Genomic DNA, 143,265 nt, shown 5'->3' with positions numbered 1-143,265 from the left:
TTGTGTTGTCCTTCCTCTCGCAGGCCAAGGGCCAGTCCATGTGAGAGTGAATAGTCCTGTCAGGCTCATTTGCCTTTCTTAGTTTCAGTAAACCAGTCTGGGGGTTTCAGTTTAGCCTCCCACAGCACAATTCTGCTCACAAAGAGACCTTCCAGTTTGTCCAATGACCATATCCCAACACACACAAACATTCTCATGTCTCACAGGGTCAGGGTCTTTTTATTTTAACTCTTACTTACCTGTATGAGCAAAGTTATTACCTTATGATGCCTCTTATATAACCACACCTCTCCTCTTTTTTTTTGGCTAGGTATCTTACAAAACATATATTATTAAATATATTGTGGTTTTTGAAAATCGGAGTTGTTCTGAACACGTCATTCAGTAACTCAATAGAAAATTGAAACAAATAACAGCACATTCAAAAGGGCAAAGTCTTGTGTACATTCTTTCTACTTTTGTGCACTGTTTTCTTGAATTGAATCACTAAATTAGTAAATTAGTAAGGGTGTTTGCCTCTGTTATTTGAATTATGCAATACTGAACAAAAAAGAAAAAAAATACCACATACATTTTAGTGCCATTTATTTAGAGTAGCCTACCCAGTCAAAGGTGACTGGTAATGGTATTGTACAAGCTAAAGTTAAGGAAAAGCAAGCGCTAAAATGCTGATTGTACTTCAATGACTCAGAATTTAAAAGCTATAACAAAGAGCTCTGGAGCAAGGTTGCTTATCTGTGTCTGTAAAGTCTATAACTGCATTTTCATTTTCACCACAGTTGTAGCGAGGCTATGCTTACAGGAAGGTTGGGATGTTTGTTTTGGTTAAGAAGGTAGCCTGAAGATAACCAGACAAACACCCTCAACAGGTCAAGTTCCACAGTAGAATACAGGACATTCTGTCTACTCATTTTAATGTGATTAAAAATTCTGTTACCTAAAGAGATTATGCAGGGCCCCAGATAAAAGACTAAGGCAAAGGAAGCTTGTTCCCCATTTTAATATAATTGAAATTATATAATTAAATTCACCTGAGTTTCAGATTTGAATAGTTCATGAAAATGTCGTCTGATAGTAATCGGTTGAGTTGGCCTTCCCAGAGAGGCACACCCTTTGGAGTTTGAATGAAGTTATTTGGAGACTGTTGCCAGAAGGGAGCTTTGCAGAGCAGAGCAGAGCGGAGCCATGCAGGTGTCCAGACCTCCCTTGGATGTGTGTAGATTAAGATGGACTTCTAAAGAGATGATGTAAAAAACTGTGGTAGTGCACCAGTCCCTACAGGTATGGGAAGCTTTTCTGAATCTTGGGGTTCTAAGTTAGGGGCTGAAGAGTTTGTAACTCTAACTATGCTACAGTAGATATGTGGCTAGCTGCACTCTTACAGACTGTTATACCTGTAAACTTTCTCTCCCTTCTCCCCAGTCATTGGAGAGAAGTCACTGTCCAGTGCTTGAGTTTCTCTTCTCTCAGCAAGAGAAATGATATGGATTTGAAGGTGGACAGGTTTTGTACTTTGCATTCATGGAATTTCACCTTTAAATCAAGAAAAATTGGGTCTCTCATTGTTCTGCTTTTCTGCTTCTTGTTGGTTAGGTAAGAACAGAACTTCGAAAGAGGAAAAGAAATGCTTCAAATTTCCATATGCTTTTTAATTGAAAAAGACTTATGAATATGTAATTCATGGCTTAAATAATAGCCAACAACTCTAAAAATGTTCTGAATAGTTGCTTCAGAAGAAAAGAAACAATTGTTTATGAAGATTATTAACCACCTTTTGAACACTTAAAATTGTTTAATTGTTTAAACACTGGGTGTATAGGCTATTCCTAGCAGTAACTATTTGGGTTAACAAAAACACAGGGTTTTAGAGGCAAGGAGAAAACGCACTCTGGGGAGCAACAGTATTGTGCAGAGTGAGTCTGACCAGAAGAAGTAAGAGCACTAGGGAGCAGCTGGGCTCTTCGTATACTGCATATTCGCCAATACGTCACCACTGTGACTTATATTTACTTTTCAGATGTCAGTCAAGTAGTTTCTGCACAGGTGCTTACAGGATGTCATCTGGTGCTGTGAAGCAATCTGGGGTCTTTGGACCAGAGAATTGTTTTAATCTCACACTAAGCACCTTTACCACATTCTGTTTCAGTTTACAGACAGAAGCTGTTCTTGGATTGCATGCTCAGCTTATGTTCACCTAATGTTGGCTGGCATCTGTAAAGGGGGTTTCATTATGGCAAATCCAAACAAATTTTTGTTTTCAGGTCAGCCATTCTGTTTTCAGTGCTTTAAAACCAGCAGTGTTTATTCCAAAGCTTTTGGTCGTGCAGTGAAGAGACTATTTTTTTTTCCAGGCATCAGTAGTCTTAGCGTTTGACTTCGTGTAACTGCAGTTGCTCCAATACTAATGTGTAGATTCACCCACCCAGCAGGTCTGTCATTTTGAAAAATGGTATCAAGTTTGGAAAATTTGAGAAACTGATGTTTTAAGAATTTTATATTACAATGCTTTTTTTTCCTTCCGTACTTTTAAGTGCTGAATTTCTGAGTTCATCAGTGAACCTGTGGTATCCTGTCAGGTGGCAGTCCCGTCTTTCAGTATTAGATTATAGGTCTTGAAAGCGTCACAGTCTGATTTAGAAGATATTTGCTGCATCCAGACTATGTTTGTGTCTGATACATTCTTGTTTAAAAGGGAACTGCTCCCGTTTTTAGGAAATGATTGCTTTTCCATTTTAATTTTGTGTTTTTTCATGAACTCACCCCTCAGAGAGAAGAACATCTGTACTTCTGTATGTGTGAGGTCTTCCGATTTGATCATTCTTTTATTTGCTATACTCTACCGAAATAACACTCCTCAAGTGGGTGAAATGAGACCTGAAATAAGCAGCTCGGGTAGAGTTAGATATTAAAGATGTTTTGTGGTTTTTAAAAAGTTACTGTGCTAGGAGATTTTTATCTTTCTGGGGATATTTGGTCTTCACATTGATAGTACTGTACTAGCTATACACTGTATACACACATAGCACACCAGAGAGGCTAGGGTTAAACACTCACAGCGATGAATCCACCAAGCTTCCTGTTACAGAAGGCAACTGTTAATATTCCTTTAAAAACATTAACTTCCATGTTTGGCACAGCAAATAATTCAGCACCAATTCTAGCACGTAAAGTTTATCGTGGAATAGAATTGAATTTCTGTTGACTCTGAAGAGCAGTGGAGTATTTTAGAGTTTGGTCAGTAACAGTCCAGAGTCTTAAATTATTAATGCTTTGGTAGTAGAAACCTCTGAAGGCAGGCTTAGATTGCTGTCTCTTCTAACATGTCTTTATCATGATCATTTGTCACCAAGGTAATGTTAGCTTTATCTCCCTTCCTCAAATCCCACTGTCACAAAAGGGTCACACACCCTTTTATAACTGGTTATAATTTCCTTTCATCTCATGAACCGTATTCTGCCTGTAACAGTGCCACACAGTTGCTGTAACACGCTAATAAAGCATCCTACAAACTGCAGAAATTCAAAGAGATGCTGTTTTTAATGCAGATTTAACTGATTTATACACTGTATTACATTTTTGGAATGCTACTGCATTTTTTTAACTTCACTGTCTAAATAAATTAAAAATGGCAAGACAGATTAAAAGGTGGGTATGAATTACATGGGTGAAATGCCAAATTCAGAAATAACCTTTTGTTCTGCACTGTGTCAAAAGCCTAAGGAGCTTATTGGCCTTCAAAAACTTAAAAGCATTCTGGTTACACCTTCAAATAATGCTTTCGAAAGTCCTGTTTTAGGGATGGGTTGATGGTTATTGTGTGAATGAAAACTCCAATAAACTCCAATTCTGTGATTTCCTAAAACCTTGAAAGAAGGGAAAATTGGAAACCGGGTGTATTAAACCAATAGCTGACTCAAACACTTTTCTGACTTGTGCAAATTTAAGGCAGCTAGAACTGTGGAGATTATATAAACTAAAAAAGAGCTGGTATCTTTTTAACCGTTTGAACCAGAATTACTGTATAACATCCATCCTTAATAGCAAGAGTATTGTAAAACCAAATCCACTGACAAAAAGAAACTGCAATTGTACAGTAAGCTTTTCTACTATTCATCCCTACAAAAGCTCATACCAGTGATCAATTGGATACCCAGGCTCGATCAGATAAAACCACTGCCGTATTTTATTGTAAACCAAATAATCTATCCCAGAGTTCCGCAGAATAATCTCACAGGGAGCTGCCTCAAATCCGCAGGTGACCTTTAAATATGGAGGTTTGCTTATTGGACAAAATGCTTGTTTTCATTTAGTTGCCATATCCATGGTTCAAAAGAAAACAAAGGCCTGTGTGTAAAAGGGCAGTTTCCTGGACTCACGGTTGGATTAATGAAAAGATGACTTCTTTTCCTGAACACCTGGATTAAGCCATTTGTGCCCACACCCCTTTTGCGTATAACTTAGCCCAAGGGATGTGGATCAAAATCCTTTTAAAAGGGCCAGTTGTTCAATGCATTTGCTCGGTGTTCCCTCTGGTGATCCACTGACATACAATATACAGTAGCTTAATGAACTGAAAAAGCGCACAGTTCACTTTGCTGAGATATCAAACATCCAACATTTTTCTCTTGCTCTGTAGACTGAAACCAGAGCCAGTGAGGCCTAGCAAAGCATTCACGTTGTATTTTCAACACAGTGCACCTTAGATGCGTGTTCATGCATTGTGGCCACACCAACATGCTCCAGTGACTCTTTCTTGGTATTCCTTTATAAAAAACCTGTCTTCCATTAAAATCGAGGCAGCTGCGGCCCCACTGCCAGTTTATCTGTGGCCACTGCAAGAGGGAGATTTTCTGCAGATTAAAAAAAAAAAAAGACGATTAAAAGTCATAGGTACTGTTCAATTAGAGCCAGCCCTGGAGTAGACAGCTGCCAGCAGAACAATATCCCTGGAGGGGGGAGGCAGCGTCACCTGATAGGTCGCCTATTCTTAAACAAAGGGCTCCCACAGGGAGATCTCCAACACACGACACATTAAGGACTGCACTCAATGTCCTTTCTTCCTGTATGCTTGTGAACGTTCCACACATCCAATTAATTTGTATAGTGCAGATCCGTATTCACGTTGGGTGAACCTGTCTGGTGTGTGGAGAAATCGGAGAAAGAATTCCACTTCACATTTTTGGGGGGGAGAGCTGCCGATCTAGAGGCAGACTTGAAGGGTCTTACCTACATTTCAGCAGTTTGACTTGTAACCTGAAGAATGGGAGTTTGGCTGCGTTGGAAGATGAGGGTTTTGATTTCTTTGTGCAGTGAAGGCAGAAACATATCACAGTGACAGGACTGAGCAGTTTGTCTATATTCTTTTTCAAGAGCTCTTTTTTTCCCCACCAGGATGACATTAAATTTAATATCCTTGCTTTGTAAGGACATTACCAAGATGTGGTTGGAGCTGAAGAGAAAGACAGGTGTGTGTCCTTTTCATTACTTGCTATGATTTGATCTGGATTTTGCTTTCATTTATCATTGTGATCGAGCTGTTTTGACAAAGTTACTGTTGCTGAAGGTGTCAATTTATATGTTTTGGAAAGAGGGCAGTTTTAAATGCATGAGACAAAACTGTGTTGAAGTCAGGGTTTGATTTCTTTTCAGGAGCAGAAACAGCTATGGCCTGCTTTTTATAAAGTGGTTTATTTCTTCAGTCAAAACATTGTTAACCATGCCTTATGTGTATAGATAATATGATATGATTGGTGAAAAAACATGTATGCTGCTTTGTTTTAGTCTATAAAAAGAAATGTAATTGAGATTTGAAATATACCATGGTTTACAGTACCTGTACACACAAAATAAGTCTTTCCTTTCATAATGACAGAAAGTAGATAAACAGTTAACATCATATTTGTTAAATGAAGCCAGCATAAGGGTATTGACAAAGAATATCAATCTGTAAACAAAGGTATTTGAGAGGTATTTTACAGAGGCTAGAAAGTGCTCCTTTGAATTGGCAGATTTTCAGGTAGTAGCATAAAGAAACTCAAACAATTTTCCTGCCTAAAGAATAACTTTCTTCCTGTGGTTCCATCAGAGGTAACACCTATATGTACTTACTGTACATACATCAGAAGTCATTGTCATTAAGAAGATATGGGCATTTAGTATTTCCTTGTGGTACCATATGCTGTGTGTTTGCTTTCTTCCAGCGAACTGGTTTCCATAATAGTGCCCTTTGCCTGTAGAAATGTATTCTAACATTCTATTATAAGGTCAGGTAGGATTATTTCTGAAAGGTTTCTGGTTTCACATTTGTCTTTTAGGAGCTTCCCCTGTACAGTGTGTGGTGAAATGCTACATTGTTTTTCTGTTCCTGTTTTTTAAGCATGTTCATTAGACCTCTTCAGTGCATTGTATGTCCTACAATGTTTGTGATGTTTTAGATTTTCTTTTCCAATTTAAGAATAATGCAAAAAAGGTGCATTCAAATACAGTAAAAAAGATATACCATATTAGACATAATCCAAAGTGGTCATTTCTTTTAACATTGAAAGTATCTGTTAGAAGTTTCTGATTGGCTTTCTTAGACTCTGTAGTCTGTAAAACTAGACTTTTATATTGTAAGCTGAAATGTGGTGCACACTGTGTTTTAGCAGTGTAGGCTGTACTGTCCTGCACGTCAAATCATGCACAATTTTCACATGTCCTAAACCAGGTGGTATATTAACATCTTAAGACAGAAAGCTCTCTTAATCTCTAAGCATCCTCTCAGTTCCAGCTTTATACCAGATACAATATAATTTCATGTTTTAAGGTTCATTTAAAAAAATGTTAAAACACTTAAAACACTTCTTAAGAGCTGTTTTTATTCAGTTATTTAGCATGAGAGATATTACAAACCAGATCACTAGGATAACACAGAATAGGAAATCCAATATAAATATATTGCAATACACAGAATGTAAAGTGAGATTTAAATGGAATGACAGGGATCATCCATGCAGTCAATACATTGCTGATTTGAGATTCAGAAACAGAGTTATTGTTTTGGACTAGAATCCACGTGGAATATGATAGTGATTTTCATTTTTTAACGGAAGTTTTAAGTGAATTCACTGTGCTTAAAGGATTGAGAAAGTATGCGCAGAGCCCAGGTGGAAATAACTTGATTTGCTCCAGGGAAGCATAGCTCTGCAGCTTTCACTACTGAACAGCAAATGTAGGAAGTTTCAAATGGCAATTGCAAATCTTTGACTATGATGGATCATTTCCTTACAACATCAAATGAACAGCTATATGGTATTTCAAGCTTCACATTATAGAAGCTAATCAGCGTTGGTGGATGAGAGTATTCCCTGTGGCAGTGCTCACATTGCAGATGGTGCCACCGTGAAACCTTTTGGTAATATCTATTTGTATCCTGCCGACTCAATGCAGTGCTGTGGCACTGGCAACGTCAGTCACTGCTGAGCAAGTTCCATCTCAGTACTCCTCACTCCTGCTGCCTCTGTGTGTTGCCATTCCTCTCAGGTTTTTTACCCAAATGACTGAGGGACAAGGATAAACGTTCTAGCAGTATTGATTATTTGGATTAAAACAACAGAGAAAGCAGCGTGCTGATTTATGAAACAGTTAAGCCCTGCCATAACCCTGAAACTCTAACCATTACTATACTGTAACTTATTTTTTTATTAATTTAACTTTAATCCCAACACAAAGTCTAACTGTAATCCAAATGTTAGTCTTAGCGTGAACTGTAACTATAACCCTCATTCCTTTATTTCCTACAGATTTGATCTGTTTTAAGATTTTTTTATTAAGTAGGTTTATCAGCTATCTAAATGTATAGATTATGAGGTCCTTACATTTATTTCTTTTAACTTATCTTGTTTTATCTTGCTTCTTTTAGGCACTCCTTAAACAATTGCTGTTTAATAAAGACTGTTCAAGCAATTTTATTTCATAATAAACACCTGGAATAAAGAATACAAAATGTTTGCTTTTGTGTTTTGTTTTATGACAAAAATTGTAACCCTCTTTCTTTTCAGTATACTGTACATCTTCCAGACTATATTGTTTCAGAAACACTGCAAAATCTGAGTGAACAAAATATATTGATTAGAGACTGTACAAACACAGTATTACAGCAAATAGCATCTGCATTACAAGTTCTGAAGTTCACGCATGTGGAGGCAGGCAGAACTGTGAAAAGGATCTTAAATTGCCAGTCAGAGTTCAGCTCTGGACTTGTGGTTACTTGACAAAAATGTACTTTTGAAGAAATGGTATCGCAGTGTGCAAACAGAAAAGTATCAGAAGAACACAGAGTAGTTCTCAAACCTACAGTCCATATGATGCACAAGTAATTGAGACTTTTCCCATAGGTTGTGTGGTTGTGTTACTATACTGTATGTATGTTGCAGTACTTTGTGGCACAAAGTGTTTTTTTTCCATTTTTGTAGCATTATATACTATTGTGAGGTTGAGCTGGTACTAATTATTGGTGATTGGTAGTGGAAAATTATTATAGTACAGTATTTACAAGCTTCTATACAATGGGATAAATTGATGTATTCTTTTTAAAAATGACAAAAGCAGTAAACAATGTTCAGGATTCTGGCAGCTGTCTCATGCAATTAACTTTCCCTTTGTATATCATAATGCTTGTCATGGAATAAAGTCTCAGGCAAAATTGGGTGTACATTAAATATTAAATATAAGTGCATTTGTCACATGTAGTTTTCTCAACTAGATAAGATAAAAGGCAAAGCTGTTTGTCCTTCCCATCTTTTGAACAAATGTTCTGAATTTGAATGGGCTTCCAACATGGCTCACTTCACAACAACATACTGTAAGCGTCTGTCCTTGAAGACTAATGTTTTTTTGGGGTAGGATGAAATGATGTACAATAGTGCAGTGCTCATCTAAACTGCATTATGTGGATCCAAACAAATTTCCAAATTAGTGGCAGAGGAGCCTGAGCCACATATGGAGAAAGTAACAGAGGACTTTTTAATCTTTGTTAAATCCCCAACTTTCATCTGCTCAGTAGTAGGACTTCTCTGGATTTAAGGTCTTAAATAACAGAACGTGTTCTTTGGATTTACAGTTCCGTAGATCTGAACCTAATGAAATAATTAATTTGAGTGTAGATGATGTTCTTGTTTGTTAGCGTCTTTAATATTGGGCTGTTAGGGATTCTGAAACACTCAAGACTTTTGAAAAGGGTCTTACCGGGAGCCCTTGGAACATTTGAGTTACAATGATAATCTGTCAGATGACCTCCTATGTCTTGTGCCATTTCTGTATTCTAGCATCACGTTGGTGAAATGGTTCTTTCCATTTTTTTTCTAATACATTTTCTAGTGGATTGTGAAATATTGTGAAATTTAGAGGAGTTCGCTGCAATTGGGAATATTTTGGTGCTGAGTGCCACATTGACGTGGCAGTTAGCACTGCTGCCTTGTGGCTCCAGAATTCAGGGTTCAGTCCTGACGTTGGACCACTATATTCTCAAGGTTTTATTTTTTTCTTCTCAAGCGTCTTGAGTGCGCTGGAGTTCTTTAGGAAGTTGGAATATATTTTTTCCAAAGGAATATATTCCCGGGGCCTGAAGAAGTTTGTATTCCAGCTATGGAGTAGAGTTGTTTTCTAGCCTAATTAAGTGGTGCTTACTTGGTACATGACCTTGGACTACATGCCAAGCGGAATCCCAGCTTAGTCTTAACTAGTGGCTTATTGTGAGACTATGAGGCCAATTTGCTATTGACATGTGCCTTGGATGCACACGCTACTGTGAAAATGGCACTTTCATTAATTTTCATTTTTCTAAAATAAAACATCAAGTTTTCTTTTATTTTAAAAGTTGGAGGACCTAACTCCTATCTAAAATGCGCATCTAGCTGTAGATTGGGTTATAAATTTAATTGCTCTGTTAAAATGTCTGTTTTACACCTCTTACTGCTTAAAACAATACTAGATGTCCTGTAACAGTTCTTTAGATATTTCGGTAATAAAAGCCTGGGTTTCATGGGTAAAGAAGTGTTCTGATCTCACGAATGTCAGATGTAACCATTCAGCATCAAGTTTTTATCAGCATTTTATTAATTGTTGGATTATCTAATGGATTTTATATGTTCTTCTATTCTCTATGATTAAAAATCCTATATATTCTATTTTTTGTGCAAATTATTCATGGTGAATAATTGTAGTCATGCAATATACCGAAGTGCCTATCAAGGTCAGTGAAATTATACAGTATATATCCCAGTGAGGAATAATTCAAAGACTGTACAACATGTTTAAGACTTTAGATGAAATACAGGCAATAATGTACCCCAATTTTGAACTCTAACCAGCACCATGGGCTAGAGTGCAGAGATATGATGTTCATATTGATATTTAAGATACTGAACACCCTGGGATGTTAATGACTTGTCGTTGAAGATGTTTTGTGGCAGGAGATGATTCGGAGTTTGAAAGTCTGTAATTTTATTAGACTGATAATTGGTCCCTGAACAGAGTCTGATATTTGTTCTCTCACTCGTCATCTATAAAGTTGCATTGGGAAGTCATGAATGGAAAGGAGTGCAGTTGCTGTCTGTTCAAATCAGATTGTCTCTGGATTTAACTGTCTCCCTGTACAAGCCATGGCAATCTCATAGACAAACCATGAGATGGAGGTACTGTACTATTCGGTACCACTGTACTAAATCAATGCAGTGGGGTCTCCAAGCTCTTGAAAAGAGTTATTGATCTGCAGTGTTCTGTCTTGACCTTTCCAGGTTATGCAAAACTGTCACAGGTGTTCTATATATATAAAACATACAGTGCATACACAGGCTATAACATATCGTTTGTAATAAACTAATGTACAACATGAAAATGTTACTTGTACAGACTCAAATATTTATACTGCAATCCAAAACATATTTAACATTCATTAAAGCTTGAGACATGCACTTGTGAAACAAGAAGTGCAGCTCATCTAAGCTTAATATTTCAGTATTATGATACTTTCCTCCCCTTTTCATTGTGGTTCCTTGAGTGTGCTGCAAATATAAATAGAACTGGTTGGGTATGCTGAAGTTACTGTACATACATTAAGGGAACAGACAGATCACAGATTTGGAGCATATTCTGGTACAGCATTGTAATGAACTGACCTCCTCCGTTCAGTTACTTACTTTTAACTTAAGAGAAAATGTATAGTGTCATTGTGCTGGTGTTCCTATGAGGAAAAGCCTAGGAATTAACAGCTGCATTTGTTATAGGTTACCATAGCCAGCATTATTTTGCATTTCTAGGGACAGATTTTGTATGACTCTTAGACTACACTCAAATCCAAATCTGTGCAAGGTGCCAACAGGGAGAACTCTGTCTGCCTTTTTACTAGCTTTACATACAGTAAGCACAAAGGCTGGGATATTTTCCTTTTGATTGTTGAAATGCACAAGCAGTTTAGAGTTAGAAAAGCTTTAATGTCACATGTAGTGAGAAACAGTTTTTTTTTAGCAATATGGCTGAGCAACGCCCATGGACTTTCTAAAGTGTTAATAGAACAATTCTGCATTTAGAACATTTATTATTTATTATTGTTATTCTTGCTGTTGGAATTTTTAATTACTTACAGAATATTGGCGCCAGGCCACAGACTTTTTTAATATGTTATTCATTATGCAAAGTTTTCATTATACTGAATATCTGCATTCGTGTCTCATCCAAGCTGTGTTTCTGGAAATCATCATCCCTCTTCATGTTAAACTCGAAAAGGTAGCTTATCTGACTGTTTCATTTCTAAAACTATATTTTGTTCTTGCAATTGCATGTATTAAGAAGAGAAAGATCACTTCATTAGCCATATACAATTTCTTGCATTAGGAATTTGTCTTTTCGCATACCCCAGCTTGCTCTCCATGAGACACACAGGCACACGGACGGGGAGAGAGAAGCTTGGGGTCAGAGCGCAGGGTCAGCCATTTATACAGCGCCCCTGGAGGAGTTGGGGTTAAGGGCCTTGCTCAAGGGCCTAACGGAGTAGGATTCCTCTGCCAGCTGCGGGATTTGAACCGGCAACCTTCCACAACCCTTAGCCACAGTGCCACCGTTCCGCCCTGTATAGAGATCATTGTATAGAGATTATTAAAACAGCAGAGTTGTAAAGCAGCAGCTGAATTCAGCTAGATTTTTATGATGAAATTGTATAAGCATGACTGAGTCAGTGCTGATGCACTTTGCAGTCCTGCTCACATTCCACACGTGTGGCAGGCAAGCATTAGAGCTACTCTTAGACCGTGAATTGACAGCAGTTTTAAGGAATTTTAGTGTACTTTAGAATAGCACTCATTTCCCTGTACTTTCAAAATGAATGTACAGTATTTATAATACTCTACCATTGAAGGTTCCTAAAGGAAGGTCAGCAAAGCCCCCTTTGTCAGTGTCTATAAAGATCTGCTTGTCTAAATTCAATGAATATGAGCACAGATGTTTTATTCCACTGCATCATCCAATAATAAAACCATAAACCACATCCTTAAAAGAGGAGGACATTACAATTAAATTGTATTTGAACACTGAAGGAAAGCTGTACACGTTATATAATTTGTATACGTATGATAATACCAGTGTGCCTGTCCTTCTGTTACTGTACGTTGACCGAATTATGGAACAGTTTTAGATAACAAGGCAGTGTAAGGTTGTCTGTAACTCTGGCTGTGCGTACAGTCACTACATTGTTATATTTTCCAGTTTACTTCTGAATCTCTGGTGTACCAGTCTGTTGGCGTAGCAGGTTGAGTGTAGATTTGAACTGTGTGGTATGGGCACTGAAAGGTTTACTTGTAGCAGCTGTTTGAACCTGGGGCCCAATCATATGTGTTGTGTATTTCTACTGTGTTGTTAGACGTCTATCTGTGGGAGAAGAAATAAACAGGAAAATAGGAAAGGTTACACACAATAAGACTTATTTAATGTGTTTGGTTTCTAACAGGGAATTGATTTGAGGATCTCATCTAGCCATTTCTTGAAAGAAGCCAGTGTATCAACTTTAATTTCATCACTGGGCAGCTGATTCAAGATTCCTACAACCCATTGTGTAAACAAGTGCCTCCCTTTGTCAGCATTAAATGCACTTAATTTACACTTGTGTTCTCTAGTTTCACTGTTAATCTTCAAAGATTCCATTGTGTTGGATTTGTCAGTGCCTTTGAGGACTTTGTATACTTAATTCAGATTCCTTCATAATCTTCTCTTCTTAAGACCAAAAATAAATGGTAATAAAGTGTAGATTGTATGGAGAACTTTTATATTATATACTACCATTAGTTTTAATGTAATCAAAATATTCTGGGATAATGTTTCTTAATTGCTTTTGCTACTTTTGTGTTCTAAAAAGTGCTGGATTCATACTGTAGATCTGGTAGCAGCTGATGTATGACTGATATTTTGGCTTGAATAGAAACAAATTCAACATGCAGAAGTTCAGCTAGCATGGTGGACCTTTCTGGGAATGTCTCTTGAACACTTCAGTTTAAATTGTCTTCATGATGGAATTGCATTTGATAGAAACATGCAAGAAGCTTTTATTGAGTTCTGCAGTTTGTAATAGACAGATCAAATAACGGATTTAATATTTATTTTAATCTAGGTTAACAATTGGCAACAAAATATTTGTGGGAGTGGGAAAATACTGTAAATGCAGGCTTACGGTTGGTGCCAAATGAAGTAATTAACACCTATCTTGAATCATTTGAAACTGAAACTGCTGCTCCCCTTGGCTGCAGGCTGCAGGAATAATGGCCATTATCCTATCCCACTGATGTACACTAATAAGACATCAGAATCCTCCAGTACGAGCTACTTCTTTGCTGAAAACAGAGGACTACAATCCTCTTTATGGAGGCACCAAATTGCAAACTAAAGAGCATAGATTTTGGATATTAACTAAAGATTTTATAATGACTAATCAAAGTTCTAAGTATGTAATTCTGATTAATTGATCAGGACTGTCTGTGATGCACTTAAGGGACTCTATTGATTGCATGAGCACAAAATCTCCTAATTCATGACATAGTAGATGGGGCAAAGATGATAATGTGATTTAATCTTGTGAACATCAGGCCGGGTGAAAATCGAGAAACACAGTAAGGAGCCAATGTGCCCTTATCAAGATAAAACCTTCATTGCCATCAGTGGGTTGAAAGCTGGACTGAATCACTCTTAGTTACTGTCTGGGGTGTTTTTTCTAAAAGGCAAAAGGTGAAACATTATAGCCATACCACAAGTCATGAAGCCTTGCAGAGGATCAGTGGGGTGGTTCTAATGGGATTGTCTGGGCACGAGCACTTGTACGCGTTACACAACTCTACTTGATGGCAAGATGACTGCGCGGTGCTACATTCATCAAGTCCGGGGACTTCTCTTATCCCCTTTCCTGCGGGACCTTCCCGATGTGACAGTGCGCTTCCACATGCAGCTCATGTAACAACCAATGTCTTGCGAGACAAGAAGGGGACAGTTAGGCCACAGACGCCGAACATGAGTCCCTTTAAATCCGGGAGATAAGCTGGGTTGGCTTGTGGCATCTAGAACTCGGAGATCAATGAAAAGGCACGTGCTTGTACAGACTTTTCAAGACTAATGGGACAGAATCCCACAAGACATCATCTGCAAGGCATGCGTCACAGATGTACAGCTTTTATTGGCCAATACAAATACACTACTTGCTTGTGACGTACACAGTAGATCCTCTGTTGATGACAGATGTTAGTCGGTATAATGACTTTACCTATGTCAGGTTTTTCAATAAAATGTCATATTCTGCTACATGAGAGAAGGTCATGTTTTACAATAACTTTGTGATGTTCAGTTTATACTCTTTATTTCCTTTTAAGATGAAATCATGCAGCAAGAGAGCAGCCCCCTGTGTGCTGTGGATATTGAGGATGACCTGAAAAAACAGTTTGCCTTCTTGTCAGGTAAGAAGTCATTTTATTCTATTATTTTTAGTTTCTTAATCCACAGTAAAATGGGCCACCTAATTATATTGCACCAATTCCTTTGTTTCTAATGAATTTTAAATTAAGAGGAGATAAATTAATTAGGGCTTCTGTTTGCTGCACTCAAAAGTCCTTCAAGTTTTGGATTAGTTCAAGACCAAGTTGTTAATGTTGTCCGCCTGTCAAAATAAATGTTGGAAATTCTTGTTTTAACATCAGGGTGTGACTAAAAGAAACCACCATGTTTACTGAAATAAAGAATCACGTCTCGCAAGTGTGATGTAAGAATGTGAATGTCGGCATCAAACGTCTGCTCTCTTAAGAGCAGAACTCTGACTTTCCCCCTTTCAATGGCTAAACACGTCAGTGTGGTGAAATTTAAGTAGCCCCGGGCTCAGCATTCCTGAGCAGCATGGCATAAACGTTTAGATACAGGTTGAAGCTGGGTTGCCATGGACAATAGAGGGAAAACAGGAATGAATAATTTAGCAGCTGTGTATTCTACTTGCAATGAAATACATGTGGGTGGTCATAGCAAAAATGAGGGGTAACGTAAAGCAAGATATTTTTGTTTGTAACATTTTTTTCCAGGGGTTCTTGCATTAGTCATTAAATACAGACACTGATGATAGATTGCCTTATTTTAATGTCCACTTGAACCATTTTGCCTGCTCCTGGGCCTTGGTCTGAGAATTACAATCTTCTTGTGTCCATTTTTTTTACTTTTTCACAATTTATGAAGATTGTTAAACATGGAATCTTGAACAAGACTAACAGTGGCACAGTGGCGCGGTTGCTAGCATTGCAACCTCATAGCTCTGGGGCCCAGGGGCCCTGGGTTCAATTCTGGACCTTCAGCGCTATTTGCGTGGAGTTTCTGTGTTCTCCTCATGTTTGTGTGGGTTTCCTCCCACAGTCCAAAATCACACTGGTAAGTTAACTGGCTTCTGGGGAAATTGGCCCTGGTGTCTGTGTCTGTCTTCCCTGCGATAGACTGGCGTCATGCCCAGGTTGTACCCTGTCTTACACCCGGTGTTTGAAGGCATAGGCTCCAGCTCCCCCATGATCCTGAGCTGGGAGAAGCGGTTAGTTAATGAATGGAAGGATGAATAAGATTATGGCTGCTTCTCTGTCCAGCAGTTAAAAAAAGAGGATTTTTAAACATATTTTAAAATAATCATATCTGATTAGATTTATGTGCACTCTACAGATAGGTACAATATATTTACAATAAATACTGCCTTAGTGTTTATATTGATAATGGCAAAAAAAGATGTTTTCCGAAAATGAATTCTTTAAACAGGCTGGAGTTCAATTTCAAAGGCTGTTTCCTTGACAACTGACAAAAATGACAAATCTCCCATTTAGTGCATCAACAGTGTTGTTCATTGTACAGTAGGTATCACTTTACACTTGGTCAGTTGCTGCATTTTAAAGTCTCTCTGCACAGTAATGGGTTTATTTTCCCATAGCATTAGAATTTCCATCAGATCTCCGCCTTAGGTAAATAATTATCTATTCATTAATCATTTGCTATCAGACATGACTGTACACATCACTTACATGCAGCTAAATTTTGACAGCCACGCAGAAGTTGTTTTTCCCTTGCTCAGAGTGTATAGTTAAATTATTTTTGTGCAACTTAACTTTCACTTAATCTGTGCTTGGGATATGTTGGCAAACAAACAGGTCAAATATCTACGGTAAACTGATGACACACTCAGTATTCTTTCCTTTGCCAGAGGATCATCTTTTGAACGGTATAGCTGAGTGCTCTTTATTGATGAGGAATGGAATGAATGACAGCTCTTTAATCTGGCGTTGAAGGTCTAACCTAGGAAAAGCGTGAAGTAAAATGGCCCAGTGCACTGGCACATGGCTTCCCCCTTTATAATGAAGTGATTTAAAGGATGGAGAGGTCCTGTGTGCGTTGTTCAAGGTTACCTTGAAACGAGCTCTGAATTTGAATTGGGCTTCTTTAGCTAGCAGCATATCAGACAGCAAAGCTACTGAGTGCATAATTACCACTGAGCAAAAATCCTCATCTGTGATGGAAAGAACCAAACAGGCAGGCAAATTAATTTTGTGCCTTATGTTCTCATTTTTTTTTAGTTCCTTCTCTTTGTCATCATACGATCATGCATGAAAAATGTGTTCTCCCTTTATGTATTTGTATTTCCGTATGGTATGTACCATTTGTATTGTGGATTCTACATTTTATATTTGTATATATAATTAAAATTAAAACATCACAAACCCCAGCATATATATATATATAAATATGGATTCTTTTCTGAACCTTTGAAATCCAAATGCCAATGTTTTGCAATTGTTTATCTAAATTACATTTTCTTCAGATATTTCTTTGGGCTTGTTTTGGACTAAGATAGCAGATATTAAGAACCATACTAAAAGGTGTTGTATTTAATCCATCTGAATGTTCCCACACTGAAGTATGATCTCATAAATTGGGTTTACCACATCCTAAAAGGTAAGCCACAGTTCCTAGCAGCTTCTTAGATACTGAGATAGTACACCACCATTCAGTTCTGTTTATTAACAAGCAGTGAGAGAAAGTCCAAGATTCTGTTTCGCCAACAAGTTTGATTAAAATGGTGAGAGCCCATGCTTCTCACATTAACTGAGCATTGTGGCCACTAACCACACTACCTTAATGATCTGCTTTAGAATTGGACTGTATTGTAGAACCCAGCCTGAGGTAGATTCAAGGGTTTCAAGTACATGATTATATTTTCTATGGTATAGATGGTACTGTATTTAGTGGTTATAGTTTGGTTAAAAAGCAAGTAATTAAGTTTCACTCATAGTGTAGACAGTGCCTTAGAGTTAGTATAAAGGTGTATATAAATAGATCATCCATTTCAATTAATGTATGCACAGTATTATCATTTATAATTTATAATACTCATTAATTACAATAACTAGTCACCAGTTAAATAAAAACTTTATTCCGCACCCCGATTCATGTTTTATTGTCTCAGACGCATACAGGTATGTGCTACAGACATGTTGCCTGTGAAAATTTCCAAGATTCAATATCTTTGTTTTGTCTTATTGGTTTATCATGTATTTATTGTATTAGCATTTCCAATCTATAATTTTATTTTTTTTAAATAAATGTGGAAAACAATTTTCAGTAGGGTCTTTCTTCTTTTTGAATTCAGGTGCCCCCTTGTGGTGTTATTTTTCTGTCAAACCAAACCATTTCCAAACGTTATGTTATGTTTATAACCAAGGGTAGAGCAATACTTAAACCGGCTTTCTTGTTGCAATTACTATTGGTTATAATCGTCCTGAAAATGGTCTTAACTTTTTAGGTTTAATTGCACACCAGTGCAACACATTTCAGTTTTATCTGCACAATTTATCAGTTTTATCTCAAAAACTCAAGTGTGCTGTTTGCACAGGAAAATTCACTTCCAATCATTTGTACCTTGGCTGCTGATTTTGGTCCTTGATTAAAACCCCATGTTGAATTAAAGAAACAGCATAATGCTCTGTGCATCCGAGTTCTAGCTTTCCAATTCAAGCCATATCCTACTTCACTGCTACAAAGATGTTGCTTTTGAACTGTTTTTTCCTCAGATTTAGCTGTCTTTAAAGAAAATTTTCAATATTAAAAATCAATATTTATTACAGCAGTTGAGACTATATTGCACTACAGAGCGGTCAAATAAGTAAGCATTTAGTAACCTTGTTAAAATATCAATCCCCTTCTAATTAAAATAGAAGTTTTATATTATATTAAATATATTTTTTCAAATAGATATTTTGGTCTTTTAGGAGGCAGGGGGGAGAACAACAGTCCTATCATCACTTTTCCTGAATACCCGACCTTCAATGAAATCCAGGAGAAGGAATTCCACAATGTCCTGACTTACCTCACCAGCATTCCCAGGTCAGAGCTCCTTTTTCCTCAATGTGTTATTTGTGCATTCTGACTGTATCTGGGCATTTGAATTTGTGTTGAAGTTTGTAATAAAAATAATAAGTATTTTTAGTCTTCAGTATTAAAACCGTAAACTTTTTGGAACAATCTTTTAATCTTATGTCTTCATAAAAAATTGTCATATGTACCGGACTTCAGATTGTATGAGAAAGTGGAGATTAGAATGTATGATTATAGTTGATTTGGAAAACTGAGATTTGAGTCGGGGTCTGGAGACTCACACCAGGATGCATCTGGCAGTGAACATATTCGAGCAATGCATTAATTTAATTGAAAATTAGGCAAAGATGATAATGAGTAATATGATAATTGCTCTTAGAGAGTCATGTTTTTAAAAAAATATAACTAGTCTCTGCTGTCTATTTAAGGCTAGTTATAGCTTGTAGTTGGGCATGTTTTTTTTTCAGAAACAGGAGAGACTTTTATAACTGAGAAAAAACGGTGTTGGTTAATAATTATAAGTGTTTTCTAGCTAATAATAGCTTACACTGTGTATTTTTAATTAAACATTTTTAATGTTTAGCATATTATCCTCATCTGAATATTGCTGTAATATAAGAATTTTAGAAATAATTATGGAATTGGTATCTGGTAAGTGTACCACTAGGTGTCAGTATTATGCTGTAATTTCTCCTTTTTAAAATCGTTTGATAAAATATAATATTATTTGACAGTATAAGGGCAGTGTGGTGGAGCAGTAGTTAAAATTGCTGCCTCACAGCGCTGGGGCCCTGGGTTCAATTCCAGACATTGGGTGCTATCTGTGTGGAGTGTGAATGTTCTCTTTGTGTTTGTGTAGTTTTCCTCACACAGTCCAGAGAGAGACGTAGTGGTAGATGAATTGGCTTCTGGGAAAACTGGCCCTGGTGTGAGTGAGTGTGTGTGTGTATGTGTCTGTGTCTGTGCATGCCCTGTGATGGACTGTATATCTGCTATGTCCTTTCGTACCATGAGGTATGAAGGTCATTACTCACTAGAAACTTTTTTCAAAGAATCATTTACTGCTTGATCTACAGCTGGAGCCGAACTGGTCTATGTTGCAACTCTGGTAGCAGAGTGGAGTGTCAGCCTCTTTACGCCAGTTAGTGTCTGATGTACAGTACCACCGTTAATGGAATCATCCCTTAATCCCTACATGACTGTAAAATCAGGTAGTGCCTGTGCTAAGACCTGCAAATAATGGCATAAACCTGTTGTTGAACAGCAGGAGCTGGCCAGCTAATGCTTAGCAGGGAGTGTGGGAACCTTTCCTTCGCAGTCTTCCTTAATAGCACTTAATTCCTGGCACATGTCTTTGTGTTCACCTCCAAAGACATACAGTAGGTGTGGAAGGTACAGTAAAGGGCTGACCCCATTGTGCTGTGTTTTTGGATTTGGAGTTTGGAGATGGAGAAAACGTGCAAGAATACAGCTGTAGTTTCTAACCCCTGCTTCAAGCTATCACATATTTCCCAGATCAGTGTTAAGTCACAAACACATGGGTCCTTAAAAAACTCAGATTGCTTCATATGGGTCTCAGCATGAATCTCCACCATTCCCAGACACATAGATTAGAGGCAAGAATTAACATGCTTTTCTTTTTCAAGTAAGCACATAATTAAGGCTACAGAAGAGAGGAGGCATTTTGGGCCATCAAGCCTGTTTGGTCGTTATTATTTAATTGATCCAAGGATTCTTGAAAGAAGCTATTGGTAGCAGCTCAGTAACATGGCTGGGTAGCTTGTCCCACAACACTCTGGATAAAGAAATTACTCGTGTTCTCAATTTTAAATGCACTTCCACATAGTTTCCACTTGTGCTCTCCAATTCCTGTTTCACTGTTCATTCTGAAGAAATCAGCTACAGTAGGTTGGTTTTGTCAGTGTTTTAGAGGATTTTGAAGACCTGTGTATGAGGGTGCCTTCAGTCTTCTCTATTCAAAACTAAAAAGGTTCAGTTCCTTCAGGCTATCAATGTACAACATTCACTGAAGCTCTGACATGTATCTAGTTACTCTTCTCTGAACTGATTCCAGAAGCAGCAATTTATCTTCTGTAACATGGCGATCAAAAATGAAAACACCATTTTCTAAATAAAGCCCTACTCGTGCATTACACAATTTTTAATAGTCCCTTGATTTAAATTCTAAGCTTTTAAAAAATGTTCCAGCTTCTTGCTTGTTCTTGTAATTGCCCCCCCTCGTTGTGTGGAAGGGTTTTATCCTGGCACCTGCACCATTATCAAGAGAGTGTGGAAGAACTGCTGTGTCACATGTGTGAGTCTGTTCCCTGGAAGGACGGATCATTGGAAGGCAATGAGCCATTACTTTGGGTTCCTTGCCAAAAACAATCAATAATCCTTGTGCTGGCTTGTGTCTATTTTCAGAGGATTCTAAATATAAAGGAATGCTTTTCCTGCTGGATTTATTGCCATAATTTATGTACTTTGATAATAAAGTGGCCATTTTCTTCAGTGCTGATTTAGTTGTTCAGCTGGGAATATGTTTATGTTGTTCATGAAGTTTATGTTGCAGTGGTCGATCAATTGCAGCAGAATATGGGTGATAATTGCAGTGGAATGTTTAAGGAATGTTTATCCATAATTTATTAAATCTACCTTGCAGCTGAGAAGTCTAAAGATGTTTTAAATTGAGATTAACTTAACGTATGCAAGTTAAAAACAGACTTGCTTGCTTAAAAATGCTAGTGCTACAGTAAATGGTTGTTTTTAAATACGATTGTTATGAACAGGCTTTCTAAGAATTAGCATGATTTAACCCATTTTATTATTATTTTGAATTTAACAACTAGTGCAATTCTGAATGCCCTCACCTGGTGTTCAGCTTTAATGTTTAAAGATTTAGCCTTATATTCTCTGCAGTCTATAAAATGGCATTCTGAAGATCAGCATATTCCAAAATAAAGATTCATCGATCAGTTGCTAGTATCATTCCATTCCAGTACATATGAAGACATATGGTACAACATAACTCCTAAATTCAAGATATCGGTACAAAAACATGACGGTAACTCTCCATCCATGCGTTTTCAATTAACGTTTAGTCAAATACAGGGTTGTGCTGGGCCAGAGGGCAGTAGTAACATGATCTATAAAATTTCAAATGTAATCTCATGTACTGTAGGCAATTTAATCAAAGGCCATCGTAAAGGAAAATTCTTATTTTAAGGGATTGTAATTCACTGTTATAATCCAGTATTTTCGAATAAACCTGCACCTATCTGATTCTTAAAATCAGTAGTATGTATTACCAATCCTTTGTTACTGTCATCAAGCAGTGTTATTTTCCTGATGAATCCTTATTTACTCATTAATCCGTTTTGCAAGACCATAAAATGAGCCATTTTGCGCTCCCTGCGTTTGTCTTCTCAGACACCAAAGGATTCCTCTTGTAGACCAGGATCTGTGCAGTGAATCCAGAAAATAATCATGCTGTGTGGGAAGTGGGGGAAAAAAAAATAGCTGTCAGGGCTGGCTGCCGATTTGTGAAGAGGAATGCAGCTTCGCGCTTAACGGCGGAGCGGCGGTTTGTTTTGCAACAGTACGGATCCACGGGCTTGTCCCTCCACATGAGCAATTGGAGCAAGTCGCTGGCGAGGCTGTCGCTCACCTCGCTCCCGGCCGAGATTGGCTGTCCGACAGCTGCTGGCGGAGCGCAATTGGCTTGGCGATTGAAATGACTGGAGCAGCAGCAGCGGCTGACTGCTTTCATGCTCCCTGCCCACGACACTTACATGAATAAAGCAAAAAAAAAACAACGAAGGTCATCTCTCGTCGTTTTTTTTTTCTCGGTTCTCACATTAGAGTTTGGAGCCAACCTCTTTGCTTCACATGAATCGAGGGGATGTATCTAAGGACAGAAATCACCGGGTTCTCCTGCGTGTTTAAGCGTTTGGTGTGAATATCCCATCTTGTGCTCATCGCATTTTCAGCGTGCACATGGTTTACAAGCACCTCTGCACCTGCAGGCTGGTTTTGTTTTCAGTGGCAAAGCATGTGGATCAGTAACTGATGAGGCTTTTAAGGCTGGATGAAATAGCTGAACAGGATCTCGATAACTCTCGCCAACGCCTTCACCTCAAACTCCACATGAGCCGTGCGCGCCTGAGGATGCTTTGCACCTGGGAGTGCGTTTGCGCTGGTCCTGCGGTTTCTTCTAATCCTCCTTCCTCCTCAAATCTGTTACATTAGGGAGAGGCAGGAGCGGCGCCTGAGGAGACATGACTGGCAGCCTTTATTTTGCCGTCTTTGCTGTAGCGGAAAGCAGCTGTTCAGAATTTGCCGTCATGAATGTTAACTTCTGCCGTTTAGCCTCCAGGCTGCTGGGGTCGGGTTTATCCTCGTCATTGATCGCCGGCAGGACAAATGGACCTCTGTGAAGGGCACCCTGCTGCGAATCGCGGTAAGTCACCTTTCGTCCACGGAAAAGCTTTAATTTATTTCCAACACACACGGGATTCACAACGATCTTGGTCTGGCTACTGCCCTCCTCCTCGCCAGCACGCCCTCCCTTGTGGAAAGCCTGCAGGTGTCTTTGTGGAGGGATCGTGAATCCGTTGTGCCAGCTGCAGGCTGCTCTGGTGTGAAGGAGTTAAGTCTGGAAAACCATGAAGGCACTCGGCAAGAGGTAATGCGAACTGGCAGCTTGATGGGATGAGACAGTTGGGGTGGCTCGGTAAATAGCCTCAGAAAAAACATTGACCTGCTTAGGAGAGCGCTTTCGAGCTGGCATCCGAAGTAGGAGAAAGTGATTTGTTTTATCTCTATGGGTTTTTCACCTAATATGTTTTGCCTTGTAGTGTGCTCCTAGAAAATGCCACCGAAGTATTTTGTTCATTGAAACATTTCTAGTGTGCTCCTCCCCCTTCTCCCCTGTCTTTCTAATGCTCTTCAAATCCGCGACTGATTAAAATCTGAAATTAGAGATAAAATCATAGGGAGTTTAGCTGCAGTGTTTAATAGGAACAGAAGAGTTCAGTGTGGGAAAGACTGGAGTTTTTCAGAAAATACTGTAGTAGCTGGTATTTCACTCATAGTTGGAATCTGCATTACACTTTATAGACACCTCAGTTATCTTATCTCAGTAGTTAATCCTTATTTATAAAATTCTTTCAAAAAGATTGTGATAAAAAGCAAGGCTCTCAGGGTAAGATTTATTTGGATTATCACTCTCATTGAAGGCCCCCTGACAATTGATATGTTCCAACTCAGCTGCATTGTGTTGTGCATTAATAGACAATAATAACCTTTAAGAGCCATCAAATCCATGATTTAAACCATCAAATGTCATAAATGGCATTTTAAAAATATGTAATCGTCTGAAAAAGAACAGTGCATTTCAACACCTTAAAACAGTCTATGAGATAATCAGGAGAGAGGCCGATTTCATTTTTCACAAAATATTAGAGCTTTTCAGCACCGAGGGCAGGTGGACAGCACCTTTCCAGTTTTGTAGTGTTGGAGGAAATTCACTAATACATGACTAGCTTTATCTAACTAATATTGCCAATGACTTTGCCATATCTTGATTTTTTGTTTGAACCCCAAAAATCTGATTTTGCAAAGATAATTAATACTGTAGACTAATTGTTAATACTTTTTATATTTGAAAAATCCCCACACTGTATAGTGCAGACATGAATATGGTGCTTTTCTCTTACTGTATACTGCTGTATTTCTCAAAAATGTCTCAAGAGTACATATACAGTATGACGAGTTTTTTTGTGTAGTAGGGCAGCAACCTCTGCTATTGCTGTAATCATGGCATGTTCCGGGCCATTTGGTAGCAGAATCTCCTATATAGCAGTTTCTAGAGAGGTGGATTGATGAACTATGAATACTCCTGCACAGCAGTCCAGAGAGATTCTTCATGTGACTGAGAGAGAAGTTCCCGCCAGCAGCAGTAGCTTTTGTGTAATACACGTGTATTAGTTTAATGCTAATGTATTAAACAAGTTTATTTACCCACTTAATGCCCTAAAAGCACAGTGTATAAATCTCTGTCTCTTTTAGATGTTGAATAGGTTGTTGTATCTTTTGAAGAATGTTAAGAGATGACAAAATGGTACTGGCTCAGGAATTCACCTTGTCATGTATGTAGTGGGAAATCTAGTCAGTTCTTCTGAAATCAGCATGGAAAGTATTTCCACTGTGATCACAACACAGTACCTGGTAAACCATGGACAGAGAAAATTGGTTATTTATTCAAAAATATGCAATTGGACCTCCATAAACTATATTATTCAATTTTATTTAACAGACTCAACAGACTGTTATTTAGCCTATCCAAGAGCTACTCTCCTGCTTGAAGTAAATTGTCTTAAATTGTGTTAATTAGACATTCGACTTTCAATCATTCCTACATGTTTTACTGCTGATCCAGCTCTAGATCTATCAAGCCAATAACCAGTGCAATCTTTCCATCACTCATTTAACACTTAACTTAATCTGTAACTAGAAAATGTGCGATTTCCCTTTTTAAATGTAAATATACACATCTCCATTGCTGTTAGTCACAACATATAAAGTGTTTTGATTGAACTGCTAAGCTGAAATTGTTTTTTTACAAAACACACAGTGTTAAATTCTATTTCACTGGATTTTTCAAGGCAGTCATTGCATCCCTAATCCTCGCAAACCTATGCGAGTATTTACATTTCTGTACTTGAAGGTCAGCTGAAGCTTGCATTGTTTGCAAGTGCTCTGCTGATTCCTGTATTTTTTTATTTTGAAGTGATCACTATTGATAGGCACGTTGGCATGCCTTATCATTACCTAACGCTCACCTTTCAAGAAAATAGTGCTTAATTATAAAACATATAGTCAAGTAAATTTAGTGTATTTTAGTGTATATACATAGTGTAGATTTAGTGTATATTAGATTCTTAATACAATTTGTGTCTTTCCTATTAGAAATTAAATGTTAAACAACAGTCGGCAGGCAAATATATATATTCATATTTATATGTGAAATGGAAATAGAAGCCTAGTATTTTCTCAAAAGGTCAGTGTATTATTTGAATACCCCTTTAATCGGGACAAGATTCTTGCTGTATGAGAGTATTTAAAATGTACTTATACAAGGAGTTCTTTTAAAGAATATCAGTATTCTTTTTAGTTGTATTCCAGGTAAGTGTTGTGCTTTTGACTTTCCTTGTTTTCCTCTTTAACTTTTCTCTGTGACTGTCTTTTTTTCCCTTTTTCTTCAATGACATAGAATGGCCACTAATCCATCTCGATGAGAATTTACATTTAATTTTTTTAAACCTACGACTTAAATTCTCCTTGTGATGGAGTAGTGGCCTTTTTAGATTTATTAAAATGTTCAAGGTAAAAAATACAGTATGTCCTTTAATTCATAATCATCCATCCATCTTCTAATCTCTTTATCCAGTACAGTGGCATGGGGCAGTGGGAGTCTGTCCCAGTAAGCAACAGGAGCAAGGCAGGGTACACCTTGGCTGGGACACCAGTCAGTCTCAGGGCACACACAGCCAAGCACACACTCGCACATGGGCCACATTTCCCAGAAGCTAAATAACCTCCCCGCACAGTAAGTCTTTGGGCTGTGGGAGGAAATGGGAGCACCTAGAGGATACCCACTGGAAAAGTGGAGAACGCCAAAAACCCTTGAACGATTGCACCCCTGGGCCACAGTGCTGCGAGGCAGCAATGCTAAGCACTGTGCCACCACCGAGACCCTAATTCACAGCCATTAATTCCTTCAGAAACTGTAATTTAGTAGTTAAGCATATATGGTTTTTGTTCATTTGAAATGTAATGATTAATCGAAACTTTGAATTATAGAAATAACCACTCAGAACCACTAAGCCCAAGTACTTCCCGCTTCTAAAATGAATATTTCATTATTTTTGATGGCGCAAATGAAGGAGGTTTTAAAACACTTTGTTTGCAAAAGTTCTTTCTTAGCTTTAAGAAGAACCCGTTAATTTATTTTTTTGCTTGGTGTAGTGAGTCCATAATTATCCAGTAGTTCTAATTTAAAATGGCCATGCATATATGTCAACCTTTCAGTTTCACAAGCCTACAAGCACAATGGACCATAACTAATAGCTTTGACTAGCAGTTCCTGGCCTCTGAATACTGTCTTTATGTCTTTATGCTTCTGATAAAGAATACAGTTATCATGAACACATTTGACTAGCTATCATTTCATTGTACCAATGCATGTCTTTAGCAGTTTAACCTAGGACTAGCAGTACAGGAGCTTTTTCTATGATGATAAACAGGACCTGAAACAAATTATTTTGCTTAAATAGTGTCAAGAATAACATGGGCATGAAAGCCACCTCCTAAAATTAATACTGCTTTGTCAGGAACATTTTGTAATTTTCCATAGTCCTAGACTGTGGGTAAAATGATTTAGAAACCATTTACAGCATACTATCTCAGTATTGAGAAATTGCACATGTTGAGGAAAACAACACTTTTATGATGATTAATATATTTATTTCATCATAAGGGTTAGTGCTGTGAAAATATACAGAATATCAGGCCTAAAATATTGTTTATTTCAGCAGGGAAAACTCAGACCACCTACAGCTGGTATCTGTTGAATTAACAGGTACTTTTCCCCACATGGCTTCTGTTATAGATGAAGCAACATAGGGACTATGGCCTTGAAGGAATTTTGGCAGGGTGCCCAATCAGGAGGGGCTAAGATTTATGATGTGGAGGTCCACAGTATTGATTCAGGTTATCCCAAAGGGGTGTTTTACATCAACCACATTTTAAATTACACACTTTCTCCTGTGCTGCATTCTACATACATACATTTCTTTACTGTAATGCCACTGATTACTTCATATTTGATGTGATGAATGTGAATTTATTCAGTAAAGGAGGTATTTCTGAAACACAAGGAACCTTTTCTTATGTTTTTGGAATACAGTACAAGCTTTGTGTTATGACTTATGGCTTCAGAGTTTAAAACTAATATTTGAAAGTAGATTTTGACATCCGCAGTCAATCGTCAGCACTGAAAATAATTACAGATAGACTGTAACATAATTTTGTTTTGGATTTTTCGTAGTTTTACTGCAAGTTTTGAATAATAATATATATGTTTGATAGATTTTTGTGCCCTTCACTAATACTAATGTACTGTTTAGACCTTTTTTAAAAACAAATTCTGGAGCTGTCATATTTTAATTTACCCCCCAAAAAAACAGATCTTAGAAACCATCTTTTGGAACTTTTTTATTTTAAAAAATCTGCCTAGCATTTATTTTGCCATGTTATACGTTTTTGGTGCTCCACTTTAATATGATTTAGCTCAGCTTGAGCTTTCAGTACATCCATGAAACATTTATATTCCTTAATATAAGAAGACTAAATGAAATGTCAGGCCATCAAAATAATATGAAATGAATTAAATGAAATTGCTGAAACAAGAAACACTGTCCAGTTCCATGACTTTTTAGGAAATTATTCTGATCAAAGTGATATTGAGAATTGCTTTTGATTGCCTGGAACATCGGTTATAGAAGACTTCTGTTATTAACTGCAGAAGGCATATTTTGGTTACTGAACCGTTCAGGGGATCTTAATAATTCTAGTGATTATAATGATAAACTGTTATCATATCGCTTTTTTTAGCATTGCAAGTACCTTTATGCATGTACTTATGAGGCACACAAGCACAGACATGAAATCTAGATGCTCCTCCACAGGGGAAATAAATCTTTGTTTCTTTATCATTTAAGCATAGGAATCCCCTGCCAGACAGCACATGGGAACTAAGAATCATCCTTATTGTTTGAATTGTGTTCCCGTAGTCATTGTGTTGCTGTCTTACAGTGTAGAATGAATTTCCCCAATTTCTGACTGGCTACCTTTTGCTTTTCAGTGTTATGTAAAGATAAGCTAAAATGAAACAGTATTGTTAAATGTATTGATGTCTTTTTGATCGCTCCTTCACTGTTTTAGTTTACTAATTTACTGGTCATGTGCAATATTCTCTTGAGAAATAATCTCCTTGTTAATAGAAAAACTAATTTCAGTAACAAAAACCTAAGATACCCAAGTACTGTGGTGACACTGTTATAGAATACTTATTTTTTTATATATTTGTGGGTTGCTTAGCCCATGAAATAGCATCATTTTTGACTAACATAGATGAAACTGTCTTCAGTCTCTTCATGTAATGTCACAGAGTCCAAGTTCAAAGAAAGCTGAATATGAACAAGCATAGATGTTTACCGTTCTGCAAATTTTACTGTGGTTTTGAGATTATTATCCCTACTTCGTCTGGATCATTCCAGATCTGTACGGGTGTAAAAGAGAGGTGAATACAGTCCTGAGCAACGTGAGGGGTTCCTGTCAGCCCCAGTGTTGCGTGTAGGAGCTGTGTGTTCTGACTTCCTGCGTCCTTGTGTCCCACAGGGCTCATTCCCAGGAAACCTGCAGCTCGTTCTGGTTCTCCGTCCCACCACACTGCTCCAGCGAACACTCTCCGACATCTTTTTCAAATTCAGCAAAGATGAGTTTAAAATGAAGGTTCCAGTAAGTTGTACTAAAGTGATATGTGCCGTCACCACACTCCTGAAGATTACTGTGTGTGCTGTCAGTGGCTCTAAATCTGGTTCGAAAGAAAAAGAGCACCAGAACATACTGAGCCAGTTTGCTTGACTGAAGTTGTGTAGTGTTGCATTTGTTTCAGAAGTATGTGGCTGTGGTGGGGATGGAGGTGTTGATTAAAGTGAACTGCTGGGTAGAGAGGTAGAAAGTATTTTAGGAGTAGGCCTCCTACTAAGAATAGCTGTATTCCTGTGTAAGGTCATCATGCTGAGCTCAATAACGGAACTGCACAGCTACATGGACAGAGCCCAGCTGACCCAGGAGCTCGGAGGCACTCTGGACTACAGTCACGAGAAGTGGATTTCCCATCGCACAGTGAGTCCAGGCAGAACTTTGGCATGCACTATTCCTCTGGAGGGTGGATATCATTGGAAGAACTTCCTCATAACTTCTTCTACCGAGTTCACTGGAAGGTCCAACCCAGATTCTCAGTCAAATTAAAAATCGGCTAAAAGAACTGGTCTACGACAGAGGATTTTTCAAACTGTTTTGAACCTTGTTCTTAAAGAATATCAAATTTGGATTCATCTTGTTTGCATGTTTATACGCAACTGTGACAAGGCTTGAATGCTAGTGGCTGAGACTGCTGTACCATATTCAATTAGAAAAATCATGTTGTTTAATTCCCATAGTCTGCTTTCATACTGCCCTCAAGGTAGATATAAAATGACTGTGTTAGCATGTTGCATTTATATGACTACAGTTGCAAAATGCTGGGTGAGGCTTACAGTAACTCCAGGTGCTGAAGTGCATAGTCATAAAGTTCATCAAATGCACTGTGCCTAAAATGATCCCCTACAAAGGGGAATGTATACACTTTGAGAATGCAGGACAGTGATAACACAACTGTCCTTTTTCCATTTGGTGCCTCTTTGAAAGCACAGAAATTGGCACAGATTAACCTCCTGATGGTTTTATGTAATGTATAGGGATTATTGATCAAGTATAGGGATTAATTCATCACATTGTACCATTGTGGGAAACAGGCTATCGAAGGTTTTGCTCTGATGGTGAAGAAGACGGCTCAGACACTTCAGTCTTTTGGGACAGAATTGGCAGAGACAGAACTACCGAATGATGTCCAGGCCACTACAAACCTTCTTGCAACACACACAGGAAAGAAAGATAAGATGAAAGTAAGTGCAATAGACTTTAGAACAGTCAATAGTCAAACAAGGAAGTGTTTGAACAGCAAATATGGGGTTGCCAGCACCTCCTTCAGCAAACAGAGCCCTCATATCCCTGAAACAACTAATATTATAATATTTAAGTCTCCCATGTACTTCCAGTAGTTTTATATAGTGGTTTATTTGAGATTTAATACCTTACTTGGCTCTATGAGGCAGTCACATGTTATAGAGTACTGTACGCATGAATGTCAAAAAGTTCAATGTGATAGTGAAAATTATGTTCACAAAATTTCCTTTTCCAGGAGGATTTACAGATAGCCCTAAATCAAGGAAACAGGCTTCTGGAAAGCATTAATGAACCAGTTACAAAGGATCCTGACTATAAGATGAACCAAGATGAGCTGGAGAACCTAACTACGGTGCAGAGGTGAGATGAATAGATTAAAGCACATCCCAGATGTTCCCTGCACTGGATTGTAAGGAGAGAGAGATGAGCAAACAAAGCAAAAGAAGTGACACAAATGATCATGCCAGTTTTTCACCCATTCTGCATCTGAATGGTTGTATTATGTTGGCTATATTATATATATATTATAGATTTGTCATGCACCAGCAAACATTTCAGCTCACTTCTCATAAAAAAAGCACATCAGGTCTAACAAATACTTGTTACATTGTATGACATTGTCACATGTATCACATAAAAATACTTGGATACATTGCATTTCATATCATCCTGCATGCATACATATCATTCATTCATACTAGCATAGCACTGTGTTGTTGAGCAATACTAATGACATACATTAAAATGAAAAATGGTTGATCTCACAAGCTTCAAAGTGGTGAACACCACTAAGAACTACTGAGGATCTGAAATATAAAATACCTGTAATAATTCTGCATCCCTTGAGACCATGTGCTCTATCGCTACTCAGAAAAGACCAGTAAGAGTGTCACAGAAAACGAAACTTCATGTCTCACCCTCTTTCATCGGTTTTGTCAATAACAACAAAAAGAAACTTTTGTACTGTGTTACCAGAAACACAAAGCACTCAACACAGAAGTATTTACACTGATTCCAATGGATGGTCTTGCCTCAGTTTGAAAGAGCTTTGACTTAATGAGACGTGAGGATATCGAGGAAAACGGGCATGATTAACGGCAACAGAAATGTGTAAAGTACTGTACCGTCACCGAGCTCCAAATTTCATAGGCTGCGTTGTGCTCATGTCAGCGTTCTATGTGTCAAGAAGAGAGAATTTTGTTAGTTTGTTTTCCTTTATTTTCCCCAGTTGAAAATCTATGGCTCCTTGGAATCAACGACGACCACCTATTCATCTGCCCGAGACTTGTGTAGCGCAGATGTTTCCTTAACGATTAATCTGTCTTTATCGGTGTGATGTGTCTGGGCTTCTTTCAGGATGGCTCTCTTTGTGGCAGTCAAGTCCGAACGGGACGGAATTTGGAAGGTGTTGCGTGAATACAGGGTGTGTTTCAGGGGGTTAACTCTCTCGTCTGCTCTCTCCCTCTCCCCGCCCCCCCAGGCTGCTCTCCCAGCTGGATGAGACGGAGACGGCGTTTGATGAGTTCTGGGAAAAGCACCACACCAAGCTGGAGCAGTGTCGACAGCTCCGGCACTTCGAGCACAGTTTCCGGGAGGTGAGTGCACGTCTGGCAGGGGGAGAGAGGTGGAGAGCGAGCTCCCTAACCGACGGCCACCTCACTGCCTTAGCCTCCTGGTGTGTGGCAAGATGCAATATGTTAGATTCAGTGTACGTAATTGGAAATAAAAGGTTTTTAAAAGTATTGCAGTTCAATTAAACTGTACTGTACATGCCTGAAAAAAAATAATGTGGTTTTCCGGCAATACCTTTTCAATTACCCTACTGTGATTTATAATTCTAAGTAGTAAATGTTAGATACACAATGTAATTGACATTCAGATGTCTCCAAATGTTTTATTGAGTTTTTTTTTTACCACAGGAACCCTTTTCTGAACACTGAATCTTTTTCGGTTTGAAAAAGCAGTTTCTGTTTCCATTGTCTTACAAATGCAGTGCTGTCTCCTAGGTCTTGGGTGTTGAGTAGATAATAACAGTGTCATGCAGTGAAAGGATGTTTTGCCTGTATAGAACGAGCGTGATAGTGAAAAGGCTGTTCTTGTGCTCTGTCAGGTGAAGGCACAGCTAGACTTCCTGTCGGAACGCCTGGCGACGATCTCGGATGTTGGAAACAGCCCTGTGCACGTGGAGCATGTTCTTCGAGACCTGGGCAGCTACGAGGAGAAAGCATGTGTAAGAAAATTCACGCCTCTTCTGGGGGCATAGTGCTGTTCAGAAAGTTGTTGATTTTCAGTGCATTTTTGAAGAAAAAAACAGGTATGTAGATTACACAGGCTTATTTAATGTAAATCCTTCCTGAGTACCTTGGCCTGTGAGGAGATTCTGTGAATTTAAATTTCTTTACACAGGTAGAGAAAGATAATATTAAATAATTTAATGGCCCTGTTGGGAAGTCTTATTAAGCAGACGTGTCTTGTAACAGGGCTTTTGCGTCCTGTTGTAATGGTGTTCCTTCAGACAGTTCCAGAACCAGGTGGGGTACTGCTGTTTAGATAGCAGTAGGGAGGAGAAGTCTTATTGCTGCTTGACAACCATTTGGTTTCCTCTAATAAGACACAACTGGGACGAATGTGTTAAGGAAGAACCTTCTTTGCAATATTTGTTACTAAAATAGTTTTAGTGTTCTTCTGAAAACATTTTCAAAAGCCTCATGTTCATGTTTGACTTTAGTATTTAGAAATCTTTGCTGGTCATTTCCCCTCTCATTTTGGGTCAGTTGAATCACTCCTCTGGTATTTGACATACTGGAATTGCCTACCGTTATTAAACGCTCACATGGACACTGATGGGGCAAGGGGATACACTTTGTAACAGCTCACTGGGGTAAGCCCACCCCTTACAGAAAATCAGTCCTGGTACCAGTTTGTTTTCATCTTGTTGCCAATAGGAGATTCTGGATTTGGCAAAGGATCTGGCGAGTCAGGGCGACCTGCTAATCCAGAGCAATCACTATGCTGTGGACTCAATCCTGCCCAAGTGCAGTGAGCTGAGGAGTGTGACCGAAGAGCTGGCCGCCGAGATGAAGATGAAGAAAATCCGGCTTCACAAGTCAATGGAGCTGCACCAGACTCTTGAAAAGGTTATGCAGAAACTAGCAGAACTACCTACCTTTGCCGTTAATGCATTAAATGTGCTTCCGAAAGTTCGTTGCAACATAAAAAAGACACAAGTGGTACAGGTACAGTAAGTAGAATAACTGTACCTAGAAAAATGCGAAGCCTTTTATAGGCCATTTACAAGTCTGTTTCAGCAGTCATTCAAGACAGGGGTTACTGCTGGGAAATAACTAATGTTGCACCTGTCCATAAAAAAGGTGACAAAACCAAACTAAAAGTACTTATAGACCAATAAGTCTTAATTCTATTACATACAAAGTTGTGGCAATGATTATTAAAAGTAAACTAAGAATGTCATCGGTATGGTAATAAGAGTCTGAGGGATTATTAGCACAGAATGAGAAAAGGTAGGTATTAATAATAATAATAAGCTTTATTTTATATAGTACCTTTAAAGGTGGCTTCTTAATGCACTTTACAGAATGACAACAACAAAAAAAAAAACACACAAAATAAGCCAAAATAAAAATACACAATGAGAGGAGACAGTAGATGGGGATACTGAATATGGTAGGCACAAAGGGGTATATAACAGAACCAGTTAAGTAAAGGCCCTTCTGAAGAAGAAGGTTTCGAGTCTAAAACCTTGTTAACATTAAATGTTAACTTATGCTTTTTAAATAGGCAACAGTAGAAATGGATACAAAACATCCTTTTGAAATATCAATTCTCAAACTTTAGGCAGCAGGTATTCAAGGTAATGCATGAACTTTATTTAAGATTTGATTAATGGGCAGGGAACAGCATACAGATAATCCGTAAAGGCTCGAATTGAGATCATGCAAGAAGCAGAGTACCTCACTGTTCTGTATTAGGATAACTGCTCATCCTAATTGCCCTGGTGTAGTAAACAAACTGATTGATTTCACAGTTTATTCCAAACAAGGAGAACTGCCAAGTGCTGAAATAAAATGCATTGAAAAAAGCTGTACCAAATTCAGGACCGAGTGAACACCTGGCAGGTAATTTTGAATGTAGGCATGTGCAGGGTATTAAATGCAGATAGTTAAAACATAAGTACAAGTATAAAATGGAAATGCTAAGTTTGAGAAGGTCACATAAACGAAAGAAGTAGGAGATTACGTGGATAACTCATGGTATGAAATGGTGATGGTTTAAATTTAAAACCTAAGAACAGGTGTCAGTTATTTGTGCAAAGAGTTGTGTACAGCTCATACAAATTGCTCAGGCGTATTGTTAGAGGTTCAATATTACTACTGTTAGATACCCTGGATTCTTTGAAGAAAGAGCAGGATGAAACCTTAACTATTGAAATGAAAGTATGCTTAATGTGTTAAATAACCTCCTGTCGTTTGTAACTTTTATATTCATAAGATTAAAAGCAGTAGAAATAACATACTGTATGTTGCTTTTGTGTGCTGTCCTGTGGTTTCCTGAATGTTTTGGTACACAGCTACAGAATCCTGAATGACTTCACAGTTCAGAGATTTAACAAAACACTATGACTACAGTGCAAGAGTTGTTAGACCAGTTTTAAAATAACTTTCTCCACTTTAGAGTGACATTGAATTGTAAAATACAGTTTACTCTGCAGCTGATGCATTTCTTTAGCTTTGGAATAGCTCTAATCATGTGCCTTTATCAAACAAGGATCTATGACACTAATTGAAATTGAAACTGTGAGCAATTCTATTTACAATAAAGCTGTTTAATCTTTATGAGTGCTTACACTGAACATAGCTTAATTGCCCTGCTAGTTCTATAGAGCACCACTGAGGTGGGTCTTTTAGTTCTGCTTTTAATTCCACTAAGATCTCTTTTAATTCTAAATTCGTAGAATCCTCATTGCATTGTAAAATGTCAAACTTTAAATTAGATTTAATAAGATAGAACATGAATATTTTATGAAATTACTTTGCACAGAATGTTTTCTGACCATGAATTAAACTGGTCGGCAAGTTCCTTACTGCTGGAGTGGCCAGTGTCTTACGTTTGTGTCTCTAGCAAAACCAATGTTTGTCTCTCTCAGTGTCTGGTTTGTCTTTTATTTCTCTGATGGAGCATCTCTTTTTTTGACCTCTAGAATACGTTTTTCTTTGGACTGCTTTATGCCCTTACCCTCCTCCCAGTTCGACTGAAACCTCCCTCTTAAATGTCCAGGCTGCAAAGTGGTGTGATGATGGCATCTACCTGCTGGCCTCGCAGCCTGTGGACAAGTGCCAGTCCCAGGATGGAGCCGAGTCCGCGCTACAGGAGATCGAGCGGTTCCTCGAGTCCGCTGCGCAGCACAGGCTCCCAGACCTCGGCGCAGTCTGGAGAGAGTACGAGTCTGTCCTCAACCAGGAATTTCGGGTGAGCCCCTTTTCCGTTGTGCTGGAGGCTAGATTCATTACCACGCATGAAAGCTGGCTTGTCTTTAATCCCCCTACCCTAACTCTATGCAGAGTCCTGTAACGTCAGGGCCTGATGACTGGTTAGCCGGCATCTTTGCTCTGAAATCCTGTGGAATCTGTGATTCTCTGTGACCTTTGGCTTTGACAAACCCATTTCTAGAGTTTTCCCTGCTGAAATCCTGTAATGTGATTACAGCAGTTCTCAGAAATAGAACTGACATGGGAAAGTGTGTCAGTTTAGTCCAGAATCAATGTCATTTTATCATTCGTACGGCATGTGCTTGAACTTTTTGTAAATCATTTGCTCTTTATGGGGATGGCATGTTTTGTTATAGACTTACCTCAGGAAATAATTTGTTTATTCTTTGCAAGTGCTGGAGTACGTGTTGTGTTCATTTTATCTTACAAGTATTTTGTTGGCCTCACTCTCATCAGTTTGTGGAAGGAGTACTCTCTCTGTAAGTACTTTAATAAGGCTCTGTATAGGCACACACACACAGAACAAGCCCACCACTGAATGACTGCCTTGTGCTGCGTGCTTGAACATGCAAGCGTGTTCCCCGCTTCTGGTGAGTGGAGGTATTGAGAGCCTCTGTCTTGCTCTTGCTTTGCCCCGCAGGACCATGTCCAGAGAGTGTTCCAGAAACAGGAGGGGATGCAGGAGATGTTTGAGAAGCGCCGGGTGAGCCTGAAGAAACTGGCAGCAAAGCAGACCCGCCCTGTCCAGCCAGTGGCTCCCCGGCCTGAGGCCTTCCTGAAGTCTCCTCACACGTCCCCAGGTTAGGCCTGCACTGACCAGCCTCTCCACTACCGAGTCTCTCTCTATTAGGTGCCTTAAGGAGGGGATCTATCTCCCTCTAGTGGCAGCTTTGCAGTAATTACAAAATTGTGTGTATTCTATATGGGTGTTTGAAGTTTCAATTTAATAATAATAATAATTACACTTATATAGCGCTTTTCTGGACACTCCATTCAAAGTACATTATAGGTAATGGGGACTCCCCTCCACCAGCACCAAAGTGTAGCCCCACTTGGATGATGCGACAGTACTCTCCCCACACACCGGCTCTCAGTGGGGAGGAGAACAGAGTGATGAAGCCAGTTCAGAGATGGGGATTATTAGGTGGCCATGATTGGTAAACGCCAGGGGGAAATTTGGCCAGGATGCTGGGGTAACACCCCTACTCTTTTCGCAAAACACCCTGACCACAGAGAGTCAGGAGTTTGGTTTTATGTCTTATCCAAAGGACGATGCCTTTTTAAAGTATAGTATCCCCGTCCCTATACTGGGGGCATTAGGACCCACAAGGACCGCAGGGTGAGCGCCCCCTACTGGCCCCACTAACACCTCTTCCAGCAGCAGCCTTAGTTTTTCCCAGGAGGTCTCCCATCCAGGTACTGACCAGGCTCACACCTGCTGAGCTTCAGGGGGTTTCCACTTGTGAGATGCAGGGTGAAATGGCTGCTGGCTGCTTCAAATTTATTTATCTTATGTACCTGTGTACAATGAAATGCTTACTTTCCTAATGTAACAGATGTAAGTATGTATAGATATGAGGCTGCACTCATTACGTTTTTCCACCACACACCAACTCCTTTCCCATGCACAAAGGTTTAATTGCGTAATTATAATCGTTAATATTCTAGGATGATTATTGGTTCGGTAAACTCACAGAAATAGTATTGTTAATTTACCTTTGGTAGTTTATTTGATTTTGAAAAGTATATTCTCTCTCAGTCTTTGTTACTGTGTCTCTTTTTTAGGATATTCCAGAGGCACTGAAAAGAACTTCTCTTTAGACAGTGATGCCCTACAAAGACTCAACAGTAGAACGGTAAGCAGGGTTTCCTCTCCTACTTGTTTCTGTGATTACAGCCAGATATCTATGATTGCTAGAGAGAATTATGCCTTGTCTCAGCTTTTTGAGAGTCCTCATAAAACATCAACACTAAACATGGAGAATTTATCTGTGATGAAAAAACAGTTCCGCTATATTTCAGCTTTTATTAATTTAGAAGTCTTTAAGTATCTTAGCTATTACTAATTTTCATACCTCTCTTTCTAAAGAGGGTGTATCTTTCTGTTTTGGTATCTTGATGCGAGGTAGACTTCTTATTCACAGTGACAGTACTGTGGACTGTGAAAGAATCTCAGCAGATTAATGTATTTTTGGAAATGGGATTTCTGAATTTGGACAGCTTAAGACCAGTACTGATTTTTGTATATCTGTATATCTCATAGTGCAGCTAAATTGTGATTTGAGGGGTATCTGTATTGTTCTTCAGGGCAGCAGTCAAATAAACAGTGGGGGCCGGCATGACTCTCTTTCCGAAGAAGAGGAGAATCTGGCAGTGCTGAGGAGGTGCGAACCTACAGTGGTACAGGGACAATACCATACAGAGCCTTGCAGAAGTGTTCCGTCACTTCCTGTAGTGCCCCGTTTCATGAAATGACAAAATGATGCATGCACATCTTTTAAACTAAATATTTCATTCAAAAACTGAATTCAAGACTTCTAAGGGAGAAATAGGTTACAGTAGATATCGGCAAAAACTGAAGAGAACAAACTTCAATACAAGTATTCAGACCCAGAAACTCAATAATTTGGCGGAAGCACTCAAGGCTTTTACGTCTTTTTGTGTACCTCTCTATGAACTTTCAGTGCATAGTTTTGCCTTTCCTTTAGATATTCAAAAAGTATATTGCTATTGCTATTTTTATTCATTTCTCTCATGTTTTGAGTTACAAATCCCCTAATTACGGGACGCTTAATAAGAATTTGTGAACAGTGTTTTTTAAATGAACTGTAAAATGAAAATAAATCTCTGAGCTCCACATCAGAAAGCTTACAGGAGTGATTTTGTTTTGCAGGCACGTGATGAATGAGCTGCTGGAAACTGAGAGGGCATATGTAGAAGAGCTACTGTGTGTGCTGGAGGTATGTATCACTGTATACTACTGCTTATTCATCTCATTCAGCTCATTCATTGTACATAACAGCTCAGACAGAGTCTTACTCTTCACTGTTGAACATATTGAGAAAGCTTTTCCTGTTAACTTTTGGTGAAGCAAAGAGAGGAGACTGGTTTTGTCATTTACAATGAAAAAATAAACCATTTCACATGGGGGGGACAGCACAGTACGCTCACCACACACCAGCTATCAGTGGGGAGGAGGCCATGATTGGTAAAGGCCAATGGGAAATTTGGCCAGGACGCCAGGGTAACACCCCTACTCTTTTCAAGAAATACCCTGGGATTTTTAATGACCTCAGAGAGTCAGGACCTCAGTTTTATGTCTCATCGGAAGGACAGCGCCTTTTTATTGTTTAGTGTCTCCGTCACTATACTGGCGCATTAGGACCCACAGAGACGGGGGGGGGGGGGTGAGCGCCCCCTACTGGCCTCACTTACACCACTTCCAGGAGCAACCTTAGCTTTCCCAGGTCTCTCATCCAGGTACTGGCCAGGCTCACACCTGCTGAGCTTCAGTGGGCTGCCAGGTGTGATTTGCAGGGTGAGGGTCATATAGCTGTTGGCATTGTGAAGTCATTTTCACAGCTGATGGGAATACTGTCCTCATCCTTGCTGCAGGGGTACGCGGCCGAGATGGACAACCCACTGATGATGCATCTGATGCCAGCGGCACTGCTGAACAAGAAAGATGTTCTCTTTGGAAACATGACCGAAATCTACGAGTTTCACAAACGGTGAGCTCAGCGCCATCATGTCCTGTATTGCCATGCTTTACTGCAGAGTGCTCGTGGAGCCTCATGGGGCGTTGCCCTGTGTTTTCCAGGATATTTCTCAGAGAACTGGAGAATTACACGGACTATCCCGAACTTGTAGGGAGGTGTTTCATCAAGAGGGTAGGTAAATCTGCCAAGTACTGGTACTCTTAATTCAGATGTAACGTTCAGTTCAGTTTATTGTCATATGCACAAGTGCAATGAAATGCTTATAACTAAATTAAATCATTCATTATTAAAAATGTATCCTATAAATTATAAATAATGTCAGTTCAGGCAGTATTATGTGTTGAGTCCATGCTTGTGATCAACATCATATTCCAGACCGTATTTAGAAATCAGAGGAAGGGTCAGGGATATTCAGCTGTTATTCTAACCAGAATTCTGTAGAAGTTTGTTGTCATCATTTTAAAGCATTATGCCAGAGTTAGACAATATAAAAACTCTTAATACACAACCAGTTTCATGACCTGCTCCTCGCTCTTTATGTAAATGAAATTAGAACAAAGGTGAATATGAGCACAAGAACAAACCCAAATATTAAGGACAAGCAGTTCTTAAATAATCCTTAGTCTCTCTTTTGTTATTGTCTTGGTTTATTCCTTGTATTTGACTGTTAATAATTTGACATTTTGCATTTAGATGAAAGATTTGCAGATTTACGAGAAGTACTGTCAGAACAAGCCCCGGTCTGAAAGCTTGTGGAGACAGTGCTCCGATTGTGCCTTCTTTCAGGTATCTTGCTTTCTGTCTGCATAAAGATCCCAAGACACCAGAGAAAAAGAACAAGCGCAGCTCAAACTCTCAGATGTGATTTAATTAATCCGTTGGTTGATTTTGCAGTCAGTCAATATTGTAGAAAATATGTACAATTAGTACATAATAGCGAGGAGTATCAATTGTGTATTTCAATAAAACAAAAAAAGAAGAGGAAATCTCCCCAAAAATTATAAAATAATATAAATTCACACAGAACAAGACTTTGTAACTCAAGATAATTTTATTGTGGTCTTAGTGTTGTCTCAAACTGATATCTGATAGAAATGTGAAGCCATAAGAAAACCAGTTGTATTAGTTATTTTCTTCGTGTACAAAGATGTCAATTCTGTCTAATTTTTGTTTTGTTTTTCAATAAAGTGGGCCTGTCTCATCTTCTGCTTTTTTGTTCTTGCAAAAAGGAGTGCCAGAAAAAATTGGAACATAAATTAGGTTTGGATTCATACTTACTGAAACCTGTTCAAAGGATAACAAAATATCAGCTGTTATTAAAGGTTAGTTGTTTTATTGATTGTGTTATTGCAAGGAACTCTGGTAATATGCATGATATTCATAGTGGAAAAACACATTTTCAAATAAAATTGAAAGTGTTTTTAATTTGATGCCAATTTTTGTAAGGAGACTAGGTCTTATCCATGTTGCTTAGGACAAGAACAAAAAGTATATTAATCATGTTTTTTATAATTTTTAATATTTTTTGTCATTTTTTATATTTCACACCATAAAACGTTTGTTATATGTAAGTAACAATAGAAACCGTCTTAATTTTTTAAAATACTGTGGGAATTTTCTAATCACATTAAGTAGGTAGTTTCTAGACTTGTCATCCTTACACCTCAGTAACTATACAGTGTGTATACAGTAAAATAGGTACTGTATATACAGTATAATACTAGATGGATCTAGTTACTTAGACACGAAAAATTAACTTCACCACTGAAGGTTACTTTTGAATCTCGCAGACGTCTGGGCCAGAATTTTGTTCTTCTCATTGTGTTGTCCTTCTCAATTCAGGAACTTTTGAAGTACAGCAAGAACTGTGAGGGAGCAGAAGATCTGCAGGATGCCCTGGCAGCCATACTGGGCATCTTGAAGGCCGTCAATGACTCTATGCACCTCATCGCCATCACGGGATATGAGGTCAGGCTTCGCTTGTCTGCCTCATCTTAGAATCAGGAATGAGACCATCAGTGAAATGACTTGACTCAGAGACTGTTTGAAAAGAAAACCAACCCCTGCCTCCTGATACAAGTTTTTCTTGTTGCGGGATGTCCATGCCTCTAACGGACTGGACTGTTGGTGTGCGGACCGTAATTTTAAATGTTTTAAGACAACTGTGAGAACTTTATTCTTCACAGAAAACTTTACAAACATCCCAGGAAGGTATGACCTCTCTCTCAGGAAGGTGGACGTATTTCTTGAGCTGAAAGCATGTATGCTGTTTTTGATAGTTAACTGTCATGCCGTTATTATTTATGGGTGCTGATAGATATAATACCTGGACGACTAACATGTTTTTAATCAACATCCGATCAGCTTCTTGAGTGTTCTTGTGGAGTACAGAATCTCACGGGCTCAAAACGGATGGAAAGAGGTGGCTGACGTGCGGGTTGGGGTTTTCACCGGCTGCTTTGCTTCTGGCGGCAGGGTAACCTTGGTGAGCTTGGCAAGCTGCTGATGCAGGGATCCTTCAACGTGTGGACGGAGCACAAGAAGGGCCACTCGAAAGTGAAGGACCTGGCGCGCTTCAAGCCCATGCAGAGGCACCTCTTCCTGCACGAGAAGGCCTTGCTGTTCTGTAAGAAGAGGGAGGAGAACGGGGAGGGCTACGAGAAAGCTCCTTCCTACAGCTTCAAGCATTCCTTAAACGTACGTGAGGAACTGAGCTGCAGTTAAAGGGTTGAAAATCCTCTTTTGTGTTTTTTCCTGTTTCCATGTAATGTGTGCATGTGTACCATGTACTGTACATGTACAGTACCAGCAGCCCTATCACCCTGCAACTCACAACTGGCAGCCCACTGAAGCTCAGCAGGTGTGAGCCTGGTCAGTACCTGGATGGGAGACCTCCTGGGAAAACTAAGGTTGCTGCTGGAAGAGGTGTTAGTGGGGCCAGTAGGGGATGCTGACCCTGTGGTCTATATGGGTCCTAATGCCCCAGTATAGTGACGGGGACACTATACTGTTAAATGTCGCCGTCCTTCAGATGAGACATAAAACCGAGGTCCTGACTCTCTGTGGTTATTAAAATCCCAGGGTGTTTCTTGAAAATAGTATGGGTGTTAAACTGGCATCCTGGCCAAATTCCCCCTGGCCTTTACCAGTCATGGCCTCCTAATAATCCCAATATATGAACTGGCTTCATCACTCTGCTCTTCTCCCCACTGACAGCTGGTGTGTAGTGAGTGTACTGGCACACTCTGGCGGCTGTCACATCGTCCAGGTGGGGCTGCACACTGGTGGTGGTGGAGGGGAGCCCCCATTACCTGTAAAGCACTATATAAGTGCAAGGAATAAGTATTAATTAATTACTGTAGGGTGCCATTTCTCATCACTACCCAGCACCTTCTGCATTCTGGCCAGTTCAGACTACACTTCTTGATTGCTGACATTTTGGTCTTGTATGTTTCTGATTTCACTACGATATACGATTCTGCTTGAGTGGCGCAGTGGTTAGCTGGGGCCCTGGGTTCAATTCTGTCTGTGAAGGGTTTGTGTGTTCTCCTGATGTTCCTGTGGGTTTCCTCCAGGTGCTCTAGCTTCCTCCTATAGTCCAAAGGCATGTTGATAGGTTATTTAGCTTCTGGGAGAATTGACCCCGAGTGTGAGTGTGTTTTTGTGTCTACAGTATGTGATGGACTGATGTCCCGTCCAGGGTATTTCCCTGGTTTAGTGTCCGTTTTGTTTTACCAGATGAGTGCCGTAGGAATCACAGAAAATGCGAAGGGAGACAATAAAAAATTTGAAATCTGGTGCAACGCGAGGGAAGAAGTTTACATTGTGCAGGTGGGTAAACATATTAAAACAGGCCTGGTTTATACTCCGAAAGCTTTGAGGTCTGGGGTACAGTCTGTACTTCAGAACGTTACAGGTTCCCATATGGTTCCAGCACTCATTCCTACCCGGGACGAGAAACATTATCTGTCACTGAGAGTGGCTGTACCAGAGCCAACCACAGACTCTTCTGGGAGTCCTGTTCGCAGTGGGGTGTATGAGGGTCTGAACTGTGTGTCACTGAGTGTTGTTATACCAGAGCCAACCACAGACTCCTCTGGGAGTCCTGTTCGCAGTGGGGTGTATGAGGGTCTGAACTGTGTGTCACTGAGTGTTGTTATACCAGAGCCAACCACAGACTCCTCTGGGAGTACTGTTCGCAGTGGGGTGTATGAGGGTCTGATCTGTTAGTGGGCTCGGTGTGTACTCAGCTGTCGGTGGCCTATTCATTCAAATAAATAAAGCCCCAGCCCCAAGGGACAGTGTATATGGGAATCTCCATTTCTCAGAAGTGAGGGTTGGATTTTGATTAAGCAGCAGATTGTGCTTCCCACCAAGCTGGAGCATAAAAGAGAAGACAACTTATTTTTGAGGATTTCCAGTCATTTATGGTAATAAGCTTGTCTTTTAAAGTAAAAGAGATACAGAAATGAAGGATCTGATCTTTTCCTTGTAGGCTCCTACTCCAGAAATCAAAACTGCATGGGTAAATGAAATCAGAAAAGTGCTAACTGGGCAATTGAAGGCCTACAGGGGTAAGAATTTACTTTATTTACTTGTTAGTTTGAAGGAAGAAATGGGGAGTTTCAGACAAGCTACTGAGTGATAACTGAAGTAAAGAAGATTATTCAAGCAAAAAATATCAATATGTTGTACTTTCATCCTAATCATTGTACCCTTTTTTTGACAAAGTAAATTTGTTGGCTTATTTAATGGCTTTGTAATTATTTTCCTTGTACGGTAATGTAGATGTTGTTCTACCTGTTAAAGGAAAATCACACTGGATTTTTGCAGTGACGTTAGCACTGAATATAATTTTTCATTTCATAGCATACAAAGATGTAGTCCTGCCGTGTATAAGTAAGTTGTTTTAATGTAATTTCCAATTAAAATATTATTTCTACAAAGGCTAGTGTTTTGCCCAACTTTTTGCCCAAGTGTTTTGCCCAAATGCTAAATGAGTGATTCTGATTTAGGTCTTTTTACAACTGAAGAAAACATTTTTTATCAAGGTCTCACATTTGACAAATTGGCTTTCCTTTTTTTATAACATAACGTGTCTTTAAGATTTGCGTTTCAAAAAATATTTTAATGAGAATTTTTAGGGTCTATTTATGACTATTTATCTTAAAGCACATCAAATTGCCAAATTAAAACTTGCCTAGTTAGCCAGTACTAACTGTACTAAAACACACATTCTGCAAAAGATATCTTTCTGTCCTTTGTGCGTTTTCAATTTCTTTTTCTGCTTCATTTTAGAAGCAAGGCAGCACAGAACGTCAGATCCAGCATCTCCGAGTTCAGCAGTTCCCGCTGCTGGGAGCTCAAGGTGAGTTCTGCAATAAGACGAGGTTTTGGGGAATGGATTGCTTTGAGCAGAGCAGACCCAAAGGGAGGATTTGTCCATTCGGCAACACAGCTAAAGCACTTTTCTTTTGCAACCAGTGCTGTAGCACAGCTCTTCTGACATGTGTTCAAGGGAAGACACTCCATGCATGTTATATTTGACATACATGTCTAGAGTGTGCGTTTGTGAAGGAGTTCTTTCCACTTGCTTTTGTGTAGATTGTGTGTTTTTGGAATAAAAAACAGTGGCAGGATGATTAGAGGTGTATTACAGTTTCATTGAAAATACTGTCAGCATTGAGATGTTCGAATACCACATCTCTATACCTCACATGCAGCCATTTATTCTTTCAGGAGAAATATTCATTGGTATTCTGTAATTTGTTAAAAAAGAAAATAAACAGATTATCCAAAGAAAAACACTAAATACAAAAATGAGACTCAAGCAGTAAATATGAATAAAAATTCCTACCACACTTGTGTTTTTTATTAATAAATCTTTAATTATTCCTTTTATGTTTGCCCAGGCTAATGACCCCACCACAAAAATCTTTTTCGTTCAGTACTCCCTTTTTATACACAACTGATAAATTAATTACAAACATGGCGTTCCCTTTTATTTGAACTTGCATACGTTTCTAAATGTATGTGGATTTGGTTCCTTATTAACCTGTTCTTTTCAACAAATGCTTTTGGCTGATCAATGAACTAGTCTCTTTGTTTTGTGTATTGCGGCAGTCCTTTAAAGAGCAATCTGAAAAGTGTGAGGAAAGGTGAGGAGAAAAAGGGTGAGCCTACCAGCCCTGATGGCTGTTCGAATTCTTTGTCATCTCCCAGGTATATGGAGAAAGGAAAAGGTGAGTGTTACAGCTGTAGATCAGAACGCAGACCTTCCTGCTAGTTCCTGTATTTTGAAGTGGAACATAACATCTGCTTTTTGGCACAGACCTCCCTCTGAAACAAATTTTACAGATGACTAGTTCTTAAATAAAAATAAAGTATTTGTAAAAGGCAACTAAAGGCTTTTCCACATCCTTACTAGTGAAAGGAGTGGCTAATGATTAAATCCACTACCTTTACTGTTCAACATAACTAGTAAGACTAAACTGGTACTATGAACTGAACTAATTGGTCGTCACCCTTTGATTTGTACTGCATGATTTAAAGAAAACGGAAATCTAGTTTGACTGGCTAACTCCTCTTCCACTGGACCTGCTTTCTTCTCTTTTCTCTTTCTTTCCTCCACTCTCCAAAACTGATTTTTTTCACCTTTTTTTTCCTCTTTCCTTCCTACCTGGCCTGTTTCGTCCACGTCTCTCTAATCCTTCCTTCAAGACGATGCAGCAACTAGCCCTACTTCAGAGCGTTCTGCGGTTGCTAAAAAACGCTTTACTTTACAGGGCTTCAGCAACCTAAAGAGCCAGAAAGGTAAAGTCAGGCAACAGAAAGTCCATCTAGTGGTCTGCAAAGTTGTAACCGAAATCTAGCCGAACCACAGCCACTAAGATCACAATCTGACTGTCCTAACAATTGTACGTTATTAATTCGAGTATATTTCTCCATCTCAGTAGATTGTATCTGCAGTTCTAGACCTCTTTAACTGCTCAGTGCAGGTAGTCTCCACATACAGTAAGATTACTAGCTTTGACCTTTGGAGTACAAATGGGATACTTATTGTACCATGCTTTCCTTAACAGAGTCTCCACTTCCTACTGTTAAAAGTCGAACATTACCAATGGCACTGCTCTCACAACCAGGTACCCCTGTAGTCCTAGTTTAGACTAATCTAATGTCTCCCAGAGTTTAGTGTGTAGCTTCTGTACCTGTATTCTGTGGTGTCCAATTTTGTTCTAGTTCTGTATTTAATCCCCCCATCCCTGTGATGAGATTCTGACGTCCTTTCAATAACGTTTTCCTGTTGAATTTTCCCCCCCAAAATCTTCCCGCTCACTTGTCAGGTTTAATCACCTCTTTTTAGGTAGCGAATCCAGTTAGTGTACCCGACGTGGTGTGTATTTGTAAGGAAGGGAGTTCTCTTTTCTTTCTGCTTCAACTGCTTCTTTCTTGTTCCATGTCTTCCTATAATGTGTCTACAGGATCTCCTACTAGCCCTGACAATAAGACAAAACGGCACGAGATAAAGAGTGACCCCACTCCATTTGGCTTTAGAGGTATTCTGTCCAAAGCGGTTCGCTGTTACCAGTTCCCATTCGTGCTTTCGACAGCTGCTTATTTTAAGGGGGCACCGCAGTGCCCAGCTCTGGTGTGATGATGTGAACAGTGTAATTGAGGACGTACAGTAGCGTAAGAAGTGCTGTTGAACATGCTGGTGCTGGTGGCCTGGCACGCGAACCAGCTGTCTTTTGGAATACATGTTCACTCACATCATGTGCTGGGAATGGCTGTAGACATTTGTCCTGCGAAAGCTGTTGGGGAATACATTTTGTTTGATGTTTTCATGCTTTGTTTTCTTTATGTTCAGTTTTTATCTTTGATCATTCCATTTAACGTTTTAAGTAATTTGACGTGGTTCTATGTGTTTAGTAAGCCTAAGAGAAATTTCTTACCCGTTCAGTTGCTTTTTTCTTATGAAAAATCAATTCACATTTTACTGGTGTGAATTTTGTGGTTCAGCAAGTGAGTAAAAGTGGAAGGTTCACACCTGTTTATGGTACATTGGGTTAACGCAACTGATGTTGAAAGGGTCATTTTATTTCCAAAATCATATATTCCATACCTGGTTAATAAAAATTATTTTTATGCTTAGAAGTACAGAGTGGAAAAACTGCTATGTACGGAATAGATTTGAACAAACTGTGCTGAAAAACAGGCACAGACCTCTTTTTACAGCAGAGAAACCGGTCAGAAATAAAAACTGAAATGAAAGAACGCTTGTTTTAGCTTCGGTTTGTGAGGATTAAATGTACAAAAAACATGAGAACTGACGGGTGGTTTTCCCACAGATGCAGGTCCACACACAGCAATGAGTCGTGTAAAATGGCTCAGTACCTCTAGTCTTTTGCAAGCAAAGAGGAGAGGTAAAATGCCTAATTGTGTGGATGACCTTGACTTTTAATCAAGTCGCTTTGCAAAACAGGGCAAAAACAAAGGACTCTTTAATTTAGAGAGATGATGCCTCTTCAATAAGAAATCTGATATTTCCTCAATTTCCTTTCACTGTTTGTCTCACATGAAAAACAATTTTTCTTTCTCTTGGGACTTTGAAGTTTAATTCCAGCTTTGTAGGATGTGATCTTTTTTTCTATTTTGACCAATAAATTCTTTGGAAATCAGTAGCTTAGAAATCCATCAATAAGAATACCCTGTATCCCAATGCCGTTGAACTTATAGAGTATCAAAGTTATTTATAAAATATATTTCAGATATTTCCCCCCAAAAAATTATACATTTCTTAAATTAAATTTAAAAATAACATTGATCTAAAATTATATGGAAACTTTTTTCATTCATTTTGTTCTGCATTAATTTACAGTTTTGCCTAGTGTCCCTAGTGCATACATTAGCTGTGGAGCTGTGTTTTTTTTTATAACCAGTCAATTACAGCACTGCTGTCTCAGCAACATACTCATCAGCATGCAACAACGATAGACCTGAAAATTACATTTTAGCCTAATTTGTTTAGTTTTTTTAAATTTTGACATTTGAATTATAAAGTATCGTTTTGGACTTTAGAGCTAGGAATTGTGAACAGATTGGGAAAAATGCATGTTTTGGGTTCATACTGCCCTGTTTCTCCTTCAATGGGTGTGGCATGCAGTGCTGATACACACTGGACTGTCATCTGGCATTTCACTCTGTGCTGCAGACTTCTTGCCTTTTGAACTCCTCACCTGCATCACATACACATGCAAGAATGACGATATCCAAGGAACACACTCCAAAAAGATCATGCATTCAGTGATCACAACCTAGGATTTTTGTAGTCCAGATGTAAAACAAACCAATGTTTTTATTATATTTTAAAAGTTTTACAGTAATCATTTAATTGCAGAATCAATATGATATTGCATTTTGTAAAATAATCAATGAAATCATTTTAATAACTCCATTCTAAGCAACATCTTTTTGTACATTGATAAAATTCTGGATTCTAACAGCAAATTACTACTGTAAGTCTCTGAATCATCCATGTAAAGGTGTGGGTTCCTTGCTGTATATACTGTAGCTCTTGATGTTCAAGGGATGCTTTTATTGACACGTTCACTGCCAGTCACAAAGACCACTGACTGCACTAGCATGTATGGGTGTGGTGCATGTTCATGCTTTGTCATTTTTCATGGATCTTGCTTCGAGCTGTAAATGGCACTAAAGTCACGCCACCTGGTCGTCTCTCTCCAGGCTGGGCCAAGCAGTCCCATTCCCTGGACGTGGCGGATGAAAATGATGGCTACTCCAGTGGGGAAGATCCACTGAACTCCTCTGACGCAGAGGAAGAGGGAGGCAGAAAACTGGTATGTCAGAGGTTCTGTTTACAGAGCAGCTGTTTCTGGACATTGTGGCTGTTAGATCAGGGTTTCTTAGTTTGGCCTTTTATGTCCATCGTTGGAAGCATATTGCAACAATGTGCATTTTGCATGTGATGAAACTGCAAGCTTTTGCCGTCTGCTTTGCATGGAGTATATTTGGAAAGGTTGTTAATAAGGAATCCTGTCTTGTTACTGAAGGCTTCCGAAATTCATTTTCCATGAATTAGTTCATCCCAGACATTTCTGGGTCAAAACATTATTCTGCTGCGAGATGTAAAAGGGCTGAACAAACATGGTATTTGGACAAGCAGAGCAGCTTTAAGTAAAATGTCACATTACTCAGAATGTTTGCTATAAGGACCGAATATATACAATACTGACAAACACTTTGTGACAGCACAGATAGTAGATTTCCTGTGAATTTGGCTTTTGACTGTAAACTGTTTCCATGGTTTCCTTAACATATTGGACTTATTCTACCAGCATAATTACACATGCCATCCTAGGGCAAATAAAAACACAAGAGGGACCTGTACATAGTAATACCCCTATTCCCTGAAGTAAATAGATATATGTAGATTTGTTGCAGGGTACATGAGACCTTTTGGCATTGACTCTACTGCAGGCTAGGAACATTTGGAAAAAAGTTGGTGTTGACTCTTTTTTTAATTTTGAAGTACATGTGTATTTTTATTTTATACACGTAAAGTGAATTGTCTTTTTTTTCTGTCAGACTCCTGGTAAATACACTGTAGTAGCTGATTATGACAAAGGAGGGGCAGAAGAGCTCACCGTTAAGAGTGGAGAAGTGGTACAGCTGATTCGTGAGGGAGAAGATGGCCAGTGGTGAGCACTGACTGAAATCTAGGCTGGCTCTTTTGATAAAAGACATTGAGAACCTTTATTCAGGACAAACGCTTGATTCTCTTTTGTATCTGCTTGGAACAAGGAGTAAATATTATGGAAAATGTATTTGAATACAAATATAATACCAGGAAAGTGACTGAAATTAAATTGAAAGCAGCTACAACATTTGTGAGTACTTAACTAAGCAACGACCTTCTTTTAACTAAGGCGGTAATACAAATATATCCTCTTAGTGACGACTTTGAATTATGCTTTTTTTTAAAAAAAAACGGAATTTATAGTTGTTTTCAACTTAGATACATGACTACAACGTGCACAGGACAGAATGAGGACTCACAAGTGTGCCCTTCCAGCATGCCCTGTCAGAGCCACTTGTCATTCGATACACTATAAATTCCACAGTGCCTTAGAGGAAGAAGAATTAGTCCTGACTGAAGTAATGTACCATCTCTGAAAGCTTGCAGGCACCTCACAGGTTCCAGGAATTAGTGTTCTGCTGAGAGCTGAGGAGGCACCAGCTGCTAAATGTCCACCCAACTCTGGTGACACTGAGCCAGTTTAGTCACATGACCCAGACTCAAACTAGCATTGTCAGAACTCTAAAGCACAACCTGCCCTCTGATTTGAGTTCCCTTATTAGTTGAGCCACTCATGAGCACCCAAATTACATTTGTAAGTGCAGAAACCTCAAAACAAAGTAAGTTTATTTGTTTTGGTATAAGGTAAAATGAATCAAAACTTAACTAAAATTCAAATGGGTTTGCACAAAACCTTTATATGTTCATGTCTAAAATATTCATTTTTCTGTTATGTGGCATGGCTAATGATGCTTCGGTCTGTCAAGAATCAATTAATTATTAAGGATTTTTAGCTGGCCAGTCTCTCATAGCCCTCTTTAATAAGGCACTCTGTGATATTTTCCTTTTTCATAACAAATTAAATTGTCAGTACTTAAAATGAGCTGCATTTAACCTAAATCATTCAGTCATACTGGTTAGGCCTAGGAAGCCTATGATGTATTAAATCATTGCTACAGAGAAAAAGAGAAAAATCAAATGAGATGTCAGTATTGAAGCGGCACTCTGGCACAGTGATTAGCATTGCTGCCTTACAGCACTGGGGCCCTGGGTTCAATTCTGCACTTGAGCTGCTATCTGCTTGAGTTTAAATGTTAAATGTTAAATGTTTAAAACACATTGGTTTTCTCTGGGTGCTCCAGATTCCAAGATTTCAAAATCATACGTGTTAGCTAATTGCGTGTCTGTGTTTGTGTCTGCCTACCCTGTGGTGGACTGGCATCTTGTACAGGATGTACCCTGCCTTGTACCCGTTTCTTGCCAGGATAGGCTGTGGCTCCCCCACAACCCTAAACTGGATGAAGCTATTATAAAATACCTGTAGATGAATGGATGTCAATATTGAATGCATTTTCAAAAGCCATGATGTTGGTTTGCTCGAGGTTGATGTCCTGTAATGGAGCACACAGTGTGTTTTGTTCTTTTAGGTTAGTTCGGAACCTGAACACAGCAAAAGAGGGATGGGTACCAGCTGCTAACTTGCTGAATTTGATCGGAGACTCAAAGTCATCTCAGTCTCTGAGCAGCTCAGGTAATAGTTCTCCTTTAATTACCTGTGTAGTAGTAGCTTGCTCTGAGAACATAAACTGGAAGCAAAAGTCTAGAAAAAGTTTTCTACTTGTTAGTTAATTTCTTTACCCAGAAAATCCTGATGTGTGCTAAAAGAGGAGTATTTTCTATATGGTCATGCAGGTAAGAAGCCAATAAAAATCCACTGATTCTGGATAAAACAATCAAGTTTTGCATTTTAAAAAATTTCATTTTTAATCAAATGCTGTATATTGCTGCTACGTGAACTAGATGGGGGATGCCCATTTAGCTTATTTCATTGCTAGTATCTCAAGCTGTTTCTTGAAAGCAGTCTGGCTATAAGCTTCAAAAACAGCTTTCGACCAGCTTGCTCTAGACTCTCTCAACTCTTTGTGTAAAGAAGTATATCCTGTTCACTGTTTTTAATTCATCTACCTGTCATTTCCACTTGTTCCATCTGGTTTGTGTTTTACTATTAATAAGACAATTATTAATATTGATTCTGAAGAAGTCTATTAGGATAGCTTTCACGATTTTGAATACTTGAATCAGGTCCACTCATGAAATCTAGTGTTTTCAAGACTAAAAAGATTGAAGTAGTGTCGTCATCGTATGACTTTACTTCAAGACCATTAAGTTTTGTTAACAGCCTGTAAATAGCATGTTACTTCAGTAAGTATAATCAGTAGAGTACTACTGGCCCCTGGAGGGTTTATCTTAAGTCCTTCTAGTATACAGTATGTAATAGTTTTCTTCTGGTGGTAATACTATTTAATAGAGAGCTTTGTCTTTCTGCATTTCTTCCTTGGTAAACACCTGTGTGAAATATTTTAATACATCAGATATTTCCTTTTCATTGTCTAAAACAATTGCTCAATATTCTTTGTTATATTTGGCTGTTCTTCTATGCTTTTATATTAGTGCTTGCAATATCTTATACTCCTTCCAGTTCCTTTGCCTTTTAATGATTGTATACATTTATCTGTGTTTTTGAATTGATTTATTAAATCATATGGGCCACTGCTTTTGAATATCTTTTGAACTATTCTTTACTCAGTAGAGAATACTCTTCTCTTCAGATTCTCTATACCATTCAAATTCTCTCTCATTTTTGCAAAATCAACTTTCCTAAAATAATACACCTTTGTTCTGGGTGCCAACAGTACAGTTTCAAGATGTATTTCAAAGAACACCATGTTATGGTAAAAGTTCCATAATAATTTTCTCATTTCTGTTATTAGTACTCCATCTTGCTTATTTGAAAGGGTAGATCATTACAGGCATTTCTTCTAGTAGGTATTCTAATAATCTGAATACGAAAGCAGTCGTTAGTCCTGTATAGCATTTTAGTTTCTGCTGCTCACGTTGGTATTGGTTTATCCCCAATCTAAGTAAAGAAAATTTGAAATCTCCCTTGGTAACTACATCTTCCTTCAGAAATGTTCCCAGTTTCCTTATGTGACATCTCAGTATAATTCATGCCTGGATGTAGTTGTTTATAGCATACTGCTAACACTATGATGTGTACTTTCTGAGGCTCGTGGATGCCACAACTCTACATCATTCATCTTTTGCCTCTCCAAAATGCAATTCATCATAATCATCATCAATTGCATCAGAATCACCTGCTAAGGCAGTATATTCTATCTCTTATATTTTATCTCTAATATAAGATCACTTTATTGGCCAAATACAATTTCTTGCATTAGGAATTTGTCTTTTCGCATACCCCAGCTTGCTCTCCATGAGACACACAGGCACATGGACGATGAGAGAGAAGCTTGGGGTCAGAGCGCAGGGTCAGCCATTTATACGGCGCCCCTGGAGGAGTTGGGGTTAAAGGCCTTGCTCAGGGGCCCAACGGAGTAGGATTCCTCTGCCAGCCACGGGATTTGAACTGGCAACCTACCAGCCACAGGCGCAGAACCTTAGCCACAGAGCCACTGGTCCCTCCCAATATGCCTGGTGTTTGAGTATTAGCAATTAAGGTTTTGAAGTTTTCTTTTCCCATTTTTTACTCCTCTCTCTGTTTCTCTATGGCATATTTTCTACCCACTTCTATCTCTTCTTATTATTCCTTCTAATTTCTTTGTAGATCCTAGCTGATCATCCAGATATAACCCGTCATGTTTATACAGTCTTTGCTACAATAAGGTTTCCAGTGGACAAAAATGAAGAGTTCCTCAACAGACCCTATCCTTAGCCCTGTTTTGTGTTTGCAGTTGCTCACCTTTGCATGCTGTAGACAGGATATCTGTCAAAACCACAGATTGTGTCCTGCACTTCAGTTGGTTACCCAGATTGTTTGAATTAGTCCTTTTTGGAAAGTGCACTGTTTCTGCCATGTCATGTCTTTTGTTCTAACATGACCAACAAATATTGCAGTTTGTGTTTTCAAGGGGTTTTAATTTTTTTTTCAAATGAAAGTGATGCTAGTCTTTTGTGTGTTGCTCAGAGTCGGGGAGTGGCTCCAGTAACCTGAGTGCCTCTTCCAGCTGCAGTGAGACCTACACTCCCAGCACCACCAGCTTCTCTGACATCAAAGGCTGAACATCGCTCCAACTCTCATTGACTTTTCTTGCCAGGCTTTTATTTTCTCCCACTTTGAAATTCAGTTCACTGGAAGGAGGGGTACACTGGATTTTTTTTTTTTTTTTACAGTTTCATTCCCTTTCGAACTACCAAACCCCAAATGTTGGGCTTTGTTTTGGAGATTCAGCACAATCAAGCCACACAAAACTGTCATCCCCCAAGCACATAATTCAGGCTCTGTCTGTTCGTGAAGCTTGGCTTCTGTTAACAAATTATTCCATTATTAATTATAATAGAGGTTATTCTAATCTCTATTTACAATATGGTTTACTGTTATAGACATCATTATGGACTTTTGCTGTTTTGGTTTGTTTTATAATTGCAGGAGTAAAACAATCCTCCAAGAGACAAATTTCCTGAAGGATGTAAGATATTCTGTATATGGATCTATGTTTATGTCTGCTCTGCAACCTTATTTTTAAAATGCAAGCCTTATACTTAAGCCATTCCAGTCAAGACTATCTCCCACTGTGTCTATTTCTGTGCAAGAGCTTCTGTTTCTGAGTCACTGCTCTATAAGGTCTATAAGTAGCACTAAATGAATTTAACTACAGAGTTTAGCTTTAATTAGACATTTTTGTGGTTCTGCAAACTTTTGCATGAAAAGACCTTCAGAGGCTATGGCTGTTTACAAAGTATTACTGTTTCATACCTTCTTGATACAGTGTTGACTTTCTTTTGATATCTCATGCACAGAAACCCAGCCATACTGATGTCCAGGAATCTCCAACCATTTCTAGTCATCAGTAAGAAGTTGTCAAGTCTCAACATTTGCTGCTTACATTGAGCTTTATTGAAAATGAATAGGGGATAAAACTTTGTTACAACTTTGAAACAGATGAATACATTTATTTATTTCTTGTAAAAGAGAGAATAATGTTTAAGTGAAGTTTGTATAAAATGTAATGTTATTTTTTTCAAAAACATTGTACATAAGGGACATTAAAATGATGAGTACTTGTAAACCATGGTCTTATACGGCTTATAAAAACTATACTGTATCATTGCATTCCTATGTCCACATTGTATTGTATATATATGTAAATGAATGTTAATGTACTAAGATTAGACTATTATTTCATCAGATGTCTGTATCCAGATATGACCCAATATACTTTAGCATTCATAGAATGACCTTGATCTATGATGGAAAGCAGATATGTGGATTTCAAATGAAAATAAAGCTTATTCTAGGGGCAGTCCTAAAATAATAAAATATTGATGAACTTTGTACTTAAATGTAAACAATCATAATTTAAGAAACATTTTTAGTGAAGTGGCTAAAATATGGGTTGGAGAATAACTTGGTTTTACTAATAAAGAATAATTTGTGGGGGCTAAAAACAGGAAGTTTGTGTGCAGTGACAAAATGTATCATATATATATATAAAGGCATCAACCCAAAGGTCACTGAATTGCACAACTGTGTCTAAATCCTTGGAAGTTTATAAGAAAATAATGTACATGTACAGTGTTAGTTTCTGATGCATCTTAGAAATTCATTCTTAAAGTGTGATTTAAATCCTACTCTTGGGATTGTTATCTGATATATGTTTTACATTCATGAACCTTTGGACAGCCATTTCAAACCACTGCTCAGCAAGCCATTCAGAATTATAGTGTGCAGTGTTTTCTGTCATTGTTATACTGCCATTTGGTCTCAGTGGACATGTAAGGAAAAAATCTCTTTATTTTGGGAATATTCTGTAAAGCTGGAGGTACACAATCAATTTGAAATTCGCTTTGACGGTTCTAACTGGCTGTCGTCACTTACTGACAAAAGATTCCATGAAATGTTACTGGTAATACATCTATTTTCATTCATTCACAGTTCTCATGTACACAGAGGTGAGTGTTCAGTCAGTGATGTTTTGTTAAATCATCCAAAAAGAGGAAGTACAGCTGCAGACAAGCTGCTGCATAAGGAAACTTTTTCTCTGAAAAATATTTATGGGATGTGAGATCTGGAAAGTATAAAGACTGCAATAAAGACCCATCTGAAGAATTAACATTTGAAGAAAACAATGGCCAAGTTACTCCCCACATTATCTGTAAACTACTGTATGTATTTGCTGTTCACATATTTTAAGCCTCTTTCATTTACTGTAGCAGCTGCCAAAACATTTTCTATAGGCATCTGACATCAGTTATCCTATCTATATGTAAGATTTAGCAACGGTAATTTGGTCATATTATTTTGTCGGAAATTATAAAAAACTTGCTTGTGTATCTCTAGCCAAAGATAATGTACTTTTTATTTGCACTCCAAGTCAACTGATTTTACTGTTTATTGCACTTTATGCAGCACATTGCGGCACATTTCTTTTTTTTATGGTAATTGAATGATTGAAAATGTCAGAAGTCCTTATAACTGTATGAAAACAAATGACTTGAATAAAATACTTTGAGACGTACTAGATTTTTCAACTTTTGTGTGTTTTTAACATCCAGAAAGAAACGTTTAAACATTACGACTCCACTCTGCTCACTTTCAGTCCAGCTGGTCTCTAAAGTTCCAGTGCTAAATGGGGACTTTAATCTGCTTGCTTTTTTAGACATTTGGTTAATTTATTATTGCACTCGGGTGAGTTAAAAAAAATTCAGACTTCATGGTTAGTGTCTACAACAAATTTCTCAACTTGCTAACCCATGATTCTGACTAAACAGATTTTAAAAATCGATCTCCTTATGATTAACAGACATAGGTGGGACTGGCAATAAACTGTATCTAACACTTCCATAGTGAGCTTGTTTTCTTCAGCTCCATTACAGGCCAGGATACCTGAATGAGGGCAGTGGTCCAAGGTTGATACCAATCACAACCCCATTTGACCTTTTAATAGCTGAAATCAAATTTTTAAAAAGGACTTAAACAGAAATCAGAAATTAAAAACTAATAATTATGAACATGACCAGAGCAAAACTAGAAAACACTGAGATCCCTCATGATCAAGCTTTGCAACAACCAGCTTAATGTAAACATTTGGTATGATTCTTCTCAAGTGTGATATTAGTAAATTTATATAACTGAGTTCATACTGAAGTATTTGATCTGTTTAATTTTAATTTATTTTAATTAGGCCAGTACTAAAATACACTCTTACCATTCTTGATTCATAAGTCACATGTAAGAATTTATTTTGGTATAAAGTTTTACAAGATCATCCTTTGTTATCTGTTGATATTTTATTAATATGTTGAATTAAATGTTCTACCCCTGTTGAAAATATTTTTTTTCCTCCAGCTATCCTCATCATATCGTAACGGTCGCGGTTTTGTAGTCATCTGAACTTTGTGACACAGCTTTGGGCTGTGTATGAGTGTACTAGTTGAACATGTTTCATAGTAAATCAGAAAGACGGCCAAAATTCAAAATCCTGTTATATACTACTGCATAAATACAGATATCTGAAAGAAGATTGTTCTCACTGTTTTTTTTTTAGGAAATCTGTCAAAAGTGCAGTCATTTTAATTTACTCATTCCTAAAATGCAAGTTTCAGTTTCAGAACTTCAGAACAGTTTCAGTTCAGCCGTTCTGGAAAAAAGCCACCTTTCCACAGCCGGTTCTCTTAGCTGCGATTACATATTTAGTTGAGAAATAAGTCTTAAATTAGTCAGAACAGGCATAAGTCAACACGACACGGCTGATGAAACTAGAAACTAAATACTTGAAGTATATAGAAGTATACAGAGGCTAGTTCACATTTTTACCCACTGTAACCTCACAAGGTGTGTATTAATAAACCTTATAAACATGAACTTCATATTTGAAACAATTTTAGTAGAGTACATATTAGAAGTGAATTCACCTCTAATATGCATCAGTATTTGCAAAGATTTGTTGGTGTTTTATGTTTTTTAAATAACTTTAAGATATAAATATGTATAAAATACTGTATATATATAAATACACCTTTTGTGAATATATGCTTAGCCTTTTGTGAACTATAGAAACACATTTATCTGCGATTACACTGGTAACGTTGGTAACAATGTGGCACGTCTGAAGCACTGTATTCTGGGAATATTGAACTACTTGCTGTGGGGAGGAAACATGCTAGCGTCTACAAAAACTAATGGCTGCAAACGTCACGAAGTTCTGTACCAAAAGGTTTAATAATTTGAATAAGGCTTTTGAAATATCTTGCTACGTTAAAGGGATTTTAATTTACAATGCAAAGTGTAATGACTGCCGCCCTTCATTGTTTCACGGAGAAACAAATATGGCTCATGCTATACCCACTGCAAGAGTTTGTCCTTCATACTAAAGCATCGTCTTACATCTGTACTAGCACACTAAGAAACAGTGGCTTAGCCTGTTACATATTGTACGAAAAAAAGAACCTGGGCATGTAATAACACGGATACTATGAGGAGGTGTAACAATAAATAACGGTGTTGTGCCGATCATGTGTTTGGCCGCTTTTGACAGCGTGTAGAGAAAACGCGCTACTGTTGGAAGTGATGAAGAAAGCAGGCATTTTGAAAAAGGGGGTTATTTACACAAGCCAGATGCCAGGCGTTGCTATTGGCTTGCTGGTCAGTTCCGAATCAGGAGTAATCAAACATACATACTGTACCAACCGCACCGACCAGCCCTCGCTGCCTTAACAAGTGGGCTGTGAGGCCGGAGGAAGGCACTAGCCAAGCCAAGGTATGACCACAATGCACATCGGTATTCAGCAAATTGTACAACCAAAAAAAAAGACACAGCCAGTCAGCGGTTACACGGCAGCAGTGCAATAAAAGCATTGCATTCTGCATTATCTTAACAATAACAATACAACTGGCAATGGCCTTCAAGTTAAAATAATCGTAATAGTTATCACTTACTAATTGTCGCTGTTTCCATGTTAATAATACTACGACTCCTGGTTGTTAATGGATTTCAGGACCATCCTGTTAATCAGCATAATCGTCAACACTGCACCAGAACGCGACCGGGGGAAGAAAATGTGCAATATAAATAATTTGATGCACACAAGAATACAGCTATATCAATGGCCTCCCGACATACAGCGCCACATACAGTAAAATTAACCTAATAGTAAATAACACCCATCCGCTAAGTGTACAATGAAATAGGCGATATGAAATTATGCACTGCCTTCTTAAGACGGGCCACGCCGTGCTATTCGCTCATACACACATTCCTCTGACGTTGAGCTCAGTGTACACACAGCTGGTGTGACTAGAAAAAGCTGTTCGGTTACATTGAGAAGAGGGACAGCCAAGGCAGGAGGCTGCCGAGTGGAAAACACACATACACAGCCAAAATAAAATAAAATCGTTCGCTGTAAGTACCAGCCGCTCGTCGGATACGATTGCCAGCGTTGGTGCCTGTAATGGTTGTTGGTCGTGCTGGGTTTTGTTTCCGTCATTCTTTCAAACTTGCGCTGAAAGGATACATTGCAATGAAGCCATGAGCCTGCTTAGTCGTTATCAATCTGTGTTCTGCTGTCTTTCTCTTGGGGCTTGTACAATAGTATTTAACCCTCGGCTTTGCGCATGTCAGGGCTTAGTCCTGTCAAAGGGACCAGAGACCAAATTACAGTTTTGCTCAGAAATACAATCGGTGGTCGGTCGGATTCGCGTTTTATAGTAACTGTTTTAAATGTCGTGTGTCTAGTTTAGACCCCACGGATATGCTGTCTCTAGCATCCCCCCCAGTATCAAAGCTATTCATAATCTTTCCGTACAACTTCTGTTTACGGGATAAGTTGATGCTTATGATTTTCGGTATACAGACATTACTGCAGAACTACAAAACCGATGCCGTGTCGATCCAGTATGGCCAGCTACATACTGTGTCTAGGTCTGTCTTGATAAAGCTGCTTTAATTTCTTTCCACACCTTTGTTCTGTTAATCGTGATAGGAATTGCATATTTCAAACCGAGCAGGGTGAAGGCAAACAAGCGTAAACAAATAATGTTCACGTCCAGTGTTATTTTTCGTTTCACAATATCCGTAACAGCCGGAGAGAAGTGCGTATCCTTGCAAGTGGCCAGTGTAAGTGATGTGGCCTTCACAGGCATGGTTGTTGATACAGTTCCGTTGTACTTAATGGATACAGAGTGTAGGCAGGTAACTGTACAATTCTGATTGACGTGAGATGAATTCCATTTAGGTTTAGATAATACCGAAGACTTTGATGTGTCCATTTGCTGGGAGAAAAACTGTACACATGCTAATATGAGGTTTTAAAAAGTCGGAAAAAACCTTGGATCTTGTTCTAGAGATTAAAATACAAAATAAGTTAAACTGGAGCCATCAGTAACATCTGATTGGATGAATGGCATGTTCTTATCCAAGGTTTCGTATGGTGTTAGAGCTCCATGGTGTATTCATCAGTTTTTACTTTTTTTTAGTAGCTAGCAAGAATGTAAAGTTTATAAACTTCATAAACATCAGAAGACATCTATCACTTTATTAATGTATGCAGATTTTTCAAATAATAAAATATAAGGATTTGGAGTATTGATTAAGGTTTTTGGTGTCATTTTAATTAATTAATCTCTCTTGATTGACGATGAAGACTTAATTTACTTCACTGTTACAGAAGCATTAAATCATTAGAAGCATTAGTAAGACAATCAGGCACAGTGATGAGATGATTTTACACATGGAATATAGATTAAAACGCAGAAAGAACCAATATGCTCTGCATATCAAGAGAATAGTGCCTTTGTGCCCTCGGTATGTGCCCTAGCCTGGACAACATCAGAGCAGTGCCAGAAATTTCAAGCCATGCGAGATGTTACCCATGAAACACCACAACATTAGGCCATTCTCTAACGGATCACGTGTCACCTTGCCAAGATTAATGAGGGGAGCCAAGTGTGATGGTCAGACCAGGAGTTATCTAGTTGCTTCAGAACAGCTTTACCAGTTGCACTGGTAGATGACAACCCTACATGGCACTATGTTGATCAGGAGCTGGGACCTCATCCTCAGTGGGAAAAGAACGTCCTCATGCTGATCAGTTTACAAGATAAGAAGGGGACAGTTATATCTTGGATGCCCAACTCACCTGACTCGAGCCCCACTGAATGTTTCTGGGATGCCGTGAGGCATCTAGGGATCACAGACCAGTGAACGGCACGTGCTTGTCCAGAGCGTATGAGAGAAGTGGAGAAGAATTCCGCAAGATACCCTGTGCAGTCTGGTGCAAAGCATGTGTCACTAATGTACAACTTGCATTGCTTTTACCCGTGCTGCTAGCAGGTGGTCCTCTCAGTAGATCACACCCGTTGATGACCAATGTTAACCACCGTAATGAATTTACCTGTGGGTCATTTCTTTTGTTGCTCAGTGTATTTTGAAACTTCCATTACACTTTCAACACCACACAGGCCTTCTGGTGGTATTCTAGGAATCTGGTAGAACAGTGGAGTTTATCCTTGTTGCTTTAAGGTTTCTCTGTAATGTTGTGCAGGTTTTAATTTTTATTTTAGTTCTTATATCGTGTCTGCCGGTGTCCCAGCTGACTAGTCTTCTAGGCTCCCCGTACAGTTCTTAGGAAGGTGTCTGAAGTTTGAGTTTGTCTGCATGATATCTGTGGCCTTTGTAAGTGTATCATTAGCCTTCTAGATATGATGATCATGTTCCTTGGTTAAATGGGAATATTTGCAGATGTTTGGATCTTGGATTATATTAAGATTGTTTATCAACATAGAGATACATAGATTTAAATGGGATACCAATGTGGATTTTCTATCTGGTGAATAACCTCTTCAAATCTGAGACGTGTTTCCTCAGAATAGAGTATGTGATTGTACTCATACAGTGTAACCCATGTTTGTTTTAGACTTCAATATGTATATGGTAATTTCCCTACCACCTAATACTATATACTGCAAGGGCAGTCCATCCAGAATATTCTAGGGAAGTTAGGGAAAAATTCTTGGGATCAGTTGTTGGTGCCTCATGTCACATGCAATGGTTTAGCTGTTTAGAAGAGAGTGCAGGAGTTTGGAGAGGGTATTATAATGATTCAGTGATCTGTGGAGGTGTCGTCTATTGAACCTGTGTATGTTTTACAATATTGACGGAATACCCATTAAAACGTTGATGGTAAATATAGACTAAGGTGTCCAGGTGTTGGAGAGACTCCTGAGTGACATCAGTACTTATGATTACTTAAATGTTTTTCAAAATTACAAGAAATGGTGATGTCAGCAAACAAACTAATGTAAGGCCTCGGATCATCTCTAATTATTATAACAACAATAACGTTATTTGTCTCATTCTGTGGAATTAGGTTTTAGAAAAAGTGTAGAATCATCCTGTAAGACGTTGTTAACATATGTTTGTACAGTATTGTTTTTTTTTAATACAAAAACTGCCTGAACTTCATTTGGATGCTAGTCTCTGTGGTACAATGTTTATTAAAACCTAATCAGAACAGAGAAATCTAAATTAGTATGTAAGAAAATGAAAAGGTTAATATAAATTTCTGTTATCCATTAGTGAATTACTACAAAAAGTTTCAGAATAAAAGTTTCAAAATAGAATGATTTCATTTGGTAAAGTACATCCCTTCATAATCCTAAGCCTATCATAATTCCATTCCATTTCTGGGAACCTTTTTACCTTTTTCCTGATCCATGTTGCAAATACAGCCATTTTTATTCAGTCTTATCATTTTTATTACAGATGCAAGATGTGTTTATCATATTAAACAAGAACAAACATTAAGCTTTTGTGATTTATTCTTTTATCATCAGTCGTGATTTGTCTTAATTATTAATGGGGCCACAAAGTCTTAAGGAAAGTATTTCGGACTGCTGTATGATCTGATTATTCAGACTGAGCTCTCTAAGCCATGCTGATGGAGTAGTAGTAGAACAGCTGAGTTTGTACTAATGTCCCAAATAAAGCTCTTAGAAATACAGACTAAAATGTAGCAATGTGTTATATGATTTCTCAGTTTGTACAAAATTAGTAACACTTAACCACAAAACTTAAGTTCACATTATAAATGCTAGAAATATTCAAGTACTCTGGCAGTGTATCAGGTACAGTGTGATACCATCTGTATAACTGAGCATTCTCATTTAATGACAACAGCCTTGCTATAATAAACAAAAATGGCTACATGATAGCCCCTGTTTAGAATTCTGTCAGCTTTTGTAGCATGGGAGAGAAGAAAATAAATATATATATAAAAATGTAAATATATATTTAAATTTAGTCATTTTACAAATTGTATGGTTGTGAAGCTGAAGTCACAGTTACAAATGAGATGGCAGTTTTAGACATCTTAGGTATTAGTTTAATAAGTATCTTTTAAGTGCTGTATATTATACATATAACACTTGCATTGCTGTGCTAGGATAAAATTATTTTTGCTATTAAAATTGAATGAAGTAATTTCCGTGTTATCTTCCTGTCTGTATTGCAACAGTGTTCCTGAGGGAAGGCAAAGTCTGTGTTCTGAGAGATTCTGAGGCTGAGGGAGGTTTTGAAGTAGTATTTTGTATCATTTACCTTTTGGCTCTCTGTCACACAGAACCTGGATATGTCAGAGACTGTAAACATGACTTAAGTCCAGCCTCTGTTTCCTTCTGTTTTAATGATTATGATTGAGTAGGTGTTTGGATCAGAGTCAGTGTTTTATTATCGGCAAACTGTAATACTGTGCGTTTTGTTCTCATTGGACTGATGTCTCACACCTGTTGTCCACTACAGCAAGATTCTTCACTCAGATTGCTCCAGGAGAATGACCAGCCGTATAAATAGGTCCAAATGGAATAAAATAGATAAAAGTGGCAATTAAAATGAAAAACAATAAAGTCTTTTAGGATTCTGAAGCAGTGCCAGATTGAAGTTAGTAAGGCTGGCACAAAATCATACAAAGTATGAATCAAATTCAAAATCATGAATTTTCATTCGCAATTACTTACTAGTTATGTGGCATCTGCAAATGCATTATGGAGCAGGGAAGTTTAACTCCATTAGAAACTTCAAGACTGCTGGTTTCAGTGCAAGGGTTTTCTCATGCCTTTTTAGATTATGGAAGCAAGCAGGAAGGGTAATCTTTTAATATTATTTACCTTCCTAGAACTGGCACGTCTAAGAAATAGGTTTGGGAGTGTTGGATATAAAGCTTTGTCAGCACAGGTATCAATAGCCAGGTCCAGTAATTCAAATGGAATGTAGTAATCAGTTATTTTAATCAAACATTCGTAGTTATACATTTACAGCATCGTTTTAAAAAGCATTTGGATAGAAAGGTTAATCAGATGAAACAGATATTTTATTATGAAAACCTTGTCCACTCAAGACTTGCTTTTGTTTTCCTCCTAATTAACGTACCTGAAAGTAAATTCTTTCAGTTAATGAAAGGATATGCGGCTACAAAACTCTTTCCTCATTTGTGTATATTGCTAATTTGAGTTCATAGTCCAGCCACATGGCCATATAAAACCACCTGGATTTAGATACAGCTTTCACCATTCTTACCTACACATTTCAAAATGTGTTTACTGAGAAAGTTTTGTGTTACTTCTATATACTGTATCAGCTGTTTTCTGTTGAAAAGCAAAGCAACGTTTTGGGACTTAATTCAATTACCTTTATAATAAGCACTTCATTAAAAAATAACAATGTATTTCCAATTGTAGGACGTACTTAAGACTTGGGATTTGTGATCAAATCTGGCTTGATTTGAGGGTTTTTAAGTTCAGAAACTCTCGCTATATGTCTGTGAGACTGGCCGTTCTCTAGCTTCAGAAGGGGAAGCTTGTGGGCTCTCAGGGCTGGGACTTTTTCTCTTGCACCACATTCTTGACAGGTTTTCAGGTTGAGACACAGGACTTCCTGGTGTAGTGGCATAATGGACAAAATACCGAACTACACACTCCCTGGAATTAGAAGTCATATGTTTTCATCCTGTGTTGTATAAATAGCTCTGTGTTTTGAAGAAAGGGATTGAATTTGCTCCAAGAAACTACATTTGCAGTACCTTGTTTTGTCTGGTTACTATTAAATAGACTTAAGTTAATCATAAAAGACACAAAAACACTTTGACTCATGTCTAATATTCAGATGTTATATAATTTTTTTATATTGTGGAATCCCCCAATTATTATTTTGTGTGAATATCAGAAGGTCTTGTTGTGGATTGTGATAACTCTTATTATGCATTTCCATTTTCCCAAGGAATTTTTGTGCAGTGCATTTTTTCTCTAAATCCAGTAAACGTGATTTGTTTACAGTATAAAATTCACTGTGGATCATTGGGCAACTATCTCACTATACCTGTACAGTTAAAGTGATTCTCTATAAAGCACTTGTTATATATTCTTTATATAATACTGTATATAACATATTGCATTTGTTATACGTTCTTTAAAACACATTACAGTCATTTAAATCTTCTACATAACACATTTGGCTCTAGGATATATTACATTACATGTATATTTTAAAGTATTTTTGGAGAGTAGAAAGTATAAAGGTTGATGTGTCAATTACAAATAAAAGACAGTGCAACAGTTGCAAAGCCTTGTGTAGCTGTAAATACTACAGCTGCCCTACATACTGTAGCCACCCTGACCTTAAATATAAAAGCCTGACACCAGGCTACATTTCTCAGACGCCGGGCCTACATTCTGAAGGGTTTAAGTAAGCTGAATTAATTAAGGCAGGTTTTTAATTAAGCTATGGAAATGTGCTTTCGTTGAAGCAAATCTCCATAAATGAAAGTCTCCATGTTTGTGGAAGCATTCCAAACATTCTAGGGTGTGCCTTAAATATTTCAAAGGCACGTTGTTCATGTGTGCATGCTTGTATGTATTCTAACACCTGAACCACAGCTGGATTTCTGTGCAGAAAATAAATCTGGCTGGAATTCGTTAGTTCACTGTAATGTTCAGTGTAGCTGTTCTCGGAATCTCTGTCGGTCCATTTCCAGGCAATGGCTTTTCACTTTGCCTGACAAAAGAGAAGAGACAAAACTGCTAACCAAGGAACAAATAACCTGATGGGCAACAGACACGAACATTTTTATATTCACTATTAGGCCTGAGCTTTGAAAGACAGAAACGCTTGTATGTGTGCAAATAAGGAACTTGAAAACTTAAGTCTTTTTTTTACAGCAGAGGTGTCCAAATTCGTTTCAGAAAGGCCAGCACTCTACATTTTATATGGAAACATGGAAATAATGCATTGCTGAAGACCTGGAAATATGTAATTTCCAAATTAGTAAAGAACCTGTTTAATAAGGTTGCTTAGAAGTGCTGTAAATGAAACGGACATTATATCAAGTCTGTGATTAGTAGATTGTTATTCCAACCAAGATGAAAAATGATTGTGAAAATGTTTACTTCTTAAAAGCCGACATCCAGGCAGGTGTTGTGAGAATCTAAGCCATAGGGCTGCATTTTTATTGTGGGCTTAAAGGTGACCACATCGCTATCCTTATCCTAATGGATATTTTACTATACAGGAAAAATACAGAAAATGAAAACACTGTGATTAATGTCTGTGTGCAAATAAAAAGAAAATTCTTAATTTCGTAAACATTGCAAGTTTTCTGTCAAGTTAGATTTGAAGTTTGGTCAGGTAAAGCTGAAAAATTCAAAGAGCTGTAGAGATGAATGGGGAAAATAATGTGCTTCAGAAAGTTCACTAAGAATAACATGGCATGCATGAATTCTGTGTATTGAAAGGTTTATGGAGTGTTTTAGAAATAATAAATGTGACTTCACCCGCTTGGCTGAGGGGATAAGGAGGCTGGGAATTGACCAAGGGGCCGCTGCAGAAGTGGAGAAGGGACACAAAACAGCTATGTGAAGGAGAGATAGGGATTACTTATAGTATTAATAATGTTTCAGGTGAGGAAATGACGTCAGGAGTGACTATGAATTATTGACTGTTGAGGCTGGTTGAACTTGGCTGTTGTCATCCCTCCTGAACTTTCGTTACGTGCTTCATTAAAGATCTTTCTCAGTGTTATGGTCTTGTATCACCCGATCTTGTCCGTTTTGCTTCCGGTCTTAGTTTGAAAATGAATTCTTGGCTGTTGAACAGAAACCTTCCTCAACAGGAGGCTTGAGAGGATTCAGTTTTCCCAATTCAATTCACTCTTTTTTTGTTGTCTTTCTCGCTGCAGGTACTGAAGTGAGGCACAGCAAGCAGTCAAAATGCCGCTGTTTGGTAAATCTCACAAGAGCCCAGCTGATATTGTGAGGATTTTAAAAGAAAACCTGGCGATTTTAGTGAAGCAGGATAAGAAGACAGAAAAGGTAAATCAGTATAAGATCTTATGTATGCCAAATGCTGTAGCAGGGTAGTGCTGGTTAAAAACCCTGGGCTCTCATTCGCCCTCCAGAGTTGGCTGTCGCCATGGCAGCATTGAAGTGGTCCCAGTGGCACTGCTGATTGGATCATGGTAAAATGAACTGGGTGCTTTATGTCTGGCTGCAGAAAAGTGTCTCACTGAGGCTGGCTGGGATTCAGTGAGGCCTTGTGACACGAGAGATGTAAATGGCCTTGAGTCGGGCTGTAGGCTGAGCTGTGTTCATTCCCCAGCGTGGCAGAAATCTGTTCGGATGCTGTTTTGTCAGCAGCGCCCACAACTGAGGCCAAAGTGAAATAGTAGAATATTTAAAATAGGATATTTTAAAAGGGAAAAACACATTTTTCTTCAGAAGTAAGGTATCTTGTTTTTACAGTGATTTGTTTTCCAGGATGAAATTTTAATGTACCCTTTACTCAGTGACCTACAGTACATTCGGCCTTGTGTGAACTCACATCTCACATACAAAAAAAGCCCTGCAATGCGTGTGACAGCAATGAGAATACTGATGCCCAAGTCAAGATGTATTGTATGTGGAAAGCGTTGAGGAAAACCATCTGCTGTATATTCTAATTCAGCAGTAGGCACATGTTTTCATATCATATTTCATATCAGCTCCATAGGAAACGACATGAGGGAAATTACGTTAATAAGTCAGTTGTTTCTATTCCGGGATGTATTTTACACACTGTTGTAAAAGTAGCACTGTGGCTCTGCTTGATCTCTAATTTACAAGGGTCTGTGAATGTAATTATCAGAAGATTCAGGTTAAAGGGTGCTATTTATAGATATAGTGATTTGAACTTGTCTACTATTCCAGTGATGTGTTCTTAAAAATCAGTTAATCTGATCCCTCTACAATGCTGTTCCTTTTGTAGTCATACTGTATCAAATGCATCTCTCCACCTAGTGGTGACTGGTGGTAAAACATCATTTCAGTCATGGGCAACCCAGCATGGGGTTTCATAAGGACAGAAGAATTTGTCTTTTAACCAAGTCCTGAGGTTTTTGCTGTTCATTTTTTGTATCAGTTGTTGCCCCTGTTGTACGCATATTTAATTTGATAGCTAAAAAACAACAACAAAACCCTGTAATAACGAAACAAGGTTGATTGCTCTGAAGTTTATGTCTTGACTAAACAGCTAATTGTTGAGCCTTATCTGTAACTGGCATATGGCTGACAGGCAACATTGATCACTCTTCCCAGAACCAGTGTGACTTGGATTTCCTTCTTTACAGTACCTAATTGGGCTTCCAGTAAGTCTTTGTGCTTTAGTTATTTTGCCATGGGTATTTAAGAGATCTTGTACAAATATTATTTCAGCATCAAAAATAACTATGGACTTGTACATTGTCTGAAACACAAAATGACTGCAATTCAAATGTTAATGTTTGTTAAAAAAATACCTAATACTTGGGTATTTAGTGATGTTAATTATGGTTTTATCACACAGAGACTATTCAAACACAGTAGTGGTCTAAGGGGAGGGGATGTTACTTGAAAATAAACAGAGAAGAGCATTATTAGGTGACAGTTCAGCATGACTGAACTGCATGACAAGGGGCAAGCTAATTGAATCAGTCCCTTAAAAAATAGGTGTTGTGCCGAAGTTGTTTGATATGCAGAGGTATGAATAGCAAATTCTTTGTATAATACCTCTATCTTCACTGTTTGTTTTTTGACGCCAGGCTTCGGAGGAAGTATCTAAGTGTCTGGTGGCAATGAAGGAGATTCTGTATGGCACTAATGACAAGGAGCCTCACACAGAGACAGTGGCCCAGCTGGCTCAGGAGCTATACAATAGCGGGCTTCTCATCTCTCTGATTGAAAACCTACAGGTCATAGATTTTGAGGTATGACAACACTCAGTCTCTATCGTGTCACTGTTGTAATTACTTATACAGATGATTTCTGCTTTTTGGTAACTTCAAAGTAAAAGCATATTTTACAGATGCATTGTTTGGTATCAGTGGGATTTCCATCATTAAAATAAGAGACTCAATATTTTTTACAACACAGCTCAAATGGAAGGAACCTAATAGGAATCCACTATAAAGAACCATCTCACAGAAGTGTGAACATAAGCTAAATGCTTGAGCTGAGGCCATACAGTCACATCTTACACACATTAATGTACAATGAACCCTCAGCCTCAACGACAGGAGGATCTTTGACCCACTATAATATCAGTGATAAATGGTGAATATTGTCATTTTGGAAAATAATTTGGAATCTTTCATAGTAATTCTGAACAAATAGGTTTCTGCAGGGCATTTCATTAACATTTGTATTTTATTAGTATTGTGGTGCAGTTTTATGAATGTAAGAATTGAGAGAAGGCTACTCAGCACACTGTGGCACAACATAAGCCTGAACAAATTGACTTTTAATAAACTTGTTAAAGTAAAAGAAGCTCCAGCAGTGAATGTGTCTTTAAATGTTAACTTTATAGAGAAAATAAGATTAAGCATTATGCATGTAGCCTTGAATCCCTACAAAGAGTGTTATTTGCAATGATTAAACAGTGAAATGTGGTAATTAAACTGTGTGGCTACTTTACCAAACTGCAGAATACTCAGTGACTGTTTTGCCTTCTCCGGGCTTTCATGTCCAACAGGGGAAGAAAGATGTCTGCCAAATTTTCAATAACATCCTCAGAAGGCAGATTGGTACTCGCAGTCCAACGGTGGAGTATATCTGTTCCCATCAGCCAGTATTGTTCATGCTGTTAAAGGGGTGAGGTTAATTTTATTCTCCTTATATTCTGCTAGAATATAATAACAGAGCAATGCAGTCTTGATTGTGACAGCTCAAAGCCCATTCGAAAGGGACACATCAGATACCACCTTTATTAAAACAGCTTTGTGATCCATGATTGTCCAGCTGGCAGGTAGACCACGACAAATGCTGAGATTTTAAAAAGTCATGATTCATTTAATTTTTAATGTGATAGAACCATGGGCTAAAAGACATTTGCAAAAACATGTTGAAATTGCTCTTCAGGATTAAAAGTTTGATGAGATTTTTTTGGGCTTTTTTGTGGTTGTTCTTTTCAGTCGCTGCTATGGTTAACATGCAAAGGAATTTCATAAGGAACAAGGCAATACTGTACAGAACACTGTGAACATAATGAATTGTGTACCTGTGTATCATGAGAGCATTGGTCTCTGTTTATTTTTATACTGTACAGGCCCAGACCTTTTCTGCCACCTCATAAATAATAAATGCTATTTTGCTCATGAAATTAATTAAAAATAACTTCTCAAAAGGCCCATTAAAACCCCAGACTTTGATGCGGCATACACTTGTCCTGTGTCAGTTTCGGGTATTGGATGGTGCAATATTACTGATGGTTAAAAGACGCAAGTGCAGATGAATAAAGTGTGGCACTATGGTGCTCTTATTGATCTTGTCAGCTATGAAACGCCACAGGTGGCTCTGAACTGTGGCATCATGCTGAGAGAGTGCATCAGACACGAGCCCCTGGCCAAGATTATTCTGCACTCTGAGCAGTTCCGGGACTTCTTCAGCTATGTGGAATTGTCAACATTTGACATCGCCTCTGATGCATTTGCTACATTTAAGGTAAGCTATTTAGCAGGCATGAGGGAGGGATGATGCTGAACTTAACATTTTCCATTTGCGCTCTCTTCCTAGGCTTTGGGAAGTGGTGTTTATCTGAAGGATCAGATATTCTCTCCTCTCTCGAGCCTTGGTGCTAGTTTGCCATACAGGGTTTTACAGTATCAGCCACTGTGCCAGTTTTATGTAACATGAGAATAGTTCAAACCAGTTAGTTATTAAGTGCACTCTTGTAGCTCTTCTTTTGTGATTCAAAAGGTGAGCTTTTAGTGTCTCTGTGTGACACTCCTTGTCATTAGTCATTTTTTCACCTAGCTACATTTTCCAAAATTAATTCTTAGACATGTTAATGACACTTCAAGGAAAATGCCTCCCCATATTGATCAGTTGTAATGCTTTCGACCTGTTTCAATCTTTACTGCTCCCTTAATATGTATTAAGGGTCTCATGGGCACTATATTTTAAAACTGAGTAATGCCATAGTATTACTAATTACTCTTAAATACTGTAGTAACACCAACTCTTTCATTTCCCTATTAATATTGATATCTTGTTTTGCTTGTTTGCTATATTGCATACTGGAGGTCATTTTTATCAAGTTTATAATCACACTTATTCTGTGTTATACTATATGCCCTATTTCAAATTTCTAGTTGGTATTGTAAGTCCAGAAAATCTGTTAATCTTTTAAATGCCCTAAAGCACGGCTGCGATGTACAGGAGAGCAAACAGGCCCTGGCTAACCAATCCCAACCCTCCCCCCCGTGGGCTGAGCCAATCATGTGCTGCTTCCTGTGGAATCAAGGACACGATTGGCTAGTGATATGACACGAGCTCAAATGTGCGATGGCTAAGCCAGATTGGTTCTGAAACTTCTCTTTTCAAATTGAAAAAAAAATTAGAAAATCGCTAAGTATCTTCTTGGGAGCAAAGTACCTTCATGGGTTGAGCTACTCAGTACTTCTTGGAGTCCAGTTTCTGAAACTTAAAAAAATCTATGGAAATGTCTCATGACATGAGAGGACACATTCGAGTTACTAAAATAGGAGACCCTGCTCTTCTCAAGTGATATGTCGCTATGAGAACACTGCGCACGGTGTTTTATCCCCAAAACTTTCTCTGGCTATAATTATTATTAGAGATAATAATAATTATAGTAATAAACCATTATTATAAGATCATGTTTTTTCACATCTCACATCAAAATAGAATAACAACATGGGTTGAATTAAAACAAGTATTATTGTGTTGTTTAATTAGTGTTTGAATCAACCTGTAGTACATGATATGCCTGGGTGAGCTAGAGCTCGAAGCCCTTGGTTTCCTCCACGAGGAGCTGCAGTTCACTCAGGTCAATTGTCCTAACCTCCCAATTAATGGGGCACTTCACGCATCAGACCACGATACTCCAACCCTGCTCTGCCACTGATCCGGTGCTCTGTCATTGAGCTGCCTTCAGACTGAGATAGTGCGCTCACCAGTACTAGTCTGCGTCACAGAAGGATACTCTGACTGAATCCGCCTCATTCTGTAGATCCCTTGTCTGCCTGTCAGCAGCCCATCTCCTGCTCTGCACCGGATCAGTGGGGCGGTTCCCTACCAGAATCCCGTACAGCAGCACAGTTCCCTTGTCTGCATCAGTCCTGAAAGCTGCGCTCGCTACCAATCCTGCCAGATCTTCATCTCCATCCTCCTTCCACTATCTCCACCTGTCTTTATCCTGCCTCAGCCATCCCTGCCTGACTCCACTTTTCTCTTTCCTTTTTGCACTTGGATCCTCTAGCCTGTCAGCAAGATATGTCTGTCTCCAACCAGCCTTATAACACCACACAGTTGTATGCTGTGTATAGCAAGAGAAAGGGATATTTCTGGGGGTAATACTATAATAATGCTTCAGTTGCGCAGTGTGATAAAGCAAACAGACAACACAGAATATTTATGTTGAAATGTGTGTTTTATATGGAAACAATTATGTAGATCCCTTAAAAATGTAATCCATTGGCACTGTGTTGAAGGCATTGCTTCTGTTATATATGACCCTAAAATGTTTTAACAGATTTTAAATGTTTGATGTTTCTTCTTTCACAGGATTTACTTACAAGACACAAGGTTTTGGTTGCAGAATATTTAGAACATAATTATGATGCGGTAAGTAAGAATATTACATCTTCAGACCATTAAGCAAAAAAGGCCTTTATATGATTTTTAAGGGCTGGACATATTTAAGGGAAACATTTGCTCAAGAGGGGAAGCAGATCAAAAAATGTAAAGATTTTCAACAACTGTGAGCATTTTGTGCTAATTTGTGTGTTGAAGAAATGCTAACTCCTGTACCTGCAGCAAGGTGATTCTGATCACACATCATGTGGAGCAGGTGTCTAGCTTAGCTCTTAACGATGTATTGCACCAATTCTCAACTGGATAGGAGCAGCTGTAGCTGCTTTTCCCAGCTCATACCATGCTACTGATCTACAGGGAGCTACACAGCCTGCTGTCTGTATAGAGTTTTATTGTATGTTCTCCCCATGTTTGCAGAGGTTTCCTCCAGCTGCTTGGTTTCCTCCCACAGTCCAAAGACATACTGTACATACTGGCAGGTTAATTCGATTCTTGGAAAATTGACCCTAGTTGTGTGTGTGTGCCCTGTGATGGAATGGCATCCTGTCCAGGGTGTACCCTGCCTTGCACTCGTTGCTTGCTAGGATAGGCTCCGGCTCCCTTCCGACCCTGTATAAATTAGAAAATGGTTATAAAATGGATGGATGTAAAGAAATACTAATTTGTTCTGAAAGACACCAGGGACTGTATTTTCACTGTCATGGTTTTGTTTCTTACTAGGTGTTTGCAGACTATGAAAAACTTCTGCATTCAGAGAACTACGTGACAAAGAGGCAGTCATTAAAGGTATTTTCTTCCCTGGCTAGTTATAACTTATTTCTCAGATATCACTTGTTTTCTTAGAAGTTCTAAGCAGGAACCCTACGAATCAAAAGAAACCTAACGATTTATCTTTGTGTATGTTTTTAGAAAAAATATATAGATTTTGGATTCTGATTAAATGACTGACCATGAGACATTTGAGTAAGTTTAATGGTTTCAGAAGCACTAAATCACCGTGTTAGTGACAGAGTTTGTTAGGCATAGGCAATTTTACCTGTTGCATGTTTACACTAGTGAAAATCAGGAGAAAAAACTCACAAAGGAATCAATTTGCCCCAGTCTTCAAGAGAATAGTGCCCTTGTGTATGTTGGAAGCTAGACTCAATAAATTTTATTGAACAGCCACCAGGTTTTGTCTTTATTTTAATTTGCAAAAGGGGACAGCCAAACAGTCTGTCAATGTTAAGGCTCAATCTGGGTGACCACAAGTCACAACACCTCTCCCAGATCAACACATTATCATGCTCCAGCTTCGTGATTGGATTTGCACTGTTTCCACCTCTGCAGCCAGGCTGGGGCAACAGCTGGCTCATCAGCAGCTGAGCTGTGTGGAGGTGGCTCCGCAGTCATCATGTGTGGGCTGGGCGATGGGAGCTTCAAGAAACTAATGGGCTAGTTAGGAATGTGCTATCGACCCCCAGCTGTAGAGATTGATGGTACATTGACAGCACAACGTTACATTGATCATTTCTGCTTACTTTCTTATGAGATAAGAACTATTAGGTTGTGGTTGCACTTCCTATTAGACTTCAGTTCTGATGAAAGTTTGTGGGACAATATGAAGCACGCAGAACTCATAGTCCTGTAAACAGACACGTACTTGTGCAGGATACACTGTACAAGCGAAGTTCAACAGTGTCTTACAAAAGAGCTGCAATGTGGTGCAAAGTATATGTTGCAGATGTACAGCTTGTATTACTTCCAACAGTGGCCACACAAGCTACTAACCTGTGATTTTAACAGATGTTCCCCTGTTAATCAGCCCTGTTGATGGTAAATACTAATCAGCATAATGAATTAATCTGTTTCTTGCCTGTTCAATACTCTCAGTGCACCTTTTACAAAAAAAACGTTGTATCAGTAGCTTTAGGATTTTTTTATTTCTAAGTTTATTTGATGTTCAGTATATGTATTTTGGGTTGCTAATCTCATAAAGCCCGTTTGTGTAAAAAGGACCTTGATTCTAAAATACATCAATATTTGTATCCAGGATTGTATTCACAAAGACATACTTTTACTATCTGAGCAAAAGCCAAAACAGTTTGTGTTGTTTGCAAATGTTTTGTGTTTCTCTACAAGCTTTTAGGAGAGCTTCTCCTGGACAGGCACAATTTCACTGTGATGACAAGGTACATCAGCAAGCCTGAAAACCTCAAGCTGATGATGAACCTTCTCCGCGACAAGAGTCCCAATATACAGTTTGAGGCTTTCCACGTGTTCAAGGTAGGAAATGCTAACTGAAACCCTTAGCCCAGCTAGTGCAGCGAACCAGTAATTGCACAGAACGATCTGCTGAAGCTAACTGATTGGGAGAATATCAGCAGATAAGCAGACACCTGAAAAATAGTGAAAATAAAGAACATGGGTTGAGCACGTTGAATATTTGTTTCTGGCTTCCAAGCTAGTTTCACTCACTGTGTTCTGGAAGGACTGTATCCTACGTGGGACACTAAAAGCAGCTGTCCTGCAGGTTCTGTGAACTCATTTACATAAACAAATATTGAAGTGTGGATGAAATACTTATTATTTCAGCAGCTCCATAACCTGGACAGAACAGAGAGCAAAACATGGCTAAAGCCACAGTACCAGTACACAGACCACACGGAAAAACCTGGGCAAATGGGAACAGTTTGTGTTTAGTCGGACAAACTGTCCGATGTGTATACTTTGACACCCCTGGAATACACGGAGGAAGAGCTTTGCTCATGTGCGTTTGTGTCTCTTCAGGTTTTCGTGGCCAACCCCAACAAAACACAGCCCATCGTAGACATCCTGCTGAAGAATCAGACTAAGCTGATCGAATTCCTCAGCAACTTCCAGAAGGATCGAACGGATGACGAGCAGTTCAACGACGAGAAGACCTACCTTATCAAACAGATCCGGGACCTGAAGAAACCTGCCTCATAGACTTTTTCACAACACTGCGAACACCTTTTTATTAAAAAAAATTGCAAACTTTTTTCCAAGTCCATTAAGCTTACAAAGAAAAGGTTTCCAATACAGATCACTGTATCTGTTTTACTTTCATAAACCTACACCATTAGTTACCATTAGTGCCACCAGTTCCAGTTCTGGTTCAATTTGTTTTGATTTTCTACTCTCAAGGGAGAACCGAAGGTTATAATAACTTAACCTCATCTGGAGCTATAACTCCCTCCCTAGGGTTTAAAGTTTAATGGCTGATCATCAATGGAGAAACCAGCAGGACCCATATTACCAGCAGCCTACTAATGAAATCAATGTTTGCATCATGCTGCCTGCTGTTAGGCTATTTTAAGTCCATTTAATTTCTGTTAACACTCCTGGACTTATGGCAGTCAAAACACAGGCTACTATTAAAATCTCAATCCATGGTTAGTGAATGTACATTTAAAGAAAGATGCAATACTAACTTTTTGTAGGGAGAGCAGAAGGGATAGACTGATTCGTTATCTGCAGTGCGTGTTCATTGTGTATGTGTGTGAGACATCTATCATGATACCATTTTGAGACTAGCATTCTTTTTCTCTTTGGATTGTTGTACTTGTGGAAACAGGGCTTTTATTAGTAGATTTGAAGCTTTCAAAAAAAAACATAACAAAGAAAAACCTTCACCAGCTGACTAGTTTACAAATTTGTTTGAGTATGTTACTTATTAAAAAGCGCAGGCACTAGCCTGAACAATTCACAATATTATAAATGTGGCTTTGAAAAACAAGAAGTTGATGAAATTGCCAGTACAAAAGAAAACTAATGCGTTTATAAACCTAAGTAATATTGATCTTATTTAACTCAAAATCTAACATTTTAATTATTTGTTCTCTTTGCTGGACACTGAAGGTGGCAATGTAGATAGACTTTTGTTTGCTCTAACTTTTAAATCTTTTAACTGTATATCTTCTTTTTGTTAAATTGGGCTGTATCGCAATATTTTTTGAAGTATTTACATTTTGCCTTCATGTGTATAAAATCTCGTTTGACACATTTAGGAATTGCTGTGTAGAGTGGCAGATGATTTCATGACTACCTTTTAAGCGGCTTTGTTTTCCAGTGCAAATAAGAAGCAAATGAGAATATTATTTTATGATTGGTATTTATATGCGTGATTTGTAATATTGTGATTTTTCTTAGCTTTTTCTGATTATTTAGAAACAGGCAGAAAATGTGTCTTTCTAAAACAAAAAGCTTCAGAAAGGTGAGGACACAAATTCAAAAAGGTGCCTTCTTTGCTTATGTAACACCTATTCTTTAGGGGGAGCTTAATATAAATTAAGTACTTTTATTTTTATTGTATTAAGCGATGAACCCCTCAAGCGTCATTTTCTCAAATTCTGTAATTCCAAAGTGTTTTGCTTTAAAGCCAATTTTGAAATGAAAAACATACATTTGTAAAATATTTCAGCGCACAATGTGAATAAGGTGACCAGGAGTAGTTCTTGCTGACAGAAAAATGTTAGCCTGCCGACATCGTGCCAGAACATGAACACGACTACCAGAAGTAGTCCTTATTAAACGCAAAAAAAATATTTTAAACTGGCTTGGACCACAAACACAGTTTTAGCTGAATGTCATTTCTAATGCAGAGTGAAAACAAACATTCCCTTTCACATAGATGTAAAAATGTGATAATTCAGTTGTGCATGATAAAGACGTAATACATTATTTCCAAATTTCGATTTTTTTTTTTAGAAAAAAAAAAGTCGGCGAATTTATTCCCAATGTTTTATGAAAAACTCTGCATGTGATAAGAGGATGGGTACACAAAAGGTTATCATATGGCTGCTTTATACCTATAAAAAGGTTCAAATGGAGAATGGCACAAGAATGTGAGCCAAAAGGGGGAAAGTAGAAGTTAATGCCATCTCCATAAAGCTCAACTCGCCAAACACTCCTTTCTTCTCTCTTTATAGTGTGTAATCAACATCTACAAGCTCCTTATTTTATGTACAGGTATATTCTATACATAAAAGGATTGTTAATGGTGAAGCATACTGTATGGCTAGCTTTTTAAAAAGAAATGTTTATTTCTTATCCATATTACAGAGGACACTAGCTCTTAAAGTCTAACTGAGAAAATTAAATCAAGGTGGTCCCACCTGAGACCGACATGCTAATTTATAGCCTGTACCCGAGCCAACATAAAACAGAACACTCCAGTTGAGATCTTAAATATATATTTCCATTGCAGAAATAAAGTTGATCATTTTTGTTGTGAAATTTCATTTTAAGTCACCACACTGTTGTATATTTCCACCTAATGTTAGTGTACCACATCACTGATGAAAGACAATAAAAGATTACCACCCTCTGTGCTTGATTGCTATTCTTTCATACCAAAACCAGATACCTGCTTTGTCGATGTACTGAGCTACTTTTGTTCTTTAATTTAAAAAACTACAGCCACATTTCAGGTAATCTTAGTACGATAAAGAAAAAAGTCCACAGCAAACACTACAACATGAGAATTTGGATTGTAAAGAACAACACGAGCTATGTTTTGTACGTTCAAAAACGGCAAATTTGTTACATTTTTCTATAGTTTTTAAAGCTGGGAGTGTTAAAAGAAAGGAAGATAAGAACATTACACTGCCTTGTGGATTCTTATGATAATAATAATAATAATAATAAACTTTATTTTATATAGCACCTTTAAAGGTGGCTTCTCAAAGCGCTTTACAGGATGACAATAACAATAAATAAGAAGACTACAACAATAAATAAGAAGATTTCACAAGATAGGAGACAATTATAATTACAACAATACAACAATAACAATAGAGGAGACCGTGGAAGGTGGTATTAAGAAGAGCAGAGGGGTGAAGAATGGAACCAGTTAAGTAAAGGCTTTTCTGAAGAAGAAGGTTTTGAGTCTGGATTTGAAGGAGTTTAGAGAAGGTGACTCTCTAATATCCTTGGGCAAAGAGTTCCAGAGCTTGGGGGCATAGCAGGAGAAGGCCCTGTCGCCCATATAATGTAGACGGGCTTGGGGGACAGTAAGGAGGGCAGAATTTGAAGAGCGGAGGTTGCGAGGTGGGGAGTAGGGCAATAAAAGTTCAGACAGGTATTGAGGTGCCAAGCCATGTAAAGCCTTATAGGTGAGCATGAGGATTTTAAAGTCTACGTGGAATTTGACCGGAAGCCAGTGCAAGGACTCCAGGATAGGAGTAATGTGAACACTTGCACTAGACCTGGTCAGGATTCTGGCTGCTGAATTTTGGACATACTGCAGCTTGTTCAGAGTAGATTTAGATACCCCAGGGAGTAGAGCATTGCAGTAGTCAATTCGAGAGAATACAAATATGTTGATCAGCTTTTCAGCCACAGTTAATGATAGCATAGGGCGTAGTCTTGCGATATTTCTAAGGTGAAAAAAAGATGTTTTGACAGTATGCTGTACATGTGGGTCGAATGTTAAGCCAGAATCGACTATAACCCCAAGGTTTTTCAATTTTGATTGAAGCTCAAGTACAGAGCCATCTACAGACAGGGTTACAGGACTGGCTTTACGAAGTTGATGGGGGGTACCAATAAGCATGACTTCAGTCTTGTCACAGTTAAGATGAAGGAAGTTTTGAGTCATCCAAATTTTTATGTCAGAGATGCAATTTGATAGAATAGAGACAGCCACATCAGTGTCGGGTTTGGTATGGATGTATATTTGAGTATCGTCAGCGTAAAAATGAAAGCTGAGGCCATGTGATCTTAAAAGCTGACCAAGTGGGAACATGTAAATGCTGAAGAGCAAGGGGCTCAGTATTGAGCTCTGGGGGACACCAGACTTGACAAGACCAATTTCAGACCTGTACCCATTGAGAGAGACAAAGTGACAGCGATCAGTGAGGTAAGACTTAAACCATTTGAGGGCAGTGTCAGAGACTCCAAACACAGTCTCAAGACGAGAAAGTAAGATGTTATGGTCAACAGTGTCAAAGGCAGCACTGAGATCAAGAAGGATGAGTATGGAAAGAGAACCAGAATCAGAAGCTATTAGGAGATCGTTGGTGACTTTGACTAGGGCGGTTTCTGTGCTGTGAAGTTGACGGAAGCCAGATTGGAGGGGTTCAAAAAGGTTGTTTGTCATGAGGTGGTTATGTAACTGAAGTGTGACAGCACGTTCTAGAATTTTAGAGAGAAAGGGTAAGTTGGAGATGGGGCGAAAGTTGTTAAGATTGTCGAGAGCCATGTTAGGCTTCTTTGGCACGGGGGTAATAGCAGCAGTTTTGAGGACCATTGGTACAATGCCGGTGCTCAAGGATTCATGTATTATATTGAGGACAATGGGACAGAGAGAAGAGAAACAGGACTAGAATAAAGTGGTGGGAATGGGATCTAAAATAGATGTGGTGGGTTTCATGCGCGTAACTAGTTTGTTTAGGGATGCTGAGTCAAGAAGAGAGAAGCTGGAGAGACGGGAACCAGAGAAGTTGGATGAGGAGGGAGGAGGTATGGAAATTATATCCGTAGTGTGATGCCGGATGTTGTCAATCTTAGAACTAAAGAAATCTAAGAATGTGTTGCAAAGTTGTGATGAGGCAGGTAATGTGGTAGGGCAGTTTGGCTTGAGCAGTCTGTTGATGGTGGAGAAAAGATGTCTGGGATTGTTTTGGTGATTTTCAATGATGTGAGAGAAGTAGGTGGATCTAGCAGACTCAATTGTAACCTTATATTCAGATAAGTAATCTCTCCAGGCCTGATAATGTACATTTAGGCCGGAAAGACGCCACCTATGCTCAAGTTTGCAAGAGGCTGCCTTCATGAAACGCAGATGGTCATTGTACCAGGGGGCAGGGCGAGAGAAGGAGATGGTTCGAGTTTTTAAGGGAGCAAAGGTGTCAAGGGTAGATAAAAGAGCATTGTCAAGTGACTGTATTTTGTCCTCTAGAGGGTCAGAGGAAGAGAAACAGGATAAGGAGGACAGAACAGAATTTGCAAACCTTGGGTGATCAATTGATCGCCAGTTGCGGAAATTTACAGAGTATGGGGGGGAGGTGTTAGAAACAGGTAATTCCAGATTGAAGAGAATGGCTAAGTGGTCAGAGAGGCCTAGATCAAGGGGAGAGCAGTGGGAGACAAAGGAGTCATTTGCAATAATTAAATCTAAGGTGTGTCCTTTGTTATGTGTAGGGGTACAAACAAACTGAGTAAGGTCAAAGCATCCCAAAAGAGAAAGGAAGTCTTTAGCCAGACTGGAAGAGGTTGAATCAATGTGTATATTAAAGTCCCCTAGAATAAGGATCCTTTTAAATTTAAGGGATAAGAATGAGAGAAAATCAGCAAACTCACCTAAGAAGACTCCACTGGGTTTGGGTGGTCTGTAAACTGTGGCAATAATAGTAGATTGGGGGATAGAAACATTTAAAACAAGACACTCAAAAGAAGAGGGAGGAGGTATAGCTATAGGACTTAGACTGTAAAAAAGGTTGTAAATAACAATGATGCCCCCGCCTCTGCCTGAAAGACGCTGAAGGTCAAACAAACCATATCCAGGAGGAACTAGTTGGTTGAACAGGAGTCCATCGTTTTGTTTGTGCCATGTTTCGGTTAAACACAGAAGGTCCAGTTGTTTTTCTTTGATAATGTCACATAAAAGAAGAGCCTTGCTGTTAACGGAGCGGGTGTTGAGTAGCGCTGATCTGGCCAGTCTCGGGGATGCAGGGGGAAGCGGAGTGCGGTCCAGGTGCGATAGTGAGAGGAGATTTTTTAGATCGGCGCCGGTACGTGATGGACTTACAGACGTGCGCCGAAATGATCGTGCGCATAGATCATTTTGTTATGATGATCTATAACAAAAAGTGAAGAAGCATACATTTCAGAAAATACATTTATTTTTTTCCCATATACACATGTACAGTATATATTGTATACAGTACCATGTCGGTGGTCTACATTACACAGGATGGGTCTTGTGTCAAGATCATATTTAGATAATTCATTTTTGAATACAACCATACTGTGTGCAGACAGAAAAAATAGATGTGCATTTTTGCTTTAACTTTCTTCACAATATTAATAGCTTTAAAGTAACACTTTAACAAGAGAGACTAGATAAATCATTCAAATCGAGGACACATTCCCCCTTTTACTAAATCCCTTAAATATGTATAGTTGTGAAGCAGATTGCAAATAAATATTAAATAAAATATCTCTACAATGCATTTAATTATGGGTACATTTTACAATCTCATTTGTAAAACGCAAATATTAAAGTCAACATGAAAAGGACATAAATGTCAATAAAAATTCTTTTATTAACAACTCTTTGCGCAATGACACCAACATTTGTCCACAAGTAATATCACAAATGTTCTTGTAATTACCAGGACAAAGATAAAAAGTCAGAAACACTGCTGGTGCATTCCAATAATTTACTACATGAGCGTAGTGGAACATCAGCATGTGCAGACCTAAACAGACGTGGATTTAAAATCCAAAATTTGTAAAGGCTACACTTAGCATAGTTTTCTGGAAAAGGTTAAAACATAAAGTGCTTTTCATTAAAACCAGTCTCAGATATACGAGATCGCCTTCATAACCAAAGTTGGCTGAAGATCCTCAGCTAGTGCACTATGTTAGCTGTGATTTCCCACACAGATCCAAGGAAGAGAAATATCACGAACTCAGAGACAAATCCATAGAACTCAGGCATCCTGTGACACCAGGTGGAACTTGCTCAAAATTGATCTACAGTAAGTATTCAGGAGGACACGCTGATTAGCCCTTTAAGAAAAAAGAGGACTGGGTCAGATGACGAGGTCACAGGACAATGCAGAAGCCTGCATTATAGTTTAAAAAATACTTTAATTTCTACAGCTGTTTTTACAAAGGAACGGAAAGTACAATGAGTTGGTGTTTCTACAGAAGGCAGTGGTGTGTACCTGCTGTTTTATTTTGCTCTAGTTTATGACAAAAGCCCTTGCACACAAGAACTGGTACATGTAGGAAACAGGGTGTTGCTCACCTGTTTGGAAGCTTTCATTTTTAACTAAGATTCCACAAAAGTGCCACGTCTATGGATCTTTGCATTGCCGTCTCAGAGCCTATACAGATTGTGGGGGAAAGTGCCTTCAGAAACACTCTACTCATGGGCAGGTAATAGTTTCCTACATCCCTTCCTTATTGAAACATGACACTCCAGCCTCTCAAAGCCTCTGAGCCACCCAGTCCTAGCTTCCTGTTCATGAGGACCATTGAAAAGCCCAGAATTTCTCCATTATTCTATAACATTAAGACAAAAGGTCTGAACACTTAGTTCCACAGACTTATAAAGAGATGCAGAAAGAAGTATTTGACATACTGTATCAGAAATCTATTATGATAACTCTCTATACATCTTAACTTCTGCTAGGATGAATGAACATTCACATGAAATCCATCCATAAACTGTTTTACCTATTACATGTTGCCAAACCAAACCCAGCAAGCTCAAATAAAATCACACTGTATAACTGTCCAATTAGAATAGCTTAACTATTTTTAATTTAACAGGTACATCTATAGTGATGGAAACCTTCTCCTCCACACTCTGGCCCTCCTGTCTGCATGGATCAGGCTGAAGAGTGACTCATCTGTGAAGAAGACCCGATGCCACTGCTGACGAGTCCATCGCAGCCTCTGTCTGGCCCAAGCCAGTCGGGTGTGATGTCTAGGAGGTGTGAGCAGAGGGCCTCTGACAGGTCGCCTTGCTCTAAGGCAAGCAGCATGGAGCCTCATGTCTTGTCACAATGCCCGCATCAGTGTCTGCCGGCAGTTTCAGCAGCGGTACAGGTGGCAGATCTGAAATGATCTCTCAGATGGACCAGTCCGATGTGTCAGTCCTGCTCTGGTGTGGTCACTCAAGGGCGACCAGATCTTGGAGGGTCATCTGACCTACCGGTCTGCTGAAACCTTCTCTGCAGTCGGGACACAGTAGAGTGGCTTACTCCATAGTGTCTGGCAACACTGGCACATGACATGCCTGCCTGCAGCATGCCTATGGCCCTCTCCCTTGCTTCTGGTGACATTCGAGGCATTATGGAAATCACAGAAAACTGACTAAGTGTGGCCTTTTTCTTGCAGTGACCTAAGCTTTGAATTAAAGCTTTTTTAAAGGTGACCTGATCAGGCATTGTTCCACCTGGAACTTGTTGGGTAAAAGTGCACCTAACGAGCTTTCGTGTGATTGGCAAGTTGCAATGCCTCACTGCACAAGCTGTATTGCTGGTCAGAGGGCTCAAAACAAATTGACAACTTTTTGTGAAAGTACATAAGCTATAACTATAGTATTCTCATTCCAGAACATGTTGCATTTCTTTTTTCCCCATCAGTATACAATATATAGCTTTTTTTAAACCAGAACTTAAAACTGTCTCAGACATTTATCTTTGAATTAGACTCTGATTAAACCCCAAGCTCGCTCTCTCTCATTTACCACTTCAGTAGTGTGGACATACAATACTTAAGGCAGAGAAGAGGCACGATTCTAAAAGGGGAGCTTTACTGGGGTAGCATGCCTGTCTGAGGAGAAAGACTGGGCTGTCAGAATGATTTTTATACATACTGTAGGTAGGCAGAATGCAAGAGATTAGGTTTTGACCTCCTCTGGAACGCGTTTAAAACTTAATTTACTGATCGTGAATTCATATGGGCGGCACTTTTTGTCAAAAGAAAACAAAATCACATAAAGTGCTCTGAGCTGCTTCATGACTTTATCCAGCTACGGCTGTATTTGAGCTATAGAATCATTCACATAATTATAATAAAACTTTTATCAGAACAGATTTGGACATGTGGAATACAGGAAATTGTGTAAGACTGTCCCTCCTCCTTTAAAAATGCATGCTATGTACTGTAAGTCATTCCCAGCACTGGGACGTGCCTCCTGCTTGTATATTACTAATTTCCCAGTTTCATTGCAAGAGTATACTTTACATAATGTGTATGACGTCCGAGAAAAACGGTTTCCCACAGGTGCAGTTCTGGGAAAGGTTTCCGGATACCTGTGCAGCCACAAGAGACGCACTTGTCATTTGTCTTGCAGACAAGCCTTCTTCTTGGTCCAGTGCTCCTCCTCCACTTGCCTGCCATGCTTCCCGAGAAAACCATCTTAAAGTACAACAACAAAGAGGATTTCAGATTCTAATGAACACCCTTGCTCATCTGCCACCTCCACTCTGTGCTTTACAGTTCAATGACATACCTCAAAGCTACACTGAGAGGCATTAAAACAACACAACAAATGAGTACTGGAACCAATACATTTTGATATCACACCAATACACGAAGGCATTCTGCAGTAGAAAATAAAAGACCAGCAGTTTTTTTTTTTATCGTCAAACTGATACTTTTTCATTAAAGACTACATCTTTGTTCTATTTTTCTTTACATTAGCAGTAGAAATATAATGTGTCTTTCCCTTTCTGGACAGACATCCACAGTAAAGTATCGGTTGCGTTATGCTAGCGGTTGTTTATGACTGTAAAGGGCTTTTTAAGGGTCATGAATTGTGCCACAAGATTCTGTCTTAAGGGGAGCAGTATTTTTTCCAGTATAAGGTCACAAAACCAAAAAGCACATGCAGACTCACTAGTTCTGATGGCAGTGAGATTTTGTTCCAAGCTCTTTGTATCCTCAATGTTTCGTTGCCACTGTAAAAATATTCAACACTTCATGACAATGTACCTCAGCTCAACTATATAACCACTCTCCCTTTAATGACTATTTAACAATATGCACTTTAAAAGCAACATCAGGCAATTCCTGATGTCAGCAAGCTAATCTACTCTTAAGAAACATAAAACTGAAACAAGATAACTGACTGGCAGTTCAAACAGAACAAAACATAAAACAGATGTCACAGAAACTAAAGGGCTCCTGCACATTACACAAAACAAATGTTAATATTACTTTCACTCTTTCCTTATGAGTAATGCAATACAATATATTAAATTGTTTGCTTACAGCAATCTGTAGTTCGATGTTTAATGATTAGATCACAAGCTATTTGCCCTATTTCGGGCATTTTGGTTGCTATTATCTTATAAATTGATGGATCCCCAAAGATACCGGGGAATCAGTTTCTATAAAATATGACTGCATAGGTAAGAAATTTAAACATGTCAAAAGCTTTAAGAGAACACATTCAACATGCTCATACTTTACTCAAATACCTTTAAAAAAAACTCCACCATCACAGTTCATAGTACGTAAGAACTGCTTGATGTAGTTCAACAATCAAAACAGTCCAAGAACAAAAACTCTCTCCACTCCTGACAGACATGGGATATTCTCATATTTATTCTTCACAGCTTCTCACTTTTCACATTTCAGGCATTATTTAACTTGGATAAACTCTATATTATCTTACAGATTGCTTAATATCGATAAGATTATGGTACTCTGGCTTCTTGTAATGAAAAATTGCATATCAATAGCCTTGGAAAGTTAGTTAACAATTCCAAGTGTTTCTTTGGCAATCAACAAAATCTGGCTCACTCTGTAGCCAAGCTAATTTCAACTTACTGTGAACTTCTGAAGACCTTGGAGGCTATCAAACCTGAGGTAAGATATGTCATCCTTATCTTTTCCACTGTCCCGATCTACTGTGTAAATCTGTTTAATTCCAGATCCCTTTATCAAAGGCACACACTCATCACATGGACATTTTGTTATAAAAATCATTGTGTTCTCCTCTTCTTTAATCTCCTTGCTCCTACACAACACACAAGGAAAACACAATTATAGAAAAAAGGGATTTCTTTGAAAAATTGAAGTATTCCTTTAAAAGTATTTTTCCTCACATTTCAATTTTGACTTCTTTCTTACCCTATTCTGTGCAGTTTTAGCCACCACTAAATTTAGTTCAGGTTTACTTGCCAAATGAACACCTTTACCTTGCAAAATGTTAATTAAAAGAAATGACAAATGGCATGAAATTTAGCAATAAAATCAGCTTAATTACACATACACCATCAGATACATTTCTTATGGACTCTAATTGATGTAGGGACGCTACAGCAAATTTTAGCAAACCTAATTTATTTCTTTACTTGAAGGAGATTGTGTAGATTCTGCAGTTCTTGAAAGATCCACAAAAGCAAACAAACTCAGCAAAAAAAAAAACAAGCCACGTTTTCAATGGCTGAATACATTTGAAGAGCACTGTATTTTTCAAGGAAAAAAAACACCAGTTTTTTTTTGGGGGGAAACTGGTAAAAACATTAAAAAAATCAAAATATCTTAAGCTGTAATTTAGAAATGTGCAGGTTTAGATTCACACTGAAGGGGGGTAGGTCTGTGTGTGTGGAGAGAGCTTCTTCCCCACCTGAAGAGTAAGGCGTTCTGTTCTGCGTGTATGATGTATCTGTACTTCCTGGTTTCCCTGTCTCGCTGCTTGTCGTCCATCTGTGGGAATTCGGCGTACTCCGACCCCACGGGGAAGGCATTGTAGCCACAGCCAACAAGATACATCCTCCCCGTGCCATCACAGTTACTCTGAAAAGAATCGCCTCAAACCACTCAATAAACCAAACTGGCTGCACCAGAGGACTGGCGTTGTGTACTAAAACATAAACCGGGAATGGAGTGACAAACTCAATTTTAAAGGTCACAAAAGGGAGAGACTGCGTACTCATCCAGCTTATGGATGTGTGCAAAAAAACAAACATCTTTTTATAATATTATGAAAACACAGCTACCTTTTAGACCCTTCAATTTTCCACACAACTAGTCCTTAAATTTTCAAAGATTACCAACTACAACAACAACAACAACAACAATAATAACAATAACTTGTTAACAAAACGTATTGATTCTATAGAGTTAAAAGTAATTTGAAATTTCAAGAGCTGAAATGTACTTTTTAACAGACTAGAAAACTGGTGATGTAGACAACTATTCCAGAAAATTTCCTTCTGCTTCTAGACTTCATGCACAAGGGATGTATTTTGGCAACGAACTAAAAAACAGAACTGTGTCCGCCACCCTAAAGAAGTGTTCACTTACAGATTTCCCCTCTGCCCAGATGACAGCACCTACTCCAACCTTGGGATCCTCTAAAAGGAAAAGTTAGCAATTCAGAGTAGTTAGTGGCCGATGACAGCACATATTTTTCGTTAAGAACTTCTGACAACAGGAAATTTTGTCAACTAATAAACAGTCTTGCAGAGAATAGGGCTTGGATCTCAAAGATTTCTCAATATAAAGGTCGCTACAGCAGTTTACCTTTCACTAAATCAAAACAAATACTGCGGATGGCATTAAAGGCAAATTTCAAAACTTGATAGAATGTTTTGGAGAAACCTGTTCCTCCATAAAGCACAACTTTAATGGAGATCCTAAAGCAGACGTTTTGTTTCGGTATTCATTGGAAATGTAATTGTAATGTAATGCAGTTGCACTTGGAACACAAGAATTACTCTTCGAGCAATTTTTAAAGTGTACTTTATCCCCCCCAGGCCATGACTCTTCTTCTCGGTGTCTGGATAAACCAGAACATTTGATTACCTGTTTAGTGGGGGTGTATCACATTTTAACAAAGGCTTACCTATCTGCCTGAATGAATGCTTTCCCTGCCGCTCACTGCGAAAAAACTAAATCAAAGTGCAAACAGTATTGTATGATATGTACTACAAAGGATTCTGCTTTTACTCTCATTACTGGCTTATCAACGTCAATAATCAGTCATTGCAGGCTAATTATTTATTCTCATTATTTGGATCTACTAGAATAAGGTGAATCTGACCCTAGAACTTTGGGAACCCAAGACCTGTGCAACTAAAATACAGTTAACTACTGTGTGTGAAACGTAACACAAGCTGCTTTGACTTACACCACTTGATCTGTCTACACACCATATCAGTAGCGCATGTTTTCCATTCAAGAAAATCCTATACAGTTCTGAATACTCGAATGTTCCAACTTAAGAATTTTCTTTCCCACCACATTAAAATGACTAAATAAAATCTCAATTCGATGGTTTTAGCAAGGAGCCAAGGACATGTCTAGAAATTAAATCAGACGACTAAAACCTTAAAGGGGGCTCGAGAAAGCATGGGGACTCTTACCAGTTCGGTACGCCAGGAGTCTGGCCTGTACTACACAGTGCCTGGCGATATCCTGGGACAGTCCCTGCGGACGGTTCTCGCCCGCCTCCTGCACATCTCGGCAGTAGAACCCATACCCGTGTCCCTGGGGTACACTGGAGCCCACAGTGGCCAAAACCAGGAGGAGGTCTCTCATGTGCTGTCTCAGGCTCGAATAGTAGGGCTCACAGCAGAGATTCTGCAGACCCATGATCTTCAGGATCTCCTTGTGCTGAGCCTCGTCGGGGATGAAGAACACCCTCAGGTAATCGGCCAGCTTCTGCCTGCGGTGCTCCGCGAACAATTCCTCTACGTTAACCTTCGGGTTCTCGCACGCAATTTCCCCCAGGAAGTCACAGTTCTTGGAGGTCTCTTCCACGTACTGGTGCATGTTGCTGGCTAAGGGCTGCAGGAGGACGCAGATGTGAGGTCGGCTGTTGGACTTCAGTCTCTCTGCAGCACTGGCGTCCAGGGCGGCGTCCCAGCTGCGGTGTTTGCTTCCGAGCAGGCTCATTTCTGGGTCGGCGGGCCAGTAGACAATCCTGTTGACTCCCGCTGAAGAAGGAAAGTGAAATCGGAGGCGAGAACTGGTGAGGAACAGCACTGGCCAAGGGAGCATATGGTAACGCTGTGGTGATGTTGCCATACTGGTACCAGTTGACCGACGCTATCGACCAGCACAATCTGGCCAAAACGTGTAACACAAAAATACTAACATCCGGTCTTTTAGATTGTAATCATGCAAGCATCACACATTAGCATCACTGTTCTCACCATTTATAATCATCTTTAGGCAGGTGCAGCAAGGCTTTCTGGAGAAGTAGAGATCACAGTCCTTCAGCCTTGGTCCATGCTTAATAACAGCTATTTGTCCGGCATGCAGCTCAGTACTGGAGCAGTGCAGGCCAGTGATCTGCCTATTATTAACCACAACAAGCCCAGTCGTCCTAATCTGCACAGAAGAAAACAAAAACATTATTAAAACAATCACAAATTTAAAAATGCCATCATCTATTATTGGTTTGAGTAGAGAGCTGCTTTGGCAGGCAGTCTGTAAAGGGACATGCAGAGGCTAACTCCACAATGGAAGGTACAAAAGAAAAACGTGTTTTCTTCAGGTGTGCAAAGCCTGATTCACATTGCGTGTTTTCTTCTTTCTACGTTTTGGCTTGGAGCTACTCTCTGTTCATCTATAAAATGAATCCATGTGTCCATTATTCTAACATCATAACAACCTTAACTGCTTTTCTAAACAGGCATTCCTGACCTTTCATTACTACCATACCTTTCCTATGTAAGAAAACCACTTATAAAATCACAGATATCATTTTTAAGCATCTAATTACTGAGTCACAGTTATGATATTTTAATATGGTTTTGTCATGGGACATTTCGCAATACAAAGTAGGCACTTTAATACAAATGTATCCAGTTTATGGAAAACCCTAGCTTGTGATACCGTACTAGAAACAATAAGGCAATCTATGAAAAACAGACTAGAAGGCACTGTAGGGAAATGAATTTCTGCACTCCAACAATTTAACACGAACACAGCAGCACAACTCCTGTTATTAAAACTAATAAACTAAACACATACTATTTTTAAGAAAGCACATTCCCGAAAACAAATTCAGATGTTTGATGTGCTGGTAACTTTTTACAATAACCCCACACCTCCAAAAATGACCAGAAATACACCTTTACTAATAGATGAAACAAATACACAATAAACAGGCTACCTGTTGGGTTCCATTTTCTTGATCTTTCTTATTCTTGGGGTACAGCTCCATCCACAGACTCAATAAAGTGAACAAGTTCGCTTTAGATAGCCTTGGAATATGGCCTAAAATAAAAGCATGATGACAATAAGTCCCCCTCCATATTGACGTGCTTTTAGTCCAGAATGGAACATGTGACACCCAGGGGAGAAACTGCAGCTAGTTTTCACCCCGATGAAGTCACCTTAGTAGTAAACAGAGCTGATTGTTGGGCATACAGTCTTTTCAAGCTTTTTTTACAGGGCTTTGAACCCTGACTATGCTGTTTTCTAGTTTTGAATTTAAAGAGGACGGTCATTTTTATCATACAAAGGATTTAATCAAACAAACTGTCCACATGTGACTGTTACATACTGTAGTTCTATCGTTATCAGAATGTCAACAGCACTGGCATCAATATTTAATCGAGTGGGGGGATAAGTCTTTTCCACTGAAATCTATTAAGTAATTTCTGTTTTAAGCTCCGGGTAAAAAGAAAAAATGGCATGATCATGACCAAGATTCTCTCACCATGGAAAAAGACACTGGAATTTGAAATCGTCTATCTATCCAAAGACAACTGGGCTCATTTAACACAAATGCAGTTAGCCCAGGAGGAAGGACGCAAATATTACCGTATTTTTTTTAAGATAATGTTAAGTAGCAGGTAATGTCGATTATATATAGATTTCCTTAGCTCCGAGCACACTGTCTATCGGGTTATGTACGGTGATTTGCTCCGTACTGTATGTACAGTGATTGGGCTCACAAATACCACATACAGAACAGTTACTGACACTGGCAGCTCCTGCCACTCACCTTGTACTTTTGTATCGGTTTGAGTGCTGGCTTCACTGACACTGACGTGTCCTTTACAGCTGCATCCAGCGCGGTTTTCTTCACTCCCCATTTTCACCGGGAAGCCGGCCGAAGCTGCCATTCACCGAAATCACGGAAAACGTTTCGGGTTTTATGTATGTTTGCGTCTACCGAGGTACCTTTCGGTGGGGAAAACGATCCGCCGTCGCTTCCTTGAACCGACCCTTTCACGTCACTCGACGACGTGAGACCAACAAACGGGAGGAGCTACGGCCGACGTAACGACATTTCCCACAGAGGAGCCGAGCACATTTTCAGTTTAATCGGAAATCGGGTCTTTGTTCTTTTTTTTTTCCCCAAACATTCGTTGACAAGAAACGCGGGTTTTCAAAATGGTCCTCCTGATCATGAGTGATACAGTTCAGAAGAGCTGTCCCGCACTGAGGGTCTGGAGTGTGCAGTACAGGAGTTTTTCAAATTCAAAGAGCTTTATTGGCATAACCTTTAAATCCAGCGTTGCCAAAGCAGATACAGTTAACGCAACATTTACAGTCATTTGCACTACAAACATCACATAAAACATTACTGAGAGACAGGCACAGTCCCAGGTACTCAGGCTGTGACAAAAGCCCTATACTGGTAGTGACTAAGTTACAGTATGTTGGCACCGTCCAGCCAACAGCACTGCACGTCGTCATAGGGGGGGGGGTTGTCTTCTTACCAGCGAGTCTTGTGCAGATAAGAAATCGAAACCTAAAGATACAAAGAGTAAAAGCACGACGCTTTAATTCATTGATTGGCTTACTGCGTCTCTTGAGGATCTGGTTAAATCAGAAGCCCGTGAAACTCTTAAAAATGGATCAGAATTGGTTTTGTGGATTTTGTCACTCATCGAAAGAATCACCTGAGACTGGAGCGCTGTTGAGAAAGGATGATGTTCTTGCTCATGAAAACTGCTTGGTAAGTTATGCTGACTGACTTGAAACATCTTGATATCAATTTCAAATGAGAGTGGAAATGAAACAGATCTCAGCTGTTTTCCTTGATAAATGTAGCAGGGTAGAGGTTTTTTTTTGGGATAACAGCCTTATATCTAACTTATAATTTATGGTCTAGATCTCCCTTTTCATTTTTAGGAGGAAGATATTTTTGTTTCGATGGCGAGATAAAATGACAAAGCAACATTTGAAGACAAGGACGAGACATTACTATTAGTTTAAAATCACATTATTTAGCTAAATGGTTTTTTTTTAAAGTTAGGTTTTATAGATGTATAGACATATTAGTTCAGGTGGGTAGCTGCGTCAGCATGCGTAGTCTGCAAAGGATCAAGTATTAGGTTTATTCCCTGCTGAAAAGAGAAGAGCGAAAACTCACCTAACACCTGAAGAAGGCTTCACAGCCGAAACGTTGTTTTCTCTCTTCTCTTTTCAGCATGAAATAAACCTATATACATCCAATATGTCTATATAAATGTACCGAACTAAAAGGACTATGTTTTCTATGTTTCTATTTTACAACAACATATACTCCTTTAAATGACATTAGCTAAAACAGCCTCTTTACTAGTGCAAAATATTATAGCAGTGGCCTCTTCCCTGCTATACAGCTGGAATTGGAGCTCAATGTGGTGCTTGGGCTCTCTGAACCTCCCCCCTGCCCAAAATGGTGGGCGAGTGACCCGGGCGGAACTGGTCGCTCTGGCTGTAGTGTCTGTTCCGAAAATCTATTTTCCCGTCGCCTTCATTTCTCAATAACATAGAGAAAGCGCACCTTCTCTCTTTTTATTCATTTTTTAAACTTTTTTATTGCAGAAACAAAAATATGTACAATACAATTCACTGAGAGATACTATAATATATATGCCATACACTATAAATACTATAACTCACCAGTCTAGTTGAATAATCTCACTTTCGTTGTACAGAGATGTGCTTGTTTAGCAGACTCTCAGATGGCTCAAGATCCTATTATATAATTAAATAATTCGCTGATGATTTTTCGGACCGAAACAGAACATTTGGGGAGCGGGAGGAGAGGGGGTTGGGCGATTTCCACGAGATTATGGATCACTTGCGGGAATCGGGGAAGAGATTCTGATTTCTGGGAGACTTGGGATGTTTGTAATTAGACCAGGGTTAGTGCTTTTCATGTGGGAAATACAGTACGAACAAAGCGATGCTTAGAGATAAATCAGGAAACGAGAAACACGTTGGAAAAGTATGAAGGCTGGTCTTCTGAGAGACATTGAAAACCAGCCTAATGCATTGCAAGGCGTTTTGTCACTTTTGAAACTGTTCGCGCTCCAATACAGGGCAGTCTGGCCATTTAATATATGAGGTACGGGGGAAAGGACATCATAATAATAATTGCTTATACTTACATAGCGCTTTTCTGGACACTCCACTCAAAGCGCCTTACAGGTAACGGCGACTCCGAGATCGCAAGATCGCTGTGAGCGATAATTTGCTGATCAAAGAAACGGGATTGCCAGAACTGCTGGCAGGGTTCCAACATTTCTCGATTGTAAAAATGCAGGAAGCCCTACGTACACGCATTACGACAATCGCACTGATTTAGGCAAAAAAAGGATGACAGCACAAACCAAAAAAAAAACTCCCCGAGTATGGTATACCTTGAAGGAGTCATGTTTGTGTACAAACCTCATTTGTTGCATTTGTTTCTTTCAGAATGTACCCGACCTTTTTCTTAAATGTAACAAGCAGGCTAGCCAGCCATTTCAGGAAGCTTTCGAGCAGTGAGGATGTCTGCTCATTCCCGGCTGTGACGATACCGACTCAGATTACATCCCTTTAACGGGGAATTAAATACTTGAACATCAGAAAGACACCCAGCTAAACTAAACTAGGTTCATATTTTCCCACAGCTCACAGCTATTTACTTCATTTCTGTTCACATATCTCCTCTCATTTTAAAAAATATTTTACCTTAACACTTCCCCTCGGAATCCACTGCCCAGATTTCCATCTCTTTTATCCTCTTAAATGCCATTTTTGCCTCATATCCTCTTAAACGTTTTCTTTCTCCTTAATACCCACCATTTAAGAAGGCTTCACTGCTGAATTGTTTCTTTCTCTTTAGAGTCAAATGAACCACTGTTGCCTTGCAGGTCTTGTCCTGATACAATTCACCACTCCAATATCTTGTGCTTATGAACTGGTCAGTAACACCATGTTTAGGTTGTTATTGACCACTTCCTTTGAAAATATCTCAGTGCTATACATTTCTTTTCATATAACAGGTGTCTTTTCAGTATACATTTTATTGCTCATGAATTTGGTTTCTCTTTTATGATACACTGTTTAATCTTCTGTTTTACAGATATTTTCTTCTGCACTTCATACCAAGAATACCCCAGAGTGTGATGATCTTGTAGGATTTCTAGTGAATGATGTGAAAAAGGAGATTCGTCGTGGTCGAAAACTGGTATAATTTGTATATGTACATGCAAATATTCTATAATACAGATATAGAAACATATAGAAGCACTTTGCGGATTTAATTTTACAATCAATCCAACCTTAGCAATACCCATATATACTATATGTATATATGGGTATTGGGTATGGGTATATGGGTATACTATATGTATACTTCTATATATAAAGTTTGTTCTCAAAATAATATTAAATCAATATACTGTTTTTAAAGTAGAATCTTTATTCCACATGTATGTCTTCTATGTGTCCAATTTGGGTAATATAATAGAAAAATGATGGGTTTATAGTAGCCCATAAAATTGAATGTACAAAATGATAAGATAAAATTAAGAAGATAAGAAGTATAAGTTAGCTGTAACCTTGTAATTTATCTATTTCATGTGAATGTGTGAGTGGAATAGTGAGATTATATGTAGAGCTCTTGGTTTTCAGTGTTTATATTCTGAAGGTCTTCCTCACTTTAAGCTCCATAGCCCTTATTTAGTCTTCACGAGGTGCTGAATTAATGGAAAGTATGAATTTCCTTCTCAATTTAAGATGGCCTTTTATCATTGATGATACTGATCATGCAAAGAAGCAGATCACTTTTTACTCTGGATGTACTGTATATTTTTAGAAAAATAAAGCATACAGATTCTGGATCAAATAGGTTTTATGTTATTTGAATTAAAAGGGAACTGCAACACAATTTTTTATATTTTGGGATTAGAAAGAATCAGCATTGATGAGGACATTTCAAACCTCAATAAAAGAAAAATGCACACAGTAATTTGTAAAACCTCCAATCTACACCACAAAATAGATTCAATTTCCAGGTGTGCGCAGCGGCATATTCTGCAATTCAGAACGAGGCAAGCAGGCTGGTGAATACATCTCTTTTAATCCAAAAGAAATATTGCTCTTTACTTCAAGATGGTTTTGCTGATAAATCGAACTTGTTAACTCAGCATACTTTCTGCAGTGAAATACCTGCTGCACAACCTGTTCTTCATTTGCTTGTCATGCACATTACATTAGTCAGTATGGTGACTAGTGAGCAGAAAGAACCGCATCACGTCACAGTTTTCGCTATCGTCCGTAGTTTTCATATCGCCCTGGTCTCAGTACTTTCACAACGTTCACGATTTTGTGCCAAAAAATTTGACTTTTTTGTTGCCAAGATTAAATAACCGATCAGAGAAATTGGGACTGCAGTTCTCCTTTAATTGGTCATTCCTGACTGACACACTCATTTGTGACATACCCTTGAGTACCTTATTGCTTTTTCATTACATTACCTCTGAGCTGACCTCTTAACCTTCAAGTGTGCTGAAAATCTAGAAGGAAAAACACAGGAAGGAAAAAGCAACCCCAGTTAGTGAGAATATTGCCTGGAGTCGTTCAGTGCACTGTCCCTCACCATTTGGAGTGCTCAAAGCCCCTAATTTCTAACCTGGCAAGAGGCGTTATAACCAAACATTCCTTCAGTGACTAGCAATGATTTGGGAGACCACCAGTCACTACACCCAAATCGGGATCAACAGAGTGGCCCGGGTGTGATTGTCTGGGCAGAAGTGTGTAGTTACTACAAAACTCCTCTCAAAGTGTTTGATGGCAAGCAGTCTGCACAATGCTAGATTGATGAAGTTCTGGGACATGACATGCTGAGCTTCATGTGAGCTCATCTTTGCATGATAGCAAGATACAGGCACATCCTCATGTCACAATGATTTTCTTGTGATATAACAGCTATGGTGGGAATTCCTTAATGATCAGACAAGCCCTATTGAGCATTTGTGGGATGAACTAAGATTATGTGGGTTCCACACACTTGCTTGCCCAGACTCCTAGAATGGCACGGAACAGAATTCCTTTCGGCAGCATGATTCCAGTAGTGGTCACTACTAGCCTGTGATTTTCACAATAAAACCTCTATTGATCAATCCTGTTGATTGAATTTCAATCAGTATAATAAATCACCTATCTCAAGTCAGATGAGTAGAATGTCAGTGAATATGCTACAAAAAGATTATTTTCCTGATGGTAACTGCAAATTTGTTGCTGTTAAAAGTGATTTTTGCCTTTCGATGCTCTGCATATAATTATTTAAATATGGCACAAATTTGGATTATTAAACACTACATTTTTTACCATTCATTTGAAAATAATATTTATCTGGGAGTGATCTTTCACTGCTGGCAAAAATAAACCTAACACGTTCCAATCCATCGAATTCCACTCCGTGTTAATTCTAAAACTGCAGGAGTGTAAAGTAAATTAAACAGGATCTGGAATTATCTCCATAGAACACACATTTTATTATTATTATTTATTATTATTATTATTATATTTAAAAAGCAGTAATACATTTTTTATATTTAGTATTTGAGAGCTACTGTGATGAATGAAAGTTGTAAAACATGGGTGATAATTTCTTAAATGACAATGGTTTTTTTGTTTTTCACAGGCATGCTTTCGATGTAAAAAAAATGGTGCAACTGTTGGTTGTGAAGTAAGAAAATGTAAAAGGTCATATCATTACCTGTGTGCAGTAAGGGACAATGCTAAACTGGTGGAAGACCATGACAGCGGTATTTATACGTGAGTATGCATCTTGTTTAAGAAGATTAAAGTTGTTTCTTGTGTGATTCATCATTCATGGATAAAGTATTGATCATTTTTTAAAGAAGAAGTGAATAAAACATATGTGTAATGATACAACATTATAAGAAATTGTTTATCTTGTCACTTTCCTATGTGGCTCTGCAGTGTGGAGTACTGGTTAGTGCCCTGGACTGGGTTCAACTCCCAGGTAGGACACTGTAAGAAAGTATTTCACCAAGGTAACTTAAATTGCTTCACTTAATGCACTTCTGTATAAATTGGTACTCTCACAAGTTGTCATTGTAAATACACCTTTGGTCTCACAATATTTATTTGATTAAATAAAACATTTAAAAAATATAGTTTTGTTTTTAAAAGCTTATATAATAGAAGCAAGGTTATGGAAGCAAACCTCCACAGTTGTGCCTTTGGGTTGATACAGAGCACCATGGGTTTGGCACCAGACTGTTAGAATGGACTTAGTCACTGGTATATTTAATACTTCTGGGGGATGTTTGTATCTAAAAGCGTTTTGCATTGGGTCTTGCTTGCTCCTGTTTGTTTAATCAGTGTGCTTTTAGTATATACCCCCCTGAGAGGCATATTCCCCTGCTTTCTGTTGTGGCTCCCAGTGATGTGATATTGAAGGCCATCTTGCAGAATCATACAGTTTACCTGGGAGTTTGCCCAACATTTACCACAAACCCACTTCATGTTGCTTCAGTCTTTTTCTTATGACTGAGAGGCGCTTGTGCCACAATAGTTTCATGATGAATCAGATTAAAATGGAAGGATGACTCAGATCAGAACAAGCACTTCAAATGCCTTTAGGAAACACCCTTTTATATGAAATAGGGTTCAGGAGCATGATTTTAAATTGGCACATCACTCTAAACTCTAGACTCAAATTGAAGCTTGACTCCACCTGCATACAGGAAACTCAAAGGGCATTACTTTGTGTGAATTTCTGTTTGCCAGGGGAACACAGTGGAACACTGGTAGGGGTGGAGGTTGTGATTTACACCAAGCAGTAACTTGGTTTCCTTACACCACAGCACTTATTGATAGGAACTGAGTAGTCACTGGAAAAAGACTTCATCTGTACATGATTTCATTGATAAAGGAATGTCTTTCTTTTTTTTTAGGATGTATTGTGAAATTCACAGCAACAACCAAGAAACGAAGAAGAGAGACAAAGAGGATGCAGGTTATAACTGATTTTGTTTTTCACTCTTACTCTTTTTACAGTGCAAGTACAGCGATTTAAGCCCCTTTTGGTTCATGGGAGACAGTCCCTGGCCATGAGGAACAGCCAATGAGGGATAGCAATGTAGGAAATGTATGAATAGTCACAAAATCTTTCAAATGAGGTCATCTTTGTCACGTAAGCACATCAGCTGGGACTAAAGTTGTATACTTGCTGGACAAGTGATAATAAAGTCAGAATTCATAAATTGTTCATTGGTAGTCCAGAACTCAGTGTCTGGACATTAATCATTATTTCTATTATTATTGGATTAATTATTATTAATTATAAAGTAGTAATAATTTATCTTAGTACTATCTAAGTTAAAATTTCAGCAAAACTGTATTAAGTAGTATCTCTGGTGCCAGTAACCTGTTTCAGACCAGTCCTTTCTGCTATTAGAGTACAGTAGAGTTTATTGTCATCTGCACAACTGCAATGGAATGCTTATTTGCATGTGTGCTCCTATACAGAGACATCAAGGAATCACCAAAAACAACAAGTTAAATAACATACATCGTAGAGAAAAAAACACATCAGTGTGAGCAAGTGGTGGGGGTAGAGTTCAGTAATCTGACATCTTGAGGGAAGAAGCTGTCTCTGAGTCTAAACATCCATGCCTTTATGCTCCTACAACACTTACCAGAGGGAAGTGGGGAGGAAAATGAGGAACCAGGATGACTGGTGTCCTTAACAATACTTCCAGCCTTCCTCAAACAGCGAGTAGTAAAAATGTCTGAAATAGAGGGGAGCTGTACTCCAGTGATGGACTGGGCTGACCTGACCACCCCCTGTAACGCCTTCCAGTCAGACAATGAGCTACTGTCAAACCACACTGTGATCCCACACATGAGCACACTCTCAATAGCGCACCTGTAGAATGTGGTAAGGATAGTTGAAGGCAGTCCAAATTTTTTCAATTGTCTGAGGAAGTAAAGGCGTTGTTGTGCCTTCTTTGTAGCTCCAGTTACATGCTGGGACCACATTAAGTCGTTAGTGATGAAGGTACCCAGAAATGTGAAACCCTGTTTTCTAAAATCAATGACCAGCTCTTTGGTTTTGCTGACATAGGGGGAGAGATAAATTGTCAAGACACCACTCCACTAGGTTCCTGACCTCATCCCTGTTAACTGTCTCATCATTAGCAGTGATTTGGCCAGTGATGGTAGTGTCATCAGCATATCTGAAGATGGAATTGGAGATGCGTATTGCCACGCAGTCGTGGGTAAACAAGAAGAACAGCAGGGGGCTAAGCACACAGCCCTGGGGGGGCACCTGTATTGATGGTCAGCGTGGAAGAAAGTTTTGACAGTCTAAGGTCTGTCAGTCAGGAAATCCATAATCCACCTGCACAAAGAGGTGTTGAAGCCCAGGTCATTTAGCTTCCTGACCAGTCTGGTAGGAACTATTGTGTTAAATGCGGAGCTGTAATCAATGAATAGCATTCTGATGTATGTGTCTTTGTCTACCAAATGAGTCAGGGCAGTGTGAAGAGCCAGGGAAACAGGGTCGTCAGTGGAGCTGTTACACCAGTATTCAAACTGCAGGGGGTCTAAGCACTCGGGTACCATTGTGTTAATGAGCCCCAACACCAGCCTTTCAAAGCATTTCATTATGGTGGATGTGAGCGCTACCGGTCTGTACTCATTAACGCAGTATTTTTCTTTGGGACTAATAGTAATAGTAGTTTTCTTAAAACACGCGGGAACGGAAGACTGTAAAAGCGAAAAGTTATAAATATCCGCGAAAACCGTGGGCAGCTGGTCTCAAGGACCCGCCCGGGCCAGCCGCCTTCCGCGTGTTAACCGTCTGAAAGTGGCCCTGACTTCGGCCTCTGTGACAGACACGGCTGGGAGCACCGGCGCCGGTTCTGTGATTACCTTCTCGTGTTTCGTCAATGCAAATTGGCAGTAACGCGATTGATGAATAGGTGAACGCTGTTTGTAAAACGCGAACTTTCACATACGCGCGTTGGTTATTATGATATATGATACGATATATTAAATAGTACGCAAAGCAACAAGTCATAGGATTATTCCATGCTGAAGAGAGAAAACACAACTAGCCTAGTAGCCAGTAGGAGCTCACACCTGAAGAATTCTTTACAGTCGAAACGTTGTGGTTTCTCTCTTCTCTTTTCAGCATGGAATAAACCTATTACTTGTCTTTGCAGACTACGCATGCTGACGCAACTACCCACCTGATCTATATCAAATAGTACTGTACGTGTATGATGACTCTTACCTAACACACCCTTATTCCATTGTTTCTGAGGCTATAAAGTCACAGGTAGTTATTGCAAGGGTGACGTCAAACGTTCGTGGGAGCATATCCCCTTTAATTACATTATGGGAAATCTTATGACAAATAAATTCCTATTATACTGTACGTATTTTCCCAAGACATTCCATTCATTGCTCTTCTATGATTCATCTGCAGTAAATAAGGAAAACACCCTGTATATGACAGGCAAGGTGGGTGGAGTTTGCATGTTATCCCACGTCTCTGTGGTTTTTCTCTAGGTACTTTGGTTTCTGTCCATATCCAAAACATGCTGGCTCAGTGAGTTGGTATCCCTCAATTGTCCCTGTGCATCTGTGCCCAGTGCTGGGACTGCTGTCCTGTCCAGGGTGTTGTCCTGCCTTGTACATGTACCATGTGCTTCGGGGATAGTTTCTGGGTGGCCTGACCCTTGCCAGGAGTAAGCAGCTCTCTGATAATTGCCTCAATTAAAAATGCCTAATGCTATATATTATACTTAAGATATTTTGTTTTGTTTTAAAGTAGATGATTCCTCTATGTCTGGTGACCCACTGAACTTTGAGGAGGTTCATCTTCCCTATATATCTGAAGACAGCAATGATGATGACGACAGAAGTTTAACAAAAGTATGGGTTTTATTTCTTCACATTAAGATGACCTGTAGTAAATGAATGAGGTGACCAAATTGTCCCCAGTTTGCTCACAGGGAAAATAAAGGTCTCTGTCTTGTGGTGGATGTAAGAGAATATTCTGACAGTTTTGGATCAATTGTTATTTTCCATAGTAAGAAACCATCCCTGCTTTCAAATTTAAAAACGGTTGAAAATGAAAACTTGGCACTGCAAGGAATTTTTTCTGTGCTTTGTTTATTTTATTTTTATTTTCATCTGGATAAAATCGAAATTGAGGCGACCTACTAAAGCATAAATTACTAACCATGTTATTGAATGTACCTTTCTGTTGGCCGGAAGGGTAGTGTTTGCCTAGCAGAAGCCTACTGTCATGTACAAGATCAATAATTAAAACATCAGAGGGTTTTTTTTTAATCTGGGCACTCAGGATTTTTAGCAACATTGCTTTTAAGACTTGCATTTAAATGAACGATACTGGAATTTCAGTAATTGAAGTTATGACAAATAATTGACAAATAATTTCACTTTTCTTTCATTAAAGAGAAAAAGAACTTCAGCAACAAAGTGGTAAGCTTTCTTCTCACTTTATCTAAGATAAAAATGCATTTGCTTAATTGCAAAAAGTATGAATAAGAAATGTTAAGTGGGCTTTTTCTTTTAAAACATCACACCTACAGTAGCAGCATGTTACAATGCATTATTTTCATATAGTACGTCACAACAGAGCTTTCTGACACCGCCATCGCCAGTGCCAGCACCTGTCCCCGCTCATGGATGATACTTCCACCCACAGCCTCCTCCAACCTACACAGAAATGCTACACAGCAGTGAGCCAGATGTGTACTTGTGAGATAATGTGCCCATTATATTACACGTGCAGCTACATAATTGCAAACATTATTAATAATTTCTGTGGTCTTGTTCTTTTAAAACATCACACCTACTATAGCAGCATGTTGTAATGCAGTATTTTCATATAGGACAGGAGGGTCTTGGCCAAAAACCTTTTGAAGTGCAGTTTCTAAAGCAGGATTTCTGTTGTAACAGGAAAGGTAAGAAGAAGCTGAGAAAAGCAGGATCAAGTGAATACAGAAGAATAACAGATTCTGAAGGTAAGTAACACACTGTAAGAATCTACAGCTCAGAGCAAAGTATTACTCTCCCTAAACACTGCTTAAGAGCTGGAGTCCTGTGGGTCTTAATGATCTCTGACAACCATCTTCTGCAAAAGAAAATGCAAGTTTCTTTTACCAATTGTACAAGCAGTCAAAGGAACAGTTAAGTTTTTTTTTTATTTGCATGTGATTGGATTAGATTTCAGACCTGAGGTGCTAACTGCATGGAGTTTGTATGTTCTCCCCGTGTTTGCGTGGGTTTCCACTGGGTGCTCCAGTTTCCTCCCACAGTCCAAAGATAAACCAGTAGGTCACTGGCTTCTGGCAAAATTGGCCCTGGTGTGTCTGTGTGTCTGTGTGTGCGAGTGAGTGTCTGTGTCTGTGTGTGCCCTGTAATGGACTGGCGTCTGGTCTAGGGTGTATCCTGCCCTGTGCCCATAGCTTGCCAGAATAGGCTCCTTCTCCCCCCGTGACCGTGAATCAGATAAGGCAGAAAGAAAGTGGATGGATTTCATCTGGCTGTTTTTTAAAAAAATCCAGCACATGCGTTTTGACAACATGGCTAAGTAACCTGTTCCCATATTAAACAGAAACACTAATAACAATGATATGTAATGAAGGCAAAATGTGATTTTCTGGGGTGTGACCTGGAATTCCAAGGGCCAGTGTCAGAGTTTCTGTTATAGGTAAGCTGTAATTAATATCTTCTGGAGCCACACCAAAGAGGATACCTCCTTTACAGTGCCAGACACAGTGTTTGGAATGATCAGGATAGGAATGATCCTCAAGACAGGAACTGGTGGTGATACAGTAGAAGTCAGCTAGTCGTAACTGCCCTGTTAGCTGTAGCTTTGTGGATATTATATTCCTTAGTTATAGCCAATTTAAACTTAATAGTAAAAGTGTAACACATTGATATTTCTGTATTATTAGATGAAAGAGAGTTTACCACTAATTCTGGTCAAGAGTTGGTGCAACCAGAAAAGGAAAAAGCAACTCCTAGCCCCTATCAAAATGTGAGTTATGCTGTCTTTGGTCTGAATTACATTTTTGTTACTATATCTAATCAGTGGATTATACTGTTTTCTATATTGTTTAAACACTTGACAAAGTTAACTTTGTAAGCAGTCATTTCAGTTCTTGAGAAAGAGATGTTAATTCTTTTCATGCTAATATGCAGTCTGAATTTTTTAATGCTGATATGCAATATGACCTCAATTTCATTGTTGTTTTTGTGAGATTCATTTTCATCGCTTGGTGTATGTTTGCCCTCTTACGAGAATTAAAAATCAAGTAAGAAATTGCATATTTTGTATTCCAAACTAAGAGGAAAACCTTTTTCATTTTATCCTTCTAGAGTTAAAAAGACAAAAATGAACGTAAAATACCACACATCTAATTACAACCATATTCCCTTCCACATGTTAGTTCGCAGGCTATGAATAGTACATTTCAAAATAAATGTCAGGAAAATCTGATGTTGCTTCTGTTCTATTTTTTCTTAGAAATTAGATAAAGGTCAAGAAACTGGAAGGTATGTTTTAAACTAACTGTAATTCCATAACCACCTCATTGCAACTAACCTTTTCCAACCCCTCCAATCTGGCTTCTGACAACCTCACAGCGCAGAAACTGCCCTGGTCAAAGCCACTAACAATCCAGATAGCTTCTGATTCTGGTTCTCTTTCTATCCTCATTATACTTGATCTCAGTGCTGCCTTCGACACTGTTTACCATGATATCTTACTTTCTCGTCTTGAGACTGTGTTTGGAGTTTGTGACACTGCTCTTAAATGGTTCAAGTCTTACCTCACTGATCGCTGTTACTTTGTCTCTGCTGGTGGATTTAGGTCTGAAATTTGATTTGTCAAGTCTGGTGTTCCTCAGGGCTTGATACTGGCCCCCCTACTTTTCAGTATTTGCATGTTTCCACTTGGTCAGCTTTTAAGATCACATGGCCTCAACTATCATTTCTATGCTGGTGATGCTCAAATCTACATCCATACCAAACCTGACATTGATGTGGCTGTCTCTGTGTTCTCTTATTGCATCTCTGACATAAAAACATGGATGACTCAAAATTTCCTTCATCTAAGCTGTGACAGGACTGAAGTCATGCTTATTGGGACCCCCATCAACTTTGAAGAGCCAATACTGTAACACTATCTGTGGATGCTGCTGTACTTGAATTTCAGTCTAAATTGAAGAACTTGGGGATGATATTTGATTCAGGCTTGTCATTCAACCCTCATGTCTAACATATTGTGAAAACATTTTTCTTTCATCTCAGAAATATTGCTAGATTACGTGCTAGTTATTACTAACTGTTACTGAAAATCTGATTAACACATTTGTCTTCTCTCGAATTGATTACTGTAATGCTCTACTCGCTGGGGTTTCTAAATCAACACTGAACAAACTCCAGTATGTTCAAAATTCAGCAGCCAAAATCCTGACCAGGTCTAGTGCAAGTGGAGTCCTTGCACTGGCTTCCTGTCGAGACTTCAAAATCCTCATGCTCGCCTATGAGGCTCTGCATGGCCTGGCACCTCAGCACCTGTCTGAGCTACTATCACCCTGCTCCGCACCTCGCAACCTTCGCTCTTCTAATTCTGGTCTCCTGTCTGTCCCCCAAGCCTGTCTACACTCTATGGGTGACAGAGCCTTCTGTTATGCCAAAGCTCTGGAACTCTATCCCTAAGGATGTAGGAGTCACCTTCTCTAAACATCCTCAGATCTAGACTGAAAACCTTCTTTAGAAGGGCCTTTACTTCACTGATTCTTTTCTTTACTCTCTGCTCCTACTGTATTCAGTATCCCCATCTACTGTCTCCCCATTCTGTTTTCTTTCAAAATACAAATGCATCATTTTGTGATGTAATATCAGTTCTCTTAACATTAGTTTATATTCTCACTCAACAGACAAACAACAGATGATGGACAAGAACCAGCTGTTTCAGGTAAGGTTACATGCCGTAAACTCTCCGATTAACAAACATTGGGCAATCAGTAATGTTTCTGTCTAATTTTCTAATTTCAATCTAATTTGTACTCTTTTTACTTTCAAACTTGTTTTTCTTTGCAGTTAGGGTCAGCTGTTTAAAATCTGGTGCTAACACAAGAAATCTACCTTAACAGGATATCAGATGATGCCCCGTATTGTAGATGGAAGTGTTCGGTCCACCTGCAATGGGAAGGTGAGTATGAAAAGCATTTATTGTGCCTTACCCTTTTGTTGAAGCAGTCAATGAATATGAGTGTGCTTGGTCAAGGGTGGCACACCCTGATTCCAGAGAGTCACTCACATCCCAGCAGGTTTGATGGGTCTCCCTCAATTCATCTGTTTCTAAAGCTTCAGTTAAGTAGAAATGATTGAAAGTGAAAATATGCTGTAGCTATCAAGAAGCGCATTGCGATTTAACTGAACACTAACTTACAATATTGATTAAAGTGCATGTGTTCCACATCTATGCAAATGGACAAGATGAGGGTGAGCTACTGTATAAGACCTGTTACCCTGCAGCTCTCCTGGGCCAGGATAGGTCCTGCCTTTGTTTAACAACTAGGTATGATGGCACACAATGTTGAGCTTTGGAAGGAATGTTTTTTTTCAAATTCTATTTCAATTTTGTAAATTCTTACCCTTTTTAACTTCAGGATGTGATTGAAAACGGCCTACAAAATAAAGCAGTAGAAAATGGTATGTGCTTCTTTGATTTAATTGTCTTTTAACCAAGTGTTGGTTTGTCCTGTCCGCAGCTAATGTTAAACAAATCTCACTGCATTTACAGATGCTGGCTTTTCTTTACTTCTGTGGTGCGGATGTGTCCTTAACACACACCTTTTAAGAAAATAAAAACAAGTTTTTGTTAGGTAAAAATAGAGAACATAACCAATGAAATATTAGAAAAAGTTTTCATAAACTGGACAAATAACCAAACTACTTAAAACTATTTTTTGTAATTGTTCCACTAAATCTAATACCTTTGTTACCAATGAAGAAGCTCTCCTCACAGTTCATTTTAAAGGGAGTTTTTATTCCTTAGCTGCAAATATCCATTAGGTGGCACTGCTACTTTTTTGTGTTTTAAAATTTTTGTTTCAGAAGAATAGCACGGGACAAAAACTTTGATAGTCTAACCTGCTAGTAAATTTAAGTAATGGAGGATTAGTATGCATAAATGTGCACATCATGCTTAATATATTTTCCTTTTTTATTACACTATCTAGGAAAGCGGGTTTATTGTACAATATGATTTTAGTTTTGGATTAAGTCACATCTATATTTTTATTCTAGTATGAATTTTAGTCATGTTAACACATTACATTCTTTGTAGAAGCAACTCGAATGGCCAAGGAGGATGAGATTGGAGAAAACAACAGAGACAGTGACTCAGTAGGTTCCCTTCTTTTTTTCCACAGTGAATCCAATTACAAAAGGTCTAGTTACACTCTGCTTAGATTTTGTGCTTCAACTGTAAACATTTCCCTTTTGTCTTTTAACACAGACTGATTGCTCTGAATCTCTCCTGTTGCCTGTTCACGTTGTATCAGTTCAAGATGAGACAGAAGCGGTGATTTCAGGTAGTCTTGTTTTCAGTATTAATGTAGAAAATGTATTATACAACTAAAAAAAATTTGCAAACACTCCACATGAGCATGATATATGACTCAAAGCACAAGCAGTCTTGTCTTCATGTCCACAGTAGTACACATAATGCCGTTAAAAGATCCACACAATTAGAAAACAACCAAAACTGGAGAACCTGTATTATAATTAATAATTGCTTACACTTATATAGCGCTTTTCTGGACACTCCACTCAAAGCACTTTACAGGTTATGGGGACTCCCCTCCACCACCACCAATGTGCAGCATCCACCTGGATGATGCGACGGCAGCCATAGTGCGCCAGAACGCTCCCCACACACCAGCTATTAGTGGGGAGGAGAGCAGAGTAATGAAGCCAATTCATAGAAAGGGATTATTAGGAGGCCATGATTGGTAAGGGCCAATGGGAAATTTGGCCAGGACGCCAGGGTTATACCCTTACTCTTTTCGAGAAACGCACTGGGATTTTAATGACCACAGAGAGCCAGGACCTCAGTTTTACGTCTCATCCGAAGGACGGCACCTGTTTACAGTATAGTGTCCCCGTCACTATACTGGGGCATTAGGACCCACATGGACCGCAGGGTGAGCGCCACCTACTGGCCCCACTAACACCTCTTCCAGCAGCAACCTTCACACCTGCTGAGCTTCAGGGGGTTTCCAGTTGTGAGTTGCAGGGTGATATGGCTGCTGGCTGCAAATAATAGTATCTTGTGTTACTCTCTTTTTTGTTTTCTTTTTATGTCGTTTGATTTGTTGTATCTAGTTCACCCACCAACAGCAGAGGCTGCTTCAGAGAATCCTGCCACATTCTGGAGAAAATGCAGAGAAGCTGGCTGTGTGGAGCAAATCATTAACAAGTTAACTGCAACCGTGACTGATGTTTCAGAGAGAATAATTGCAGACCGAGCCAGTGATGAAGGTAAGGATAAAGCTTCAAACACTCAGTCTGGACCCACAATCAAAATTGTCATTAGGGCCAGTGCTTCAGTATTTACTACAAGCACCTTTACTTTGGTCTTGTCAGTTAAAAAAAACAGAATAAAGCCAAATTCTAAGAAACACAGAAGAAAATGAAATGATTAGGATTTGGCAGGCTACACAACTGAAAGTTTATTTCTCTACAATAATGTGAAACTTCGCCATATCCCAAAGTTCACGCAGATTGCGGGAATCCTAACATTAGGACAGTAAATGTAAGACACACACAACACAAACGGCACAAGATGTGGGTGCACTTCTGCGCAGATTCAGAATTTTTATTTCTAAATCTTTTGCCATACGCCGCATTCTTAAACAATCACAAAGGGCCTGTTCATGATTTTCTTTAAAAAACATCTTGTAATGTGCGCCTGCTGCTGTTCGGTTGATGCCAATTCCATAGTTTTTCTCAGGAAACAACCGGATGAGGAAAAAGGACACTGAAAAGGAGTAGAAAAAACTTGTGACAATGAGTAGCCCTTCTTCTTGAGATGACACATTAGGATAATTTGTTCTTTTGTCTCTGAAATTCTTTTGTCTCACTATCCAAGATTCTTAAAATCCCTGTTTTTGATTTTTTTTTCAAAAACGTACATCTTGTACTGTGTGCCTGCTGCTGTTCGGTTGATGCCCATTCCGTAGTTTTTCTCAGGAAACAACCCGATGAGGGAAAAGGACACTGAAAAGGAGTAGAAAATAACTTGACTGTTAATGAATGTGGCCCTTTGTCTTGAGATGACACATTAAGATCGTTTGTTCTTTTGTCTCACTATCCTCAGATTATGCCTTTACCATGACAGTATTAGAGGCATCTGGAATGTTACCAAATGTACTTCAAGAAAAGGAAAGAGGTAAGGAGTGTTTTTATGTGTAATAAAGTTTGTTCTACTTTCCTTTTGTATATTCCTTTTGTATATTGTTTAAACATTGTTTATAACTAAGATGCTACATTGAGAATAGTACATCATACTTCATTCTGTAAACGTGAGCAAAAAATCATTAGTTGATGTTCAGGTGACAAAATACTGACTCTTTTGGGATGTTTATTTTTCTTGCCAGAATTAAAGGAGCAACTGGAAAATCTTCAGAAGGAAATAGATGCCCTGAGAAGCTCACAACATGCAATAAATGAACTAAAACAGAGGCTGTGTATTAAACAAGAGAGCAATTCATGTTAGATGATTGATGCATACTGAGCACTTCTGCCATCAGCCATATCACCCTGCAACTCACAAGTGGTAGCCCCCTGAAGCTCAGCAGGCAGGAACCTGGTCAGTTCCTGGATGGGAGACCTCCTGGGAAAAACTAAGGTTGCTGCTGGAAGAGGTGTTAGTGGGGCCAGTAGGGGGCGCTCACCCTGCGGTCTATGTGGGTCCTAATACCCCAGTATAGTGACGGGGACACTATACTGTAAAAAGGCGCCATCCTTTAAATTAGACATAAAGCCTCCTAATTATTCCCATCTATGAATTGGCTTCATTACTCTGTTCTCCTCCCCACTAATAGCTGGTATGTGGTGAGCGTACTGGTGCACTATGGCTGCCGTCGCATCATCCAGGTGGGGCTGCACATTGGTGGAGGGGAGTCCCTATTACCTGTAAAGTGCTTTGAGTGGAGTGTCCAGAAAAGTGCTCTATAAATTTAAGGAATTATTGTTATTCTGAGCTGAGTAAGATTATTCAGATGGCCTCACAAATATTTACTGGGTTAGGGTAAGCATCTGTCTATGTTCCGTACATACTGTTACATATAATCTTAGAGTATATATCTACAATATATATGATCTACAAGAGCCAATTATGGTTCAATCTTAAAACCAAAATGTATTTGTTCTCCAAATATAGTTTCAGAAATTCTCTTTTTTCTGCTATGCATGCAACATGTCAGAATTTTATTTTACATGCTCAGAACCACTCCAGCATAAGGAGATGTATCTCAGGAAGTCTTCACTATTGACCTTAAACGTAGTGTAATTCATACCCCCAATCAAACTGAAGCAGATAACAGAATATGCATAATGTTTTGCTTAGAAAAAAAGTCTAAAAAACATCTGTATCTGAATACTATGACACAAAGCAATTGTAACTGAATTCCACAAAACACAAGGGTCATACTTATTCATACTTCTGTTGCTTTCAATTAGGTCCAATAAATCAAATCTATAATATTCAGATTTTTGGAAGTGCAATAAAACCATCTTGAAATATATAGAGGCCTCCAAACGTTTCCTTTTGTAAAAAAAAAAAAGGAAAGGATATACACATAATAAATAATCATGATTAAGGTCAGAGATGTCACCAAAAGACTGCAGACCAAGAATCTACACCACCCCAACACCACCATTTTCCGCTCTACTGTTGCCATAGTAACAATCCATCCCATCCAGGAAGAGGATGCAGGTGTGTCTTGCCACAGTAGGCTCTGAGGCAACTGTAAATCCAGATGTCATTTGATGTAGTAAATCAGAATTGCAAAAAGAACCATATCGTAAGGTCATATAAAACAACAAATAGCTCTTTGGATCCTCTCATTAACATTATAGTTTGTGTAAACAAGGTGAAGCTCATCTTTAGATAACGCTCATACCCACTGTGGAATCTAGTAGGGGTCTGTTGTTATTTGAAGTGGGTTAGTATCTACAGGACACTTGTTGAGAGTTCATGGGATTAAAAAGTCCAACCCATACCGGGGCATTTTGGTCAAATACTTGGTTTCCTCCGCCAAGAAGCTCAGTATTGGCTAATAACGGACCTTCCAAGCAGCAGGAGTGGTCAGGTTCACTCAAAGTAAATGTTCTGGAATGGCCATCAACACATCCCACACTGGTGGCTTGAAGAAGGCAGCTCACATGCAAAACCCAAAGGGTCTGAAGGAACTGGAACCGTTTTGCCTGAAAGAACGCTCATTCTTGCTCTGAATGCCAGAGCCTCGTACTGTAGCATACCGCAGTAGGTACCTAGCCTGTACAATCCCTGCACAGTTGCACAGATGAGAGCTCGCAAAATCCGAACTACAGGGGTGTGAAGAAATATGACCATTGCGTTTTCTGGACATCATTTATAACAATTATGACTTCGTTCTATGTATTGCTGTATACTGTAGTATTAAAATATTGTACATGTACAGTATATTTTTATATAAATCTACGTTTTCATTACCTGCTGTACCACAGTAAACTCTGAAAAGCATGTATTGTAACTTGCATGTATGTTTGCAGTTTTTGTATCAAATAAAGCCTGTTTATTTTGATAATGACATTTTTTAAAAGTGTGTTTTGTGTATCTGCTATATTAGTGTGGTTTAATCTCATAGTGTTGTATAATAAAAGGGACAAAGTGCCCCACAGGTCTGATGCAGTAACGCAGTGCTGTAAGAGGCTGTCTACAGGTAGTACTCTCAAGAGCTGAATTACCAACACATTAACATGCATTTTTTAATTAATCAATGCTTTAATTTGGTCACAGCAATAATACCCACAAATAACACAATAAAGGCAACGTAATAATACTGTGCTCAATCCTGCCAAATCAACTATATGCTTTTTATGCACACCGAAAATGGTTTATTCAAGGTTCTTTTAAAAAATAAAAGATAAAAAAAGGTTTCAGTACATTCAATGAAGATGCAGTGAAAAGTCATTCAAAAACTAATAGGAAAATACCATGATCCACATCAAAGTATTACATATTAGAGAAAAAAAACATACTAAGCTGCACCTCACTCTTACAGATCTCTACAAAACTGATCTCCTGAAGCCATATTTATGCTTATTATATGAAATTAATAGCTGAGCCTGACTTCAATAATTGTTTTTTCTTAATGGTGCTAAAATACATGATTAAAGACACGTTTTAACACAATATTACACTATCCTTAGTTCTTAAACTTCATTATTAGTAAAATAAATTAATGCTTGACTAAGTGCTATTTTTCCCCATACACAGCAAGTTTCAGTTTTTCACGGTATGCTTTCATTGTAAAAAAAATGGTGCAACTGTGGGTTGTGAAGAAGGAAAATGTAAGAGAACATATCATTACTTGTGTGCAGTAAAGGACAATGCTGATGTGGTTAAAGATTATACAAAGGGTATTTTTATGTGAGTATGCATCTTGTTTGAGAAGATTAAAGTGGTTTATTGTGTGATTTGTCACTTATTTGTAAAGTATTAATAATGCACGATCTGGATCTGGATCGCTGCTTAAAAAGGATGATGTGGTTGGTCATAAGAACTGCTTGGCAAGTACATAACGTTGACTTAGACAAGTGGAAAATAAATCAATACACCCACAGAGATCAGGGATGAAGTCACATTTGAAGCTAAGGCTGAGACATTACTACTAATTTAAAACTACATTATTGAGATAAATGGTTATTAAAGAAAAAAATAGGTTTTATAGATATATAAGTTACGGGGATAAAAATACAGATTAGTGTTCTGCGTTTTCTGTGTTGATTTTACAACAACATATACTCCTTTAAAATGCCATTAGCTGTCACAGCCACTTACTGATTAATAGTACTGTAGCAGTTGCCTCTTCCCTTCAATAGAGCTGTAATAGGAGCTCACGGTCAAAATGCTTTCTGTTGTTGCTGCTTTCGTGCTGCTTAATAATAATAATAATTGCTTACACTGTGGTCTGTGTGGGTCCTAATTTATACTGTACATAGTTTTCCTAGACATTCCATTCATTGCTCTTCTATGATTCATCTGCAGTGAATAAGAACACCCTGTATATGACAGGCAGTGCTAATGCTTATGGCAGTGCTTGAGTCCCAAAAAAAGAACCAGGTTTGGGTCTGAGCTGGGGCACCTTCTGTGTGGAGTTTGCATGTTATCCCATGTGTCTGTGGTTTTTCTCTAGGTACTTTGGTTTCCGTCCATATCCAAAACATGCTGGCTCAGTGAGTTGGTATCCCTCAATTGTCCCTGTGCATCTGTGCCCAGTGCTGGGACTACTGTCCTGTCCAGGGTGTTGTCCTGCCTTGTACATGTACCATGTGCTTCGGGGATAGTTTCTGGGTGGCCTGACCCTTGCCAGGAGTAAGCAGCTCTCTGATAATTGCCTCAATTAAAAATGCCTAATGCTATATATTATACTTAAGATATTTTGTTTTGTTTTGTTTTATAGTAGATGATTCCTCTATATCTCGTGGCCATGTAAACATGAGGAGGCCATGAGGAGGTTCGTCCTCCTTATATAAATGAAGAAGACAATGATGATGATGAAAGAGGTTTAACAAAAGTATGGGTTTTATTTCTTCACATTAAGATGACCTGTAGTAAATGAATGAGGTGACCAAATTGTCCCCAGTTTGCTCACAGGGAAAATAAAGGTCTCTGTCTTGTGGTGGATGTAAGAGAATATTCTGACAGTTTTGGATCAATTGTTATTTTCCATAGTAAGAAACCATCCCTGCTTTCAAATTTATAAACGGTTGAAAATGAAAACTTGGCACTGCAAGGAATTTTTTCAGTGCTTCGTTTATTTTATTTTTATTTTCATCTGGATAAAATTCGAAATTGAGGCGACCTACTAAAGCATAAATTACTAACCATGTTATTGAATGTACCTTTCTGTTGGCCGGAGGGGTAGTGTTTGCCTAGCAGAAGCCTACTAGATCAATAATTAAAACGTCAGAGGGGGTTTTCAATCTGGGCACTCAAGGATTTTTAGCAACATTGCTTTTAAGACTTGCATTTAAATGAACGATGCTGGAATTTCAATAATTCTGACAAATAATTTCACTTTTCTTTCATTAAAGAGAACAAGAACTTCAGCAACAAAGTGGTAAGCTTTCTTCTCAGTCTTTCAAACGCTGGCGTCACACTACACGACTTTTCCAACGATTTTCAGTCGTAGCCTGCATGTACATAATCGTAAGAAAATCACAGAGAGTTGTAGAAAGTCGCAACCGTCAGTTGTGTAGTGTGACACCCCCAGCGATTCAGTCATACAGTTTTTGACAGCCCTGCTCTCGGCAACTGATGTGATTTTCTCGTAGCGACAGTCGGCAGCCACTGAGCGCTCAACCGGAAGTACAATGCATACAATGCTCAAGAGTAGCTATGCTACTGCTCCTCACAGTGAACTATTACAATGGCGGCTGCAAGGAAAGAAGGAAAGCGGGTGTTTTGGACTCTGCAAATGGAGGAGCGGCTCGTCGACCTTTGGAGCCAGCACAGATGTCTGTTCGATGTTTCGTGCTTGTCGTACCGCGACAGAGTGGAAAAAGAAAAAAGATGGGCCGAGATTGCGGCTGAACTCAACATACCCGGTAAGCACTTGTTCAGTCTACTAGGCTAACCACAGTAGTTCGCCAAAATCACGACACTTTTCTTCGTTCACGGGATTAAGAAGTCTTGATTTCGCGATAAAAGGGGACAGAATAAATGAAAATGCACGGCCCCTCGGGTCTCTGCAAACCGTCTGCAAACCCTTTCATGTTTGCAAATGGTGAAATGTTTGAGAGATGGCATGCAAAAAGCGAATTAGCCAGTGTGATCAGCACGGCATTGGGTGAAGTTGCTCTGAAGGGCTTGGTACCGGTTGGTACAAATGAGCAGAGTGATTGGCAAGGATTCCCCAATGGAAGCCCCATTGGGTTTGATTTGTTGTACACAGACATGATTCGTAGGGTTTTAAAGTCATACTACTTGTCATTTCTGAATGTCTCTCCTTGTCTGCGTGTTTATGCTGTTGGAGCATTTGCTCCATCAACGTAGCCTAGACGATGTCCTATTTTGTTTTCCCTCATATAACGGAGTGCTGCACATTTCTAATCTTGGCAATGTTGTGATTGCAGCCGAAGAGGTGAAAATAAGGAGTGGGTCTCTACGAACCCAGTACTCCAGACTGCTCAAGCCAAAGCCTATCGGAAGCAGTGGGAAACCACTTACGGCAAAGCAGCGCTGGCTCTGGGACAACATGGAGTTCCTGAGAAAACATGTTGTCCCGCGGTTTAGCAAGAGTAGTCTGAGCGTAAGTACACACTAAAACGCATGACTCTACTGAAGACAGTTTTTTGCCATTGAGCTGATACATCTCACACATTACTGTGTCAGTTGAGAAATGCACGTGCAACTGAGGCAATTGGTTTATAAAAATGTAATAGAATTTTGAACATCGCATGTCTTCTGGAATATTTTCGTGAAGCTCACATTTATTTCACCCCCCCCCCCCACCCCCCATAGCTTCATCCCGAGCAGCAGGAGCAACTGGACCTGGAGCCTGTGGACAGCAGTGACGACGGCGTCTCGGACGCGTCAGACTGGGCCCCAGGAGACTCACTGCAGTCCGACAACTCTCTCGTCTCGGCAGGGTCCTGCGATTCACCGCCTCCCGACTCGCAGCTGTCACCCAGTGGAGGCCAAAGCCTTTCCCCGGTGGTGTCTGATGTAGGCAGGGTCAGCAACAAAAAGGCACCAAAAAGGAAGGCTTCTGATGATGACAGGGAGCTGCAAAAGCTTACGATCCTGAAGGAGATGTCAGCCGCTGTGCTGGCTGGATTAAACCAGCCTCGCGACTGTGAGACATTGTTTGCGCAGCAAATTGCTGCTGAAGTCCGGCAAATCCGAAGCCCCATTTTGAGAATGAGGGCCAAGAAAACAATAATGACCCTCGTATATGAATTTCGAGAGCAAGACCAGAGGGAAGCACATGCCCCCAGACACACAGACGGATTCTCAGAGTACCACGCCAGCTTTCGGACACCACCAGCTCCAGCACCTGCCCCGGCTCATGGACGATACTTCCACCCGCAGCCTCCTCCAACCTACACAGAAATGCTACACAGCAGTGAGCCAGATGTGTACTTGTGAGATAATGTGCCCATTATATTACACGTGCAGTTACATAATTGCGAACATTATGAATAATTTCTGTGGTCTTGTTCTTTTAAAACATCACACCTACTATGGCAGCATGTTGTCATGCAGTATTTTCATAACCTTTTGAAGTGCAGTTTCTAAAGCAGGATTTCTGTTGTAACAGGAAAGGTGAGAAGAAGCTGAGAAAAGCAGGATCAAGTGAATACAGAAGAATAACAGATTCTGAAGGTAAGTAACACACTGTAAGAATCTACAGCTCAGAGCAAAGTATTACTCTCCCTAAACACTGCTTAGGAGCTGGAGTCCTGTGGGTCTTAATGATCTCTGACAACCATCTTCTGCAAAAGAAAATGCAAATTTCTTTTACCAATTGTACAAGCAGTCAAAGGAACAGTTAAGTTTTTTTTTTATTTGCATGTGATTGGATTAGATTTCAGACCTGAGGTGCTAACTGCATGGAGTTTGTATGCTCTCCCCGTGTTTGCGTGGGTTTCCTCTGGGTGCTCCAGTTTCCTCCCACAGTCCAAAGATAAACCAGTAGGTTCACTGGCTTCTGGCAAAATTGGCCCTGGTGTGTCTGTGTGTGAGAGTGAGTGTCTGTGTCTGTGTGTGCCCTGTAATGGACTGGCGTCTGGTCTAGGGTGTGTCCTGCCCTGTGCCTATAGCTTACTGGGATAGGCTCTTTCTCCCCCATAAGGCAGAAAGAAAGTGGATGGATTTCATCCAGCTGTTTTTTGAAAAAATCCAGCACATCCATTTTGACAACATGGCTAAGTAACCTGTTCCCATATTAAACAAAAACACTAATAACAATGATATGTAATGAAGGCAAAATGTGATTTTCTGGGGTGTGACCTGGAATTCCAAGGGCCAGTGTCAGAGTTTCTGTTATAGGTAAGCTGTAATTAATATCTTCTGGAGTCACACCAAAGAGGATACCTCCTTTACAGTGCCAGACACAGTGTTTGGAATGATCAGTAACCTCAAGACGGGCACTGGTGGTGATACAGTAGAAGACAGTTAGTCGTAACCGCCCTGTTAGCTGTAGCTTTGTGGATATTATATTCCTTAGTTATAGCCAATTTAAACTTAATAGTAAAAGTGTAACACATTGATATTTCTGTATTATTAGATGAAAGAGAGTTTACCACTAATTCTGGACAAGAGTTGGTGCAACCAGAAAAGGAAAAAGCAACTCCTAGCCCCTATCAAAATGTGAGTTATGCTGTCTTTGGTCTGAATTATATTTTTGTTACTATATTTAATCAGTGGATTATACTGTTTTCTATATTGTTTAAACACTTGACAAAGTTAACTTTGTAAGCAGTCATTTCAGTTCTTGAGAAAGAGATGTTAATTCTTTTTATGCTGAAATGCAATATGAACTCCATTTCACTGTTGTTTTTGTGAGATTCATTTTCATCACTTGATGTATGTTTGCCCTCTTACGAGAATTAAAAATCAAATAAGAAATGACATATTTTGTATTCCAACTAAGAGGAAAACCTTTTTAATTTCATCCTTCTAGAGTTAAAGACAAAAATGAACGTAAAAATGTCACATATCTAATTACAACCATATTCCCTTCCACATGTTAGTTCGCAGGCTATGAATAGTACATTTCAAAATAAATGTCAGGAAAATCTGATGTTACTTCTGTTCTATTTTTTTCTTAGAAATTAGATAAACGTCAAGAAACTGGAAGGTATGTTTTAAACTAACTGTAATTCCATAACCACCTCATTGCAAATAACCTTTTCCAACCCCTCCAATCTGGCTTCTGACAACCTCACAGCACAGAAACTGCCCTGGTCAAAGCCACTAACAATCCAGATAGCTTCCGATTCTGGTTCTCTTTCTATCCTCATTATACTTGATCTCAGTGCTGCTTTCGACACTGTTTACCATGATATCTTACTTTCTCGTCTTGAGACTGTGTTTGGAGTTTCTGACACTGCTCTTAAATGGTTCAAGTCTTACCTCACTGATCGCTGTTACTTTGTCTCTGCTGGTGGATTTAGGTCTGAAATTGGATTTGTCAAGTCTGGTGTTCCTCAGGGCTTGATACTGGCCCCCCTACTTTTCAGCATTTGCAGGTTTCCACTTGGTCAGCTTTTACGATCACATGGCCTCAACTATCATTTCTATGCTGATGATGCTCAAATCTACATCCATACCAAACCTCTCTCTAATTGCATCTCTGATATAAAAACATGGACGACTCAAGATTTCCTTCATCTAAACTGTGACAAGACTGAAGTCATGCTTATTGTCCCGTCCCCCCCCATCAACTTTGAAGAGCCAATACTGTAACCCTATCTGTGGATGCTACTATACTTGAACTTCAGTCTAAATTGAAGAACTTGGGGGTGACATTTGATTTAGGCTTGTCATTCAACCCTCATGTCCAACATATTATGAAAACATTTTTCTTTCACCTCAGAAATATCACTAGATGTGCTAGTTATTACTAACTTACTGAAAATCTGATTAACACATTCGTTTTCTCTCGAATTGACTACTGTAACACTCTACTCGCTGAGGTTTCTAAATCAACACTGAACAAACTCCAGTATGTTCAAAATTTGGCACCCAGAATCTAGTGCAAGTGATCACATTACTCCTCTCCTGGAGTCCTTGCACTGGCTTCCTGTCAAGACTTCAAAATCCTCATGCTCACCTATAAGGCTCTGCATGGCCTGGCACCTCAGTACCTGTCTGAGCTACTATCACCCTACTCCGCACCTCGCAACCTTCGCTCTTCTAATTCTGGTCTCCTAACTGTCCCTCAAACCCGTCTAAACTCTATGGGTTATGCCAAAGCTCTGGAACTCTATCCCTAAGGATATCGGAGAGTCACCTTCTCTAAACATCCTCAGATCTAGACTGAAAACCTTCTTTAGAAGGGCCTTTACTTCACTGATTCTTTTCTTTACTCTCTGCTCCTACTGTATTCAGTATCCCCATCTACTGTCTCCCCATTCTGTTTTCTTTCAAAATACAAATGCATCATTTTGTGATGTAATATCAGTTCTCTTAACATTAGTTTATATTCTCACTCGACAGACAAACAACAGATGGTGAACAAGAACCACCTGTTTCAGGTAAGGTTACTTGCCGTAAACTCTCTGATTAACAAGCAGTGGGTTATCAGTCATTTTTCTAATTTGTACTCTTCACTTTCAAACATTTTTCTTTGCAATTAGGGTCAGGTGTTTAAAATCAGGTCATATATGTTGCACAGACACATGGATATCAGTTGATGCTCATATCGAACACTTAAGTGTTCTTCACTGACATAACCAGTATTCTCGTAGCATTGCTGTATCTGAATGAAGAAAGTGGAAAGTTAGACCTGGTGTTATGAAATGTCAGTCACAGTGAAGATGTGTTACTCTAAATGAAATCCATCTTTCATGCCGTAAAAGATTACACCAAAATGTAATGCGTGTCCAACAGCAAGCTGTCCTCACTAGTCTGTTTACATCTCTCTCAGGAGCTGTTTATCCAGCTAGCAAACTGGCTGGCCAGTTAAAAGCTCCATTTATTCCTTACTTTGTAGTGGTGATCAGTTACTTCTCCATTCCTGCAGATGCACTATAAAATTAGAGAACTATAATGAACAAAACAAGAAGGACTGTCTATCTGCTTGCTCAAGACTGCATGCTCTAAACATGCAGGACCTGTGTCCTATCATTTTTCGGTCATTTGGCACAGAGACATTTTGTTCTATATTGTGAAAATGGAGTCTCGGACTACGGTGCTAACACAAGAAATCTACTTCAACAGGACATCATACGATGCCCCGTATTGTAGATGGAAGCGTTCGGTCCACCTGCAATGGGAAGGCGAGTATGAAAAGCATTTATTGTGCCTTACCCTTTTGTTGAAGCAGTGAATGAATATGAGTGTGCTTGATCAAGGGTGGCACACCCTGATTCCAGAGAGTCACTCACATCCCAGCAGGTTTGATGGGTCTCCCTCAGTTCATCTGTTTCTAAAGCTTCAGTTAAGTAGAAATGATTGAAAGTGAAAATATGCTGTAGCTATCAAGAAGCGCATTGCGATTTAACTGAACACTAACTTACAATATTGATTAAAGTGCATGTGTTCCACGTCTATGCAAATAGACAAGATAAAGGTGAGCTACTGTATAAGACCTGTTACCCTGCAGCTCTCCTGGGCCAGGATAGGTCCTGCCTTTGTTTAACAACTAGGTATGATGGCACACAACGTTGAGCTTTGGAAGGAATGTTTTTTTTTCAAATTTTATTTCAATTTTGTAAAATCTTACCCTTTTTAACTTCAGGATATGGTTGAAAACGGCCTACAAAATAAAGCAGTAGAAAATGGTATGTGCTTCTTTGATTTAATTGTCTTTTAACCAAGTGTTGGTTTGTCCTGTCCTGTCCGCAGCTAATGTTAAAAAAATCTCACTGCATTTACACATGCTGGCTTTTCTTTACTTCTGTGGTGCGGATGTGTCCTTAACACACACCTTTTAAGAAAATAAAAAGTTTTTATTAGGTAAAAATAGAGAACCAATGAAATATTAGAAAACGTTTTCATAAACTGCACAAATAACCAAACTACTTAAAACTATTTTAAAAAAATTATTCCACTAAATGTAAAATCTTCGTTACCAATGAAGAAGCTCTCCTCACAGTTCATTTTAAAGGGAGCTTTATTTCTTAGCTGCAAATATCCATTAGGTGGCACTGCTACTTTTTTGTGTTTTTAAATATTTTCATGTTTGTTTCAGAAGAATAGCAAAGGAAAAACACTTTGCCAGTCTAACCTGCTAGTAAATTTAAGTAATAGAGGATTAGTATGCATACATGTGCACATCATGCTTAATATATTTTTCTTTTTTATTACACTATCTAGGAAAGCGGGTTTATTGTACAATATGATTTTAGTTTTGGATTAAGTCACATCTATATTTTTATTCTAGTATGAAGTTTAGTCCAGTTAACACATTACATTCTTTGTAGAAGCAACTGGAATGGCCAAGGAGGTGAAAATTGGAGGAAACAACAGAGACAGTAACGCAGTAGGTTCCCCTCTTTTTTCCCCACAATGAGTCCCATTACAAAAGGTCTAGTTACACGCTTAGAGTTTGTTCTTCCGCTGTAAACATTTTCCTTTTGTCTTTTAACGCAGACTGATTGCTCTGAATCTCTCCTGTTGCCTGTTCACATTGTATCAGTTCAAGACGAGAGAGAAACAGCGATTTCAGGTAGTTTTGTTTTCAGAAACAATAACATAAAAATAAAATGTATTATACAGCTAATATATTTTGCAAACAGTCCACATGAGCATGATATATGATTCAAATACAGGCAGTCTTGTATTCACATAATGTCATGGTGTGGATGTTTTGATTAGAAAGCAACCACTATTGGACAACCTGTATTCTAATTAAAATACTGGTATCTTCTGTTACTCTCCTTTTTGTTTTCTTTTTATATTGCTTTATTCAAAATGGGTGGTACCCAGTTCAGCCTCCTGCTTCAGAGAATCCTGCCACATTCTGGAGAAAATGCAGAGAAGCTGGCTGTGTGAAGCAAATCATTAACAAGTTAACTGCAACCGTGACTGATGTTTCAGAGAGAATAATTGCAGACCGAGCCAGTGATGAAGGTAAGGATTAAGCTTCAAACACTCAGTCTGGACCCACAATCAAAATTGTCATACGCTTCAGTCAGTGCTTCAGTATTTACTACAAGCACCTTTACTTTGGTCTTGAGTAAAGACCAAAACTAATCATAATAAAGCCAAATTCTTAAGAAAAACAAGAAAATGAAATGATAAGGATTTGCCAGGCTGCACAATTCAAAGTTTATTTCTCTACAATAATGTGAAATTTCTCCATAACCCAAATTTCATGCAGATTTGTGAGTCCTAACATTAGGACAATAAATGTAAGACATAAACAAAAACAGCACATGGTATGTGTACACTTGTGCACAGATTTAGAATCTTTTGCTATATACCACATTCTTAAAAATCCCTTTTTTAAATTTTTTTCAAATCTTGTAATGTGTGCCTGCTGCTATTCGGTTGATGCCAATTCCATAGTTTTTCTCAGGAAACAACTGGATGAGGGAAAGGACACTGAAAAGGAGTAGAAAATAACTTGACTGTTAATGAATGTGGCCCTTTGTCTTGAGATGACACATTAAGATTGTTTGATCTTTTGTCTCACTATCCTCAGATTATGCCTTTACCATGACAGTATTAGAGGCATCTGGAATGTTACCAAATATACTTCAAGAAAAGGAAAGAGGTAAGGAGTGTTTGTATGTGTAATAAAGTTTGTTCTACTTTCCTTTTGTATATACAAAACTCTAATAAAGGGAATTGTTTGAACATTGTTTATAACTAAGATGCTATATTGAGAATAGTACATCATACTTCATTCTGTAAACGTGAGCAAAAAATCATTAGTTGATGTTCAGGTGACAAAGTACTGACTCTTTTGGGATGTTTATTTTTCTTGCCAGAATTGAAGGAGCAACTGGAAAATCTTAAGGAAATAGATGCCCTGAGAAGCTCACAACATGCAATAAATGAACTAAAACAGAGGCTGTGTATTAAACAAGAGAGCAATTCATGTTAGATGATTGATGCATACTGAGCACTTCTGCCATCAGCCGTATCACCGTGCAACTCACAAGTGGCAGCCCCCTGAAGCTCAGCAGGCAGGAACCTGGTCAGTTCCTGGATGGGAGACCTCCTGGGAAAAACTAAGGTTGCTGCTGGAAGAGGTGTTAGTGGGGCCAGTAGGGGGCGCTCACCCTGCGGTCTATGTGGGTCCTAATACCCCAGTATAGTGACGGGGACACTATGCTGTAAAAAGGTGCTGTCTTTTGGATGAGACATAAAACTGAGGTCCTGACTCTGTGTGGTCATTAAAAAGCCCAGGGTGTTTCTCTGAAAGAGTAGGGGTGTTACCCTGGTGTCCTGGCCAAATTTCCACCTGGCCTTTACAGTCATGGCCTCCTATTAATCCCCAACTATGAACTGGCTTCATCACTCTGTTCTCCTCCTAACTGAGAGCTGGTGTGTGGTGTATTGTGAGAGTACTGTCACATCAGCACTGCATATTGGTGGTAGTGGAGGGGAATCCCCATTACCTCTAAAGCTTCACAAATATTTACTGGGTTAGAGTTAGCATCTTTCTATGTTCCATACATACTGTTGCTTATAATCTTGGAGTATATATCTACAATATATATGATCTACAAGAGCCAATTATGGTTCAATCTTAAAACCAAGATGTATTTTTTCTCCAAATATAGTTTTAGAAATTGTCTTTTGTGCTGTGCATTCAATATGTCAATTTTGTTTTACATCCTCAGAACCACTCGCCCATAAGCCAATGTATCTCAGGAAGTCTTCACTATTGACCTTAAACGTAGTGAAATTCATACCTCAATGAAATTGAAACAGATAACAGAATATGCATAATGTGTTTTGCTTAGAAAAAAAATCTAACATCTGTATCTGAATACTACGGCACAAAGCAATGTCATGACATAACGGTCATATTTATTCATACTTCTATTGCTTTCAGTTAGGTCCAATAAATCAAATCTATAATATTCAGATTTTTGGAAGTGCAATAAAACCATCTTGAAATATATAGAGCCTCCAAAGTTTTCCTCTTGTTAAAAAAAAGAGGAAAGGATATAAACATAGTCTACATAATAATCATGATTAAGGTCAAAGACAGTGACTACAGCCCAAGAATCAACAAAAAAAACACATTTTACCATTTTCTGCTGTTGCCATAGTGACAATCCATCCCATCCAGGAAGAGGATGCAGGTGTGTCTTGCCACAGTGGGCTATAAGGAAACTGAATCCACATGTCATTTGATGTTGTTGAAATAAATCAGAATGGCAAAAGGAACCGTCTCATATAAAACAACAAATAGCTCTTTGGATCTTCTCATTAACATTCTAGTTTGTGTAAACAAGGTGAAGCTCATCTTTAGAAAATGCATCCCACATGGTGGCTTGAAGAAGGCAGCTCACACGCAAAACCCTAAGGGTCTGAAGGAACTGGAACCGTTTTGCCTGAAAGAACGCTCATTCTTGCTCTGAATGCCAGAGCCTCGTACTGTAGCATACCGCAGTAGGTACCTAGCCTGTACAATCCCTGCACAGTTGCAAAGATGAGAGCTCGCAAAATCCGAACTACAGTGGTGTGAAGAAATATGACCGTTGCGTTTTCTGGACATCATTTATAACAATTATGACTTCGTTCTATGTATTGCTGTAGTATTAAAATATTGTACATGTACAGTATATTTTAATAGAAATCTACGTTTTCATTACCTGCCGTACCACAGTAAACTCTGAAAAGCATGTATTGTAACTTGCATGTAAGTTTGCAGTTTTTGTATCAAATAAAGCCTGAGTTTATTTTGATAATGACATTTTTTAAAAGTGTGTTTTGTGTATCTGCTATATTAGTGTGGTTTAATCTCATAGTGTTGTATAATAAAAGGGACAAAGTTCCCCACAGGTCTGATGCAGTAACGCAGTGCTGTAAGAGGCTGTCTACAGGTAGTACTCTCAAGAGCTGAATTACCAACACATTAACATGCATTTTTTAATAAATCAATGCTTTAATTTGGTCACAGCAATAATACACACTACTTACCCACAAATAACACAATAAAGGCAACATAATAATACTGTGCTCAATCCTGTCAAATCAACTATATGCTTTTTATGCACACCGAAAATGGTTTATTCAAGGTTCTTTTAAAAAATAAAAGATAAAAAAAGGTTTCAGTACATTCAATGAAGATGCAGTGAAGTCATTCAAAAACAAATTGGAAAATACCATGATCCACATCAAAGTATTACATATTAGAGAAAAAACCATGCTAAGCTGCTCTTCACTCTTAAGATCTTAAAACAGATCTCCTGAAGCCATATTTATGCTTATTAAATTAATAACTGGGCTTAATAATTGTTTCGTTTTCTTAATGGTGCTACAATACATGGATTATTAAAGACATGTTTAACACTATTACATTATCCTTAGTTCTTATACTTCATTATTAGTAAAATAAAGGAATGCTTGACTAAGTGCTATTTTTTCCCCACACAATAGCAATTTTCAGTCTTTCTCATTTATACTTTTTGATTGTGGACTGTATGATCCAATTGCATGTGAATGTGGTTACTATTTCTATACTGCTCAATGTGCACACCCTTATTTTACATTATGTTAATACAAGGTCATCAAAAATACATTTTCTTAGAAGAATATTTTTGTGTGGATTTCATAACATTTCATGTCCATTTTTCTGAGGTGTGTAGCTTGCAAGCCAGTTCCTCAAACTATTGGCGCAAGCCTACTGTGAAATGTCATGATGTTAAGCCCATTTAAAGAACTTGTCCTGTTTACTGCATGCTTCTATGCTTTCTGTAGCATGCCTCTCAAAACATGCGTATTTATATTCAAGCCATAACTTATGCATTGACCTACTATAAAGAGACAATGATTACACTCAGGAGAAACTCTATAAAAAGATTCATTATCCACAGATGGACTGAAGATGCCAAATGTCTGCTAAAATCCCTGAGGTTCTTCAAGACTCTTATATGGAGAGCTGTAGTCATACCACTGTTAAACTGGTGACAGCTTACCTCAGCAGATCATGCAAAGGTAATAAGATAGTATCCAGGTAAAACTCTAAAGAGTATTGGGATTATTTCTCTTGCGCACATATGCGATTGCTACCACAGATTAAGTGCAAATAATCTTTCAGGTCAGGTTATTCTATCCTTATACTGGCTCTCGCATACAGACATTTTACAAGCTTTAGAACAGATTACCCCCAAAGGGGGATATTCTTTAGCTATTTATTCTATCTTCAGCTATTCTTTCTTTTTTAAGCAACTATGAACATCAGTCAGCCAAAGCAGATGTACTGCAAATAAAACCTTTTTAACCTTTTAAACTAGCAATCACCTCCCAAGAGGGACAGCAAGTATAACAACCAGCAAACTAAGACAAAAGGACTATGAACACGGCTCAGCCTGTGTTCAGGGGCTCCACTCAAGCCATCTCTAAATACCACATCATACTTACTCTATTGAGAAATTATGGGGAAAATATTTTATATACCATGTGCTTAAACTGTAAGATATAGCACTATCAAAATAGATTTTTTTCTGAACAAAAAAAACATCCTGCTCGTGTTCTGTGAACATTCCCTTGATGAAGAATGTGTTTGCGTGCAGTAACTCCAAGATACACAGTTGATCCAGCTCATTCACGGATCTGCGTTTGATATTTAACACATCCCTCAGCAGAGGGATAATGACAGTATTTGTAACCTTCTTCACATGCAGCTGTACTTCAGTGGAGTAACAGGCACCTAGAGTCACGGCTGGAGACTCCTGTGGTAAATATAGTCTTCCTTTGTAAAACGGCACTCATGAGAAGCCAATTCAGTTTTTAAAGGCTCCACATTTGCTGGCTTTGGAAATGAATTCCTTCAGTAGTGCCCCATCGATCTGCCAGAACGCTGCAGTCTGAGTGACTTCTGTCAAGTGATTGACACAAAACTTGAAGCAAAACTCTTCCAAATCCTATACACAAAACAAGAAACATGATCAGAATACCACAGCTTCCGTTTTCTAAATCTACAGTACCACAGATGCTAAATTATATATCTCATGGTCTCAATTTATGTTGACTACCCTCAGTGTTTGAAACTGCCAAATTTGTGTGTTTCTCACATCTCATCCTGCTGCTCCAAACCCCACAACCCCAGGGGTGGGAATCTCTAGACAACTAACGATTTCGATTCAGGGTGCTACAATGCGATTATAAACCGATTCTCGATGCATCTCGATTTTTTTCTATACATAATGATTTTTTTTCTTACTGTGTGACTGGAGTACGCAAGACACGAGCTGCCATTCATCTGTGATGTAGTGTGCGGTAATAGTGATATAGGATTCTGTTGCAATGGATGTCCACGCATCACGGGTTATTGCCACCCTATTTGCTCTATTCAATGATTCCAAATTGAGTTTTGGTGTCGTTTTAGAGAGTTTTGGTATTGCCGTTTCACTAAAGCGACGCGGAGACGGTATGTTGTACCTCGGCTCCAGTGTTCGCAACATTAAGCGAAAGCCCAGGTTTTCAAGAACGGCACAGGGGCGCGAATCTTTTTCGATAAAACTTGCTCTAGACCTGGCGATTCGCTTCACCCTTTCCGAACTATGTGGAAGCTTTGACACGTGCTCGAGGGCTCTCTGTTCGGCAGTTTTTCCTCCAACTCCGGATGGAAACGTGAAATGTGATTTCGCACGTTCGCCATATTCCCGAAATATTTTATCTTGGTATGACACAGTTTGCACACGGCATGGCTCTTATCCAGTTCATTTTTACCTTTTACTTCATAAAACCCAAAATGTACCCATAAGATGGCTTTCCAAGCGGAGGGTGCAGGCCGGAGTTTATCCATCTTCACAAAGCGGTAGCTTAGCTTAGTTCAAATGTAAGCATGGCGCACTTGTTAACCTATACATCTTCATGTTTCACCACACAATTAGTTTAGTCTTAACCCCAAAAAACTAAACCTTTATTATTTGCTCTATTTGTCCTTTACGTTGTATTGTTTTTATCTGAAATGTTTAGTACTGTGCATATTAAAAAAAAACATTAAAAGATCGATTATGGAGTTTTGTGCATCGATGCAGAATCGTACAAGAGAGAATCAAGATGCATCTAAGAATCGATTTTCTTTCCCCACCCCTGGTGGAGAATGAAGAAGTGTAGCCCAAGTCCTCCAACCTGTCCAACTCTGAGCCACTCGCCTCTGTGTATGTCACAGGCAACACAGGTCCGTCACAGAAGTTCAGAGCCTTCACAGACAGCACCGCGTGCCTGCAAGTACCCAGGAGGCCACAGTGGTCACTCTGTCACCGAGGATGAGCTCAAACAATTTAACACAACCCATTAGAAAGGAGTACATGGTCAAAGAGACTAATACTCCTTTGCATACATCAAGTTAAAACAAGCAACCATGGGCATCTGTTTTGCCCTTATTTGGGCTCAACACCAAGGTAGAACTGTATCTTGATGGCTAATATGTTCCTGGAATGAACTGCTCTCCAAAATTCAGATGTTTTTAAGAACAAACAAAAAGTCATTTTGGAATATTATGGGACAGACAGAATAAATTACTTCATAATGGACCATAAAAGATAGTTAAACTGTCATAGGACATGGATAGTCATGCAGAGTAGCCACTGCTTGTGTTGCAGCAAAGAAACATCAGAACTTACCTCGGCGTCGTATCTGACTGCAGCAGAGAGCAGGGAGAAGGCATTCTCCACAGTGATGCCTCTCTTGATAATGTGCTGGCACAGCTTCTTCAGGCGGTTCTCACAGTAGGACGTGGCCAGATCCAAGAGTCCTGTAATTAACAGCGTTGAGGGAGGTTTCTAACGGGGTAAAGAATCGAGCAGCAAATAAGGCAGAATCACTAGGGGTATTTTAATATTCTGAAAACGGAAGCTTTAAAGAGAATTTAACTGAAAGATTTTTTTTTTCCCCCAATTTCAGGCACGAACATATTCAGGCATACTAAAACAAATTAATTTTAATACTCAAGACGGTATAATGCTACAGTATGACTATCACATCTGGTAGGTTTTCAGAAAGAAAGAGCTTCAGAATCCTCTGCAGTCAGTGAACCTCACCAATGGCATCTTCTGGAGGGAGATCGACATTGTCAGTGTAAAGGTACTCCAGAAATGAGCGATACACAGGGTAAGAAAACTGGTCAATTTCAATCACTTCCTTCATGTCTTCATTCCAGTGGGACTGAAACATGGAGCGGAAGTGCTCACACCTGCACAGAACAAACAGCAAGACATGAGCAGATAATTAAAAATAAGCCTTCAGTTTGCAATGGAAAGCAGATACCTAAACTACTCCTGTTTCATAGCACCTTCTTCTACAGATAAATTACGCCCTTAATCCTAACAATGTTAACATTGTGGGTGGGGGCCACTACTCTGCTACAAATATCTAAACGGATATTCAGGGTGTAGCTCTACAGCTTAAAGAGATTCTGGTCCCAAATCACAAACACCCCTGTTCTTTTCTCAGTCCCTGTGCAATAAGTTCTTTCAGATCAGTATTTTATTACTGAATAATTTACTCAATGTACCCATTCAACAACTGACTGACCCAACAACTGAACCAATTCACAATGTGTATACAGACAGAATAAGTTGCCCACAGGCTGACTGTGTGACCGTCGCGGTTCCGCGCGGGCTCGTGCCCTCCGCCGCTCCACCCCACAGCACCTGGGGGGCGAACCCGGGTCTCCGGCGTAACGCACCAGGGAACCAGCCGAGTGAGCTAAAGGAGACCTCCCTCAGCCCAGGCGGCTGAGGTCCCTGCTACGCGCAGGGAGGGCGCCGACGTCACCATGCCCAAACTAGCTCCGCTACACCTGGCAAGTGTTATATTCCAGATGTATTTTGTATATTCCCCAACCACCTTAGACTCATCCATCTTTTGAAAGTAAAACACTTGTTACCACTTGTCTGGCATTGTTGAAAAAAGGAAAGACACTTTCTCAAGGACATTACCTTATCTTTAAAACGGCTTTGTGAACATGAATGTATTTCCCATCAACGCTAAACTTGAGGTCAGAGGTTTCAGGGCTATCAAATTCCTTCTTCAAAGACTGTGCGACTGTCAAGAAGTCATCGTGCTCTGGAACAAAAAGTCACAGAAAACACATAAGCAAGGATTTCCTCTTCCTTTTTTACAAATGTGAACCTTTATAAGATATCAATATTTTACTTAGATTTACTTTATCAGTCTACAGCCTGAAACGTGAGCTTTATAGCAGGGACCTATGGCATTCACAGAAATAATACAACAGGGCCCTTGAAAAGCTCTGAACTCCCTAACTTATCATCTTTGAGTATCTCACAAGCAGCTCAGTGCTACTGAAGCAAAATGTACAATTTCTTTGAAGTGGCGCAATAGTCATGTCAAGTCATTTACCAAACTGCTTTATACCATACAGTGTCGTGGGAAGCTGGAGCCTACCTGGCAAGCAACAAAAGCAAGGCAGGGTACACCCTGGACAGGGCGCCAGTCCATCGGAGGGCAAGTATAAGCCCATCATACATGAGGACAATATGGAGGCCACGGTAAAGGCCGAGGGGGGAAATTTGGCCAGGACACCGGGATAACTCCCTACTGTTATCGAGAAATGCCCGGGGATCTTAACCACTGAGAGTCAGGACCTCAGTTTAACGTCTCATCCGAAAGACAGCACCCACTACAGTATAATGTCCCCGCCACTATACTGAGGCATTATGACCCACACAGACCGCAGGGTGAGCGCCCCCCACTGGTCCCACTACACCACTTCCAGCAGCAGCCATAGCCTCCCAGGAGGTCTCCCATCCAGATACTCACCAGACTCACACCTGCTGAACTTCAGTGGGCTGCCAGATGAGAGCTGCAGGGTGATATGGCTGCTGGCTGTGGCACAATAGTGACAAATTGGTTTCTTTCACCCTACTTTGTTTTAAGCCTTCTTTTTAGGTCTGATTTAAAAGGAGCGCTGCTGCTGTCGGTGCAGGTTTGGAGAGGCTGCCTTTTCGCACGAGCAGCCCAGACAGGCCCTGTGCCCTCTGCCCCGCCCCCCGGCGCCCTTACCAACAGACAGGAGGCGCCACATGACGGCCGGGGTAGCGAAGCAGGCGAAGATGTCGTCGGTGCAGGAGAAATGAGTGAGGTGGGGCAAGACCACGGACTGCCCCCGGCACTGTCCCCACATGTACACCTGGCCGCTCTGCGTCTTGGCCGCCGAGGTGTGGGCGGAGTGGCAGGCGGCGATCTCCACGATCCTGCTGGAGGAGGAGCAGCTGGTGAGCAGCTGTTCGACCGTCCCCCGCTCTCTCGCTGTGTCACTCACACAGATCCACCCCCACTTCCTGAGCCCAAGTTTAATATGAATTGTAACAGTGCGGGAGTGGGAGGAGCTGCAGCGAACACTGGTAAGAGTCGACGCCCCGTCTGAGGGGGCGGAGGCACCGGTGAGGGGTTAGCAAACCCCCCCCCAAAAAAACCACAAGGGGGGGGGGGAAAGAAAAATGTGCCACTGTGCACTGCGGCGTCCAGACTGGACTTACCCTATTTAACAGGGTCCAGGCTGGGAAAAAGAAGCACCTGGCACAGAAATATCCAGACTGGACTGACCCTATTTAAAGGGGTCCAGTCTGGAAGAACAGGGAGCGCAAGGCCAACCTGAGAACTCAACTGTCCCGGTGAGAGATACACAGCGGCCCAGGCGAAAAGAAAAAGAAAACAAGGAAAAACGTGGCCTTAACGCTCTCATCACAGCCCCCTCCGGGACTGTCGCTGGAAGACTCTCCCCTTGCGGGGGTCTGCTCACCCCTCCGGGGAGGTGCTCAGTGTGTCTTAAAGGGCCTCAGAGCTGCAGCTTGTCCTTAATCAGCCAAGGCAGCTGTGGTTGCTAAGGCAACGCGTCCCCCTTATCCAGGGCTCCGCCTCCACACAGAACACGCCCCCGCATAATGCCGCAGAATCGAAAAATACATTTCCTGTTTTCATTAATTATATACAGGAAATCAAGCAGCTAAATCCCCCCCCCAATCTTACAGTGAAATATTATGAAAAATCATGGTATGAATTAAGTTGTTAGGTTTGCATTTCTGCTGATAGAAACTAAGCTTCTTACTCACATTCCTAGGATTTTATTATCTGAGCCAAGGTTATAAATCAGTTCACAATGTACTTCCAGGTTGCAGAAGCAAGAGCTGCTTGCAGCTTCTGAAACACTGACCTGAAAAGTTTTTAATCCTTTTTTTCTCACAACAGGTCTCTTTATATTGTTGTCTTTGATCTTTGTTCTTTTTGAGTTATCACTTACGCGACCTGTTTTGTTACTCGTTGTAACAAAATTGCACAACAACAGATCATACTGTAACTCCAACAAAAACTTTTATACATTAACTTTGGGATTGTTCTGCAAATTCACTCGGACTCTCCAAAATTCAGCTTCCATGTTGTGCATCAACTCTTACAAAATAGTCCAAAGACTTCACAGCAAAATAACCACTTATTGCCATTTTATGGAGTTTGGAAAACAAGATTATAATAAAGGCTCAAGTGTGAATAGACTGCTCTACAGAACTGCTTTCAGTCTCATTCTATTCTTATTATAATACCCAGAGCATGCTGAACACAAAGCAAGCTCCACACCACAAAAGAAAACAACAGCAGATCATTCTAGATTAAACTTTTGTGTCTGAACAGTAGAGATTATTGTAGAATTATTACTGTTAGATGTATAAATGTACTATATGTCCTTCAAGGGTAGACTATAACACTGAGTATTCAAATAAAATATTAGAATTACTTTCTACTTCCCTTTGAATTATTGTGGGAGCTGAATTCAATATTTTCAGCCTGTCAACACTATGCAGTACTGAGCATAAAATAAAACGTTTTGCTCCACACCACCTGACACAGCACCACGTTTCTTTTTGGCTGTTGTGCTACGTGAGACTTCGTAACCCAGTAACCCAGAATAGTCATTGCTCCAAAAGTGATGGCTGCTTTTCACAAAGTCATGAGTGAGATGCTCCAAGTCTGATTTAAAAACCCCTTTTGTGATAAAAATCCTCTTTTGCTTCCCAGTGCCCTTTCACCTGTGGAACTTCCTCCTTGTGAACACCAGACGTCCGCTCCGACGCCGATGTCTGAGTGAGCCCCTCTAAGAGCAGGGCTGGTAGCCGTCACCTTTGACTTTGCACAACATCCTTACCTTTCCTTGTCTGTCATTATCTGCACAGGGCTAAGCTGGTTACTCTTATTGCCAGTGCCCAGCTGCCCATAGGTGTTAGCTCCCCAGGCATACAGCAAGCCCTCATCTGTTAGTGCTAATGAGTGCGCATAGCCAGACGCAATCTGAAAATCAAACGTTAAAGACCATTAGAATGTCCACAACAGAGGGCAGCAAGTGGCTCAACTATAAATACATTACGCTGTACGCAGCAAGACATAAGCGAAAGTAGCCCTAGTCATAGGCAGTAACCAAATGGAAGAAGATATGAGCATGTGGCAAAAAAGTGGTATGACATGCTGTGCTCGGGTAACTCCTGCACACAATAAAACAACAAATTAATTCTGGAAGTACTGTAAGGTTAATGTAAAAGAGAAAGTAAGATCTTCCGTAAAGAAGATTTTTTATATAAATTGTTATGAACAAGTAAGAACTATGACTTCAGTTAATGTTTTGATGTAGTAGTCCTGCTCAATTTTTGGCATTTTCATAAAAAATGTACTAGTTTCGCCAGTTACAGAAGTTCTACCGAGGGTATTTTCAAACAATCATTATAAAATTTACAATAAAAAAACATGTTTAGACTCCCCATCTTCTTCAGTGTCACCACTGATCACAACACATCCAGTACACTGTAAGAAGAGAACCTGCTCCTCTTAGCCATTTCATGTCAGCCCTGGCCGTCAAAGGCTGAGTGACTGCGAGCTTGGGCAATATCCAGTTACTGTGCTTTGTTGAAATGCAGACAATTGCTGTACTTGTCCGTGCCCGAGGGGTGGAAAGTGCAAGAATAATATAAGCTAGAGGGAATAAAGGTCTGATACAATACGCTCTCTAGCGCCTGTGTTGGAAAGGGAGCTCTAAATCTAGAATGGTGCTCCAGCACATTGATGCAGCTGGTTTGTTCAGGGGGGTCCGTCACCGTCTCGGGTTTGGAGAGGAGTGGAAGTGTGGTGTTGCCAAGGAACGCGTACTGTATGTTTAAGAAGCGCTGTAACGTCATCGGATAATGGACAGCGTGCCGGGGCTACTGCCATCTTACCTGAAGGACACAGACGCCCTGCAGAGCTACCAGGCGACAAGGGGTCAGCTGGTTGCCATTGTTGCCCAGACCCAGCTGGCCGTTCCCATTGTAGCCCCAGCCGTACACCTGAAGCACAGAGACGGGTCCTCAGCTCTCCGTACGAACACGCGCTTCAGTCAGACCAGCACAGGCTCAGCAGAGCCACTCTCGTGCGCACAGGGAATTGACAGAACCCACGTCAAGCAGTGGGAAACAAGCAATTTCTAAGCCTGAAAAACGTTAGCATTTCCTGTATGAACCCATAATACAGACAACATTACCACAAGTTTCAACAATTAATCTATCCCAACACACACAGAGTCCTTTTCACTCCAGAGGTTTTAGGTCATACAACAGCTCGTCTACAGCAAGCAGTAACAACCTAACTTCACAATTAAATGATCATTGGAAACCACTAACCACTGGAATTGTGGGAAAATTACTGTCATGCCTAACAATATTCTCAGAATATAAAGATTACAAATGAGAGAAGGCCTGTTTGTTAGTTAATAGATAAGTGACCCAAGGACCAGATCCAGCTGGTACTTGAAAGGAACCAGGGTTTCAGCTGCAACAACATGGCTGGGTAGCTTGTTCCATGCTCCCACATTCCTTTGTGTAAATAAAGGCATTTCCACATAGTTTCTTGTTACCTTATGACTTCTAATATGTGAATTAACTTCAACAGTTATCCTTATCAAATATTTCAAACTATTAACTTAATTAGGAAACTGGTTAGTGGATTGTATCAAGATGCCAAACTGAGCCCACCTTCGTTATTGTGGCTGGGAATAACCAGGCACCCTTTTCAAACTTTCCCCAGGGTGTACCAAGACATCTCAGATTTTGTCCTAACATTATGAGATGTCACTGAGGTGAAGCACTTCCAGCCCCAAGCCAAACCAAACTAGTTATCCTGACAGTTTGCTTCTGTACCACACAGTAGGACTTATGAAGGACATAACGTATAAAGGGCCCGTCCATGAAGGGGATTCAAAGGAGATTCCTTCTAGGGGAAAAATAAATAAATAAAACAAATCACAAGACCCACATATTTTACTCCACCTACATAAAAACCTCAATCTGAATTCCTTTTAGGACACTGATGCAGAGAAAAACTGTTCTGGTGGACAGTTCTGCTTCCTGAATTTCAACACAATCTCAAGACAGTGATAACAGTGTTCAGACAGCCTACCTCTCCATTGTCTATTACTGCCATAGAGGACGTCTGGCCACAGGTGATGCTGACCACGATTTTGTTTTGCAGGCAGCTGGATACCTTACGAGGCGTCGGCTGATTAGCTGTAGATCCCGATCCGACCTGGCCACAGTTGTTGTAGCCCCACGCATATACCTGGAAATTCACGAACCAAGCAAGTTTATATCCGAAGTTCACAAACGCATGGAGTGGCCCCCGCCTTTCTCACTCATCATGTAAACCTGCTGATCTGTGACCAGCTCCCACTGCAATATCGTATATAATGGCACTGTAATGCTGAAGAAAAACAATTATAAAAGGTTTAGATATTAACGACTGCAACTGTTCAGGTCTTTGTAGAACACATGCCGTTGCATTTGCCCTTTTGCTAGATTATTTAAGTGGTAATATAGACCCTGGTTTCAATGCCCCTGATGACCCCTCTGCATTAAAAAGTGCAAAAGAGAATTGACAACTTTCACATTTAGTTTTTCCACAAAAGAGGACTTCTACGAATAAAGCTACTGGCCGATACAACACAGACATGAAAAACGACGCATGACGAAAAAATAAAAGAATAAAAGGCTATAGTCAAATTTCAAATAGACAGAACACACTCCCTACAATAAAGAGTCTGTTAATGCATGCTGTCCCTCAGCTAGATCAGTTTGGATGTTAGGACTGGAACAGACCGGGCAGATTTGAATATACTGATATGCTACAGTAAATGGGGCAAGAAGCTATTCAAACATAAGCAAATTCCTTGAAGTCCATTATTGTATGAAACTTTGAGGTCTTTTGAAGTGTTACCCAGGTAACGAGTTCCAAAAGAGTAAAAATGCCAGTCACATGCGAACACTGAAAATGTTAGGTAAGAAACAATGATTTGGAAATATTTAGAACTGAATTCTGTTAGAATTCTTAAAGCAAGAAGCAGGTTTTAACACACTAGAAATCAATAATATGTGTTAAGCACAAACTTAATAGATTAGTTGGATCTTCAAAGTTCAAGTAACATGACAAATGGCAAAATTTAGGCTGTTAAATATAAAAAATGCTAAGGTCTTAGGTCACGCAACCAAATCTATGTAGACGTCTGTCTCATGGGTCTTCATGTCTCCTATACATATCCAGCTTCCCTATACTTTTTTTGTTTTTTTGTACCACCTACTCCGTGCACTGAGAGTAAATGAATCAAGTTCAAAAACAGAAACGGACAGCGGCCATAACCAGTCTCACCTCACCATCAGATGTCAGTGCCATAGAGTGATGGGAACCACAGGCCACCTCCATCACCTTCTTGTTCTGCATGTTGGCAGACACCTGCACTGGCGAAACCACTGGGTTGGTGGTCCCATTCCCCAGCTGACTGTACCCATTGTGTCCCCAGGCATATACATCTCCATCTGCAGACCACGGAGAAAAGGACTCAAATTCGACTACAGCACCCCAAAACACAGCGCAAGAATTCAGAGGCGTAAAAAAATAAAACAAAGCAGGAAGGCTCTTAACTGACCGAAAAAAAAGCTATAGTCTGCTCCTAATACAAAGAAGACTGCTGGTCCATCTATTTAACCTCTGGAAGTCTATATACACGAGATGTGTTGTATTATTAGATTCATCTTGAGGGTAGGACTGCAAAAGATAATGATAGTGTGAAGTCACAGTTGTGTTGGAGTGGGGTTATGTGTAGAGATATGTGAATATTGCTAGATTTACATCCTGTAAAATTCTCCAGAACATGCAAGAACAGGAACTCTGAAGCATGGTAATACCGATGTAATTTAGGCCATGCCACTCAGTGACCGCGGTATGTTCTAAATAAGGAAGCAAAACCAGTCAGACACCAGGGACTGGGCTGTAACAAGCACAGTTCCATATTCCAGTTCACATCGAAGCCCCGCCGTTCTTACTTCATACTCAGTGTGAAGAGATGCTACTGTTTGTCTGAGTCCAACAAGAAATAGCTTGAAACACGAACACGCCTTAGGCAGTTCATGGACATATTTGGAAACTGCAGGTCCATTTTAACCAAACGGCTGTAAAAAGGGGGACAATAGAGACATATAATTGAAATCCCAGGTGTGGAGAGACCTCAGTACCGTCAGTGGCGAGAAGCACATGTGGCCCAGTGCCGTAGCTCAGACTCGTGATCTTCTTCCCACACAGGCAGTCCAGTTTTTTTGGCACAATGGTGCTCTGACTGTCCCCTGTCCCGAGGCAGTTACTGCAGTTCAGTCCGAACACAAACACCTAGTGGGAATGTTTTTCACAAAAAACGTTAGATACGCAGACCACCTCGCAGAAAGCATCACAGCAATTCAAAAGAAGGTCTAAGGCAGCTCAAAATCACAAAGGATGTTAAGGAAATCAAGCTCGTTTCACTGGCTGGGGGCCTGTTCTCATTGTAGTAACTGAGGACAAAACAGGACAGCAGAGGAGCAGAACCAAAGCGAGACATTTTTTTTTTGGCAATTATTTTTTGGAGAAAAAAAAGTGTGTTGGGAGAGGAATACCAGCCTGGTGGAAAAACAAGAGAAGCGAATTAAATCACCCTCCGGAAAGTGACAGTGTTTAAACGACTAACACTCTGACGTATGAATCTGTGCCCCTTTGAAGCCAGACACTGCTCTTTAGACTTTATTACAAAGCATTGCATTTGAACTCCATGCAAGTAAACTAGGCAGTAAGTCTCAATTATAACCATTTTATTTAAAGTGTCCTCTTTATCTAAACATCCCCCATCACGCCAGTGTAGTGCCAGCGCCCCTGTCGTCCTACCTCATCCTCGTGAGTGATGTATATGGCTTCGTTAGCAGAGGTGCCGAAAACACAAGCCTGCCTGATGGAAGCGATCTCCTGTGGCGAGAGGAGAGTGAAGAGGGGCCATTTGCTGACATCCACCATGACTGCACCCTTCAAACACACCGGCCAGCGAGGGGAGACCACATTGCGACAGCACCTGCGGAGACACGCAGCTATGATCACCCCAGGGCAACGGAGGAGCACAAGGGTGCATGTCCCCCCACGGTCACGGTCATTTCCCACAGCAGATCGCCACTCGTGAGGTTTTAGGTACCGTCCTAAAAATTCTTAACAGTGAACACACATATCTCAATTCTAATGCTTGTAAGGCATGAAAGAGAGCTGCCTAGACCTGAAGTATCTACAGTGACATGGGTCTTGTGAGCTTTTTGCCATTATTAGCAAGCCTTTTAAGCAGCAGCCATATCATCCTGTAGCTCACTGCTGGTAACACCCTGAAGCTCAGCAAGTGTGAGCCTGGCCAGTACATGGATGGGAGACCTCCTGGAAAATCTAAGGTACTGTAGCTACTGGAAGAGGTATTAGTGGGGCCAGTAGGGGGGCACACACCCTGCTGTCTGTGAGTCCTAATGTCCCTGTATAGCAATGGGGACAATATACTGTTAAAAAGGTGCCTTCTTACAGGCACTTCTGACATTAAACCGAGGTCCTGACTCTCGGTGGTCACTAAAAATCCCAGTGTGTTTCTGGAAAAGTGTAGCGATGTTAACCCTGGTATTCTGGCTATATTTTCCTCTGGCCTTTACCAGTCACGTCCTCCTAATAATCCCATCTATTAACTGGCTTCATCACTCTGTTCTCCTCCCCACTGACAGCTGGTGTGTGGTGAGTGTACTGGCGCACTATGGCTGCCGTCACATTGTCCAGCTGGGGCTGCACATCGGTGGTGGTGGAGGGGATCCCCATTACCTGTACAGCACTTTAAGTGGAGTGTCCAGAAAAAGCATTACAATAAAGCTTAAATTTTTATATCTGCCTTAAAACAGAGAACTTAACTGGGTCTATTATATCAGACACTGAGGATCAGTTAATCGGGCCTGAGTTTTTTTCCCCACAGGCTAGCAGGATTAAAAATGCACTCTTACTAAATGACTTTTCTGGACATGAAATTGAAAATTAAAAATCCCGAAGGCCCACTCAGCTGTCTAAAGAAGTACCAGCACCAAGAAAATACAGGTCACAGGCCGAGCTGTCAGAGCCTTTCTGATGCGTGTTGCTAACCTGAGTGTTCTTCCATGCCATCTTAATCCCCCAAAATCGAGTATCTGCAAAGGTCAATTATTTTGCACCTGGCTTTGTTGTTTTTTTTTCATTCAGTTTATTAGAATAATATTAGAATTTGTGATTCCATTAAATTCCTGACCGACTCGCAAATACCTGAAAAAAATTCACATTTTCAACATGCACACGGGATATGTCTGTTTCACGTGTGCAGAAACCACCAGGCATGTACAAGACACATTCTAATGCAAGGGCGATTTTTTTTTACTGCAACCTGCAAATCCAAATAAAAACTGAGATCTTTAAATCCAGAATCAATGTTTTCAAGAAACTAATATTTTACCGAATATAGTTGCATTAAAAGTAATAATCTAAAAGGGCTTCGCGATCCATACAAAGTATACTATACTATGATTAATTACAAAGCCAATAAATCAGAGCAAGAAAGGAGGATAAAACTATCACTAACAGTAGAAAATATACCCAGAACGTTCATTTTAAAACCAGGGGCTATTCCGCTACAGCAGTGGTAGGATATTTGATTCACAAATTAAAACAGGATATTCTTGACGCAGTTACAATTACATAACTGATTTATTTGTATAAATTGAGTGACATTCACCTTGAAGGTGCCGCTTTATTTAAAACCCGTCTACAAGCAATGATAAGTTACTGCTTTATTCCCATACAGCATTATACAACAACAGCCACTAACTACATAAGGCATGTAAACGCCTATGTATTGAAATACAATATTTCTGGCGAAACTGGAAACGTCTATAGTTAAAATCAAACACTTAAACGACTAAGCCTAATTTTAAGACGAATTTTGACACACATCAAACCTGTACCTGTACTTGGAACGTAAAAGTATCAGAAGTCAAAACCTTTGTCAACAGCTGTGTTGAACAGCATCTGTATTCACCACGAAACAAGAGAATTGAGGAAAGGCACATTCAGCACTGCCAAAAAAACAAAAACAATGCAACACCTCAAGCTCAAAAACAAGGACCTTCCACAATGCTCTGTTGTCATCAGATAAACCACACCTGAAAATAAAGAGTACGGAAATGACATGCAAATGAATGAACAGTCGTACCTACATGAAATCCGAACTTCAGACGAGATTACCGAGACAGCAGCACTATTTTGCCACAGCGCTGTGAAAACGAAATAGGAACCGAGTCTGCAGGCCGGAATTAGTCGAGCAACTGCTCCGCTGGAGTGGGGGGTGACGTAATTGCACCGGATCACATGATCACAGCTAAACAACACTCCATTTTCTAACCTTTGTCTACACAGGGGTGCGGGGAAGCTGGAGTCTATCCTGGCAAGCCCTTGGGGGGGGGTCGCCTGTCCATCGGAGGTCACATGCGGCCACAAACACGCTTATATATTCACACCAGTCAAGTTTTATCCAGTTAAATTAGTGCTCTCTAAATTTCAGCATGAGCAGGATGATTTGTGTGTTTTTTTGTCGGGAATCTTTGGTGCATTTATTTGCTAGGTGTATGTTTGTGAAGTTGTTTTGGACGGACTTGCAAGAGTTTTGTTCGTAGGCAGTTAAAGGTGCTTTTTAGATTTAAAGATTTTGATATTTTATTGTACTATTTAATAGAAAATGTGGAAAAAGGGCATTTATTTATAGTAAATTTATTAGTCATTCTGGGTAAATTTCACATTCATAAATCAAAATGGTCTAATACTGCCCTTTTTAGTACTTTTGAGGTGGAGTTGAAATACTATTTAAATTCTATTAAAAAAATTAACAATGCTAAATCAAGGAAAACATTTGATATATGTAAAAAATACAATGTGATCACATAATTTACTTCATTACTTCTGGCAGTTAATTGTTTTTTTTCTGTTTTTTTCTCTTGTACCTGTTTCTGATCCTCTGGTTGTATTTGTATTTGTAAATTCTTTATACGTTTAATAAAAAAAATAAATCAATATTCCCACCAGTCAAGGCCCTGTTAAGGTGCAAATTGTAAAACTGAAAGACTCGTGTTCACGCCTCAAACGGCCGGTAAAAAGTAGTGTCTACTAGAAATTTGCCGGCGATTGTAAGGAGTGACGTGTATTGCACGCATTTAAGTTTGTGTATATCAAGAGCTGTAATAATTTTTTGTTTTTGCAAATAAAAAAGCCGTATGGGGGTTCAGGGGGGGGTACAAAGTTCCCCCAAAGAAACCCATGCAAACACACAAAACTCGCGCAGATAGCACCCCAGATCGCAGATCTGGAGCCCAGGGCCACACGCTGGGAGGCAGCAAAGTTACCCAGTGCATACCGCGCGCTAATTGAGATGGGGCTTTTAGACGAAACGAAATGTTATGGTTAAAACGGTGAAGAGCGTTTCAGCACCAGCCTGAGTGTTGCAGTTTAGTCTATGTGACACAATCTCATTTAAAACTAATCCTTATTCCTTAGTTTCTGCGATTACTTATTATATGCTTATAAATAATTATGTATTCATTTACAATTTATTAAAAATTCTGCTGAACTGGAGTTCAATAAGGAAGATAAAAAAAGTACTACAATAAGAAAGGGCTAAAAGTGTTCTTTGTTATGTGCTGTCCTTTAAATTATATCTTATTTTCCTTTAAAACTCTATGTAGAAGCTTTCAATTACCTGATACCACTAGTCATCTGTATGTCTTGAAATAATGAATAAAACAGTCTTGTTTTGTGTGGCGCAACCACTTTGGTGCTGCAAGGGTGAACAATCGAGTATCAAACAATTGATAGTTAATTTTTTTGTCAAATACCGTTGACAA

The 143,265-nt window shown here is 39.3% G+C and overlaps 6 protein-coding genes across 28 annotated transcripts in view; 4 read left to right on the top strand and 2 right to left on the bottom strand.

The window, feature by feature from the left end:
* Window positions 1–57,328, top strand: part of mcf2la (mcf.2 cell line derived transforming sequence-like a) — a 79,270-nt gene extending 21,942 nt beyond the window's left edge. For 2 of the 17 annotated variants that reach the window (XM_088912660.1, XM_088912654.1), the window contains exons 2-32: window positions 14,883–14,966; window positions 18,792–18,906; window positions 23,266–23,356; window positions 29,359–29,478; window positions 29,752–29,868; window positions 30,540–30,689; window positions 30,986–31,110; window positions 32,231–32,345; window positions 32,861–32,980; window positions 33,696–33,887; window positions 36,046–36,237; window positions 36,898–37,057; window positions 38,043–38,113; window positions 38,565–38,641; window positions 39,151–39,217; window positions 39,873–39,988; window positions 40,078–40,147; window positions 40,670–40,762; window positions 41,206–41,298; window positions 41,819–41,944; window positions 42,452–42,673; window positions 43,715–43,807; window positions 44,472–44,550; window positions 44,846–44,875; window positions 45,275–45,344; window positions 46,100–46,218; window positions 46,697–46,789; window positions 47,458–47,532; window positions 49,721–49,833; window positions 50,582–50,694; window positions 52,220–53,148. In XM_088912660.1, coding sequence (XP_088768786.1) covers window positions 14,883–14,966; window positions 18,792–18,906; window positions 23,266–23,356; window positions 29,359–29,478; window positions 29,752–29,868; window positions 30,540–30,689; window positions 30,986–31,110; window positions 32,231–32,345; window positions 32,861–32,980; window positions 33,696–33,887; window positions 36,046–36,237; window positions 36,898–37,057; window positions 38,043–38,113; window positions 38,565–38,641; window positions 39,151–39,217; window positions 39,873–39,988; window positions 40,078–40,147; window positions 40,670–40,762; window positions 41,206–41,298; window positions 41,819–41,944; window positions 42,452–42,673; window positions 43,715–43,807; window positions 44,472–44,550; window positions 44,846–44,875; window positions 45,275–45,344; window positions 46,100–46,218; window positions 46,697–46,789; window positions 47,458–47,532; window positions 49,721–49,833; window positions 50,582–50,694; window positions 52,220–52,421 — 3,503 coding nt within the window. In that variant the 3' untranslated portion in view covers window positions 52,422–53,148. Of the gene's footprint in view, window positions 1–5,392; window positions 5,466–14,882; window positions 14,967–18,791; window positions 18,907–23,265; window positions 23,357–29,358; window positions 29,479–29,751; window positions 29,869–30,539; window positions 30,690–30,985; window positions 31,111–32,230; window positions 32,346–32,860; window positions 32,981–33,695; window positions 33,888–36,045; window positions 36,238–36,897; window positions 37,058–38,042; window positions 38,114–38,564; window positions 38,642–39,150; window positions 39,218–39,872; window positions 39,989–40,077; window positions 40,148–40,669; window positions 40,763–41,205; window positions 41,299–41,818; window positions 41,945–42,451; window positions 42,674–43,714; window positions 43,808–44,471; window positions 44,551–44,845; window positions 44,876–45,274; window positions 45,345–46,099; window positions 46,219–46,696; window positions 46,790–47,058; window positions 47,426–47,457; window positions 47,533–48,324; window positions 48,400–49,720; window positions 49,834–50,581; window positions 50,699–52,219; window positions 53,149–54,777 lie in introns of those variants that run through there. The other 15 variants (XM_088912661.1, XM_088912655.1, XM_088912658.1 and 12 more) reach the window with 15 other exon arrangements.
* A 2,719-nt stretch (window positions 57,329–60,047) lies between these two features.
* On the top strand, window positions 60,048–79,251 carry cab39l (calcium binding protein 39 like). Its single transcript, XM_088912653.1, has 9 exons — window positions 60,048–60,211; window positions 68,034–68,166; window positions 69,909–70,073; window positions 70,838–70,956; window positions 71,637–71,805; window positions 73,891–73,950; window positions 74,641–74,706; window positions 76,042–76,185; window positions 76,690–79,251. The coding sequence occupies exons 2-9, from the start codon at window positions 68,065–68,067 to the stop codon at window positions 76,867–76,869; spliced, it is 1,005 nt and encodes a 334-aa protein (XP_088768779.1). The 5' UTR covers window positions 60,048–60,211; window positions 68,034–68,064; the 3' UTR covers window positions 76,870–79,251.
* Window positions 79,252–82,653: 3,402 nt separating this feature from the next.
* cdadc1 (cytidine and dCMP deaminase domain containing 1) lies at window positions 82,654–94,021 on the bottom strand. 4 transcript variants are annotated; one of them, XM_088914081.1, is made up of 10 exons: window positions 92,576–92,805; window positions 91,739–91,842; window positions 90,774–90,951; window positions 89,982–90,554; window positions 88,921–88,970; window positions 88,241–88,410; window positions 87,439–87,628; window positions 86,504–86,564; window positions 85,917–86,022; window positions 82,654–82,721 (listed from the first exon to the last, which is right to left on the bottom strand). In XM_088914081.1, exons 1-9 carry the CDS (start codon window positions 92,694–92,696, stop codon window positions 85,943–85,945), a joined length of 1,527 nt encoding a protein of 508 aa, XP_088770207.1. In that variant the 5' UTR covers window positions 92,697–92,805; the 3' UTR covers window positions 82,654–82,721; window positions 85,917–85,942. The 4 variants fall into 4 exon arrangements, with proteins under 4 accessions (XP_088770207.1, XP_088770208.1, XP_088770205.1 ...); XM_088914080.1 differs by lacking the exon at window positions 82,654–82,721 and adding an exon at window positions 84,713–84,830; XM_088914082.1 differs by lacking the exons at window positions 82,654–82,721; window positions 92,576–92,805 and adding an exon at window positions 93,953–94,021 and having other exon boundaries at window positions 82,749–86,022.
* Window positions 93,125–112,721, top strand: LOC148835768 (uncharacterized). Of its 2 annotated transcripts, none has more exons than XM_088914084.1 (17): window positions 93,125–93,535; window positions 95,918–96,022; window positions 98,483–98,616; window positions 99,765–99,826; window positions 102,653–102,753; window positions 103,301–103,326; window positions 103,807–103,871; window positions 104,808–104,890; window positions 105,380–105,408; window positions 106,797–106,834; window positions 107,013–107,071; window positions 107,532–107,574; window positions 108,212–108,270; window positions 108,383–108,458; window positions 109,252–109,407; window positions 110,246–110,317; window positions 110,526–112,721. In XM_088914084.1, the coding sequence occupies exons 1-17, from the start codon at window positions 93,431–93,433 to the stop codon at window positions 110,642–110,644; spliced, it is 1,332 nt and encodes a 443-aa protein (XP_088770210.1). In that variant the 5' UTR covers window positions 93,125–93,430; the 3' UTR covers window positions 110,645–112,721. The 2 variants fall into 2 exon arrangements, with proteins under 2 accessions (XP_088770210.1, XP_088770209.1); XM_088914083.1 differs by having other exon boundaries at window positions 93,325–93,535; window positions 102,650–102,753.
* A 2,844-nt stretch (window positions 112,722–115,565) lies between these two features.
* On the top strand, window positions 115,566–125,732 carry LOC148835767 (uncharacterized). The gene is made up of 14 exons (XM_088912615.1): window positions 115,566–115,743; window positions 116,272–116,447; window positions 116,660–117,282; window positions 117,459–117,523; window positions 118,428–118,510; window positions 118,972–119,000; window positions 120,362–120,399; window positions 121,085–121,143; window positions 121,605–121,647; window positions 122,290–122,348; window positions 122,459–122,534; window positions 122,795–122,938; window positions 123,513–123,584; window positions 123,802–125,732. Exons 1-14 carry the CDS (start codon window positions 115,566–115,568, stop codon window positions 123,915–123,917), a joined length of 1,761 nt encoding a protein of 586 aa, XP_088768741.1. The 3' UTR covers window positions 123,918–125,732.
* A 181-nt stretch (window positions 125,733–125,913) lies between these two features.
* Window positions 125,914–141,699, bottom strand: rcbtb1 (regulator of chromosome condensation (RCC1) and BTB (POZ) domain containing protein 1). 3 transcript variants are annotated; one of them, XM_088914464.1, is made up of 12 exons: window positions 141,585–141,699; window positions 139,220–139,400; window positions 138,541–138,691; window positions 137,678–137,844; window positions 136,436–136,594; window positions 135,220–135,327; window positions 134,160–134,302; window positions 132,026–132,219; window positions 130,939–131,065; window positions 130,039–130,190; window positions 129,622–129,752; window positions 125,914–127,914 (listed from the first exon to the last, which is right to left on the bottom strand). In XM_088914464.1, exons 2-12 carry the CDS (start codon window positions 139,343–139,345, stop codon window positions 127,774–127,776), a joined length of 1,599 nt encoding a protein of 532 aa, XP_088770590.1. In that variant the 5' UTR covers window positions 139,346–139,400; window positions 141,585–141,699; the 3' UTR covers window positions 125,914–127,773. The 3 variants fall into 3 exon arrangements, with proteins under 3 accessions (XP_088770590.1, XP_088770588.1, XP_088770589.1); XM_088914462.1 differs by having other exon boundaries at window positions 141,589–141,667; XM_088914463.1 differs by having other exon boundaries at window positions 132,026–132,216; window positions 141,589–141,667.
* Between the last annotated feature and the right edge of the window lie 1,566 nt (window positions 141,700–143,265).

Source organism: Atractosteus spatula, chromosome 4, assembly GCF_055471065.1.
Source record: "Atractosteus spatula isolate fAtrSpa1 chromosome 4, fAtrSpa1.hap1, whole genome shotgun sequence".
Taxonomy (NCBI): domain Eukaryota; kingdom Metazoa; phylum Chordata; class Actinopteri; order Semionotiformes; family Lepisosteidae; genus Atractosteus; species Atractosteus spatula.
Note: the sequence above shows the minus strand (reverse complement) of the source record. Positions and strands in the feature narration are given on the sequence as shown.

Excerpts from the sequence above, each read along its gene's own strand:
- LOC148835767 (XM_088912615.1), top strand. The coding sequence starts at position 115,566 with ATGGCGGCTGCAAGGAAAGAAGGAAAGCGGGTGTTTTGGACTCTGCAA. Across the intron at positions 116,448-116,659 it reads TTAGCAAGAGTAGTCTGAGC|CTTCATCCCGAGCAGCAGGA; the intron begins GTAAGTACACAC and ends CACCCCCCATAG. Across the intron at positions 117,283-117,458 it reads AGTGAGCCAGATGTGTACTT|GAAAGGTGAGAAGAAGCTGA; the intron begins GTGAGATAATGT and ends CTGTTGTAACAG.
- LOC148835768 (XM_088914083.1), top strand. The coding sequence starts at position 93,431 with ATGGATCAGAATTGGTTTTGTGGATTTTGTCACTCATCGAAAGAATCA. Across the intron at positions 108,459-109,251 it reads GACAGAAGCGGTGATTTCAG|TTCACCCACCAACAGCAGAG; the intron begins GTAGTCTTGTTT and ends TGTTGTATCTAG. Across the intron at positions 109,408-110,245 it reads AGACCGAGCCAGTGATGAAG|ATTATGCCTTTACCATGACA; the intron begins GTAAGGATAAAG and ends CACTATCCTCAG.
- cdadc1 (XM_088914081.1), bottom strand. The coding sequence starts at position 92,696 with ATGGCAGCTTCGGCCGGCTTCCCGGTGAAAATGGGGAGTGAAGAAAAC. Across the intron at positions 88,971-89,981 it reads ACTCCTGGCGTACCGAACTG|AGGATCCCAAGGTTGGAGTA; the intron begins GTAAGAGTCCCC and ends TTTTCCTTTTAG. Across the intron at positions 87,629-88,240 it reads CAGAACGCCTTACTCTTCAG|GAGCAAGGAGATTAAAGAAG; the intron begins GTGGGGAAGAAG and ends TGTGTTGTGTAG.
- cab39l (XM_088912653.1), top strand. The coding sequence starts at position 68,065 with ATGCCGCTGTTTGGTAAATCTCACAAGAGCCCAGCTGATATTGTGAGG. Across the intron at positions 70,074-70,837 it reads TACAGGTCATAGATTTTGAG|GGGAAGAAAGATGTCTGCCA; the intron begins GTATGACAACAC and ends CATGTCCAACAG. Across the intron at positions 76,186-76,689 it reads AGGCTTTCCACGTGTTCAAG|GTTTTCGTGGCCAACCCCAA; the intron begins GTAGGAAATGCT and ends GTGTCTCTTCAG.
- rcbtb1 (XM_088914462.1), bottom strand. Across the intron at positions 135,328-136,435 it reads CAGTAATAGACAATGGAGAG|GTGTACGGCTGGGGCTACAA; the intron begins GTAGGCTGTCTG and ends TCTGTGCTTCAG. Across the intron at positions 130,191-130,938 it reads AAAGCCGTTTTAAAGATAAG|GTGTGAGCACTTCCGCTCCA; the intron begins GTAATGTCCTTG and ends TGTTCTGTGCAG.